The sequence below is a fragment of the Lontra canadensis genome, unplaced genomic scaffold, assembly GCF_010015895.1.
Source record: "Lontra canadensis isolate GAN:19392208 unplaced genomic scaffold, GSC_riverotter_1.0 scaffold43, whole genome shotgun sequence".
Taxonomy (NCBI): Eukaryota; Metazoa; Chordata; class Mammalia; order Carnivora; family Mustelidae; genus Lontra; species Lontra canadensis.
Genome location: NW_022631037.1, coordinates 3637513 through 3763194, shown reverse-complemented (window position 1 = coordinate 3763194; position 125682 = coordinate 3637513). Strand labels below are relative to the sequence as shown.

General features: G+C 53.2%; 5 protein-coding genes across 16 annotated transcripts; 2 read left to right on the top strand and 3 right to left on the bottom strand.

Annotated features, from left to right (window-relative positions):
- The first annotated feature begins 8237 nt into the window (after positions 1 to 8237).
- EPX (eosinophil peroxidase) lies at positions 8238 to 18066 on the top strand. The gene is made up of 13 exons (XM_032871971.1): positions 8238 to 8413; positions 8524 to 8617; positions 8816 to 8991; positions 9149 to 9266; positions 9387 to 9516; positions 10283 to 10489; positions 11620 to 11938; positions 12594 to 12754; positions 13139 to 13394; positions 13827 to 13997; positions 16201 to 16438; positions 16967 to 17179; positions 17451 to 18066. Exons 1-12 carry the CDS (start codon positions 8287 to 8289, stop codon positions 17166 to 17168), a joined length of 2199 nt encoding a protein of 732 aa, XP_032727862.1. The 5' UTR covers positions 8238 to 8286; the 3' UTR covers positions 17169 to 17179; positions 17451 to 18066.
- Positions 18067 to 18095: 29 nt separating this feature from the next.
- MKS1 (MKS transition zone complex subunit 1) lies at positions 18096 to 29728 on the bottom strand. Its single transcript, XM_032871972.1, has 18 exons — positions 29633 to 29728; positions 29123 to 29232; positions 27829 to 27899; positions 26983 to 27138; positions 25634 to 25731; positions 25328 to 25456; positions 24951 to 25055; positions 24181 to 24289; positions 23591 to 23647; positions 23056 to 23098; positions 22734 to 22799; positions 21098 to 21168; positions 20693 to 20762; positions 20496 to 20603; positions 19675 to 19808; positions 19082 to 19164; positions 18899 to 18996; positions 18096 to 18797 (listed from the first exon to the last, which is right to left on the bottom strand). Exons 1-18 carry the CDS (start codon positions 29710 to 29712, stop codon positions 18706 to 18708), a joined length of 1680 nt encoding a protein of 559 aa, XP_032727863.1. The 5' UTR covers positions 29713 to 29728; the 3' UTR covers positions 18096 to 18705.
- A 12813-nt stretch (positions 29729 to 42541) lies between these two features.
- Positions 42542 to 66350, top strand: LPO (lactoperoxidase). 2 transcript variants are annotated; one of them, XM_032871970.1, is made up of 13 exons: positions 42542 to 42679; positions 46430 to 46507; positions 47653 to 47740; positions 52118 to 52278; positions 54433 to 54550; positions 54935 to 55064; positions 55849 to 56055; positions 57297 to 57621; positions 60077 to 60237; positions 62374 to 62626; positions 63721 to 63894; positions 64801 to 65038; positions 65224 to 66350. In XM_032871970.1, the coding sequence occupies exons 2-13, from the start codon at positions 46432 to 46434 to the stop codon at positions 65429 to 65431; spliced, it is 2139 nt and encodes a 712-aa protein (XP_032727861.1). In that variant the 5' UTR covers positions 42542 to 42679; positions 46430 to 46431; the 3' UTR covers positions 65432 to 66350. The 2 variants fall into 2 exon arrangements, with proteins under 2 accessions (XP_032727861.1, XP_032727859.1); XM_032871968.1 differs by lacking the exon at positions 42542 to 42679 and adding an exon at positions 46260 to 46278.
- Positions 66351 to 67463: 1113 nt separating this feature from the next.
- MPO (myeloperoxidase) lies at positions 67464 to 77344 on the bottom strand. Its single transcript, XM_032871967.1, has 14 exons — positions 77236 to 77344; positions 77027 to 77104; positions 76810 to 76903; positions 76303 to 76478; positions 75967 to 76090; positions 75751 to 75880; positions 75435 to 75641; positions 74226 to 74544; positions 71906 to 72066; positions 70475 to 70730; positions 69948 to 70118; positions 69087 to 69324; positions 68193 to 68407; positions 67464 to 67557 (listed from the first exon to the last, which is right to left on the bottom strand). The coding sequence occupies exons 2-13, from the start codon at positions 77100 to 77102 to the stop codon at positions 68200 to 68202; spliced, it is 2160 nt and encodes a 719-aa protein (XP_032727858.1). The 5' UTR covers positions 77103 to 77104; positions 77236 to 77344; the 3' UTR covers positions 67464 to 67557; positions 68193 to 68199.
- Positions 77345 to 90018: 12674 nt separating this feature from the next.
- TSPOAP1 (TSPO associated protein 1) lies at positions 90019 to 115460 on the bottom strand. 11 transcript variants are annotated; one of them, XM_032871961.1, is made up of 32 exons: positions 114282 to 115460; positions 113387 to 113494; positions 112972 to 113100; positions 112214 to 112393; positions 111489 to 111674; positions 110213 to 110290; positions 110043 to 110126; positions 109738 to 109827; positions 109434 to 109556; positions 109079 to 109183; positions 107745 to 107795; positions 107305 to 107325; positions 106347 to 106551; positions 105554 to 105726; positions 104283 to 104398; positions 103890 to 103999; positions 100243 to 101073; positions 99938 to 100089; positions 99212 to 99583; positions 98908 to 99126; positions 98384 to 98563; positions 96944 to 97804; positions 96222 to 96321; positions 95976 to 96130; positions 95202 to 95370; positions 94773 to 94844; positions 94336 to 94368; positions 94037 to 94140; positions 93881 to 93952; positions 93529 to 93639; positions 92824 to 92883; positions 91034 to 91147 (listed from the first exon to the last, which is right to left on the bottom strand). In XM_032871961.1, exons 1-31 carry the CDS (start codon positions 114609 to 114611, stop codon positions 92854 to 92856), a joined length of 5550 nt encoding a protein of 1849 aa, XP_032727852.1. In that variant the 5' UTR covers positions 114612 to 115460; the 3' UTR covers positions 91034 to 91147; positions 92824 to 92853. The 11 variants fall into 11 exon arrangements, 10 of the variants coding, with proteins under 10 accessions (XP_032727847.1, XP_032727851.1, XP_032727848.1 ...); XR_004384306.1 differs by having other exon boundaries at positions 91071 to 91147; positions 92794 to 92883; XM_032871956.1 differs by lacking the exon at positions 92824 to 92883 and having other exon boundaries at positions 90019 to 91147.
- Positions 115461 to 125682: the final 10222 nt, after the last annotated feature.

Below are 125682 nucleotides of genomic sequence, written 5' to 3'. Positions count from 1 at the left end.
GGGGGGGGGGGGGGGGGGGGGGGGGGGGGGGGGGGGGGGGGGGGGGCGAGCAGGGTCCCTGCTAAGCAGAGAGCCCGATGCTCATGACCTGAGCCGAAGGCAGAGGCTTAACCCACTGAGCCACCCAAGCGCCCCAATTGTTCACATTTTTAAAACTCCTAAATTGTAAGTGTCCCAGGCAAGAGACTATTGTGTTCAACAGGATGTGTAAATTTCTACAGCATTCAGGCATTTATTCTTTCTAGATGTATTGAGATGCCAGGAGGGCAAAATGGATCTGTGTGGGCCCTCTCTTGTGGAGAGACTGTTGGAGGTTTTGATTCAGCGTGTGAGGGCAAGGGGGATGAGGGAGGGTGCAGCTCTCCCTCTCAGGCTCTGGGACCCAGTCTCTACACCTTCGTGCTCCTCCCTATCTCCCCTTGCCCCATAGTGGCTTCTATTCCCCTCCCCCACAGCTGGGACAGCCTCACCCAGCAGGGAGCCTGGAGTACAGTGGCCTCCAGGGTGGCTTGGCAGACTGCCCTTAAGTCCAATTTAGGGGCCACCAGGCCTGCCTTTGTGGGCTCGGGCCCAGGTCACCTTCCCAGTCTGTCACACCTGCTTGGTGTGGGTGCTTGGGGGAGAAGTGCTTGGGGGAGAAGGAAACAGCTTGATGAGTAAGTAAGGGTTGACATCCCCTCCCTGGCTCCAAGACCATGACAAGTTTGCACTCTACCTTGACCATAAAACTGAGGTCTCGGGGGGCAGCACCTGCCTCATAGGGTTGCGGTGAGGACTCAGGTGAGCAGAGTAAAGCACAGAGCCCAGGACAAGGACAGCTGAGTCCTTGACTGACTGAGTCACTGCCTGGCCACAGTTTCCCCACAAGCATCAGGGCCCTGTGGGTAATATGTCCCACTGAGCCCCTCTCACTCACTATGTTGCTGCTTTGTCTGCAAGCCCACAACCCTCCTTCCCCCATCCCCAGTCCCTGCCCCTGGGAGTTTCCAGTCCAATGGAAGAGGTGAGGTACAGCTCTCACAGAATGCCAAGGCAAGAAGGAGGAGAAGGGAAGGGCGCTTGCCCTCAGCGGAACCCCCCAGTTTGGACCTCTGCATCTCTCAAGTGCTCACCAGAGAGCATCTCTCAAGTGCTCACCATCTCTCAAGTGCTCCTGCCTTCTGAACATCCCCCCTCATTGCTGACTAGCAGATCAGAGAGGTCAAGCCCTTACCCGAGGTCACAGAGCCAGCATGGTACAGGGCTTCCAGGCCAGCTCTCCAAGGCCCCACAGTAGGTTTCTTCTAGCCTGCTCAGGAGAGTCTTCAGCTCTAGAGCACACACGTGCACACCCGTGCACACACTCCTGGCCCACCCTGGCCTCTGGCACAGTGCCCAGTCCCCGCATTTTGAGCCAAGCACCTACTTGGTAGAAGGTGAGCCAAGCACCTACTTCCTGCAGACCTCAGTGTTCTTAGACAGCCCGGGAACAGGAGCAGGCCCAGCAGGCCCCAAGCCCTGCCCCACTGCAGCTGTCTCCATGAGGGCCGTTGGAGCCGAGCAGATAAAGAGATCCAATCAGGCCAGCAGCTCCACCATGGCTGGGGGATGGTTCTTATGTAAGTGGTTGCAGAATCTTGAGGTTTCGAGATAGCCAGGGGAGGTTGGGCGGGAAGGTTCTAGGGTACTGCAGTGAAAAGAAGCCAGGGAGGGAAGGCTCCCTTGTGGTCTAGGGTCTGGGCCTCAACCTGGCAGGGCCAGGCCTACAACAGCATTCCTTAACCCAGAGCCGGCCCAGCCGAGGGAGATAATGTCGCCGACCAGGCACAACGGGTCCTAAATGAGGAAAAGGCACAAATGCTCTCCCTGACCCAAGAGCTGGGATGGGCAAGGTCACAGCAGATGCCACCATTCCACAAACCCTTGTTAAGGCTTTGCCAGGCCTCGGGTGAGCAACAGAACAGACACACACAGACTTACTGGGGGATGGAGCTTTATCGGATCCAACCACAGAAATCTGTGTACGGTTACAAGTACGTTAGCTTCTATGAAAGGAACTGTAAGCAGGAACAAGAAAACCTGGCCATTTGAGTTCTGGCTGGTGGGGCTGGGGCAGGCGAGACTCCCTGAGGTGGGGCCTGGAGGGAGGGTAGGAGTCACCAGGCACAAAAGGAGAAGGGCCGTCATGGTTGAAACCCGCAGTAGGTGGACACAGGCCTGTTGCAGGAGCTGAAAGCCAGTGGGTTTAGAGGACAAGGAATAGAGAAAGGAGATAGGGTTCGGGGGGAGGGGGGTGGAACCTGACTGTGTGAGCCCCTGGGGCTCCTTCCTTTGGAGACACTGTATGGAGAGCCAAGATGAGTCAGCAGAGGGGACAGAATGCTTGTGGGACCAGTGGTGCCATGTCCTCCAGGGCCTCATACTCGATGGCCACCAGCGAGCAAGGGAGAGCAGTTGAGGGGCTGACCCTCAGGTCACCCCTACCTTGCTCTGGCCCCCTTATTCTCAGTCTCCACCAGCCCCGTCTCCTCCTGTCATCCAGGCTGTCTTTTTGGTGGGGTTAGACAAATCCTTCTTTCCTGTATGGCTCAGGCTTGGACTCTCATTTTGCCCATTTCCCTTTCAGAGGAAGAGCTCTCCTGCTCAATCCCCAACCTCTGAGGTCCAGGCGGGCCACAGCCTGTAAAGAGCCTGGCCCATCCCCAGCCACAAGTTCTGGACTCCACATATGGAAGGAAGAATTCACCCGCTCCTGGCAAGGAGCCAAGCTTTCCAAACACCCAACCCTGGGGGGCATCCCACTCTGATGTCCTCAGCAAGGGGCCTCCGTGCTCAATTGACTGTCCCATCCTCATGTCCCTCAGGCAGTACCCACTCCAGCTGCCCCCAGCGCAGGCTCCTGGCCTCTCAGCCTTACACTGAGGGTAGTCATGGGGCTCACCTAGCGCCCACCTCAAGGCTCCACGTGATCACCATGGTGTTTCCCCAACCCTGCCACAGCCTGCCTACCTGGCCTATCAGGGTCAAGATCCTGGGAGTCCCAGACTGCCACCTGGGGAAAGGAGAAGAGATCCCAGCTGGGTGGGGGAAGGGACATGTCCTCCTTCCCAGGGTGGAAGGGGGTATGCCGACTCCCTGAGTTAAGTCGGGACACAGCACAGTTCACTCATGTTCCTCAAACATTTCTGAGCACTGTCCATGGGCCCAGCCAGTACAAGGTGCTAGGTACATGGCTGTAAACAAGATCAGGCCTGGGGTCCCCAAAGGCCTCAGGGGCCAGTCGGGGAGATAGACATAGTGACAGTGTGCCTTTGATACAGCCTGATATGTGCTGAGAAAAGCATCAGAGCTCTGCTGATGTAACCCAGACTGTGTTGGGGGGTGAAAAAGAAAGGGATGAAGGAAAGCTTCCTGGAGGAGGTGATTTCTCAGCTGGGTTGTGCAGTTGAGTAGAAGTTCATCAGGAATATTACAGGGACCTGGAGGTGAGGGAGAACATAGTGCTTCCAGAAAGCATTAGGGAATTCAAGGCTGGAGTGTGGTGAGCAGGTGGGGAGGAATGAGTGGAGGCTGGAGGGATCCTGCGTGGCCTAGAAACATGCAAGGATTCGGGGTTCCCTGGACTGTTGTGCAGACTCTCAGAGACCATGATGCTGCCCATTAGAATCTTGGAAGGGGCTAGGCTCACTCCCAGCATAGCTCCTAAGCAGCCCTATCCTTAGCCCCAGGTGCTCAGAGCCCCGTGCTCCCCCTCTGTCCTCTCCCAGGCACCCAAAGTTGGAGTGTGTGAGGAGGGACTTGAAAACCTCCTGACTTGTCTTTTATCAAGGGCAAGCGGAAGGGGCAAAGCACCAGTACCAAGGGCAGGGCAGAGGACGCGGTCACTTCTGTGCAGAAAAGAAGGGGCGCACTGTCTGTAGGAAATGCAAGCGTCCTCATACCCCAGACGAAAGGTGGGGCCACTCCTGATGATTGTGTAGGCAATGCCAGGCAGTGTCAGTAATAAACACTCCTTCCCAAAGATGTCTTCTGTCGGTCTCCGCTCTGCAATTACTGTTGCCTTAATAATTATACGTGTAAGCTTCAAATGAATGCGTCCTTCTTACTCATCCTTTAATAGCACCGTATTCTCCCCGGAAGTCATGTAGGAGAATTCTGGCTCGGCGTGGCTCCCTGGGCTGCATGCATGCATTCATCTGGAAGGTTCTGTCTTGGGGCTGACTTTGGCTGCCCTTGGCGCCTTCCATCCCCCCTTGCACTGCACAGTCTTGCTTTTAAATAGTGGGTTTGTGGGGGCGCCTGGGTGGCTCAGTGGGTTAAGCCTCTGCCTTCGGCTCAGGTCATGATCTCGGGTCCTGCATCAGGCTCCCTGCTCAGCGGGGAGCCTGCTTCCCCCTCTCTCTCTCTGCCTGTCTCTCTCTGCCTACTTGTGATCTCTGTGTGTCAAATAAATAAATAAAATCTTTAAAAAAAATAGTGGGTTTGGGGCGCCTGGGTGGCTTAGTGGGTTAAGCCTCTGCCTTTGGCTCAGGTCATGATCTCAGGGTCCTGGGATTGAGCCCTGCATCAGGGTCTCTGCTCGGCGAGGAGCCTGCTTCCCACCCCCCTCTGCCTGCCTCTCTGCCTACTTGTGATCTCTCTCTCTGTCAAATAAATTTAAATAAAATCTTTAAAAAAAAAGTGGGTTTGATACAACAGTGAGAACATAGTGATTGCAAAGAAAGAGAGGCAGAACTTGATTTCCTTCAATTCTGTCACTTTCTGTGACCATTTGGAGTTATAATTTGTGTTTAAAATTTGCAACAGTGAAATAGCGTAAACTGCTAGCTTACTGAGCTCTCTGTTCAGCGGGGAGCCTTCTTCCCCTTCTCTCTCTGCCTGCCTCTCTGCCTACTTGTGATCTCTCTCTCTGTGACAAATAAATAAATAAAATCTTTAAAAAATTTTTTTTCAAGTTGTTTATTTTAAAACTGAAAAACAAATCAAGAAAATAGAAACTGCAATAACATGTTAACTATTATATTAAAACCATCAATATGTGGGTAGTTTTCCCCCTTTATTTAAAACACAGTCACATAATTAAAAAGTATTAATCCAATACTCTTTACCTTTTTATATTTTAGTATTTTATTTTTATTTCTTTACTGGTATGATTCCATGTACAAAATTGAATATGAGAACATGCACACATTTCTTTTCTAACCATTATCATTACTTGTTTCATTTCATGAGTATTACTGGAAATAATTTTGTTATGTAAAGGAGAGGCTATCAAAAAACAGTCTGCTCCCAGTATCAGATACTCTAGATACCACTGGGCAACACTTAGCCCCAAAGAAAATCTAAAATCCCTCCCGGGAAGTCCCAGTGGGCACTGGCTTGTGGCCCCAGCCCATATCCCTCTTCTGGTTTCCGGGTGTGTTCCACCTTGACCACAGAAAACAGCACACATCAAAGCAAACCATTGTGTGACTTGGCAAGGACCCCACAGGGACCGGCCGGCCTCCCAGTGAAGGTCATAGCAGGAGAGGGGTGCAGGTCCCCAAACTGGGGAGCCTCTGGATGGCTTCTCCTTCCATCCCTGTCAGTCCACTGGGTTTCCCGTGGCCCCGGTGCGACAGCTGGAATGCCCACTCTGATGGAGGAGGAGGGTGGGCACAGAGAACCAAAGTCTGAACAAACCTAACTTAAACCAAGGCCTGCCTTGCTTCCTCCCTCCCTCCTTCCCTCCCTCCCTCACTCTCTTCCCTTCCTTTCAGGTGTCCCGGCCTGGATGGGCCACAAAGCCCTTATATTCATCGGCCCCTGCCTTCACCCTGAGGGTGGTCGCTCCCCTCCCAGCACAGCCTGGAGTGAGCTCGATAAAGGAAGCAACCCGCAGCTGGACAGCAAGGCCTACTCAGCATTACTGAGCACCTGCTGTGTGCCAGGCACTGCAGTGGCATTTTACATGGGTTCCCATAGGGTGGACACAGCAATGACCTCCATCTGACAGTGGAGAAGCCAGCTCAGGGGCTGAGCAGCTGACCCAAGTGGGTGCAGGTCAGTGAGCTCCCGAGTGCACAGGCTGTGGTCGTCAGAGGAAGCCTTCCTACCGAACCAGAGAGGCCTGGAAGCAGAGGGCAGGGGTGCGGGGGGCATTGTCCATGTAGGGTCAGGTGTCTGGAGCTTAGAGGCAGGGTCCTGCCAGAGGGCAGCAGAAAGCAGGCCGAAGGGGCAGGAGAACCCCAGGGTAGACCTATCTTAGGTCTCCTTGCCAGAAGTTCTGCCCATCAGCCCAGCCCTGGCCGTAACCCCTGGGAAACTGCCCTCCATGGGCTGCTTGTACAGGGCCCCTAGGAGGTCCCTTTCTTTCTTTTCTTTCTTTAAATATTTTATTTATTTATTAGACAGAGATCACAAGTCGGCAGAGAGGCAGGCAGAGAGAGAGGAGGAAGCCGGCTCCCTGCTGAGCAGAGAGCCCGATGTGGGGCTCCATCGCAGGACACTGGGATCACGACCTGAGCTGAAGACAGAGGCTTTAACCCACTGAGCCACCCAGGCGCCCCAAGGCGGTCCCTTTCTATCTGCTTGCCTCTCATCACCATCTCCAGCAGTCAATGGGTCAACTGCCCCAGAGACCAGCCAACGGGGCTGGGTCTAGAGACCAGGTTCTGTCCTGAGCTTCTCCTGGGAACCCACGGCAGCCCATGGCTATGGCAGACCCTGGAACTCATGACTGCTGGAGAGCTAAAGTCCTCTCTGGGGGGAGAGTGGAACTCACTCCTAGTCCTCTTTAGGGGGATCCTGGAGAGAGGGCAACTTGGGTGACCTCCAGCCCACCCTGGTTGCCAGTCTCCTATGGCCGCTGGCTTCAGTCTCCTGTGGACGCTGGCTCCCTGCGTGCAGGGAGGTGAGGCGCATTTGAGGAGCACTCTGTGACTTTGCGATTTACCCCAGGCCATGCAGGGGCTCAGCACCAGGAATGCCGTGTGCTTTTAGCCACTACACTGTGACTTTCCTTCTAGGCTGCCTTGTCACAGGAGAGGGGCACCTGCTGAAGAAAGGGAGATAAGATCAGTAGGGCCCAGGCCTTCAACAGGAGCTTGTGAAAGACATTGCTGAAGGGATGTCTCAAGGGCAACGGCCGCTGCGGCCGGGGGCGCTGGGGTGGGACAGGGGCCGTGGAGGGTGGGTGACATGAGGCCTCGGAGCAGGTGAGGAAGGGGCCGCTCTGGAGCAGGAGCAAGGACAGGCAGGCTGTGGGGCGTAGGGGGCGGGATGGGACGGGCTGGGGTGAGGATTCTGGAGCTCAGCAGCCTCGGGTGGACTGGGATGTGGTGGAGCCAAGACCCAGAGGGGAGACCGCCCAGGGAGCAAAGGCAAGGGTATGAGAAGGCACTGCCCTTGAGGGCCTTCTACTTCCCACGTGGAAATGGAGGCCCAGCCAGAGTCACACAGGTAGTGCTTGAGCCAGTCCAGACCCAGGCCCACTGCTCGGGTACAAGCCTGTCAGGGAGGCTCACTGAGGAAACCTGGGCAGCAGCGTGGAGCCCTGGACCGCCCTCTGCCTGCATGGAGTCCCGCTACCTTCGCTCTGCTGGCACTTTCCCTGTGACAGCTCACCGCGTCCCACGGGGGGCCCCTGATGCAGTACCTTAGTTTTCATGGCTCAGCCCTGCCTCCACCATTGCCTGGTCCTCTCCTGCATCTTAGAGAGACCTGGCAGGGAAGGGGAGTAAGGGGGAGGGCTAGAATCACTGATCAGACACCATTCGTGCATTCAATAAACATTTATTGAGCACTTACTGAACACCCGGTCTAGTGCTGAGGCCTCTAGGGAGATACAAGAGCAAGGCAGACCCATTTCTGCCCAGTTAGGGGGATTAGAGAAGCCTTTCCAACCATCAGGTCCAAGTATCATTTAAGGATGTGGGCTGGAGAGGGGAAGTGACTTGCCCAAGGCCATACGACTAGCTTGTAGCAGGTCCAGGCCCAGGCTCCTTCTGAGGCACGCTGCTCCTCAATCTTCCAGCAAATTCTCACTGAGCAACACCTGTGTTCCAGGCCCTGCCCTGGGCCTCGGGGAAATACATCTGTGAGCTCAGTAGTAAGGAGGGTGGGGGTGGGGTGCTTCAGTCTCATGCTTCCCCTGAAAATGAGAGGGAAGTTCCAGGGCCCCACCTCAGGAGGCTGGACTTCCCCTCTCTCACCCTCAGACAGGATATAAAAGTCCCTTCCTAGCTACTTTCAGAAAAGAGGAGGTGAGAGGTGTCGGCTTGCAGACCTCCAGGTGAGAGGCGCGCAGGGGGCCTGCCTGTGGGCAGGATGCGGGTGTCGATCCCTTGCCCCGCTGTCGCCAGGGGCCTCATTGCAGAGAAGAAGCTGTTCCTTGCCCTGGCAGGGGTCCTGGCCGCACTCACCTTGGCCCTGCCCTGTGAGAGCACTGGCTCAGGTAACAGCCCTTTGGACAGCCAAGGAGGAGGGCAACAGAGGGGGGAGGTGTCCCGGTCTGGGGGGAGCCCATGGTTCCCCTGGACACTGAGTCCCCTTTCCTCTGAACAGCCTCCCCTGTGACCGTGGAGACTTCGGTCCTTCGGGACTGCATAACAGAGGCCAAGCTGCTGGTGGATGCTGCCTACAATCAGACTCAGAGGAGGTGGGTCTGGGAGGGTCAGTGCAGTGGGTGAGCTCCAGCCATGGTGATGTCAACCATCACCCTGCCCCTGGGTACTTGGGACAGTGCCATGTCGGTAGACAGTCTCCCTTCTGTCCATCCTGTCGGTTCACACTGCCCGGGCTGGGGCTCTGCTGGGGGCTCTGCTTCCTTTCTCCAGCCCTTGCTCTTCCCCCGCAGCATCACAGAGCGCCTCCGCAGTGGCCTAGCCAGCCCCATGGACCTCCTGTCCTACTTCAAACAACCGTTAGCAACCACCAGGACAGTGGTCCGGGCTGCCGACTACATGCACGTGGCCTTGGAGCTGCTGGAGGGGAAGTTACAACTCCAGGGATCCAGTTCCCTCAACGTCACTGGTACTGTGCTCCCCACTGAGGCCCAGGGCCTGCCCTGGCCTGGGAAAGGAGGGTACACAGCCTGGACTATTGGGAGGGAAGAGGCTCCGGGGATGGGAGATATGGAACAGGCCAGCTCAGGAAGGAGCCAGGACCCTGCCCCCTTGTCCCACCCCAGATGTACTGACAGAACCCCAGCTTCGGCTGCTGTCTCAGGCCAGTGGCTGTGCTCTCCAGGACCAGGAGGAGAAGTGCAGCAACAAGTATAGAACCATCACTGGGAGATGCAACAACAGGTGGGTGCGGGGGCCGCAGCTGACCGAGAAGGCCTCCCTCCCCTCTGCCACCCCTCACCCCACGGTGAGTGCTCTCCAGGCCCAGAAATCCTGCCAACTAGAGCCAACTCTCTGCTGCAGGAGAAGACCCTTGCTGGGGTCCTCCAACCAGGCCCTGGCCCGCTGGCTGCCAGCTGAGTACGAGGACAGGCTGTCCCTCCCCTTCGGCTGGACACCCAACAGGAGGCGCAATGGTTTCCTCCTCCCTCTTGTGAGTAGGGGCTGAGGGTCTGGGTCCGGAGGGCACTCCGAGGCTTCGAAACATTAAGAGTATAGCCCCCAGCCGGCTGGAATCCTGGCTCTGCCACTGGCCAGCTCTGACTCTGAGCAACTCATACCTCTGAGTCTCAGTCTCCCCATCTGTAAAATGGCAGTAGAATCCACTTCGTGTCTCTGGTGTGTGAATTATAAGGTCCATAGTATGAACATCTACATAGGACGTGATCTAGTAATGCCAGCCAGTATAGTGCCGAAAGAATTAGTATCAAAGTATCTATCCAAGTAAAAGAGCAGCATGTCTTACTCTATGTCTATTGATTGAAATGATTTCATATTTATCAGTTTATCAATTTTCTATTCATATGTCAATATGACTCCTCCATCAACATCTGTGTATTATTTCTTCCATCTGTCTGTCCAATTCCTTCTGTATTTGTTATCCATCACCTACCAACTGGTCCATGCATCTCTCAGTCACTTCTGTCGTCTCATTGGTCTATAAACTGATCTATCCATTCGATCTGTTTACCTCTTTGGAAGAGCTGGTCAGGTCTCAGCCAGTCAACCCGGCCTCTGCCTTTCTCTACTCCTGGAATCCTCAGGAGCCACAACTGAGGCCATGAGCACCCCACAGTGGGTGGGACAAAGTGCAGCTGGGGAGGGAAGGGCAAGAGAGGAGGAGAGACCGTGTTCACGCCAGCAGGGGGATTCTGCAGAGCTGGCCTGGGATGCCTCACGCTGACCTCTCTTCCTACCAGGTCCGAGCTGTCTCCAACCAGATAGTGCGCTTTCCCAGCGAAAGGCTGACCTCCGACCCAGGCAGGGCTCTTATGTTCATGCAGTGGGGCCAATTCATTGACCACGACTTGGACTTCAGCCCTGAGTCCCCAGCCAGAGTGGCCTTCACTGCGGGCGTGGACTGCGAGAAGAGCTGTGCCCAGCTGCCCCCCTGCTTCCCCATCAAGGTACCTCCGCTGGGCTGTAGGCCAAGCGCTGGGGGGTGGGGGGTGCCTAAGGAAGCTCCCGGTTCAAGGAGCTGTCTGTGGTGCTGAAGTGTCGGACAAAGGTGAGGAGCCGGACCCTGTACATACCCCCGGGTTCTGTGTGTGTTTGGAGGGTGAGGATGGGGGTGGGGCAAACTGCCAGCAGGTTTAGTGCAGGTTTCACAGAGGAGGAAGCACTGGAGACTAGCCCTGACCCATGGGTCTGATCCGACAGGGGAAGCCTCCGGACTGCTGCTTTTGAGAGCCTTTAGGGACTCTTAGCTCTTGCCCTTCTCTCCTTCCTGAAGAGGTCCAAGGGCCCTGCAGCTCTCACCAGTTCCTGGGGTGCTGTTGTGAGCAGGGTGCTATCATTCAGGCTGAGAGGCAAGGATGGTGTGGAACACTGGGGAAGGAAAGCCGGACTCCAGGGAGCAGAGCCTCTCTGGGGATATGGGCCCAGGGAGGCGGGGGACACACGTGCATACACTCCCACATTCATTCACCCCTAACAGGTAGGGTGATATTCATGGGGCAACCTTACCCATTCCTCAAGCTCTGGTTCAAGAGCAGCTCCTTGGGGGAATCTTCCTATATCTTCCTAGCACACCTTTTGTTTTTGGCTTTTAGATCAAGCATAGCAAATAGCACCTCAATTTATAGTCACATTCCCTACTTGTGCAGCTGTTTTCACTGAACGCCAGCTTCCTGCAACCTGTGCTGGGTTGTGCTGACCTTTGTTGGTTTCCAAAGCACCCAGCATAGAAGGGTGCTTAGGAAATATCTGTAGAATTAAATAGAATGAGAGTAGCACAATCCCAAATGTCAGGAGAACTAGGTCATAATCCTTCCTCTCCTGCTAACAAGTTGTCACTTCCTTTCTCTGAGCCTCAGTTTCCCCATTTGTAAAATGAGGATCCTTTCATGACTCTCTGATACAAAGCGCTAAGGATGCTCAGATTGACCTGCTGAGCAGCGTGAGTCTGGGTGAGTCAAGGAGGGCTTCCTAGAGGAGGAGAGTTTCAAGAAAGGTTTTGAAGCAGGTGAGGAATAATCCAGAGGAGTGAGCTTGCTCTTGAGGGCCCCCCTTGCCACCGGCTCCTTTTCCACCTCAGATCCCACCCAATGACCCCCGCATCAGGAACCAGCGTGACTGCATCCCCTTCTTCCGCTCGGCACCTGCATGCCCCCAAAACAGGAACAAAGTCCGAAACCAGCTCAACTCGCTCACCTCCTTCTTGGATGCCAGCATGGTGTATGGCAGCGAGGTCTCTCTCGCCCTGCGGCTTCGCAACCAGACAAATTTCCTGGGGCTGCTGGCTGTCAACACCCGCTTCAGCGACAACGGCCGGGCCCTGCTGCCCTTCGACAACCTTCGCGATGACCCCTGCCTCCTCACCAACCGCGAAGCACGCATCCCCTGCTTCCTAGCAGGTCAGCCCCCGGTGGTCGCCTGAAGAAGAGGTTAAATAAGACCTGGTACAAAAGAGTTTTGTTCAAAACCAGCAAGTGACTGTAAAGCCCAGGAGTTTGCTTTCCTTCCGGGCCTCCAGGAGAAGCTCTGTCTATAGGAATGGGCTCTGCCCAACCCTCTTTCTCTTTCCCCTGGGCTCCTGGGGAAAGCAGTCTGCTCCCAAGTCCACAGCTGGGGAAAGGTCTAGCTCTTGGTGGAGAGTGTGTTGATGGCTGCAGTTCACCGGACAGGTGGGCTCGCAGTCCCAAAGTCAAGGTTCCTAGGGTCATCCGGGTCCCTCCACCAGCTGTAGGCCTGGTCACTGGTAGAACAGAATCATGCCCAAGCCCAGCAGCTGCTCTGTGCTTTCCCACTTGCATGAACCTGTTTCAGTAAATTTGGGACCTGAGACCCCACTGTCTCCCCCATCCTGACCTGTTGTGTGGGGTGGCGGGTGGCAGTCAGTGAGGAGCCCCATTGCCTAGCTGAGGAGATGGAAGTCCAGTGAGGACCGGGAACTTGGCCCAGGTCATAACATGCTACCACCTCCTTCTGGTCCCCAGAGCTCTGTCTGCCTTAGCAGAAAGACATTTCTCTGGGGAGGGTTGTGTTGACTCTGAACTTGGGGTTTTCAAGGTGACTCCCGATCATCGGAAACCCCCAAACTGGCGGCTATGCACACCCTCTTTATGCGGGAGCACAACCGGCTGGCTACGGAGCTAAAGCGTCTGAATCCTCAGTGGACGGGAGACAAGCTGTACCAGGAGGCCCGGAAGATCGTGGGCGCCATGGTACAGGTAGGGAGTCCTGGGCCCAGCACCCTCAGAAGACAATCTGGCATGAGACACCATTTGGTAGAGTGGCTCCCACCTCCCTTAATACATCCTTTGGGGCTGTGCCTCAAATCAGCTGGGTCTGGGTAATGGGGAGTGTACCTGAAGTCTGACCTGTGTGGCAAGCTCTGCCACTAACTTGCTGTGTGACACTGTCCTTGTCACCCCGCTCTCTGTGCTTTGGGACCTTCATCGGCCAATGGGAAATGCATATTTCCACATTTGACACGATGGCAATAAAGAATTGGTATGTCTGAGGGGCCCTTCAGAAAGCGAAAGTTTTGTCCAAAGGCAAAGGAATGGGGTGGACAGCTGCTAAGGTAATGTTCCTCCTGCCTTCTCTTGTAGATCATCACCTACCGAGACTTTCTGCCCCTGGTTCTAGGCAAGGCCCGGGCCAGCAGAACACTAGGACCCTACCGTGGGTATTGCTCCAAAGTGGACCCTCGTGTGGCCAATGTCTTCACCCTGGCCTTCCGCTTCGGCCACACCATGCTCCAGCCCTTCATGTTCCGCTTGGACAGCCAGTACCGGGCCTCAGCTCCCAACTCGCGCGTCCCGCTTAGCACGAGCTTCTTTGCCAGCTGGCGAGTCGTGCATGAAGGTGACCAGGTCTTAAAAGCAGATGGAAATGGGGGTGGGGCCAAGCTTAGAGCCAGGAGGCTGGGCTGCTGCTCAGGCCACTGCTAACCATCTCCCCAGGGCAGTACAAGGCAGGTACACCAAGACCCTCAGGCCTGGGCCTCCTACCCCCTCAGGGATCAGAGAATTTCCAAAGGGAAGGAGACTCATGTCAGATGGGCTTGTGGGCCGGGTAGGAGGTTGTCTTCTGCTCCTTCTTCAAGAAGTAGGGGTGAATTCTTTCCCTGCCAACCTCAGCTCCCTTTAAGTCTACCCAGGCCTTTGTTTCCTGATACAAACATTACGGAATGTAAGCCACTGACTTGTCCCCCTCTGAGCTAGCTTGGCCTCCTAATGACCCAGGGTCTCCCCAGAGGCCAATCCGGTCCTTGCTGCTCACATTTCCCGACACTAGGTGGCATCGACCCCATCATCCGAGGCCTCATGGCCACCCCTGCCAAGCTGAACCGTCAGGATTCCATATTGGTGGACGAGCTTCGGGACCGGCTGTTTCAGCAGGTGCGAAGGATAGGACTGGACTTGGCGGCTCTCAACATGCAGCGCAGCCGGGACCATGGCCTCCCAGGTGAGGGCTCTGCTCAGCCTGGAGCTGCCGCTGGGGGTGGGGGCATGTTTCAGAGGAGACCCTTGGGGCATCCTTTCTGGCTGCAACCATGTACCCCGTGCGCTGTGGTTCAGAAGCACATAAGGCCGAGCTCGGAAAAGGAAAGGAAAGCGTCCCTGTGACCACCCTTTGCCATCCTGCCACATCTTCGCCCCCTGCTGTAGGTCCTCTAGCTGTAGGTTCACAGCACGGCCACGACCTAAACACGATCTGCTTGTGGACAAAGCAGATTAGGACATCCTGGGTGGAGAAAACAGTAGGGTCAAAGGGCAGGGAAGAAGTGCCCCGTTCCCTGCTACCCTGGCGAGTTCCAAGGAGGAAGATTCTAGTTCTGGGGACATAGGAACTGGCTCCGGGCTCTAAGTGCAGAAAAGCAAAGAGCCCAAGAGGCCGGAACCCAGGTGGAGTAAACTTAAGACGGCCTTGGCTGTTTCCTGAGGACACAAAAATCTCAGGAAAGAAGAAAAGTGTATCCCAGGAAAGAAGAAAACTTAAGCACTTTACCAGGAATTTTCATGGCTATTAATAATTTTGTTCTGCCAATGACCCTGAGAAGCAATTATTACGGCCGTTTTAATGGATGAGGAAATAAGTTCAGAGACAGCTAGTCATTCTCTCGAAGCCACATATCTAGGAAGTAGTAAAATTTGAATCAGGTTCAGAATGTCTCCTTCCTTCCTTCTGTGCAAGCCATAATGTTAGGGGAAGGCTTTGTTCACCATCTTGTCCCCTCTCCCCCTCCCCTACTTTCCTGTCTACTACCTGAATCCCCATCTGCCTCCGCTCATCTGTGGCTCTGTGTAATGGGATGGGGGCAGTCTCCACTCCACCTACCAGAGCACCTGGTAGGCTCACAGCTGGTGCTCAAGAACCTATTCTTGCCTCCTTACATGGGGCTGGGGGTGGAGGGGTCCCCACCACTAAAGAGCCGTGGGCGCCCCCTGCTGGAGAACTGAGATTGCCAGTTACCCAGGTGCCACACCTTGCCCTCCAAGCTGTCCCAGAAATAACTGTCCAGACACTAGCTCCCACAGTCTCCTCCAATCCCATCCCAAGTTCAACACCAAATTTAGAATTGGAAGAGCTTGTATGAAATTCACTTACTGATGGGGTAACCTGAAGAAACTCACAGTTGCTCAAGCTGGGCAAATACCCATTGATACAATGGAGATTACAAAGTGCCTCACAGAGGTGCTGTGAGGACCCTAAAAGATGATCACGACCAGTGCTTAGTGAGGTAAAGCATTATATCGTCTTCCTTTGCTCACCCTGAGGATGGTGTTTGTGAGTTGTAGTTCAATGGACAATATTGGGCAGGTGTTTCTTCAAGGTTAGGGCAAATCTGTCTCCTATCTTCATGGTCCCCGCCCCATCCTCTGGCTTGGTCCTGGGTGGGATCCTAATAGCAGAGAAATCAGAAGACTGGTCTTGGTAGTGAAAAAAATGTTCAAATGGCTTTGTTGGGATATAATTAGCATATTGTAAAATTCCCCCATATGAAGTATACGATTCTATGACTTCAGTATATCTAGAGTTGTGCATCGATCGCTCTTTTTGCGGGGTGGGCATCTGTTAAGGTCTTCGGCCCACTGATCACCATTGCTAATGTCAGCACATTTTCCTCACTCACAAAAGAAACCTTACAATAACGGTCACTGCTGTCCCCACCCCAGCCCTTGACAATCACTGATCTTTCTATGTCTACACGGTTGCCTGCTCTGGACCTTTCATGTAGATGGAATCAAACGGCATGTGGTCCTTTTCTGAGTAAACTTTAACCAGGCTCTTCATTTCTTCGTTTGTTCGCCTATGTATTTGTTCATTCTTTCCTTCTCCAGATCTGAGTAAGAGTCTTTTATGTTCTGCGTCTGTCTCATTTGTACCTAAGTGATGCACTTGAGCCCAATAGCCCTGGGGTATTAGGTGTTGTATTAGGACACACTCCTCAGTTTGGTGCACACAGAGCATGGTTGTCTACTCACTTTGGAAACTAGAGGGCAGTGGTTTGATCTTTGGAAGGTTCAGTCTCTTCTGTCAGCAGGGATCTTGCTCTGCCTGACATTTCCTGACCCCAGAGCTCTCTCAGGAGAAACTGTGGAGAAGCAGAAGCTAAGGGGAAGTCAGCAGGGTGAGACTGACCTTCCTCCGCCCCCTTTCCCTACAGGGTACAATGCCTGGAGGCACTTCTGTGGGCTCTCCCAGCCCCGGAACCTGGCACAGCTCAGCCGGGTGCTGCAAAACCAGGATTTGGCGAGGAAGTTCCTGAATCTGTACGGGACACCTGACAACATTGACATCTGGATTGGGGCCATCGCCGAGCCTCTTTTGCCAGGGGCCCGAGTGGGGCCTCTTCTGGCTTGTCTTTTTGAAAACCAGTTCAGGAGAGCCCGAGATGGGGACAGGTAAGGGACCCTCCCCTGAAGAGACCAGCCCCAGAGACAGGGCAGAAAAGCACTAGCATGTCAAGACTCAGCAAGGGGGAAAGCGCCCTTTCTGGATTTGTTTCTTCTGAGCTCACAGGGTCCGAGGCCAAGAGGCTCCTCTGCGGAGAGCCTGGACAGAGTGAGAGACCATGGGCTGGGCAAGGCTGATGGTGCCTGAGCAGTTTGGCCAGGAGGTCCCAGAAAACATAGGCAGAAAGGACTAAATCTGGTTTCCTTCCAATAAAGCTTATCATTTACGACCCGAGTCCAGGTTCAAATCCAGCCCTGGCCGCTTAAATTACTACGCCCTTGATACTGAGCAATTTCCTTGACCACTGTACTTGTTTCTTCATTTATAAATTCATTTGTGAATTTCTTCATTTATAAATTTTTGCGGGAATTCTGGAGAGACGAGTGAAATAATGTGACGTTCGGGAAATACTGCAGGTGCTTGTTATGTTCATTCCTCCCTGACCTTCACCTACATCTCTTGACTTGTCTTGGTAGGTTCTGGTGGGAAAAACGGGGCGTTTTCACCACAGAACAGCGCAAGGCCTTGAGCAAGATTTCCTTGTCTCGAATCGTGTGCGACAATACCGGCATCACCACCGTTTCGAGGGACATCTTCAGGGCCAACACCTACCCGCGGGGCTTTGTGAGCTGCACCTCCATCCCGAAGCTGAACCTGTCAGCCTGGCGGGGCACATGAGGCCTCTACAGGTAAGGGGCGTCCCTCCTCCAACATCCTTCCCTGACCAGATGGCTGAGTCCTTTTAGACTTCCAAGCAGGGACAACCAAACCTGTCACCAGAGGCAGGGTGGTCTTCCCTGCTGGCTTCCGGTATGCTAGCTTCTGGACAGAGAGTTAATCCAAGGCCTAGGACTTTGGGGGGCAATCGGGAAGCCTTAGCTTAGTCGTCAGCACCCTAAGACAGCCCCGTGTCTGGACCTCCAGCAAATTCCTCACTTGCTCATGTCTGCTGTTCCACAGGAGCCCACCCCAAGCCTCCGGCCACAGGCACAAGGGAACCTGGGGAAGACCACGAGGAGGCCTCCTCCCCTGGAGCAACCGCACCTGCTGACGCTTTTGCTGGCTCTGGCTCATGGCTGGCTCTGTGGCTGGGAGCGACAGCCAGGGCGACAGCCAGGGCTCCCGGCAGCAGTGAACTCGCCCACCTTGGGAGCCTCGTAGGTCTTAGGTCTATTGGCTCTGGGTGCAAGAAGGTCTTGAGGCCCAGGCAAGAAGAGTCATCTGGTTGGTCTCTGACCTTTTTGCTATTTCCCAGCCTGTCCCCGTCCCCCGGCCATGACTGCAGCTCACAGCACACCCGGACCCAGCTGCCCCACCACCCTCTGCTAAGCCTGCAGGCCGGGTGGTGAGCTCCGCTTGTACCAATAAAAGACTGCTTAGGGCAAGAGCTGGTTTCTGCGTTAGGCTGGGGAGGGCACAGCCTCAGCCTCGTGCTTTGCTCCAAACATTTGAGAGGAACACTGCCTGGACCCCACTGGGACTAACCCCTAAGCCTCTCTTGTGGGCTGACTCCAGACACTCTTGAGTGGGGAAGGGCAGAAAAGGGAAGGTTCAGGAGAATACCCTGGCCACGCCAGCAACCTGAGCAGAAAAACAGCCAACATGTTAGTCAGTACAAAAAGTTTTTATGTACAAAAAACACAATAAAAGATACTACCCGGCTAGCAGAAAGGACTGGGCACTGCCTTCAGCCTTCATTTCCTTGTATCTCAAATCCAACAAGCCCCGAGTGGCAGGAGGAGGCTACCCTGGAAAGAGGAGGCCGAGTCTCCCGGGCCAGGCATTCAGGATCTTCTCCTCTTCCTTTCTTGAGCCTCCACTTGTAATGCAGGCTCTGAGGCAGGAGGCGCCTGCAGCTCTCTGCTCTCAAGACAGCGAGACAAGCCAGAAAAGAGGCCGTGTGAGGACAGGACTAATGGTGGGGTCACCCCACCCTGGGCTAACCCAGCAAGCCTGCCCTGGCGTGACAGCCGCTCGCAGGAACTGAAATATGCAGAGAGGCATCGCAGGTCTCCAGTGGTACCGCCGCCTGGCAGAGGGAGGCCCTGCCGAAGAGTAGGCAGAGGCACCGGCCTGGGACTCTCTGCTCTTCTGGGTCTCAGCAGGCTGGTGGGGTCGCTGGGGAGAAAGATGAAGAGGCAGGATGACACCAGCCTCAAACATCACCCATCTTATCCTCTTGCACAGGGGGGAAGGGGGACAGGGCCGCTGCGAGCTAGGAAACCATGGTCCCCGAGGGGCTCACGAGGTCCTGGGGAAGGCTTTCTCGGGCCTCCTGCATGCGGCGCCGGGCACGACGAAAGGCCTCTGTGAGGGGAGCAAGTGCAGTGGTCAGCCACCGTGGTGTGGGGAGAGGTGGGGCTCGTGCCGATGTGGGGTGGCCGGCTAAGGGGTGGAGGGAAACCTACCCAGCACATTGTGAACGGAACTCTGCTGGCTGAACCCTTCCAGACGGTCCAGCACGCTCCGCATCCTTTTCCGGAGGGAACTTGACTCCATGAAGGCCCTGCACAGAAGCCCAGCACATGGTCAGGGCTGCTGCCCAGCCCATGGGGTAAGGCTCCCCGAGGCGGAGGGCCGGGGTCACTCACCTGGACTGCTGTAGGCAGTGCAAGCGGAAGGTGACGCTGCCAGTGGTCTCGGTGCGGAAACCAAAGCGGCTCAGACGCTCCCCCTGAGGCATGCAGTTAAGACAGCGTCAGGTTTCTGGGGGTTCTAGACCCCAAGCACTGTGCAGACCCATTCTTACTCCCACTCTTGGAAAAGAGATCCACTGGGGGGAACTTCCTTCCAGCACCCAGACTCCATCACCTCAAGGCTAACGTGGGACTCCCAACTGTACATCAGGGGATGCCCCAACGTCAGCTGAGAATAAGCAGTCTGAGAAGAGGCCTGCCAATCCTCGCCGCCTTTGGTGACTGAAGCCTCAGTGATGGTCTGGAAGGAGAGGCCAGTCACTCTGACAGGACTTTAAATCTACTCATTTCCCGAGATCTCCCAGGATAGCAGTGTAGATGTCTGTACCTGGTTTAAGATGTGGCCATGACCTCCAGCTGAAGCCATGGGAAAGAAGGGACTAAGTAATAATGAAGCAACAAAGGGGCCTTAACCCTGATCCCACCTTCTGCAGAAGAGATAGGAACCTAAGCTCCCAACGTGAAGTCTACCCTGAGACAAAAGGTACCTTGAAGGTTCCTGGTATCCGCACGTAGGAGAGGTCCTCCAATTCCAGAGAGCCGCCGATGAAAAACCTCCTCAGCTCAGCCAGCGTGCCGAGCTCCATGGGCCTCCACGTGGGGACTGTCAGGGTGTGCGAGCCTGTGCCGGGAGAGTGGGGCCTCAGCCAGAGAGGGCATGCGGTCCCTCACTGGACTCCCAGCAGTGACATAAGCCTAGCCACCACTGGAACACCTTGTCTGGGGACGACCTGACCTCTGATGAGGGGATCCTGGTGGTCTGGGGTACCTGTTTGGAGGTCAGTCAGCTAGAAATTCACACGTCAGCTCTGCCAATTATTACCTGTGTTCCCAGCAGAAGTTTCTTCACTCCTCCGAGCCCCATGCCCCTCACTAGTAAAAGGGCAATGGTAATGCCTCCACCTTGCGGAGTGGCTGGTGGGAAGCACGTAGCACAATGCCGAGCGCCAGACAGGACACAGTGGCTCTTATTTCAGAATGAGTGCCGATCCATTCAATACACGGATGCCAAGAGCCCACCCTGCCTGAGCGCCTCCCTCTAGGCTGCAAGTCAAAACAGAGGCGCTCGGAGCAGATGCCACAGACACCCGGGCTGCTCGGCTTCCTAGTCAGCTGCAGGCTCGCTAAGCTGTCTCTCAGGGAGCAGGGAGAAGGCCTCAAAGGAGCAAGGAATCCAGCAAATTCAATGCTTCTAATTCCTAATTGTGCCTCCTCCTCCCTGGGAGGGGCCAAATGTTTGAGAAGTGTTAGTCTCAGTCCTCGGAGCTGGGGCATGTGGGCCACGTGGAGGGCGGGGATGAGACGTCACCTGGGGTGGCAGGCAGCATCACAGCGCCATAGCCTTCCACACGATACCTCTGCCAGAAGTCCAGCGAGAGGACCTCACAGTAGAGCACAGGCCACTCCGGGAGGGCATCTGGGAAAAGTGAGAGAAGCAGCCAGGTCACAGGAGGCCTTCCCCCCACCAGAGGACAGCCTGGGCCCAGGATCTACTGAGCTACTCACCAGCAGATTCGTCTTCATGGAGGAAGGAGGCCTCAAATGTGAACGGGTAGGAGAAGTAAGCCACCTTATCCTAAACAAGAGAAGTGTTATTTCATACTCAGGGTCATGGAGTAGGCAAGGCCTCACTGAGAATCTGTTCTCTCTGAGGCCAGTGACACCTTCACAAGGGAGAAAGAAAAACTATCCCCCCTCCCAACAGGGGAAATAAGAGGCTGAGAGGGGACGGGGCACCCACATATAAGCTGCTACCATCCTCAGAAAGACAGAGAGGGAAGCCCTGCACCAGGCGGCAGCCTGAGAGCCTGCAGAGAAGGGCCGGACGCAACTCTGACTGCTCCCCCGGCTGGTGGCCCGATAATCTCCAGAGTCCCGCTCCTGGCCAGAGAGCCCTCCTGTCCTCCGTACCATCCCCAGGGATTTGGTGGCACAGGTCTGTGTTATTCCTGAGAGCTGCTGGAATGTTGGGCTTGACCAATCTGAAAGCCAAAGACCATATATGGTAAACTGACCTGGGAGGGAGGTAGGGAGTTGAGAAAAGAGCAAAGTTCCTTCACCTCTTCATGCGTTCACACACACCATCGTTCACCTAACATTTGCTGAGTGTCTCCTATGTGCCACGACCAGTCACTGGGGATATAGTGGTCGGCAAACAGAAGTGATCCCTGTCTCTCAAGGAGCTACCATGCCAGCTTGCGGGGAACACAGACAACAAACCAACAAGAGGCTATCAGGTAGTGACAGAGGCCGTACTAAATACAGAGCAGGCTCTTAGATGGGGTGGTGAGGAAGGACCTCTCAGAGGAGACACTTAGGCTGAGACCTGAACTCAGTCGTGCAAAGATATGACAGAAAGGGTTTCAGACAAAGGAAATGACCTCCAAAAGGCCCTAAGGAGGAAATGAACTTGGCATGTTCAAAAACAGAAAGTATGACTGGAATATTGTAAGGGAGAGATCAGCAGGGGCCAGCTTGCTCCAGCTTTGGAGCTGGGATCTTAGTCTAAGTGGGAGGGAAAGCTGTTGGGGTTTAAAGTTCAAGAAAGATACAACTAATTTACATTTTCAAAGGTTCCATTTGGCTGTGGTGTCTGTGGCAAATGAACTATAAAGGAAGCAAAGGGGTAAGTTAGAAAGTTAATTCATGGGCCTGGGCAGGAGATGGAGGAGGTTTCGTGTAAGGTGCTTGATAGAGGAGCCAGGGACATCTTTGGAAGATAGAGCGAACAGAAACTGTTGAGGGAATGACTAGCTGTGGGGAGCTAGAGAAAGTGAGGAATCGAGGATGTCTCGATTGTTAGTTGGCAGCAGCAACTAAGTAATGACAACATCATGTCCCTTAGGGAAGACCATGAAGGCCGGTTTTACACAGGAGGGAGAATCAAGAGTTCTTTGGATCATGTTAGGCAGGAATGACAAGCAGGTATGAGCCTGAAGTTCGGGGGAAAGGCCAAGGCTAGAGAGAATACTAGGGGCCTGAGACATACGTAGTAGACAAGCCATGAGATGGATGGAACCACCTAGAAAGACTACAGAGAGGGAGTAATAGAAGGCCCAGGCCCAGCCCTGGACACTCTACAGCTCTGAGACCAACAGATGAGCCAAAAGCCAAGGGGACTCATGAGCCACCAATGAGAGCAAAGAGAGGAGCATGGAGCCAGAAGCCAAGAGGATAGTTCAAGTGAGGAAACGTGAGCTGTGCCACGTGCTTCTCAGAGGTCATGTAGCAGGAATGCAAAGATGTCACCACAGGATTTGACCACTTGAAAGTGATCTATGACCTTGAAAAGAACAGTTACAGTTTCTTTGAAAAAGTGGGGAAGCCTGGGGCGCCTGGGTGGCTCAGTGGGTTAAGCCTCTGCCTTTGGCTCAGGTCATGATCCCAGGGTCCTGGCTGCCTCTCTGCCTACTTGTGATCTCTGTCTGTCAAATAAATAAATAAAATCTTAAAAAAACAAAAACAAAAACAAAGTGGGGAAGCCTGACTTAATGCCTCTACAAAACTGTCAGAATGGGTATAAAAGAAACTTGGGAATATTACTTACTAGTAGATGGCAATTCCACAAAGAAGTGGACGTAGAGATTGTCATACTCATAGCCTTGCGCTGAAACTAAGAAAACAAGAAACGATTTTAGCTTATTCTCCTGTTGCCCTTGGCACCCAACCCTGTCCTAAAGGGCCTATGCACTTTGGGAAGCAAGGCCCTTGAGGGCCAGGAACTCCCTGCGCTTCCAGGAAAGGCTCACGACTGAGTTTCCCAAGTAGGGCAGACAAGCCAGCACCTCCACCAGGGTGGGGCGGATTACCTCGCAGCTGTCGGGGCCTTGCCCAAGCATCAGGGGATCCCTGTCTGGCAAGGCACTTACCCACCTCTCCGTTTACAAAGAGCCGGAGGGCACCTGGTACAGTCTAAAGAAGAGAGAAGTGGGACAGGATCAGGAGCCAGGGAGTCCAGGGGAGTCAGCACTCGTCCTCCAGCCCGTTCACCAATCCCTGGAAGACCTGACACTGGCAGCCGCCATATGCACTGCCGTGTGCTTCCTCCCCGCTCCCCACTCACTCAAGCAAGGCTGGGGGGTGGGCGGGAGGTGTAGTGGGAGAGGTTCTCAAGCAGACTCTGCGCTGAGCATGGAGCCCAACGCGGGGCTTATCTCATGACCCTTATCTCATGAGATCACAGCCTGAGCTGAAATCAAGTGTCGGAGGCTTAACCAACTGAGCCACCCATGCACCTCTGCTATATTTTAAAACACATAACAAGAACTGTGCTCTATATGCTAGTCTCTGATTTCCTTCTGGCATGAAGCATATGTCCTTTAAGAGACACGCTGTTACTCAGCCACAGTCCGAAAGCTCTGGCTAAAGCCGGCTCGTGGTGGGGCAGGAAGCCAAGCCACTCACCATCTCAAAGTCTGTGCCCACGAGGCTGCTGAGATACTCCTTGTGCCGGCCATAAAGCTGAGGAAACAAACCATAAGCAAACTCAAGATGCAAACCCAGCCAGACCGGGGTCAGTTCTGAATGGGAGGGACAAAAGACGCTATAACAGGAAATGCCACAGAGAGCCCAGGCTGAACCATCCACACCGCCAACTTTTTCAAGTAAAGCACAGAGGCTCCAGAGTCTGCTGGTCTGGGGCCCAGTCCTGTGCCTGGCACTTATAAGCCCTATAACCTTGGGCAGACTTCTTAGCTTTTCAATCTCAGTTTCCTCGTTTATAAAATGATAATAGTAAAAGCATTCACCTTAAAGTGAGGAAATAAAGTACGTGACAGGCCTCACAGAGCATGGTACATGCTCAAATAAATGGTCATTGTTATTAGTATGTTATGGTAGGATCAAAAGCTCAGGTCTGATATGTCAGCAATGCTTCCTATGTCAGGAGAGGGCCAGTAAGAAAGACCCTGCAACTGTGGGCATGAACCTCAGACATGCTCTCAGCTCCCAGGCACCCAGGCTCATCCCTGCACTTGGAAGGAGGTCACTCTTACATCCTTGAACACACGCTGTTCCCGCTCCTCCTCCTCTGGCTGCGCGAGGGAGGACGCATTGTCCACTGTATACTTCCACAGCTCCTGCTTCTCCCCCTCGGTCTCAATTCTGTAAAGTCAAAGCCACAGAAAGACCAGCTCTGATGAGATCTCTCCAGACCTAGCCCAGGAATGAGCCATCATTGGCCATACACCTTGCTCGAAGCAAATGAGGACGAAAGTGGCCAGAACGATGAGCAGGTGAGGGAAACAAAATGGAAAAGCAGAAAGAGCATTAGGGTGGACATGGAGCGTGGGTTGGGGGCCCATTTCTGCCTCAAAGTCACGCGGAAACCCTAAAGCATGACATTCCTGGCAACCAGTTCTCTCACCTGAAAAACAAACAGGGAGCCTTGGGTCATTTCTAATTTATAGCTCTTTTACTGTAAGACAGGGAGGTAGCAAGAGGCAGGCCAAAGGAAGAGACCTGGCTGAGCCCGTCCCACCCTGCTCTGGCTGGTCCCTGCAGGCAGCAGCACAGAGAATTATTTTCACTTAACTACGCCAATGAAGTTACTTAGCCCTTTCACACTCGTACAGCTGCCCACTTTCCGAGAACAGGGTCCCCAGGGTGCTAAAGGTCTCTTATAAAACAGAATACGAACCATTAGCTGGGAATTTAGAAACCAGGACAGATGAAGGACTTTCTCAGAATCTCCTCAATTTGGGGCAAGAAGTGAAGCCAAGAAAAGGAATGCCAGTCCCCACGCCCCCTCTCTTCCTCTCCTCACCTGTAGGGTCCTTTGAGGCCAGTGAAGTCAGGTTTTACTGTGATCACACCATTGCTGTCCACTTTCAGAGTACAGAGGACATGTTCATACTTCTTATAGCCAAGCCTAGAAACCAGGAAATCAACACCCCGGTTCAACACTGCTGGTCCCACTAACCAGAGAGAGGAAGAGGTAGTCAGCCCACGTCAGGGGAGAGGACAGAGGCTGGGCTGGAGTGAGAACTGCCATGGTCAAATGCCTTCTTCTGAGTGGGACTAAGAAGAAAAAGAAGAAACAGTCCCTCCCTTCTGCATTCCCCAGGGGGACTCTAACAGGGTACGTGATGGGTGATGAGAAGAGGAGGAGGACCTGAGCTGGGCAGTGAGGGCTTCACTCACTTCCCGTAGGGTCCCAGGTCTGCCATGATGTACATTGTCTGAAGAGGGGTGTTGATGACATGGTTGCTCCTGACAAACTCTTCTGAGGGTTCCCAGGTGACAATCCGTGACTTGAGGATGCCGCCCTCCCTGGAAGACACCACAGGAAGGCGGCACCCCCTGAAGAGCCCAAAGGAAGCACCTGGCGGAGCACACCCAGAGGAGGCCTCCTGCAGAACAGGAAGCTCGAGGTGGCAGACATACCCAGACACTGGCCTGGAAGGACTACAAAGCCCCCGCCCCAACCCCCTACTTATCTGTACTCACATCCCTCGCCTGTCCTGCCGTCGCCGCCTGACATTGGCCATCCGTTCGACCAAGAATGATGGTGCCTCCCGGGCTGCGGTGGTCATTTTCTGACAGTGCTAGGGAAGGAGAACAGCCCTGTGTGACCCATCTGGTCAGGGCCACGTGGGATGAAGTGCTGAAGGCAAGCCCTCCTTCTGACACCTCATCTGGAACCTGTATCTAAGGGGTACACCCACCTCCCAGTTATAAACATTAGGGGAGGGGAGCAGTGGCACAAAGAAGCCAAAGAAGATTCCTACCATGCCTTGGTTTGTTCCAAGATTTTAGCAGCATATCATCCGTCAGAAAGGAGTTTATTTATGCTAATATTAAAATGAGTCTGTCTGCAGGGGTGCCTGGGTGGCACAGTGGGTTGAATGTTCGATTCTTGGTTTTGCCTCAGGTCATGATCTTTGGGGTCCTGGGATCGAGCCCCTCATTGGGCTCCACGCTCAGCACCGGAACCTGCTGGAGATTCTCTTTCTCTCCCTCCGCCCCTCTCCCACCATGCACATGCTCTCTCTCTCAAATAAATAAATCAATCTTTAAAAAAAAATAAATGAGTCTGCAATCTCTGACTACATACCAACAAAAAGTTGGGTGAGTGTGCCTGGTAGATGCTGATGTTACCAGGTACTTGGAAGATGCCAAATGGGATACAAAGTATCCTGTGAAAAGTCCTCCCATGGGTAATTCAGCACTAACTAATTTCATTTACTTTTCTAAAACAGAAAACCCAACTTTTATATGCTACCTAACATAAGCATCAGTCTTTCAAAAACATTCATTTAATACCTGCTCCTTACAGAGCTACAAAGGTCATAGGCAAAAATCAGAAAATACAGGCTTTTCTCTCAAGGAATTTTAAAAATCTCCTGAGAAGAAAGAATATGTCATACGGGGACTGAGGCAAACGTAAGGGTTTGTGAGCACTGGGAACGGAGCAGTAAGCCACCCCCCACAGCTGTACTGAAGCCTTCTTGAAACCTATAGATTCAGAGTTGTGGCTGCATTATCTAGATGGTTCAAGTCTCCACCCACCTGCCTCATCTCATGATGCATGGAGGAAGTCCTCCCCGGGTCTCTAGCCTGCCTATCATGAGAGACACTGCCCGTTCCCCCAGGCCCTCCAGCAGGTGGAGAAGGAGCAGCAGCCACACCACCTGAAGACTGGGCCCGGACTCCAGCTTGGCTACCAGCAGCACAAGGCAGTTTCTGGAGAGGCTGCCTGTCTGAATAGGCTTCTGGTTTAACACACAGAACCCAATGAGGCCAGAAAGCTAGGGGAGGGAAAGAAGGAAGCTATGGAAGCCCAGGAAAAACAATACCTCCTCCACATTGGTGTATCTATCAGAGTCTGTGTAGGTAAAAATTCGTCGGTTCTTCCTGCCACCCGAATCCTCCAGTTTCAGGATCTCTTGTCGGTACTGATGATCCAAAGGGCTCTGACAAGCTGCTTCGTTTCGGTACAGATCTACTTCAAACTGAGGTCACAAGGACACAGAGATCTACTGAGAATATGTCAAACTTTGGTTTCTGTAACGGTTTCATCAAATCAGTTCTATAGAGCCAATGCAATTCGATATGTTCCCACAGCCAACTTCCACTTATCTGAACTAACTGAGGGCAGGGGATCCAAAGGATGTTAGAGCTAAATGGAACCAGAGTGAGGGTCTAGTCCAATTAGACCCTAGGTCTAGGTCTGGGTCCAGACCCTGTTACAGACAGCAGATTTCACCCAGAATTGACAAGTGTTTTACCCAGGATCACAGAACTGGGTAGTGTCATTCACTATGTTATATTGCCCTTTAAACACAATGGGGGCTTAGGGGGGTGGCACCTGTGTGGCTCAGTCGGTTAAGCAGGTCTGCCTTTGGCTCAGTTCATGATCTCCAGATCCTGGGATCGAGCCCCATGTCAGGCTCCATGCTCCATGGAGAGTCTGTTTCTCCCTCTCCCTCTGCCACTCCCCCCACTCATGCTCTCTCTCTCTCCCTCCCCCCACCCAAACAAAAGGATAAAATCTTAAAAAAAAAAAAGGGGGGGGAGTATAAACTGCTATAATTTTCTGGAAATCAGTTAGGTGATATGCATCAGGAAGGCTTCCCTGCTACCAGCCAGGTGAAGGCGGAGTAGGTGGATGTAAACTGAGTGGAGAGGTGGCATGGGCTCACCTGGCTGAAGAGCTTCTCCTGCCACCCAATCACGACCTCTTCCTCTTCCTCTTCCTCTGAGCGGTGTCCACCTCCAAAGACCACAGAGTGAGTCAAACGTTTGAGTCAAATCAGCCCCACCTTTCGCTCTGTGACTGGTTATAACCCAAGTCCCTGCTCTAGTATTTGCCACAAAACCAGCTGGAGTTTGGGGATTTATTAAGCGCTCACTCTAAACAAAGGTTGGAGAGGCTGGGGATGTATGTAGAAGCCAAGATTAGGACCTGCGCAGTCTTAATTATCACTGTAATTTGAATAAAAGGAAAGCATGGCTCCCAGGAATTATTTAATCTAATTCAGTGTCAGGAGTCAAATTCAGAATATAGTCTGGATAGCTCTTCCTCAATCCCAACTGTCCACATTTGCTAGAAAGGAGCCCTGGCGTCCTTGTCTTTACTGTTCCTGAAGCCATACGTCTAGAACCACAGGCACTGTAACCTTAAGAGGCAAACCACCAGAAGAGAAGAAGAAAAGCAAATAAATTATTATTTAAAGAAACAAACCGAATACACTCTTGGCTGAGTATGCCTTTTTGAGACATGTGCTTCAAAACACACCAGCCCACACTCATGCCTGGGAATATATCTGAACAGATACAACACATGCAGAGAGACTAGTGATTTAACACAAACACACTGTCCTCTCTTTCTCATTCTTCTGGCTTCTGAGATAAGGAAACTGCAGAAGCACAGTTGGTGTTAATATGTACCTTTTTCAAGCAGACCCCAATTTTAAAATTGTTTTAGGTAGTGGGCATAAATATACATATAAATATATATATATTTAAAGTATACATTTATACACTATATACATGTATGTAGTACACACAATGTATATATGTATGCATAGTACAGACATTTATGCATAGTATACACATACATTAGGAGTTTGGAGCGTATTTTCTCTTAGCAAAAAATGCCACAATCAGTATCTAGTTTGCCAGCAGATGTTTAACATATCAAAAGTATAGTCTTCTGTCATTTTACAACATCTGGCCATAGTTCAGTTCAGCTCTTGATGGCAAGAATCATGTCTTACTCAATTTTCTTAACACAACATAACGGAATAGTTAAAATTGCTTGAGATCAAATCCTTGCTTCAACATTTACCAACCACGTGACCCTGGGCAAGGAACACAACCTCTCTATGCCTTTTCTCAGACTACAGATCTGGGCCTACTCTGTCTTAAAAGGCAACTACCGCTCCAGGCCCTTCCCCAGGTCCCCAAGGGGTCGCATCACCACCCTACACCCACTGGCAGTTGGGTGAGGCCTAAAAGTGGCCAAGTCTATGAGGTCCTTCCCAGGCTGGGCAGCAGGCTGGTAACGGAGGAAGTTGCTGGATGTGATTCTTTGCAGGTGGACTCTGTCAGGAAAAGAAAAGCCCAGAACACTCATTACAAGACACACAACCTGAAGATGAACACAGAGCAAAGATGGGAGGAACAAAAGAAAGAAGAGGGTGGGGCTCCAAGATGTGTTGTGTGCGCGTGAGCACGGCCGGGGGTCTTAAGGGGGAAGAGTGCGGATAAGTGCATTGGGTACAGAGCTCTGAGGAATTTGAGAAGGGCAGAGGCTTGAAAGGGTTTGGGTAGGTCTGGAAGCCGTAAGTGGAGAGGGTTGAGGGTAGTGAGGGAGACGCCGGGAGACCAGGAGGCAGAGTCGGGATTGAAAGCGCAAGTGGGGACTCAGCAAACAAGAAGTGAGGTTCAGGCTCGAATTATCTGAGAGCATAAAAGCACAGGGCTCTGGGACGATGCGACTACCGGAGGCGCAAGTTGCGCACGGGGTCCCGGGAGCGATACACAGCCTCCCCGGTGTCAGTGCTCCAGACCGTCTCCGCCATGACAGCTGTGACTCGCCGCGACAGCGCCGGAAAGCGCACCGCCCCCAGTTCCCCTGGCAACAGGGACGCGGGGCTCGGAAGGCGGAAGAGATGCTGCGCGCGCAACCTAAGGTTCCCGGCGCTGCGCCGCAGGCTCGCGCCCAAAGCGGGTCGGACCCTGGTGGAGGCTGTGAGCGCGGTCCGTTTGGGGTACTGCGGGGTCACGGCTTACCACGTGTGCGACAAAGCTTGCTCACACCTAAGACTGCACTTGATGCACTTTACAAATGAGGAGACCAAGGCAGTGCCATCGGCCCCTTTCACGTAGATTCAGAAATGGTGATGGGGGACCAGACCCAGGTGACCTGAGACCCAGATTCGACTTTTCTCACCACGCCGCACTGCCTTCCACTGAATGCTCGGAAACTGTCCTGAAAATCGGTGGACGTGACTCACAGAATGCACCCATTCTTCCCAAAGGAGTCAGGGAAGGCGTTGGCACTTAGACAAGAAAATATATTCTTGGAAGAAAACCAAAAAAAAGTGTCAGAAGAGTTAGTAGTCCTTGTGTTGGTATTCACTGAGCCGGAGAAAGAAGAAACAAGGAAGCTAACAGTAAGGAAGGAAAATTTGTTATTATTGAACTGGGTTTTCCCCTGTATGTGTTATTTCCGGATTTTTAAGCCACCTTAAGATACTCTACCGGCCCCCTGAAAAGTCAGCAAAGTGCTATCCAGAAGTTATGCTTAATTGGACGATCAAAGCAGGGACACATCATAACCGGGAGTCTGGCTCCCTGGCACCTTGGGTTAGGTCAACAGTTAATCAGCCTTTGATACTTGCCACTCCCCCAAGAGAGTAAGCAGTTGTCCTCTGAACTCAGTAATCTCCTGCCAGTTTGATTATATGGCACTGGGAGTCCTGGACAGCATAGCTGCTGTTGTGTAACACCAAGGACTCACCATAATAATAGTGCCATTATTTAGTATCTAATGCAACCTGGGCACTCTGTTTGCAGTATCCCTAATCCTCATAGAAAACCCTTAAGTAGGCATTGCTACTTCCACGTAATGGATGAAGTCAGGGAAGGCCAGGGCTTAATGGGCTTACTAAGGTTGAACTCTTGTTAAGTGGTGAAGGAGCTGGGATCCAGGTCCTTCTTTCGAAGCCTAAACACCTTCTACTCTGCCTTGCAGCCTCTCACCTACCACTGAGCTCATTAGTCCATAAAGGCACACAATCTCCAACGTGGGAAACAATTATTTCAACAGATGGAACTATGGAGGCTTCAGAATACTTGCTCTTAAGAAATAGTCTCATTTCTCCTTTTAAAATTGTAAATAGACAACACTATGCCACACAAACAACAAATGACAAAGGCGGAGCATGCAGCAAGAGTTTAGTGTAGGGGCGCCTGGGGGGCTCAGTGGGTTAAGCCTCTGCCTTCAGCTCAGGTCATGATCTCAGGGTCCTGGCATCCAGCCCCGCATCTGGCTCCCTGCTCAGCGGGGAGCCTGCTTCTGCCTCTGCCTGCTGCTCCCCCTGCTTGTGTTTTCTCTCTCTCTCGCTCTCTCTGACAAATAAATAAGCTTAAAAAAAAAAAAAGCAGAAATTAATCTGGAAAACTCTGAATAGTTGGTATTTAGCATCTAAATAATCAATTTTTCAAGAAAGAAGTCATAATGGAAATTAGGAAATATCTTGAACTGAATGAAAAGGAAAATACAATGTATCAAAATGTTGGGTATGCTTAGAGAGAAATTTATAGTATAAAATGCTTCTATAAGAAAAGAACTCTCAAACCAATAATCTAAATTTCAGTTTTAATAATCTAGGAAGAAAATAAAACCAAAGTAAGAAGCAGGGAAAGAACAATAAACCTAAGAGCAGAAATCGATTAAATAGGAAACATAAAGATAATTTTTTTTTAAAGCCACATCTAGAATGGTGGAGGAAGAATCTCAAAAACTGATTTGTTCATAAAAGCAGTGAGAACGCTGGCAACGCTTATCATCAACTTTTTCAGAAATTTAGAAGTTAACCAAAGGCATGCGATAATCCAAGGAGCATTTATTCAAGCAAAACAGCCATATTTCAGTAGGAACCGAGAGATACGCGGCATTTTAATTGTCCTCTTTCCTCTCCCCAGCTCAAGCTTACTGTGAATAGCCATTTCCCCTTGGGGGAATGTCAAAAGCAATGACATTGCTTTTGTTTATCATTGCAGTTTCTTAATACTGCGGCTGCTTGAGATGTTGATAATAAGTGAAACAACCAAGAAACTAACCAAAGCCTCGAAAAGGAAAAACTGGGAACTGATATGCCCATTGGAGTTTTCCAAAGCTCCGATATTATCCTGGAAATCTAGAAGACCACATACATGTGCAGGGTGGTGTGTATATCCAGGAAAGACATGAGATGCTTGACTCTATCATATCTATATCCATATATGAGAAATAGAGAGCTTATAAAAGTATAATGTTTATATGAAAAGAATTTTTATATAAATATGTTCAAAGAACTAAAGGAAACTATGTCTGAAGAATGAAAGGCATGTAAGAGAGTGATGTCTCACCAAACAGAGAATATCAGTAAAGAAATATAACTTATTTTTGAAAAGAAGCAATAGAAATTCTGGAATTGGAGAGAACAATACATGAAATGAAAATTCACTAGAGAACCTCTGTAGCACATTAGCACTGGCAGAAGAATGAATCAGCAAACTTGAATACAGGCCAATTAGTTAATCCCATACCCAGACCTTGGTTTCTTACTACCATACCATTCTACATTACAAAGCCATCAGGGCTCATTGGAGAAATGATTGGTTCCTTGAAAGAAGCAGAATGGAACCATAGGCACCTCTGGGCTAGGGAGCACCCATTAGAGCAATCCTGAGGTAGGTCGTTGTATGAGCTGTTGACAGCGTGCTTAGCAGCTGGTCAGGGGGACCTGGGCAGGGCACTAACAGCATCTGTTACAAGTATGTTTGAGGGAGGCGATCCTAGGAAACACCAGCATGTGAGTGGGGCTAAACCCAGGCCAACTCATTGAGGGCATTCCTTTCCCTTGCTTCTTCCAGGCAGTGTATGAACAGGTGGAATAGGTGGTACAACATGGGTGTTTGCACACTGACATCACCAGACTTGGTAGGAGAATAAAATAGGTCTGTGCTACCCAGAAGCTCAGCTTCTGTAGACGTTCCTTCATATGCCCTAGTCAGATCTCAAGTGCCTTTGCCCAAGAAATATACCCTGTTTCTGATAATTAACTGCTTTTATCTTGGGCAGCCCCATTTTCCCTACAGTGTGTCCCAACAGGTTAGCCCAGGTCTTCAGTGACATGTCAAGACTTGGAGCAATAGGAGTGTTCTAAATAGTAGGACTCTGATGACATTGGCTTCTACGGCCCCTCCCCCCTCCAAGAAGTTTCAATTTTTAGAAATCTTTAAAATTCACCTTCCGTGCTCCTCTCTCCCTTGGTATCTTCATAGTTCTTTTAATTTCCTCTGGGGGCACCTGGGTGGCTCATTTGGTTAAGCATCTGCCTTTGGCTCAGGTCATGATCCCAGGGTCCTAGAATCAAGGCCCACATCGGGAGTCCCAGCTCAGTGGGAAGCCTGCTTCTCCCTGTCCCTCTGCTGTTCCCCCTGCTTGTGCTCTCTCACTCCCTCTGTCAAATAAATAGAAAATTTTAGGGGTGCCTGGGTGGCTCAGTGGGTTAAGCCTCTGCCTTCAGCTCAGGTCATGATCTCAGGGTTGTGGGATCAAGCCCCGCATCGGGCTCTCTGCTCAGAAGGGAGCCTGCTTCCTGCTCTCTCTCTGCCTCTCTGCCTTCTTGTGATCTCTGTCAAATAAATAAATAAAATCTTTTAAATAAATAAATAAAAATTTTTTAAAAGAAGAGGAAAAAAAAAAGCACTGAGCAAAGAAGCAGGTTGCTACCAAAAGCAATGAGCTCCCCAACCTGGAGGTTGTAAGCAGTGACTTGGTGGCCATCTGTCAAGGATGAGGACGAGCAGTGCCTCTTCAGCTTTGATGTAAATGATCTTATGAAAGACGCAGATTCTGAATGGGCAGTCCGGGATAAGGCTTGGGATTCTGTACTTTTTTTTTAAGATTTTATTTATTTATTTGCGACAGAGATCACAAGTAGGCAGAGAGGCAGACAGAGAGAGAGAAGGAAGCAGGCTCCGTGCTGAGCAGAGAGCCCGATGCGGGGCTGGATCCTAGGACCCTGGGATCATGACCAGACCTGAAGGCAGAGGCTCAACCCACTGAGCCACCCAGGTGCCCCCAGATCCTATATTTCTAAACAGCTCCTGGGAGATTACAACGCTGCTGTCCTTGAACCTCACTTTGAGTATATAGGATGCAGTGGGAAATCCTATGATAGGTAGAGAGTTCAACTAGATTAATAGTTTTCAAACTTGCCTGCATGTCAGACTCACCCAGAAGATTTATTAGAAATAAGGCTTCTTTAGCTCAATGGTAGAGATTTGAATTTCCTCGATCAGGAGCAAGGCCTAGACATGTGTATTTTTAACAAGCTTCCCACTAATTCAGACAGTGTTTGGAAACCACTGAACCAGAAGTTTCCTAAATGTATTTCAAACTCTAAGCTTCCTTTTCTCAACAATCTGACAAATATCAGTCAGGATGGGACAAAGGGAGGCCGACAGTGATACATGGTAGCCAGCACAAGGTCAAAACATTTCCCTGTTATAGGAATCTACATTTACACTCACTCCCTTTCCTAGGAACTTGGCTTTTTCCATCCTTTTGCAGAGTGACTTCCATTGTGCTCCTAAAATAGCTACGTTATTGATTTCCTGAGCTCCATCAACCTGTGGTGCTATAACATAAGTATGTTTAAAAAAAAAAAAAAAGGAACTTCCACCATGAGTTTCTTGGAGAATTTTTCCAAAGACAAAAATAGCAAGGAAATCTCGGCCCTGTGTGACACATTGAAAATATCCCATAAACATGAATAACCCAAATGGGGCTTGTTAAAGCCATGATCTCTTGCTCCAGAAGCAGCTGTGAGCCAAGAGTTGCAGAACCCTAATCTAAGGCTATAGATGTTTATTTTATAGATTTAATAAATTCCAAGAAGACAGAATCACAGACAGTGATTCCTGTTTTTCTTACCTGGTCATCATCACTATCCTTTCTTGTGACAGAGTCACATACAGAAGGGTTCGTGGAGATGGCAAAGACCTGGTCCTAGAGCTTGGGGCTGGAGAGAGAGGCTGGACATTCCCCACACAGCAGGGGATCAGAGAAGGGCCGGTGAATTGGTAGGATGCAAAATCCATGGGCTACAGGGGAGAGCCTGGAAAGAAGCAAGTATTGGGGAAGGCCTGTAAGGTTGGCCCTGACAAGTGCCTTGGCAAACGGGCACAGGCCCAGAGGAAGAAAACAGGCATATAGGGGCCTGTTTCTGGGTGATCTGCCCACAGTCCCATCAGTCAGGATCATGTGTCCATCCAGTGTCCCCACAACACACAAGGGTGTTCTCACTGTGGGCCCCCTCTGTCTGACGTTTCCTTCTACTCCTCTACTTCCCCACGTGAGCCCACTTCCCTAACCTCCCTCCAACGTCATCTTGCTCAGGGTAGCCTCCATTACTCTCCTCTGTGTTAGACCCCTGCCACCTGCTTTCAGAGCACATGTTCCCTTATTTTCTGCCATTCTCACAGCTGTAGTTACACAGTTAGAAGTGTAATTAAAAAAAAAAAATTACTCCCAACTCTAAGTTCCATGAAGGCAGAAATCACATTGATTTTGAGTCCCAAGGCATCCCCAGAACTTAAGAGCCCAGCACAGGGTAGGCACTTGTTCAATGAATGAACAATTATCTTTTTATAACTCTTTCTGCTTCACTAACCAATGAGCTTCCTAAGAGGAAGAACCCAGACTTAATTTATCTTTGTATGCTCAAGTAACCCAAACAATTGCTCAATGCATGCTTACTTGGATTGTACTGAACAGAGTTAAATGATCAGGAGTTGCAGTGCCTCAGGGAATGAGCTAGAGTTTGGGGTAGGGGGGTGGGGTGGGCAGGTTGAATTCCAGGGTTTGGACAGGAGAGGGCAACAGTGAGGCCATCAACTCAGAAGCCCAGGTATTTAGATGAAGGGGGGCCTCCTAAGTTCTGCAGTCAGAAGAGAAAAAAGAAAACACAGATTACTGTTAACACTGAAGGCTGGTTTTAAGACGTAATGCTAGGAAAGCCTGCGAGGCTACTTTCTGGTGGACAGACATCCCCACCTGTGTAGTAGCCAGACCCACAGGGACTTCTGAGAGCGGGAAGCAGCTAGCTCCAAACCAAGAGCCGACACCTCAGGAGACAGGGTGGGCCTCATGGTTCCCATTACCTCTCTCTCATCAGACAGCTAGCAGGTCATGCGGGTGCGGGGTGGGGTTCCCCACAGTCACCGAGACAGATGGGAAGTCCAACAGCAGATGCCAAACAATTTTTATTTCCCTCTCTCCCTCTGGTGACACACCACCCGGCAATGAGGACATGGGATTTAAGCAGGTTCCTTTCTTAGTTTCAGCTTTGGACCCTGCTTGGGACTATAGCTGGAGGTTCCAGAGACACTGAGGGAGCACGAAATGTGAAGTCTTAAGAACAAGCTCACGCTGCTGCGGCTGCTGGCCCCCGTGGCTCAGAATGCCTCCTGCTAACCATCTGGCACATGTGAGTCACGCCTCATATGTCTGCATGCCGGATCGCGGGTGGCCCCAGCAGCACCCCAGGAGACAGGCTGGTGTTGTCACTCCCTTTGCCAGCGGAGGAAGCCGAGGCTCAGAGACCGGTTGACCAAGTGACAGCTACTGAGCAGGGTTGTAGGACCCAGTGAGACCTTCCAAGCTCACTGACTGTGACCCCTGCCGCCCAGGCTAGCCAGACGCTTCTCCAGGGGAGCGGGAGTGGCCCAGAGAACACAGAGCACAGGTGAACGTGGCTCATACCGGGGTGTCTGTTTTAGCTGGATGTGAAGAAAATTTTAAATTTTTGTGTAAAAATAAACCCAGATAACTTCTGGAGCAGGACATGAAAGCATAATTCTTGAAAGTGAAAATGCAAGATATCAAACTTCTAGTTAATAATAATGTAACAGTGTCGGTTGATTAATTGTGACAAACGTACCACAGTGACATGTTCACCATACTGGAATCCGGATGTGGGTATGTGGAGCTTTGTGCCCTCTTTGAAGTAATACTGTAAATCCAGAGGTGTTCCGACGTAAAAGTTCTATTAAAAAATGTGAGGCATTAAAAGAATTGTAAGATCTCAGATTCTGCCAGGAGTACCTGCTCACAGTCCCATTTTGTTAGAGGTGCACAGCGGTGATGATTGAAAAGCATCGCCCATGCCCTATTGTTTGCAGAATAGAAGGACATTCTATAGCCTCCTAAAAAGTCTGAATTTCTTTTTTTTTTTAAATTTTATTTATTTATTTGACAGAGATCACAAGTAGGCAGAGAGGCGGGCAGAGAGAGAGGAGGAAGCAGGCTCTCCGCAGAGCAGAGAGCCCCGTGCGGGGCTCCATCCCAGGATGCTGGGATCATGATCTGAGCCAAAGGCAGAGGCCTTAACGCACTGAGCCACCCAGGCGCCCCAAGTCTGGATTTCTTAAGAAAAGAACAAAAAGGCAGAACTGTAAAGATTCTTCCCTCCCGGGGCCTCTGCCCCTTCTTTGCACGGCGAGAAGAGCGACAGGCAAAGAAGCACTGAGCCCACCCCAGGTTCCCACCAGAGTGGAAGGGATTCTATTTTAGAGTTGGTTTAGGCACCACCCTATTCTAGCCTCTCCAACACTTTTCCAGAGCATGTGATCCTTGCACACCCCCAGATCACCTGGGTGGAGCCCCAGCAAGAAGTAGTGAGAACTCATCCACTTACAGGAAGTGTGGAAAGTGCACCCCGTGGCACCCAGCAGGCACCACCCCTGAGGGGTGGGCTAGTCAGAAGGGAAGCAGGCTGCCTTCTCAGGGAGGTCCATTCAGGACTCCGGCCTCCATCCAGCACAGGGACCTCCGGAGGCAACTTTACAAGACTAGGGGCACATGGGTCCTGCTGCTCCTGCATGAGTCTTCAACCACCTGAGAAATAGGCATTGGAGTTTCACCTTCAGGTTGAGAAAGAGCTTCCAGCTGATGTTTTCTCCCAACTATAAAATGACCAAGACTCAGATGTTCCTCATGATCACTCGGCTCTATCTCTGTGCATCTTAGGATGGGCGGTGGGACTCTAACTGGGGGAAAATGAAGGAGAGGAGAGAAAAATCCAGAAATTATTTCCTCCAGCTACACCTGAAAGAGCCAGAGTATTTTAATCAGGCCAGGAAATGGTTTCCAGAAACAGCTTTAGAACTGATAGTCATGAACTTGAACTTGAATGACTAACTTAAGTCAAGGGTTACACCACTGTCATCGTCTTTATAATCAAAACAAATATCATTGATTACTCAGTATAATTTAGAGCTCTTAAGATATCTATAATCTAATTTTGACAACAGAAAAATGTATAAAGAGATAATAAATAGGAAAAGCAAAGGGGAGAGAAAGAACCAATGGGCAGTGCCCTCTGGAGCTTGGCAGATAGGGAAGGCTTCTTGGAGAAGATAGGGCTTGAGATAAACATTGGGCTTGGACAAGAAGGGAAAGAACAAGCTAGGCATGGAGGATGGCAGAAGGAAAGACACAGGAGCAGGAACGTGCACAGCATGTTAGAGAAAAGGAGTAGGTGAGTTTGGCTGGAATGGAGCGCTTGGGTTGGGGGGTGATGTGTGATGGGCTAGGAGAGGTAGGATGGGAGGCAGGATAGAAACTTGGCTTAAACTCAAGACTTTGTCCTTTGGGTAGTGGGAGTTCTGTGGTGAAAAGTCTATTGTACGGGAGGGCTGGGGTGGAGAGAAGTGGTGCCAGGGAGACCAGTGAGAAGGTGTGACACTGCAGCAAAGCTGAGGTAATCCAGAGCAGAACCAGAATGTGAGGAAGGCAAGGAAGTGAGAGATGCAAGAGATTTATGAAGGACAAATGGATAGGAGCTGGTGACTGGGATGTGAGACAGAAGGAAGAAAAAGAGAAAGAAAGGGAGGAGGAGGAGGAAGGGGAGGAGAAGGAAGAGGAGAAAAATAAAGGCATCCAGGAGGACTTAGTGGTTTCCAGCTTGGGTGACTGAGAGAATGATCACATCCCCAGCAGAATTTTACTTCCCTTTTGTCAGCAAGAATCTTCTCATTCTTTTATTTCGATTGTCCCCCCGAACTAAAGAAGACCCCATCCCAGCTGGTCCTGAAAGTGAATAACATGGGATTCTGGTCCCCTCTTTGTGCAAAGAGAACCCGAGGAGATGGGACTGGTACAGAATTGTTCCAGGGGGCAAAGCAGACGGGTACTAGGGCCTATGGATCTGATGACAGGATCCTCAGTGGCGGAGGCTCAGGGAAGCACCTTGGTTATTTAGTGGATCCATTTCTCTTTTCAGACAAGGAAACTGAGGCCTGCAGATGAAGAGTGACTTCCCCAAGGTCACACAGCCAGTGAGAAGTGAGCTAAGACTGGAAGCTGCTTGCTGCGTCTTACTCCAGCACTCCTTGCTTTTCTGCTTGTTGCTTAGTGTTCTTAGTGTTTCATGTGTGTGCGCGTGTGTACATGTGTGCGTGTGCGCCTGTATGTGCACGCATGTGTGTGTGTGCAACGCATGCTTGAGCCCCAGGGGGCGTTTATTGGAGTGATGTTTTGTCTGTGGATTTACCATAAAGCATACCTCACCAAACTCCTCACATAATAACAGTAATAATTCAAGGTTGCTTTCATTGAAAATCTAGAGTTTATGTGTGATTATACGATAATTAGTTTGTCTCCCTATCTCTACACTCAGCATGTCTGGATTTATTTGGGGTCATGTTGTCTTGGCAGAACTCAGATCTGTTGCTTCTCGCAGCCCTATCCCTACATTACCCAGCCAAGGCAGGGAACAGATCTGATGCCTTTTTCATTTTAAAACAAACTTACCAGTTCATCATTTGTAAGCTTAGAAGAGAGAGGGTTGAGAGTAAGAAAAGAAAAAAAATGGGACAGACATAAGGCCAGGTGCTCAGCGAATATCCAAAAGGACAGAGAATGAGAGGAAGGAAGGAGAGACAGAACTCTGGTGGGAAATGGGAGAAAGGCCTTGACCGAAAAAAAGGATTTTCATTTAATGAAGGGAAAGGAGGGACAGCATTCTTCCCACTCCATCAAGGTTCTTGGGGACCTTAAGCCAGAGCACTTGGGTTCCTCCTTCTCGAGGTAGAACAAATGGACGAGGCATAGACAGGGTAACAGCCTATGGAGGGGCGCCTGGGTGATTCAGTTGGTTAGGAGTCCAACTCTTGATTTTGACTCAGGTCATAATCTCGGGATTGTGAAATAGGGCCCCATGTGCCAGGCTCCATGCTCACCGGGGAGTTGGCTTGAGATTCTCTCTCTTCCTCTCCCTTTGCCCCTCTCTATGGCATACACTATCTCTCCCTCTCTCTAAAATGAATAAATAAATCTTTAAAAAAAAAAAAATTGGCATATGGAGCCATGCTGGGGACAAGAAGTCTATTTGTTTGGTGTTCTGGGAAACAAGAAAAGGAAATGCATTTTAGCCAGGAAAGAAAAAAATAACCCGTCCAGCTCTGACTGATAGCCAAGCCACTGGGAGATGGGTGCAAACAGACAGTTGAGGAAGGGACTAGCTAAGCTTCCAAGGAAGATGGCACCTGAAATGGTGGGGCTATGGCGGCATGATCCTTGGGGAGTTTGAGAGCCACGATCACCTTATAGAAAGAGAGGGGCCACTATATCACTAACCATGAGTGTCGCTTTGATCAGCCAAAGGTTTTGTATGCAGCATTCAGAATTCTAATTCTGGAAGGTGGTAAAGGAGACCCAACCATGTTTGAGGTCAGTTGGACTCTATCTTCATTGGTACTCCCAGCCGCTGCTGCTCTATTACTAAAATATCTTGGAATCTCTGTGCTTATAAATGAGAATGTGTTGGCCTTTTTTAGCTTTCTACTGGACTTTCTTTTTTTTTTTTTTTCAGGATTTTATTTATTTATTTGACAGAGAGAGACACAGCAAGAGAGAGAGCGCAAGTAGGGGAGTGGGAGTGGGAGAAGCAGGCTCCCTGCCCAGCAGGGAGCCCAACGTCGGGCTCGATCCCAGGACCCTGGGATTATGACCTGAGCTGAAGGCAGACGCTTAACGACTGAACACCCAGGCGCCCCTCTACTCGACATTCTGTCCTCCTGTCTCCATTTCTCAGGCCACTTTGCCATTCCCTAGTAGGGAGACATCTAGCTGTGCTGAACAGATTTAACTAGATTGAGATAAGTCCATGAAAACATGTCATCACATGACAGCAAAGTTCTGAAGACACAAATTAACCATGGGAAAGTTACACGTCCCTGTGACTGGCTCCAGGTATGCTTTGTACGGAGAACAAATGAAGGATCATAGAGGTCTGGAGTTGACACTGCCCCATCCTTGCCCATTACAAAAATGGTCAGGTCTAGAAAATATCTCATCTTGTTACAAGATGATCAAGAGCCAGAGACAGTCAGACCTGCCTTTTGCTGTTACCTTGACTCCAGCAGTTCACTATATGATCGCACCTAGGAAAGTGGTGTTATCCCATAGGTCTTATAGAACAAAGTTCCATCTCGAAATCAGTCAAAACCAATGAGGTCAAGATTCATATAAAGACACAGCTTTGTTAACCCATAAAGCATGAAACTCGGAAGCGAGAGCCTTGAGAAATAAGCCCCAAAGTTCAGGGAATGGTCAGACAGAGAAAAACAATGCTTGGCTGAGGAACAGAAATGTCTTTCAAAGAAAACAAGAAGAGCCTGACGTCCCTCACTCATGTTTCCTGGACAGCTGCCTTTTTCCGAGATGCCCAGCTCATTTGCCTGGGCAAATCACAAGAGAAGCAGGTTTTAACTACATCCCATCAGCTGGAGAAAAGGGATATCTTTTTGGAAGGTAAACCCAGGGGTTTCACATTTGGTTGTTGAATTTCTGACAGTCTCCCAGAGTATTTTCGACCCAAGATATAATTTTATAAAGAGCTTATGTTTTAAATCGTCTGTCTGTAAAATACATCTGGATGAAATTTCATTTTCTCTGAACCTTTCTTTTTCCTTCCTGTGTGGATCTAATGAACTTGAAGTTTCAAACTTGTAGAAGTAGGGATGGCATGTAATATTATACTTAGGCTTTAAATCAATACATTTCCAGATTCTGGTGTTTTTTAATGGGCCACCTTGATAATTATCTGAACCAGCTATCAATTTTGTAACTAGAGAATGTGACATACCAGAGGGTAAAACGACTGACCCGGAGCCATATAATGACAGAAGCAAGGACTTAATCTACCACGCTGAGAACAAGTCCAGAGTTCTCAACCCCTCTGGTGGCCAAAACAGGGGCAGTATTTTGAAATTTAGACCAGAAAAAAAAAAAAAAGTCAGCATTTTTAAATTGTTTTAAATCCAAAAGACAAATCTATCTGCTTCTACAAAGAATAGGGAAAAGTAAGGAAGGGATCAAAGGACAGTGAATAAGTGAATGGGAAAGAGAGCAATTCAGTTGTTCTTGAATTCTGTTCTCTTAAGAGCTGTTCGGATCCCACGGAGAGCTCAGAGTTTGGAGTTTTACCTTCCATGACTGCAGAAGGATGATGTATTTAACCTCAAAAACTGCTTTACTGGGCCAGTGATACTGCATCGACCAATCACCACAGTTTCCTTGTGCATCCGCCTGGAGCCGCAGGGTGTTTCCTGCTGAACCTGAGTGTCTCCTCCTAGTCACATCAGCCCCTCAAAACCTTTCCTTTTGGGCCTTTCCCAGTAGAAAGTTCTTGGTGGAAGCTATAAAACATCAGCTCCTCCAAGCAGAACAACTCCGTGGCTGCCACCATAGGCCAAGGCGTTTGGCAGGTAAGACTCATTAACTTTAATCTTTCCTGATTTCGACAAAGTTGATGATGAAATTTCCTAAAGCCTTCTCAGAAAGCTTGGTACTGCACTGGGACTTGTCCTCCTTGGGTGTTATCTGGCACCAGATTTGGCTGCCGCCATGGCGGTTCATCCCTATTTGGTATAAGGGAGAATGTGACTAAATTCATGGTAGAGCAAGGCAGCTTTTCTGCGTCCAAAAACTGTCACAGAATCGTAAACTTTTAGGTCTGGAAGATACCAGAGACCTCTCATCCATCCTCTTTAGAAACTGAAGCCTAAGAGATAACACAGAGAGTTGGGGATGAAGAGTAACAGAATGGTGCTCTGTATGGTGTTCTTGAGACTAATGTGATATCCTGTGACATTCTAGAGGGAAAATTTTGCAGTGTTTAAGGGTTCCCTAAGTCGGGGCTCTCAGATCTTTATCTTGCTTCCAGCATCGCAGGCCTGCTATTTCTAGCATATCTGAACACCTAGTTATCCCTGAATGTCTAGTCCCAGGTGTCTTCAATGCCCTTGTATACACCTGAATCTCAATCAGACATATGAGTTGCAGTCATATTAAATGGGGTTCACTTTGGGAGAATGGAGTGGTTGGATTTTACTGTGTTTTATGTCATTGGACGTCTCAAACCCTGTGGCTGAGGTGTGGGATTGTTTCTTCTAAAGAGATGAAGAACTTTCTCCTCACTGTTTCCCTCTTGATCCTGGAGCTGCTCAAGGAGTGATGGTGTGTTTGTTGGTTTTCCTATTGGCTCAACCCATCACCCTCAACAGAGCTCTTGTCACTCATGGAAAAGAATTCTGCTAATTCCTTCCCTTCTCATGCTTTCCTACAGCCCCTCTCAGTGACTTCTCAGCAAATCCGAAAGCCTGTCTCTGGAAGGCTTTGGTACTCAGTGTGTGGTCTGCAGACCGGCAACATCAGCATCACCTGGGATCCTGTTGGAAGTACAGGCTCTCAGGCCCCTTCTGTGACCTTCTGAGTTAGAATTTGCATTTAACAAGGTCCCCAGGTGATTAGTAGGCACATTAAGGTGTAGGCTAAGGGACCATCACCACCCTCACCCTCTGCACCCTCCAGGTGCTGAACTCCTTCTCTGTCCTAGGAGTTTCATTCATTCAGCATATGTACCAACACCTATTATGTACCAACAGTATGCTTGGGTGTGGAAAAAAATAAAAGTAAATAAGACATAGCCCTTGAGGAGCTCATGGTCTGATGGGGAAACAGACATGAAAACAGAGATACATGATATGAGTAGAGTACAGGAGGACAGGAAGGTGAATGACCTAACTTTGCCTGGAGAAGTCTGCTCACTTCACAGAGAAAGTCGCATTTGGCCTGACTGCTGAAGAATGAATAGTTCATCGGCCAGCCTGCCATTAGAGAGGCAGAGGCTATGACTGTGTCTCCAGATAATGCTTCATGTCACAGGGAAGGCTCCAGGCTTCCAAAGGACTAGGAAATAAGCATGCTTCTTTACTGAGCATGATGATAAGAATGTGGACAAATATCCAAACATCACAGAAGCCTCTGGTTGACCTCTTACACTCTGAAGCTCCAAGTCCTCCTGCCTCTGCCCTGCTTGGCTCTGGCTGTAGACAGTGTCCCTCCAGGTGTTCAAAGATCCTTCAGGATCTTCTAGCACAGCTTTTTTCCCATGAAGTGGCATGAACTTGTGTTTGCTTGGGTCTGCTTTCTGCCTTACGTCCTTCCTTCACACGCACCAGAGAAGTTGGCCAAGACATGGAAAATAATTTGACTTTGGCCTCGAGGTCCCTTCCTTGCTTCCCAGTGAGGGGAGCATAAAGGGGGTCCCAAGGAAAGGAAAGGAGAAAAGAGCCCTGAGGTTGTTTTTCCCTGTTCAGATTTCTCAACTGTCATGTCTTCAGCTATGATATTTTTCTTCCTCAGTATATCTCAGATGATGCCCTTTTTCATAGACGGACCTTCTCCTTTTTGTTTTTAATTTATTACGAGTCACTGAAAGAGTAGTGTAATGAATACTTGTGTGGCCATCAGCCGTTTTAAAAAATCAATGATATGGCTGTTGCCAGGGGCAAGGGGAAGAGGGAAAAGCAGTTGGTTTCTAGTACGTATAGAGTTTCAGTTTTGCAAGATGACATAGTTCCAGAGATTGTTGTACAACAGCGTGAATATACTAGTCACCACGGTACTGGATGGTTGAAAATGGTTAAGATACTAAATTTTATACTATGTGTTTTTACCAGAATTAAAAAATATATATAGTACTTTTTTTTTTTACTCCCAAACCATCATCTTTGTGTGCCTTAAAGGACAGATTTCTGCTGACTCAGTGGTCCCCTTAAGTCACGAAGAGAAGGACTGTGATTCTACTTGGGGTCATAGAAGTGTAAGACAGGATCCCAAGCCATTTGGGAACTCCTTTTGGAAAAAAATAAACGTGCCAAGGAGAATCTTGGCCAGAAAGGTGTTTACTCATACCTTTTTTTCCCTAGAGTTAGCTTACAAAAAATATACTCAACAAGATAAAAGTTGGTAGGGGAATCATAGAAGGACAGAGGGAAATATTGGGGGAGTGTTAGACCAAAATTACCTTGTCTAAATACACTGTTCTCTTCTGGGCTGGTCTAATTCAAGGGGGGTGTATCAGTGGGTGTCCAGGAGACCAGCGGGGTGGCCCCTCAGGCAAGTTTCCCTTAGGGAAGCCACAGTTTCCCTTAGGGAGCTTCAAGCAACTATGGAGGGGGCAGCCAATCTGAGATGCTCTCCCTGGTATGTTTCTGGAGTCCAACCAGGGAATGCACGCAGAGGGGAGAACCCATGCCCACCTGTGAAACCGAAGAGGCCTGCCAGTATGGTCTAAACACGGCATCATTCCATTTGCATGCCATGGGCTCTTCCCCGGGCTGGAGCTAGAATCTCCTCGAAAGATATTTTGGTTCTATTCCACCAAACCTCATGAACACTCTGCGTAAGCCCCAGAGTCCCTCATCAGCAAACAAGGCTGCGTGAATTTTAGTCTGATGACTCAGGTTCAGGGTTAAAGCTTATAATGGAGGGGTTAATCTAAGAGCTGGAGTCTCTCCAGGCAGCCTGGGACAAGCTATGAGCTTGGGTAAGCCCTGAGCTTTGTCACGACTTCCATTCCTGTGCTCCCAATTTAATAATTGGCTCTTTAAGGAAAGGGGCAGCCCCTGCTGATTTCAGAAGGGAGGAGCTGAGTGCCTGCTTCTCAGCTCACACTTCCCTGATGCAATACATCCTCGAGGGAGGGAGGGAGGGAGGGGAACTCCAAATCCCTGCTCCAGGTTTGGTAACAGCATGTCTCACACCTGTGACGGACAGGCGCAGGATCTCAGGTCACAGGCTGTTAGGGCAGAATCAGACATCCTGGGTCACTTGGTCTCCCTCCCTCACTTGGCAGGCCAGGGGCCCAGAGATGTTAGGTAGCCTGCCCGATGTCACAGAGCTAGTCATAGCAAATGCAGAAGTACAACTCAGGATGTCCTGACCCCGAAGCCCGAGTTCTTTCCCTTCCAGTACTGCCTCTTCCCACGTGTGCCAGTACCTGGCATGGATCTCACAGATGGTAGATGCTGAGTTAGTCTCCCCTTCTCTGCTCCAGTGTGAGGGCATCTGCTGGTCCCTGGGCCTTCTCTGCTTTACCATCCCCTTTCTGTGACTCAATCCCTCCTGTGAGAGCACAGCAAGCTCACATATGATCCTGGGTCTCGTTTCAGCAATGCGGGTCCTTCTCCATCTCCCAGCCCTTCTAGCCTCCCTGACCTTGCTCCAGACTGCAGCGCTGGCTGCAAATGGTAAGTGTCTCCCTGTATGGGTTTCTTGGGGCTGCTGAAACGAAGGACCACAAACTGGGTGGCATAAGACAACAGAAATTTAGGGGCACCTGGGTGGCTCAGTTGGTTAAGTGGCTGACTCTTGATTTTGGCTCAGGTCACGATCTCGGGGTACTGGGATTGAGCCCTCCATCAGGATCCATGCTCAATGGGGAGTCTGCTTCAGGATTTTCTCTCCCTCTCTCTTTGCCCGTGCCCCCACCTCTGGAATAAATAAATCAATCTTTAAAAAAAAAAAAAAGACAACAGAAATTTATTTTCCTACAGTCCAGGAGGTTAGAAATCCAAAAATCAAGGTGCCAGCAGAGTCCCGTTCCTCTGAAGGATCTAGAGGAGAATCCTTCCTTCCTTCTTCTTAGCTTCTGGTGGCTCCAACAAGTCTTGGTATTCCTTGGCCTAGAGCTGCAGCAGTCCAGTCTTTGTCCCTGTCTTCCCACACCTATGTGAATCCTGTGTGCCCTCTCCTCTTGTCGTAATACCACCAGTCATTGGATTTAGAGCCTACCCTAATCCTGTGCCCTTATGACTTCAACCAAATTCATTACATCTGCAAAGACCTTATTTCCAAATAGGGTCATATTCTGAGGTTCTGGCTGAACGTGTATTTTTGGGGGACACCATTTAACTCACCAGACTTCCCTGTTCAGAGAATACATCCTGCCTCCCATGCACTAGATGGCAATACAAGTGAAAACAAGAAGAAATCCTTCCTCTACCCTGTGCCATCCCCTTCTGTACCTCAGGGTCCTGATCAGCCAAGCCCTTTGATGGACTCGCTTAAGCATCTATCTTACCAAGAACCAGAAAAATCCCCACAGCCCAGTAGCCCGAGCCAACCTGAATGGTCACCCACCTTAGTCCCATCTCTGGGTATTCTAGTGGACTCCTGAAGAGCGACTTTGACATCTTAGCGAGGCCCAGAGAATATCCGTCCCATTCTGTGCTTTTTCTCTTTAAGGATTCTTGTGAATGTTTCCTAATCTCGGTCTTCTGCCTGCTCAGATTTGAGGGGTGGGGGTAATGGCTGAGAAAGAGGGAGACAGAAGCAGAGGGTATCTCAAAGGAATGGTGTCAGATACTTGGCTCTTTGCCCCTCCCTCTCCAAGCACGGACCACCACGACTGCTGCCATCTCTGATGCCGTGAGTCAGGTCAAGGTCCAAGTCAACAAAGCCTTTCTGGAATCCCGGACCAGGTATGTGAGATGCACACACAGCCTACCTCCCTCCCCTTCCTGGCTTCCGACTAATGACAAGCACCTCAGGGCCAGCCCTGACAAGCCTGAGCAAAGCCTTTTACAAGCTGTGCTACCCTCACCCCACCTCCTTGGCCTGTAGTGTGTGCCAAGTGGGAGTAATAGCCCACTAGAGTCTTAAAAATCCTCAGCCCATAAACCACCTTGAAGAGGATGTCTAATCTCACCCTGTAAGGACTTTCTTCCGTGTGGCCCAGTGTTTCCTTGGGTCATGCATTCCAGAGTCTCAGCAAGCTTGTAGGTAGCATTTCTCCGTTCGTTCAACTAACATTGACTAACTTAAGTCTGGTTCCCTGGGAGCAGAATCTGACACGTGAGTTCCTACGCAGGCGGTCTTACTAAGGCATGCTCTCAGGATAGCTGTGAATGGAGTGAGGGGGCGAGCTGGGGAGGTCAAAGGAGGAAGTTAAGCAAAGACTGGCTCAGTAATCACACCAGACAGGTTCAGGTGTGAGCCGTCAGCAGCTGCACCGGGGGTGGCTAGGGTCACATCACCCCAACCCTATAAGAAGACCCGAGGGTGCCTGAGGACCCCACAGGGTACCAGCAGAGTGAGCCACCCTCCAACCACACGTGGGGCTGGGATCTCCGAAACAAGCTGTGCGGGCTGGGTCCCTGCCCTCACCAAGCCCAGCCAGCTAAAGGCGGACCAACAGTAACCATTGTGTTGAGCAGAAGGCAACCTCATTCCTTCCTCTTGCTGTCCCTTTGCGCTGGACTTGGGGCTTCCTTCCTTCTTGGCCTTTGAATGAACTCTTAAGCAGTCCCATAAATGTTCTGACTTTTATTTGACCCAGAGAGAGAGAGAGATCACAAGTAGGCAGAGAGGCAGGCAGAGAGAGGGGGCAGCAGGCTCCCTGCTGAACAGAGAGCCCGATGCAGGGCTTGATCCCAGGACCCCGACATCATGACCTGAGCTGAAGGCAGAGGCTTAACCCACTGAGCCACCCAGGCACCCCCTGTTCTGCTGACTTTTAGATGACAATACGTGCTGTCGTCACTTCTAGTCCCAAGAACAGTGTCCCTTCAGGAGTTCCTACATCAGCATAAGGAGAACAAATCCAGAGCATCTCACCTCCCTCAGCTTGGGGCTGCATTAGGCTTAGAGTGAGAAAGGGAGCACAGTCTGTGGATCCCTCTCTTTCCTGGGCTCCTCCCTCTCCCCCAGCACAAGTTTCTGACTCCTTAGGGTTACGCTGGGGAAGGGGGGAGAGACACCAGAGGTCAAGGTCTAAGTCACCTCACAGCGTAGTGCCTTGAGGAAGTCAGAGGCTCTTCCCCACCTGGGGCACTTGTCAGCTCTCTGGGAGATTCTGCTGCCAGCTCCCTGACCCAGAGAAGTCTCTGGCCAGTAGCCTACAGCTCCAACCCTCAAGCCAGAAGCATCTGGCTCAGCTCTCACCTCCCTGCCCCCTCATGAGCCAGGTCCCTTTTAAGCAGGCTCTAGAAGACAAAAGGCTTTGCCCCGTGGCCAGAGGCTGTGTGGCCCAGGGCTTCCCTGTCTGGCTCACGCTCTCTCTCTCTCAGGTGCATAGTGACAGCCACCACCCCGTGGGGCTCTTTGGGCAGGTGCCAACCACTGGCCATGACTCTAGGACACACAGTCAGGCCCTCCTCCTGAGGTCCTTGCCACCAGAATTAAAGCACAGGGGGAAGCCCCAGGTTGGCAGCAGGGAAGTGCCTGGGACTCCAAAGGAACATTCTCTCCCTGCTTAGCTTCAACCCTTCTATGGCCCCAAGGTGGGGCTAGAGTAAAACCCACAACATCAGAGTTCCTCACTTCCTTTGCAAGTTGTGCACAGGACGACTGGCCCGGCTTTGGGACTCATCCCCGCTGGTTAGTTCTTGGACTCAGAGGCCTCATGGAGACATAAAGGATCATACAGAAACCTCTCCTGACACGAACACAAACAATCCGAGTCATGATTTGTGAAAAGGACCAGGGAAATACACAGAGCAAAGGTTGCTGCTGGAGGTCAGGGAACAGGGAAGCCTGACAAGGATGAGAAGCAGTTAGCCATGTAGAGATCCGGGCGGGGGAGAGCATCCCAGGTCTGGGAGGGACAAAGGCAAAGGTGCTAAGGCAGGAAAGAGGTTTCTGGGGCTAAGAGGGCCAGTGCTGGTGGAGGTGGTAATCTACCGGTGAGAGAGAGAGGTGGGTCCTGAGGGCCAGGGAGTCAGAAAGCAGATTAGTGGTTGCTGGGGGAGGGGGCAGTGAGGAAGGGGGAGCAGGGGAGGAACGGGAAGTGACTGCTTAATGGGTACAGCGTCTCTTTTGGGGGTGATGAAGATGTTCTGCAACATTAGGAGCGCGTGTGTAGTGAGCAAATGGATTCATCCATGTCCCAGGATAAGCCGATGAAGGACTTTGCCGTGCAGAGTGACATGGTCTATTTTTCCTTTAAAAAGTTCCCTGCTGCAGCTGTGTGGGGAATGGACAGGAGACAAGGAGAAGGATGGGAGCAGGGGCAGCAGTACGGTCAAGAGGCGGCTACAGCCGTCTGGATGGGAGGGGATGGTGGCTAGGGTGAGGGTGCAGGCCTGGAGATGGATAGAATTCTCCCCACACCCTGACTGCTCCCTCGGAGCCCAAGCCAGAGCCAAGTAGGGGGTAAGTGCCCTGGGATTCAGCCTTCAGGCAGGAGAGCCACACACAGCGCAGGGCAGAGGAAGCGCGAAGGAGCACGGAGAACCTTGCGTGGGACCTTCCAGGCAGAACCCTACAAGGCTCAGCAGCCCACCTTGTTTCTGGGGTGGGAGGATCCCTTTGGGTCCTGGCTCATGAGGATGGTAGCACTGATGCTAACATATATGAGGGTTTATTCTATGCCAGCTTTACGCTCCCTCCTCCCCACAACCCTATGCAGTGCTAACTCAACCGATGTCAAGTAGCTTGTTGTTGAGGGCAAAATGATCAAATAGCACGGTTCAACCTAAGGTTACTGTCATTATCCTCATTTAGGGATAAGGAAGCTGGGTACAGAGAGGTTGAGTAACTTGCCCAGAGGCACACAGCTAGAAAGTGACAGGCATCAAAACAGAGTCAAAACACCCAAACATTCAAATCTTGTTTCCTAAGCTCAAACTCTAGGCCAGGGCTGTTCGCTAGAACTTTCTGCGATGATGCAATGTTCTATATCTGGGACATCCAGTACAGGAGCCACTAACCACACATGGCTACTGAGCACTTAAAATGTGGCTAGTGCCAGGGAGGAGCTGAATTCAACTTGATTTTGATGAAGTTCCATTTAAATAGCCACACATGGCTGGCAGTTACCATGTCGGACAGGCCAGCACTCTGGGCTACTGGGCCATGCTGTCTCTGCGACAGCAGCCACAAGACAGCCTCATTTCTTTTCCTGGGTCCTATTGTATTGAGGTTGGGGGAAGCTGGTCAGGGGTAGGCCTGCTGATGAGAGCCCAGTTATCACAGCTGTCCTTGTGCCTGTCCCGCTAGCCCAGGAAGTCCGTCAGCGGAGACACCATGCTCCTCACTCTTGAAATAGCTAAGAACCTGATGAGTGACAGCCCAGGTATTGGAGCTAGTGAGCCATCCCCCAAAAGCAGAGCTGTCTTTTGAAGAATGTGAGCCACTTCCAAGATTTCAGTCTCAGAGCCACAGACATCCTCTCATAGAACCCTTCCTCTCCCACCTGAGGAGACTGAGGCACAGGGAAGGAGTGGTGGATTCTCACGGAGGGACTTTTCTGACCCCACCTTGCGCTCAGTCATCTCTGTGTTGTCATGAATTTCTTAGGAGCAGGGATTTGGGCTTCTCATTTTACACATGGGAAATTAAGAATAAAAGACTGAACATCTTGCCCCCAAAATGGTCCACAAAAGGCAGGGTGCTACAGCCCACATCTAAACAAACTCCACTCGGACTCTAGGGCCACATGGAACTGGGGATGTTTCCACGGGAAGAACTACAGGCCCACAGGTTTGCTTGTTCTAGAATTCTCGGTCTGCCCAGCTACATGGCAGGAGTTCCTCAGTCTGAACCCGTACATCGTGGGTTTGGGTGTTTTTAAGTTTCCCTCAATTGATTCTGACCCGGCCAGCACAGCTACAGCCCTCTGATTCTCATTCAGGAGGCGCTCAGCTCCAGCTCTCTGCCCTTTCTCAGAACCAGACACACTGTAGCTTCCTCCTCCCAGAAGAGATTTTCCAGAGGCATCCAAAGGAAAATGAGAAAAGAACTCAGGGAGTGCTTGTCTCCTGCATGCTGCCCACACCCCCACACGTCCCCTCACGCCCCTTCTACAGGGTCTGACTCGAGGGGTCCGGTCATGACTCTCTCATTGCTCTCTGCTGTAGGCTGAAGATGGCCATGAGCTCCGAGGCACCCACCACTCGACAGCTCTCCGAGTACTTCAAGCATGCCAAAGGCTGGGCACGCACAGCCATCCGCATTGGGCAGGTGTGGGAGGAGTCCTTAAAGAGACTGAGGCAGAAAGCGGCCTTGACCAATGCCACAGGTACAGAAAACCCACTAACCCTCTAATGGCAGCAAGGGGCCATCCCTCTGTAGGAGAGAACAGAAGCCACCAAAACCTGCATTCTCTCTTAGGAGCACCTCCAAGGAGGGGCCCTCCCAGCTCTCCCTTCTCAGAGTCATGGACCTGCAGAGCAAGGAGGGACAGAGAAGACAGCTATGTCAGTGTGGGGTGTGTTTTGCAGAGAAAGGAGCCCAGGCCCAGCACGGTCACATTGCCAACTCCAAATGAGGGGACATTCATGCTCTTTGTATAATGCCATCTGTAAGCCTCTGTCCAGAGGAAGTTCTAAAGTCAATAAACATGGGCTCCCTGTCCCAAACCACAGTGCCACCACTACGGCCTATAAAGGAGACATTTAAGCCACCTGATCAGGGGGATTTACTGGGATTATGTCACAGGAGATGAGATTTCCCTCTTCTTTGGGGTAAGGTGTAGCTGAAACAATGAGGTAATGGATTGATCGTGACCTCCTCCAACCCCTCGCCCCGCCTCCCCCACCCCACCCCACCCCACCAAATGTCACAGTTCCTGGAGGGTCATGGAGGAAGGGGTTTGGTCCCAACCGGAGGAAGAGGCTGTAGGTTCTCCCTGAGAAAACATCAAGTGCGGGGAGATAACTGGCCTAGGACTTGGGCAAATTCCAAAGTTCCAAAAGAAGGAAACTGGGACAACGTGGGGAGAAGTAACAATCGCTTTGAAACTCTGAGACTCCAAAGGAGGGTCAGGTTGAACCCCAGCCCCTGCCACCCTTCACAGATGGTCCCCTGATGAAGCCCCCACAGAACCAGGTTCCCTTGCCTCCCTTCCACCCAGGCACCCGGGTGCCTCTCAGGCTGCATTAGGTTATCAGTTCCCTCCGATCTGCGCCTTGGATGCCTGAAGCCCCCCCGCCATGTTACTCCTTCCAAGACCACCGAGCTTCTCACTTGAAAATTCCCTGTCCCTTCCCAACATCTTCCTCATCTCGATTCCTGCTTGCTTGGTACTTCAGATGTCCGTGAAGCTCTAGAAGAAAAGCAGGCTTTTTTTGTTTTTGTTTTTAGGTATTATAGTCATTTATTTATTTGTTTATTTATTAACACATAATGTATTATTAGCCCCAGGGGTACAGGTCTGTGGATCGCCAGGTTTACACACTTCACAGCACTCACCATAGCACATACCCTCCCCAATGTCCATAACCCCACCCCCCTCTCCCTACCTCCCTCCCCCCAGCAACCCTCAGTTTGTTTTGTGAGATTGAGTCTCTTATGGTTTGTCTCCCTCCTGATCCCATCTTGTTTCATTTATTCCTTTCCTACCCCCCAAACCCCCCACGTTGCCTCTCAACTTCCTCAAATCAGGGAGATCGTATGATAATTGTCTTTCTCTGATTGACTTATTTTGCTCAGCATGATACCTTCTAGTTCCATCCACTGTCTTCGCAAATGGCAAGTTTTCATTTCCTTTGATGGCTTCATAGTATTCCATTGTGTATATATACCACATCTTCTTTATCCATTCATCTGTGGATGGACATCTTGGTTCTTTCCATAGTTTGGCTATTGTGGACATTGCTGCTATAAACATTCCAGTGCACATGCCCTTTCGGATCACTGCATTTGTATCTTTAGGGTAAATATCCAGTAGTGCGATTGCTGGGTCATAGGGTAGCTCTATTTTCAACTTTTTGAGGAACCTCCATGCTGTTTTCCAGAGTGGCTGCACCAGCTTGCATTCGTACCAACAGTGTAGGAGCGTTCCCCTTTAGAAGAAAAGCAGTCTTACCAAACTAATTCAGACTACCTCTCAGGGGCATTTTCATTCTAAAAGAAAGGTCTGTTGATTCAAATGACCCGATAAAAACAAAGAATCATTAACAATTCTGGGAACTTTCACAATTACTATCTGTTTGGCCTCGGGAAAGTCTCTTCAGCACTGTGATCTCAGTTTCTTATCTGCAAAATGGGAATTAAAATTCTACTTTAGCGAGTTGTCAGGATTGAACCAGAAACCACCCGAGAATTACTTCCCTAGAACATAGACCTGTATTCCAAGAAATGTAAGTTGACCTCTGGTTTCAGTGTCCTGACTTCCCCCAGTGCCCCAGAATGGACAAAGAACTCAGCAGCTTTGGCGCCCCTTCTGTTTCAGACCCCAGTCTGGACTTGACTGCACTGTCTTGGGAGGTGGGCTGTGACGCCCCTGTTCCGGTGGTGCAGTGTGACGAGGACAGTCCTTACCGAACCATTACAGGAGACTGTAATAACAGGTGAGCGGGCATGGGCCGGGGTGGGGGGCGGCCCCCCCAATGGCCATGCCCAGAGCACCCGCTCCACCCCGCCCGCCTGCCCTGCCCAACCCAGCCGGGGCCTTGGCGGCTGGGGCGTTCCGGGCAGAACCCCCTCTACCTTACCCTCCTGGGCTTGCGGCCCACCGGAAACAGTTCTGTTGGAACCCTCCCGACCTTCCCGTCTTCTAAAAGGAGACAGCTGCATCCCACCGGCAGCGCAGCCCCGCGCCCTCAGGGTGGACTAGCTTCCCAAACCCCACATGTCAGACGCGTCTCCTCCGCGCCCCCTTTCCCGCGGGGGGAGGCTCCCGCCGCTCCCCCACAGGTCCCCACGGGCTGAGCGCGGGTCTTGGTCGCTTTCAGGAGGAACCCCAAGCTGGGCGCCGCCAACAGGGCGCTGGGGCGCTGGCTGCCGGCCGAGTACGAGGACGGGCTCTCCCAGCCCTTCGGGTGGACGCCGGGCAGGACGCGGAACGGCTTCCCCGTCCCGCTGGTGAGGGAGGGCCCGGGGTGGGCGCGAGCCCCGAGCGGGAGGGGGCGGGAGGGCAGTCAGAGGGGAGGGGATGCGCCCCCAAACACACGCGGGATGCCGGCAGAAAGAGGTGGGAGGGTAGAGGGTGCGTGCGAGGCGGAGCCGCGGCCGCGGAGATGGATGTTTGGACGGGCTCCCCGGCGGTGTTCCCCAAAGTGCCACGAGAGGGCAGCAGAGCTCGGGGCCCAGCCATGCGGTGGTCGCGGCCCGGCGGCCCCACAGGCCAGATGCCCTGGGGTGTCCCAGGCAGATGGCCTCCCTGCCCCATCCTGCCTGCGCTTACCCCGCCTCCGCCCCTGGGGTGCATCAGCTGTTGTTTGCCTGGAAGTCCTATCTGTTGGCCTCATCTGAGTTGGCAGCCCCTCCCCAGAGCCCCTCTCCTATTGCCAGACACCTGGCACCTCAGTGACACTGACGGCAGGAGCCTTTGTTTTCCCCTTCCCTCGTGGAAAGGGCATTGGCCTTGCAAGCCATCAAGTCACACAGACCCGTGCACAGTCCTGTCCCCACCCCTTCGTAGCTGCAGGACTGCTGGGGATTGGCCTGGCCTTTCCAGGACTGGGTGCGGTCCCCTATAAGACAAGTGTTATGCCACCCACTTTGCAAACTTGCCATGAGGATGGAAGGTACACAGTACACAGGTACACACTGTTGCACCCGAGGTACACAGTAAACCGCAGCTGAGTTGGACCCCTCAAAGCTCTTCCTCCTCCAATCCTTCCTGCCCTTCTCTCTCCATCCGCAGGCCCGAGATGTATCCAACCAGATTGTAGACTACCTGAATGAGGAGGGTGTTCTGGACCAAAACAGATCCTTGCTCTTCATGCAGTGGGGTCAAATCGTGGATCATGACCTGGACTTTGCCCCCGACACCGAGCTGGGGAGCAGCGAGTACTCCAAAGCCCAGTGTGACAAGTACTGTATCCAGGGAGACAACTGCTTCCCCATCATGGTAGGCCCCTACGGCTGTCAATGACAAGCCTCTCACCTCCCTGACCACAGGGCAGACGTTCCCAGCTGGTCAGCCAGGGGCTCAGGATAGATCCCAAATGCTGATCTGACGGCTTCCCAAACCTCACACGTCCGTTCATTCACCCTTCCATTTATTCCATGAATAGACATTATATTACCGACTTCATGCCAGGCAGTGCACTAAGCGCTGGGGAATCAAACACTGCTCCTTTCCTCAAAGACTGAGACCTGTGTGGAAATGGGCAAGTAACTGCTAGTGGCAGAATTGGGGGAGCTCTGGGGAGGGTCATCTCCGTGCCTGGCCTGGAAGCAGTGGCATCACTTAGGGACTTACTAGGGATATTAAAGCTCAAGCTTCCTCCCAGACGGGGAGAAACAAAGTCTACATTATACCAGGATCCCCGGGAGACGCTTTTGATACACAGTTCATTTGGTAGAACATTGCTGTAAGTCACCGTGGGGTCTGGGAGGGCTGCTCCCAGAAAGAGCTGCGATTGGATGGGTGAATCCGAGCCAGGGCCGGGATTCGTGGGGCTTTCCAGCAGGAAGAGAGAGGAACTTGCCATGATGCCCCATTTTTTTCTTATTTGTGATTTTACAGTTGAAGAGTGATTTATTCACTCAAACAAATCAAGGCTATGTGCTGTGATATAAAGAACATGAGCTGCGGACTGAGGTCAATCTAGATCCGAATCCCATATATCCCTTCCGGTTTCTAAGTTCCTAGGCAAATTACTTAACATTTCTGAGCCTCAATTTTCTCACCTGTAAAATGGGACTGAATTATCTACCTTACCTTTTTTGAGGACCGAAGTGAGAAAAGGTATGCATTATGCATAGCACATGTTAGATCCAAAATAAATAAATGGTAGCTGTTGTTGGTAATAATTAGTAACAGAGCCTTTCCTGGGCCATGTCTTGCTTCCCTGTCCAGGGATCTCAGGACTCCCTCCCCACCAAAAATGTGGAAGCTTTGCTATGAAAGATTGAATGATCCCCCTCAGCCTATTTTACATGGTGGGAATGTAAAGAACTTCAGGGCATTGTGGCCCAGGAGGTACAAGGTCAATAGGAGGTTTCTGGAGCCAGTGTCCGGTCCCAGGGTCCCAGGAGGGCTCTGTCAGCATCTTTGCCAGCCGCATCCAGACCTGCCCTGGGGGGAGATTGTCAGTTCCCAGCTGTGCCAGCTCTGCCCAGTCACCTATCCCAATCTCTCCACAGTTCCCTCCCAATGACCCCAAGCTGAAGACTCAAGGCAAATGCATGCCTTTCTTCCGAGCTGGGTTCGTCTGCCCCAGTCCACCTTACCAGTCCCTGGCTCGAGATCAGATCAATGCTCTGACCTCCTTCCTGGACGCCAGCTTGGTATACGGCCCCGAACCCAGCCTGGCCAGCCGCCTTCGCAACCTCAGCAGCCCACTGGGCCTCATGGCTGTGAACCAGGAGTTCTATGACCATGGGCTGGCTTACCTGCCGTTCGACGTCAAGAAGCCAAGCCCCTGCGAGTTCATCAATACCACCGCCCGAGTGCCCTGCTTCCTGGCAGGTGAGTCTAGGCTGGGAACAGAGGGACCCAAGGACTGGGAGCAGAGAGAGACCAAAAAAAGCTTCAGGAGGCTGCTAGGTGCTTCCAAAGAGGCTTTGCCACTGTCTCTTCTCCTGTGCCTTCTGGAAAAAAATGCACACCAAGTCCCCACCGCCTCTGGCTCTGGTTCAGGCGTGGCAGAAGGGCCCAGATGAAAACAAATCTAAGAACATGTGTTCACTATGAAAAAAAAAAAAATCAGTTCAGAGAAGCACAAATAAGAAAATCCACAAAACCCCACCACCCACCAGTAATAATTGTTAACATTTTTAGTGCCCATCTTTCCAGAGTTTTTAAAAAAAATCATAGGTAGGGGCACCTGGGTGGCTCAGTGGGTTAAGCCTCTGCCTTTGGCTCAGCTCATGATCTCAGGGTCCTGGGATCGAGTCCCGCATCGGGCTCTCTGCTCGGCAGGGAGCCTGCTTCCTCCTCTCTCTCTCTCTGCCTGCCTCTCTGCCTACTTGTGATCTCTGTCTGTCAAATAAATAAATAAAATCTTTAAAAAAAAATCATAGGTAGAGTTCTATACTGTTTTTATATAGTTGGGGTTATACAATCAGTTATGTTCTATAACCTGATATCTTCATGTAATATATCACATCATTAATCATTCTTCTACAACTTGATTTTTACTGGCTGCCTGATATTCCGTGACATATAATTTATTTTATCAATCCTACTTGGAAGCATTTAAATAATTCTAGATTTTCTGTGATTTATTGCTGTTTTTTAGGTCATGAACATCCTTGTTGATGAATCTTTGTACTCATTTTTAAAATTTTTTTATTTTGGGGGCGCCTGGGTGGCTCAGTGGGTTAAGCCTCTGCCTTCAGCTCAGGTCATGATCTCAGGGTCCTGGGATCGAGCCCCGCATCAGGCTCTCTGCTCAGCAGGGAGCCTGCTTCCTCCTCTCTTTCTGCCTGCCTCTCTGCCTGCTTGTGATCTCTCTCTGTCAAATAAATAAATAAAATCTTTAAAAAAAATTAAAAAAAAATTTTTATTTTTACTTTTTTGAAGATTTTATTTATTTATTAGAGAGAGACAGAGCACAAGTGGAGGAAAGGGACAAAGGGAGAAGCAGACTCCCTGCTGAGCAGGAAGCCCCATGTGGGTCTCGATCCCAGGGTTCTGGGATCATGATCTGAGCTGAAGGCAGACATTTAACTGACTGAGCCACCCAGGTGCCCCTCGTTTTTAATAATTTTACTAAGATAACTTGCTAGAGGAGGAGTTTCTAGATTAAGAGGAATGCCTGTTTTTTAAAAAATATTTTATTTATTTGACAGAGAGACACAGTGAGAGAGGGAACACAAGCAGGGGGAGTGGGAGAGGGAGAAGCAGGCTTCCTGCTGAGCAGGGAGCGTGATGCGGGGCTCAATCCCAGGACCCTGGGATCATGACCTGAGCCGAAGGCAGACACTTAACGACTGAGCCACCCAGGCGCCCCAGGAATGCCTATTTTTAAGGCTTTTTATAAACTCAACACAAAGTCCCCACTCTATACAACCTGCGCACAACCAAAGCCCCCCAATTCTGTTCATTCTGGGGGCTTATGCCCTCCTGATATGCCCTTAGACCCTCTGCCTTGGGCTTGTGGAGACCTTTCTTCTTCCAAAAATCCACTCTGCAGGACAAACCCCCTGCCCACCCAGACAGACATGGCAGAAAGCCAGTCCATAGGCCCAGATCTCTTGGGTAGACCTCTTGGATTCCATGTTCACACATATCTCACATCAATGCAGATACAAAACCAAACCCTTTGCTGTTTTCCATAAAAATACCTGCACAGACCAGGCATTTGTGAGTTTAGTAGACTTTTCCTGAAGATTAGAGGACACAAAATGTCCCCTTGTGAAACACCTGCTCTTCTGCCAGTTAACTAAGTCCCCGCCCCCATTCCTCCCTTCTTTCCTTTCTCCCAAAGGCCCCCACCTCTAGATTCTTCTCCCGCTATTGCATGGAGAAATTCGACCCTACCCATGCTCCTGGCCTCAAACTGGCATTCCTAAAACTTCCGAAGTTGCTCCACCAAAAAGCCTCTGTTAATTTGTACTGCCCAATTTTAGAGGGCAGTTGGGATTGTAATCAGCAAAATTTTCCTTTTTAATGTCATCTGTAGTTTTTAGCACACTCTTGTGCAGTCAGCGTTATTATCCCCATTCTCCAAGAGACTGAGCCTTGGAAGTGCTCAGTAACTTGTCCAAAGTGACTAGCTAAGAATTGTGAATGCGAAGCTGAGATTCAAACCTGTGACTCCCCGCCCTGATCCCCTTTCCACTTGACTTCCCTTAGGTTAACTAGAAGGAGGGGCTTAGGAGAAGGGCCCTGGGGGCACTATCATCTATTTCTTTGCGCAGATTACTGGGTTCTGGGGCTGCTCTGGGGAACCTAACCTGCCTGCCTTCTGGGCTTTCAGGAGATTCCCGAGCCTCTGAGCAGATCTTGCTGGCCACTTCCCACACCCTCTTTCTCCGAGAGCACAACAGGCTGGCAATTGAGCTAAAGAGACTCAACCCTCACTGGGATGGAGAGAAGGTCTACCAGGAAGCCCGGAAGATACTGGGAGCCTTCGTGCAGGTACAGAAGCCCAAGAGCCCTGCCTCCCACGCCCACCTGGCTTCCACCCCTGGCTCTGCCACCTTCTCTGTTTCCCCCACCTCCGCTTCCCCTTCTCCCCCTCTGTTTCTTCTTTCCCACTGTCTCATGCTTCTCACCCTCCCTTTCATTTCTTTAGCATCTTTGCCCCAGAATAAATCTCTGGATTCAGAGTGTCTGAGAGTCATTTGTATGTTGGTCACTCTGGTGTCACCCCTGGGACCAAAGTCTCTGTCACGCCTGGGACTGTTGAACAGCAGCTAGGCGGGCTGTTTCAGCTGGATGCCCTTCTTCTAAATTCTCCACATCCAAGCCACAGGTCACAGGCATCGTCCAGTGCTATAGGCTATTGGCTGACTGACTAGCTAGAATTAACTGGGCACATATTTAAACATTTTTTAAAAATAAGTACAGATTCTTAGGAAGTTGTAAACAAGCAGCACATGCACGCAGCCTCCCCCAGTGCTAATGTTTTGCATGACCGTGGTACAACATCAAAAGCAGGACATTGGGGCACCTGGGTGGCTCAGTGGGTTAAGCCTCTGCCTTCGGCTCAGGTCATGATTCCGGGGTCCTGGGATTGAGCCCCGCATCGGGCTCTCTGCTCAGCAAGAAGCCTGCTCCCCCGTCTTTCTCTGCCTGCTTCTCTGCCTACTTGGGATCTCTCTGTCAAATAAATAAATAAAAAGAAAAAAAAACCCCAGGACATTAACATTGACAAAAACCAAAGGTCTTATTCAGATTTCACCAGTTAGAAATGCAGTTGTGTGTGTACGTGTGTGTGTGTGTCTGCAACTTTATCACATGGGTAGTCTCAGGGAATCACCCCCACAATAAAGAAACTTCACTGCCATCACCACAAGACTCCCGCCTGCTACCCTCTGAGACCTGCACCCACCCACCCCCCTTCCAGGTCCCTATCCGCAGGTGATCACCAGTCTGCCCTCTGTACAGTTACGTTGTCTCGAGAACAGTCTGTATCCTTTTGAGATCAGCTCTTTCCATTCAGCTTAATGCCTCTGAGGTCCACTGGGATTGTTGCAGGTGTAAAGTCCCTTCCTTTCTGCTGCTGAGCAGTGTTCCATGGTTGACTTAACCATCTACCCACTGAAGGACATTAGAATGGTTTCCAGTTTGGGGCTATTATGAATGATGCCACTGTGAACCGACCAGGACAGCGGCATCCAAAACTCTAAATTTCTGAGAGCGAGAATCTGACTAACCAGTTTGGTCTGGCGCCACAGCTGGGCCAGTCCTCTATGGGCAGAGGCAAGTTTCTGTCCCTCACTACCTCGCAGAGTCTGAGAAGCAGCTGCCTGCTCCAAGGATGAAATCCTTACAACTTCTGCTGATGAACAAATTAGAAGCAACCTAAAATTAAAACAATAAGAAAAGGATCCATGAATGCAAGAGAATTTTATGCAGGTTGAATTACATAATGGTGAGCTAGGTAGAAACATGAGAAGCTTGAAATGAAAAAGCAGAAAGTAAAAGTATGTATTCTCTAGGAGCACAAGTGTGTAAAAATATGCATCGTATAGACAAAGATTAGAAAAAAGAAAAAATAGAATTATTGCATTATGTGGTGTCAGGATTTTCTCTTTTTTCTCTGTTTGTGTTAGCTCATTGCTTTGAGTAAAACCAGCCCCCAAATTGCTTCTCCACAGCACACCATTTGTCTCAGAATTGGAGATGAGGTGAATTCATTGTGAACCTTTCCTGTGGTTCATCGTTCCTTTCGTTCTGGCCCCACAGGGAAAAGTTGGATGATGTGGCATCGTTATGTTCAAGTGACACATGAGGACTGTCCCTTTAGCTTCAAGGCCGTAGACCTGGAGCAGAGGTGACAAAGAGAGTACATGTCTAGTGCTAACTCAAAGGACTGATCAGTGGGGCCCATGTTTCAAGACAGACGATGAGCGACCAGCAGAAAGAATGTCATGATCAGTTAGCAGCTGTCTACCATGGTCACAGGAAGGGAAATGGGCACTTTTGCTTTCCATTTGCCCTCCTAGATTTTTGGCCACTTGTCCCTCTTGATGCAGCATCCTCCAACCTCACTCTGCAGAGGTCTCCGCATCCTCCCACCCTTGGCTCATGATGTTTCTCCCCCTGCAGATTATCACCTTTAGGGACTACCTACCCATTGTGCTCGGTGAGGAGATGCAGAAGTGGATCCCCCCATACCAAGGCTATAACAAATCTGCCGACCCCCGAATTTCCAACGTCTTCACCTTTGCCTTCCGCTTTGGCCACTTGGAGGTCCCCTCGACTGTGTCCCGTCTGGATGAGAACTATCAGCCGTGGGGTCCAGAGGCAGAGCTCCCCCTGCACACCCTCTTCTTCAACACCTGGAGGATAGTCAAAGACGGTATGTCTGGGGCGCATGGGTGGCTCAGTGGGTTAAATAAAGCCTCTGCCTTCGGCTCGGGTCCTAATCTCAGGGTCCTGGGATTGAGCCCTGCATCGGGCTCTCTGCTCAGCAGGGAGCCTGCTTCCCCCTCTCTCTCTGCCTGCCTCTCTGCCTTCTTGTGATATCTCTCTCTCTCTCGTTCTCTCTCTGTTAAATAAATAAATAAAGTCTTTAAAAAAAAAAAAAAAAAGACGGTATGTCCTTTTAGGGAGGCACTGTGACCCGGCGGTCTCGCGCTGCGTCCTGCTTCTAGGGAAGCCTGGCTTAGAAGTCAGATTCCAGGAACTTCCTTCCTGTGTGACCTTGGGCAAGTGAATTCACCTCAATGAGCCTCAGTTTCCTCACATGTAAAACGGGGACCACAATGGTACCCACAGCAGTAGGATATACAAAAAATCAAGTGGCATAGATGTGGAGAGCACTACAATGGTTTCTGAGACACAGGAGGTGGTCGATAAATGAGTTATAATTCTTTCTCTCCTCCTCTGGCCTCCAAGGTGTCTGACCTTTCCCTGCCACAGGCTTCCCTACAGAAAGAATTCATGGGTTTGGTAAATAAATTGCTCTTTTCTGCTGTCCTCTAGGACTCTCCACCTCCATCAAGTGCCAAAGATTGGGCCAGTTCCTCTTTATGCTGGGCCGGGCTGCACTGAACCTAGCTTTGCTTAAGTCCTGACAAGTCAGGGCCTTTCTTTGTAGCCTCCTGCTACCTCTCCCCATGTTTCAGAGTTCCCCGGGGGGAACACATGGAAGGAAAACGAACAGACTCTGAGCCAAAGCTCAGAAAACTCCTGAAGCTTATATTCCTGCCATCATCCCAGGAACGTCCGTTCCCCACCCCCTCCTCACCCCCAGCAGGCAGTCTAGATGCCCTCGGCCCAGCACACCCTGAAGGCTGCACCTCGCTCTTCTCTCCTGGCTGCCAGCCTGAGATGTTCAGTTGGCCTCCCTTTTTACCTGATAGGAAACGTCTGGTGGAGGGAGGGGCTCCCAGTGGAAGACGGCCTCACCCTACCCCCGCCCCCAGGATGGCCTCTGGGTCTCCCTTACAGGTGGAATTGACCCTCTGGTCAGGGGCCTGCTGGCCAAGAAGTCCAAGCTCCTGGATCAGAACAAAATGATGACAAGAGAGCTGCGCAACAAGCTTTTCCAGCCCACCCACAAGATCCACGGCTTTGACCTGGCCGCCATCAACATACAGCGGGGCCGAGACCATGGGATGCCTGGTGAGTGGGCCTGGGGTCCCGCCTGGCCCAGGGAACTTCTCGTTACTTTCTGAGGGTCTTAGGGACTCTCTTCTATAACCCAGGGGATCTGGCCAATTCTAAAACTTTAGCAGAGTTGCCAGTTTTTATTTTTTTATTTTATTTATTTTTTTTAAGATTTTATTTATACATTTGACAGATCACAAGTAGGCAGAGAGGCAGGCAGAGAGAGAGAGGGAAGCAGGCTTCCTGCTGAGCAGAGAGCCTAATGGGGGGCTCAATCCCAGGACCCTGAGACCATGACCTGAGACGAAGGCGAGGCTTAACCCACTGAGTCACCCAGGCACCCCCCCAGATGCCAGTTTTTAAAAAATTTATTTTGTTCATCTGTGAAATGGAGCCTTCCATTCTCCCTAATGCAGAGATAAGAGAACATACCTAGAGCTCCTCAGAGCTCCTCAGATGAACAAGAGGCCAACAACTGACTTGTCAAGCTGGTTTAAAAATCCCAGAAAAACATTAAGAAAGGGGAATAGAGACAAACCAATGACTTTTGGACCTTTCTTTTGTGCCCACAAAAGGCAATTTAATGTAGTAATTAAGAGCCAGACAGCCCGGGTTTCAAATCCCAGCTGTGCCATTTCTAGGGATATGTTGGGCAAGTTACTTAGCATCTCTGTTCTTCAGCTGACATATTTGTACAGGGCTTAGCATAGTGCCTGGGCCCACAGCAAGCCCCGTGTAACCTGCTAGCCTTCTCAAGCCTCAAGGACCACAAGTGTAAAACAATGGAGCCCTGCCCACCCCGCCCCAGAGGCTATGAGGCCAGGCTTTCTGGGGCCGATGGAGCTGGAACAGGTATGTCCCCAAGGAGAGTTGTGGGGAAGAAGCCCCTGGGATGAGACAGCCTTGGCCCCTCTGCCCTAGGGTACAACTCCTGGAGAGGTTTCTGTGACCTCCCACAGCCCAAGACCCTGAAGGAGCTGAATGCTGTGCTGAAGAACAGGAGGCTGGCTAAGAAGTTACTGGATCTCTACGGAACCCCTGACAACATTGACATCTGGGTTGGGGGCGTTGCTGAGCCCCTGGTAGAGAGGGGCCGAGTGGGGTCTCTCCTGGCCTGCCTCCTGGGGAAGCAGTTCCAGCAAATCCGTGACGGAGACAGGCAAGTGAGATCTTGTGAGGAGGGCAGGGGAGAGCTGACCCTTTTCTGTGGGGGTCCCAAAGTCCTGTGTGGTCCCAAAGTCCACGTGTTCCCAGCCACCTCCTTCTTTCCCCTTCACTACAGTGGGGCGGCGGGAGGGGCCGCCAGCGGGGCTGTGTGGACAGACCCTGCTTCTGTCTCTGCAGATTCTGGTGGGAGAACCCTGGGGTCTTCACTGAGAAGCAACGGGACTCTCTCCAGAAAATGTCCTTCTCACGCCTGGTCTGTGACAACACCCACATCACCAAGGTCCCACACGACCCATTCCAGGCCAACAGCTACCCCCAGGGCTTTGTGGATTGCTCAGCCATTGACAAGCTGGACCTGTCACCCTGGGCCTCAGTGGAGAATTAGGAGCCCAGGCTTCCCGGCCTCCTGCACTGCGCAGTAGCGCTCCCTTTGGTCCTTGATTCCATTTCAAGCAAGTTTGGTGACCCAGTCCCTTAGAGCTCCACACCCCATCCCGGCCCTTCTTTTCAGCCGGGTTTCTCTCTACTCGCCAGATGCACACTGCGCTCTAGCCCAAGACCAGCACCTCAGCCTTCCCAGCTCTTCCACCTGAATCCTGCTGCTCCCACGTCATCCCCTCTGTCCATGAGATGTCACCCAACCTCTCCCTGCAACATGTCTCATCTGAGGCCACGGCCGTTGGGCTCTTATCTTTCTACCTCTCCTTTCAAACTAGATTGTAAGCTCCTTGAGCCAGAGACCAGTCTGCTTCCGTGTGTCCCCCGTGGCACCCAGCATGACGCTCAGCACACAGCACAGGCTCAATAAACATCTGATGGCTGACTGAAGGTAGTGGCAGTGACGCTATTCCCTTCCGGAAGGCAGACCTTGGAACCACGGCCAAATAAGTAACTGGAGGTTTACAGCGCAGACATGTCTTACCACTAAGATGCTGTGTGCATGGGTCTGGGGGGCGAGAAGTTATGGTGTGGTGAGATTTCAGTTCTCAGAGAAAAAAAGGAAGCAAGGGGCTCCTGGGGAAAGAAACAACGGCCACAGATAGAGCCAAGGGAGAGGGTTTGGGGTGCTGTCCAGGGATCAAACAGGGAGGACTTCCAAGCCTGGATTCCCCTACAGCTAAAGTTGATTTCCCTTCCAGAAACCCTTCTGGAAACTACCCTCTTCTTTGAGGGCAGTCTTTGGAGCCTATAAGACCTTTGAAGGGGCATCTCCAGAATATTCCTTGCACTGCTACCCAATACATACTCATGTCTTCTTTTAAAATGACCCTCCTTGGGGTGACTGGGTGGCTCAGTGGCTTGAGCCTCTGCCTTTGGCTCAGGTCATGATCTCAGGGTCCTGGGATCAAGCCACGTGTTGGGCTCTCTGCTCAGCAGGGAGCCTGCTTCCTCCTCTCTCTGCCTGCCGCTGCCTACTTGTGATCTCTCTCTGTCAAATAAATAAATAAAATCTTTTTAAAAAAATTGTTTTTAATAAATAAATAAAATGACCCTCCAGGTAAGGTCAACCTAGCTGGCACCTCTGGGTCCCCTGAGTGGTGGAGTGGGGGTGGGAGGCTCTTAGCCATCCTCTGGGAAGAGTCCAGAAGCCCGAAGACCTGGGCTGTTGTCCTGGCTCTCACACCTATGTCTTTGAGCTTCAGATAAGCCCTGTCACCTCTCTGGCATCAGTGAAATGTGGAGTATTTGTCCTGTTACGGGAAGTCTTAATGTGGCCTGCGGCTCCTATGGGTACATGAGCCTCAGTATCCTGCACACCTTCAGGCTTCCAGTTGGAAGGGGGCCGGGGGGAGCCCACCAGTCTCAGATAGAGGGGGTCAAGCTCCAGGCAAGATTATCTGGGAAATACCTCCTTCCCTTCCCTCAGCTCTGGCCCTGTCCTCCTGGGCCCAGCCAGCCATCTGCTGTCCCTGCTCTCTGAAACTGGCTGCATGAAGCCAGGACTGAGGAGTCTGCTGTCTCGAGGGCCTCTGAGCCACCATGCCAGGTTGCAGGGATGCTTGAGCCAGAGGCACCCCGTCACCTGGGAAGGGCCTACCTTCCTATCACACCTCTGTCCTTTCTCTCCTGCAGGACAGTGTTGTGTCCCCTCCATCTCCCAGCCCCTGACACAGGCCTGACACAGAGTGAGGACACAGCAGACGTTGGCTAGAGCAGTGAAGGTGCGTGAGGCCTTGGTGACCACAGTGTCTGTTCTCTGGGATGGTGTGGGTGGAAGGTGAGTCAGGTTGGTCTGCTCAGCTTGTCTGGGCCCGGAGGCTTCTAAGAACTGCCTGCTGTGTGTGCATCAGAGGATGACTCCCAGATACCCTCTCCCCCACCCCCATTTCGGAGGCACGGACCACCCTGGTTCAAAATCAGAAGCCAGAGTAAGCCTCATGCCGAGGGCCCAGCCCCATAGCAGACAAGGACAGAGCGAAGATCCCCATCAGTGGCACTTTATTGTCACATCAGATACAAAAACATGGCACAGAAGGGCCAATGAGCCCCACTTCCTCTCCAGGGGGGATCCTGGGAACAAGCAAGAGAACAGTGTAAGGAAGCAAAAGGGGAGCCACCGGCTGAGCCCTGCACCCCTGAGCCCACAGCTCAACCAGCACACCCAGCCTAACTGCTTGTGGTCATTTCCCCAGGGGTCACTGAGTCACCTCCGCTAGCCTGGACACTGTCGGGTATACGCTCCCTGGGGCCAGACATGGTGTAAACAGAGCCTCTAAGGAACCACGACAGCTTTGATTTGCAAAGAAGAAAACTCAAGGTTTTCTCAAGAAAAGTGAAGTTGAGTCATTTGTTCAAGGTCACACAGTGGGAGAGCTGCAGAGTCGGGATTTGAACCCAGCGGGCTGGCTCCGAGCCAGCCTCCACACGCTACTCTCCTCCGTATTCTTAACACTCCCATGAACAGCAAACACATGCTCATATAAATGACTCGTATACACAGCACACAAAACACTACCCACGGTCTCAGAAAACTCACACACAGGAAATACAACTTATACGTACTGCGCACACGCGCGCGCGCGCACACACACACACGCACACTCATCTTCTGGGGCGGAACAGGGAAGAGCTCACCTCAGGAAGGGGCCCCCATGGGACCAGCCCGGGGACTGCCCAGGCGACCCCTCACCAGCACACCCCCTTACCCAGCTTCTAGTCACTGTCCTTCCAGGAAGTTAGGTCCAGTTTGGGGAGTGTGCTACAGCTGACAAAGTCCCGAGGGAACATGTTGGACATGAAGATGTTGTTCTTGGACACGGTGGTGATGCCCGTGTTGTCACAGATGATACGGGGCAGGGAGATCCTGGTCAGTGCCTGCTGCTGCTGCCTGCTGAACACGCCCGTGTTCTCCCACCAAAACCTGCATGGGGACACCCATGGACACTGTGCCCAGGCTGCATTGGCCAGGAGCACCTCTCCTGGCTTGAGCAGCTCCCTGGATGTAAGAGCACCACCGCAGACACTGGAGGGCTCCGGGAACCCCAGCATTTCAGGGGCTTTCGCACGAGTGGGGCCCTCCTCACAGTGCGGTGGAGGGGAGCACCCTTGATGCCCCACTCGCGCTGCATGGAGAGCTGGGCCCGTGCTCCCTCACAACTCCCTGCGCTCTGGCCCGGGGCCATGTCCAGGGTGGTGCAGAGAACCTTGCTGTCCGTTTACAATGGGTCCACCCAGAGAGGGACACTTTTCTCTAGTTTTCCCAAGGGTGTAATATGGGCTAGGTAAGAACTGAGCATGGCAGGTGACGTGACACTAGCAGAGCCCTAGGGACTGTTCAACAGCGAGCACCCCAAAACCGGAGGAGTAAGTAAGAGCTGTGTTTTCTGTCTTCCCTCCTTCACAACGGGGGGTCCAGGCCCCTCCTGGCTGCATAGTAGGTTCAGAGTATATGAGGGATGACCTCGAGGCCCCGGAACACCCTGGAAAATCATGGATCCCTTCCCGCCCTTCCCTTCACAGGTAGAAGTGCCCCCACCCCCAGAAGTTTGAGAACAGGTCTGCAACCACATGGCCAGCCTGAGCGGCTCACCGGCCCTCACCGGTCACCGTCGCGGAGCTTCCTGAACTGGGTCCCAATGAGGCAGGCAAGGAGTGGGCCCACGCGGCCGAAGGGCTCCAGGGGCTCGGCCACGCCACCCATCCAGATGTCAATGTTGTTGGGCGAACCATACTGCTGCATCAGCCTCTCCGCCAGCTGCAGATTCTTCAGCACCGTGGCCAGCTCGCCCACCGTGTTGGGCTGGGGGAGCCCGCAGAAGCGCCTCCAGGCATTGTACCCTGCAGGGCGGGGGAGGGGGGAGTGGCAGGTGGGGGAGGGTCCCACAAAACCCACCTCCCCAACACCCCATGACCATGACCATGATTGCGGCCACGACCCTCTACTGAGGGACATGAGAGAGGACACAGAGCACCTTCTCCCAGGCTCTAAGCCCCCAGGGAACCCCGAACTGAGGGGCCAAGACCCTCTCTCTTTCCTTTGCCCCACCCCACTGTGAGGCAGATCCTAAACTGCCGTAAGTCCTACAGCCTCCAAGTATAGGTATATCTCATTGTCCCCCTCTGAAGATCTCAGACCTATGACGGGGGAGGTGTGTCTAGAAGGTTCAGCCAAACCAGCTGTCCCATAATTTAGGCACAGGCTTTGGGGTTAGGCTAAGCTGGGTTGAAATTCAAGCTCGATCACTGACTTGGCTGGAGAAGAACCTGGGCAAGCCTCAGTTTTCTCATCTGTAAAATGAAAGTGATAATAATCTCTTCCCCCTCAAAGTTCCTGTAAACCAAAGCAACATGATATGTGATGGAGCCAGGTTTCCAGCCCACCTGGGCAGCTGGGGGCACTGCAGAGGGCAGGACCCTAGAGTGGGACGTGGGGGACCTGGGGGGCTCCTGCAGCCCCTCACCTGGGAGGCCATGGTCCCGGCTGCGCTGCATGTTCAGGGCGGGCAGGTCCAGACCGATCCTCATGATCTGCTCAAACAACCGCTCCCGGATCTCGTCCACCACGATTTGGTTCTGGCGATTCAGCTTGGCAGGGGTGGCCATGAGGCCCCGCAGGATGGGGTCGATGCCACCTGGGACAAGAGGAATAAGCTTGGGGAAGGATCTGGCTTAGCAGCCAGAGTTCAGATTGGAGTTAGGAAAAAGTCCCAGGTGCCGTCAGGGCATGGCAGAAGAGGGCTGGGCACACGCAGCCCCTGGCACCAAAGTGGCCTCAGTGGGCAGGTCTTGGCTGGGGAATCGAGGTCCCAGGGGATAATGCCATTCAGATTTGCAAGCTGGGGTGCACCCATCCCCTGGGCTCCTGGGTTACTAAGAATCATAATACACAGGAAGGACCCAGCTCCCTACGAGCCATCTGCTTCCCCTGGGTTTAGTATTATATACAGAAGCAGTCAGGTGAACTGAGCCTGGCCGAGGTCCCTCTCACCTTCCAGCACTACCCTCCAGGTAGCAAAGAAGACCTTGCTGAGTGGAACACGGGGGTTGGGCCCCATGGGCCGGTACTGGTTATCCAGGCGGAACATGAAAGGCTGGATGAGGGTGTGGCCATAGCGGAAGGCATTGGTGAAGACGTTGGCAATGCGGGGGTCCACCGAGTCATTGTAGCCGCGGTAGGATGGCAAGTACTTCCTCATGGCCTGAGGTCCCAGCACCAGGGGCAGGTAGTCCCGGTAAGTGATGATCTGAGGAAGAGTCCCCACTCACCCTCTGTGCAGACTGTCAGCTGCTCCCGGTTTGGGTCGGGGGGGGGTGTCCCTCCACTGTCCAGGGTCAGGGAGTTGTCTCTCACAGCACTGGGTCTGGGTCTAAAAGGGTGGCACCGAGGGAGCAGACCCAGAGCTCCACCACTCCGTGTGACCCAGGACCAGTCCTGAACCTCTGTGAGCCCCAGTTACTCAAATATAAATTAAGGATAATTACCCTGCCCTCTGCCTTAAAGGATTAACTAACAAAGAGCTTTGTTAATCAACAGCTCCTTTGCCCTCAAGTTACTCCAGTCTTTTTTTCTCCTAAGTTTATAAACTCCTGAGGGCCAGGCTTGTGTCTCATTTCTCTTGAAATTACTCGGGGCCCAGCAAGCACTTGGCTCACCGTAGGGTTCAACAGGCCTTTGTGGAGAAGGGGAAGCAAAAAGGAAAAGGGCCACCCTAGATGATTTCCCCCAGGGCAAACAGGAGTCATAGATTCTAGAGTCTGGAATCTTCTGCGAGGCTTAAGTGAATCTCACTTACATTCTTAGTGCAAAGCAAAAACTTACCCTCCACACCTGCAACTCTCTCCCCACTCTGAGTCTAAGAGTATAAAAAAGGTGCGCATGCGTGTGCCTGCATGCTGTGTGTGTGTGTGTGTGTGTGTGTGTGTGTGTGTGTGTGTCTCTGGGAGAGAATGGGAATGCTGAAGCATCAGAAGCTGGGAGAGAGAACCAGAAGCACTTCCCAGGGTTAACCAAGGGTGAGAAGACTGGGTGAGCTATGATAGAGCTGAGTGGGTAAAGGAGCCAGGAGTCACAAGGAGAGGAGGAAAGGAAAGCATTTACTGACCAGCTACTGTGCACCAGGCACTGCAGACCCACCCGTTTAACCCTCCCGAAACCATTCCCGATGGACAGGACAGCAGAAAGGGGAGTCAGCCTAGGAAGGAGTGGATGGAAGCCAAGTGACCTTTGTCAGGTGCTTAGTATCTGCTAAGTGTTTTCACACTTATCATTCAATCTTTACAGCATCATGGTTGCACACGCTGAGGCTCACGGGAGGCGGGGGTTAACTTGCCCCAGGTCACACAGCTAGGATATGGTGGAGGCATGTTTGGATCCCAAGCCTGCCTGACCCCTGGCACTGCCAGTACTCAGGCCTGCTACCTGGATCATGGCTCCCACAATCTTGCGGGCTTCCTGGTAGAGCCTCTCTCCATCCCAGCAGGGGTTTAGGCGTTTGAGCTCTGTGGCCAGCCGGTTGTGCTCCCGCAGAAAGAGCGTGTGCATGGAGGTGAGCTCGGGCATCTCGCTTGAGCGCATATCGCCTTGGGGAAGCAAAAGCTGCTGTCATTCCTAAGATCCCATCAGGAAGGACTTGCTCTCCCGAAACTCCCTCCCCCAGACAAGGTCTGAGAACCAGACTTCCTCTCCGTCCATCTTCCCACACCATGCTCAGTTTTCACCTCCTCTAGGAGGTCCTCCCTTGATGCCCAAATCCACCATGATAACTTTCTCCTCTGTGTAGGGGCCTTGCTGGGCGGAGATGCTCATTCAGTAGGCAACAGAGCTGACACATGACTGGCCACATTCTGGTAGCCGAGACTGGGGGCTCCTGGAGGACGAGGACCAAGGCTTGTGCCTTTTTGTATCTGACCTTCCATCCAGCTCGCGAAGAGACATGTGGAATTTAACACTGTGCCGGCTACAAAGTAGGTGATCCGTGAACTGCCTGGTTGACTTATTCCCCTGATGCACGGAGGGCCAAGATGTAGCGTGCTCGTTGACCCTCCCTATTTCCATGCCTGTGCATGACAGCTAATGATCACAGCACTCTCTCCTGCTCAAACTGCATGCAACCTCAACACAGGACTCTAGAAAGCCACTACCATCTGATCAGAGTTGCCATCCCCATCCTTACTACATGCTAATTTGAAGCCTGCTCAGGCTCCCAGGAGTGCGGGGGGAAGAGGGCCTAGAGCCTAGGGTGCTTACAGTCCACTGAGACTGTTCAAAAAAACAAAAACCAAGTAAGAACTCTAATCCCTCTAGCCCTCCCCACCTCTTCTCTGGAAGGCCAGAGAATTGGGGCCAGACCCTTTGAGCAGGACGCTGGGTCCAGTCTTTATCAGCTCCAGATGCTGGTGGGAAAGAAATTCTTTGAGAGCAGGTTTTACTATCCCATGAGCGGCCAGGGGTCATGACGATCCAGGCCCAGGACACGCAGCTTGATTCCAGGATGGGGGCGGCCATAGCTGGAGGAGGAGCCCTTCTTTTACATCACTAGCCCAGAAAAGTATGGGCTTCCGTATGGACCAGAGCTGACCTTGACTCTCCTCCCCAGTGTCGTGGCAGAGGAGAGGCCACTGGAAGCCAACAGGAGGAGAGGCTGGGAGGCCAGATGTGAACAGAAGGGCCTCAGGACCGCTATTGGATTTCTGTTAAAGAATACTGGATGGGTGCCTGGCCGCTCAGTTGGTGGAACATGCGACTCTTGATTTGGGGGTTATAAGTTTGAGCCCCGGATTGGGTGTAGAGATTACTTAAAAATAACATCTTGGGGCTCCTGGGTAGCTCCGTCAGTTGAATATCCAACTCTCGATTTCGGCTCAGGTCATGATCTCTGGGTCCTGAGATCAAGCCCAATATCATGTTCCAGAGTGCTCCTCCCTCTCCCTCTGCCCCTCCCCAACCCAAATAAATAAATAAATAAATCTTTTTAAAAAATTAAATAAAATCTTAAAAAAAAAACACATTGGAAAATTTCTGGGCGTGGGCACCATTACTGCTCCAACCACTTCCCTAGAGCTGCCACATGTTTAAATTTAAATTTAAATCTCACCCTCTCGTATTACAGGGACTGGAGACAGCAGGAGGTGACAGTCTGCAGCTGCACCATCCCACAGACCTTTCTGAATTGATGAAAACATTCTACATCTGTGCCACCCGACGTGGGAACCACTAACCTAGGAGGCTGCTGAAATGTGGCTAGAGCGGCAGAGGAACTGAATTTTATTTAAGTTAATTTTGAATTAATTTAAATTTAAATGAAAATTGCCACGTTTGGCGCGTGGCTACCACAGGCAGATGATGCCGCCGTAGAGAGAGAGGACGCCGCGTTCCTCTCCATCCCCACAGTTCACTGTTTCTGGGGACCCAACTCTCTGCCAGAGTCCAGAGGGAAAAGGAGAGATAGAGAAAGGGACAGACCGAAGGACAGAGGCTCCTCCTCACCCATCCCTGAGTTTCCTTCTTAGGTTTGGCTTTTTGGTTTTTTGTTAGTTTCAGTTTGGGTTTTTTGGTTTGTTTGCCTTCCTGGCTCCACCCAACTTGTCACCAAGGCCACTGGATTAATGTGAAGTTGGTGAGGGAGTGGACGGAGTCCGTCTAAGTGCAAACCCATAGGCTGCTCACAAACAGGAGCCCTGCGGCGCCAGCGCTGCGCCCCGCCTCCACCCCCCACCCCAGGTTCCCACTCCAGGCTGACCTGCCAGGAAGCAGGGGATGTTCACCGAGCGGTTGGTGAGGAGGCAGGGGTCATCATGCAGGGTGTCGAAGGGTAGCAGGGCCCGGCCGTTGTCGCTGAAGCGGGTGTTGACAGCCATCAGCCCCAGCTCATTGGACGTGTTCCGAAGCTTGGCGGCCAGAGGCTCCTCGCTGCCGTACACCATGCTGGCGTCCACGAAAGAGGTGAGCGCGTTGATCTGATTGCGGATGGTGATGTTGCTGTCTGTGCAGGCCGGCGAGGAGCGGAAGAAGGGGATGCAGTCACGCTGGTTTTTGATGCGGGGGTCATCTGGTGGGATCTGTGACACACAGACAGGGCCGGTTGGCTCTCCGCCTGTCCAACCCCTACTCCCAAGGCCTCGATCCCACCTCCAAAGCAGACTGGAACCCAGGACCAGAGGGGGAGACCCAGACACTGAAAGGAGGGCTTTTCAGGACTTCTGCCCCCCTCGGCCTTCAGTGAGGGGGCCTCTCGAGGCCCACAGAGGCTCACTGCCTGGGGCTGCACCTGCGGTGTTCCTCCCAGCTACCAGCTTTGGGGATGTGACCAGAACTCTGGAATGGGGAATGTGCGGGCCCCTGGAGGAGGGCCAGCAGGTCCTCACCTAAACGTCCTTTCTCTCCCTCCTTTACTCCAGGGTCTCTGCCCCTCACTCCCCTGTTCTCTGGATGTGGTCTTGAACTCTCAGTTAGCTTCCTCTTTCTGTCTTTCTTTCTTTTTTTTTTTTTTTTTAGCCTCCTCTTTCTTTTCATTTCCTGCTCCCCCCACCCCACCTTCCTGTCCCTTTCCTGTCTTTCACTCTGGCCCGTGCCTTTGTCTCCTCTCACTCTCTTCTTCTCAGCCGTTCTCCTTCCTTTCTCTACTCCTCTCCCTACTGTGCCTCAACCATCCAGTCTCCTCCAGCCCTCCTGCAACCGACAGCCCAGGCTCTGTGCAATGTGCGCCAAGAGCGGGGGTGAGGAGGTGGCCCTCAATGAGGAGGAAAGGGACTGAGAACCTGGCACCGGCACCCCAAAATTGGAGGGAGACGGGAAGGTCCTCTGCACGGAGGCAGAGGCAAGTTGGTGGCAGGGCCAGCCCTAGTTGCTGGGGCGGGAAATCTAGGCACAGAGGGAGGAGGCCGTTTCCAGGAAGGATTCCCCCTCTCTCCACTGGGCAGGCAGCGGAGGGGCGGGAAGAAGGGAGCACCTTGAGTGGGAAGCAGGGCGGCTGCTGCAGGCAGCTGGTCTCGCAGTCGACACCAGCGACGAAAGAGACCCGGGCGCCCGGGTCCGGGCTCAGGTCGAGGTCGTGGTCGATCAGCTGGCCCCACTGCATGAACAGGAGCGAGCGTTCCTGGTCTGGGGTCAGCTGCTCGGTGGGGAAGCGCACGATGGCGTTGGAGACTGCGCGCGCCTGCGGGACACGGAGCGTCAGGGGACACCGGGGACACCTGGGACCCCGCGCGTCTCGAGGCCAGGCCTCGCCCCCCACCTCCCACCCGCCACCGCCGGCCGGCACTCACCAGGGGCACCGGGAAGCCGCCACGCTTGACACCGGGCGTCCAGCCGTAGGGCAGCGAGGAGCCGTCCTCGTACTCGGCCGGCAGCCAGCGCGCAAAGGCGCGGTTGGAGGCCCCCAGCGTGGGGCTGCGTCTGCAGAGGGAGGACCGAGCGCTGACGTGAGGTGGCCCCGGGGGGGAGTGGCCTGCCTGCCAGGGGCCACCCGCAGCCGACTGCACCTGTTGTTGCAGTGACCGGTGATGGTACGGTACTTGTCGTTCTCCGGGCACGTCACCCTCACGTCCTGGTAGGCGCAGCCGCTAGACTTGGACAGCAGATTCAGCTGGGCCGGTGTCAGCATGTCTGGGGCCGGGGAAAGAGGGGCGTGGTTGGCGAGTCCCCCCATCTCCTATTCTAAGCTGGGCAGTCTTGGTTGGGGGCCCAGTCTGAGGACACAGAAAGCAGATCCCGGAGCACCTGAGACTCCCCAGAAGAAGAATGGGGGGTGGGGGTCACTGGGAGATGGCCGAGGTCACTAGCAGAGCAGGAGACCAAGGTTGCAGGGGCAGCAGTACCAGTGATGTTGAAGGGCCCCCGCCTCAGAGGCCGCAGCTTCCCCTCCAGCAGGCTTAGGGCCACGTGCAGGTAGTCAGCAGCCCGCACAGCTGTCCTGGTGGCTGCCACTGGCTGCTTGAAGTAGGCCAGCAGTTCCATGGGGCTGGCCAAGCCACTGTGAAGACGCCTCTTGATGCTGCTTAGAGAAGGGAGGAGTGAGGCCAGAGACAGTGGGGCGGGGGATACTCCGCAGAGCCCTAGCCCCAGGCCAGCATGCAGGACAGTGCAGACAGAGCCACAGACAGGAAGAAAGTTTCTCTTTATAAACAGAGTGTGGATCTGGGTGTCCAGACAGAGGCAAAGCCATGTGGAGGGATGGTTTTGAAGGTATTCTCAAACCCAAAGACACTAAGACCGACAGGCAAACAGGGGGCTCTATTCCCACCCACGAAGTCCCCGTGTCAAGTTGCTTCTCTGAAAGACCCGGGGCAGCCGTGCCCAGAGCTGGGAAGTGCCCGGCACCCCACCTCTCCCGCCGCTCCTTGTAGGCCGTGTCCACTAGTCGCTTGGCTTCCTCCATGCAGGTCAGTACCACTGAGGTCTCTACCTCCTCCGGGACAGCTGCCCAGAACAGGGGTCACAAAGTCAGGAATGGGCCCCAGAGCCAGGGTGGCCTGTGTCAAGTCCTGGAGACTCAGAACCACCCTGAACACACCACCTTTTCTCTTCTTTCTGCACCATTACCTGGACTGGCACCCTCAGAGCACCGGGGCACAGCCAGAATGGCCAGGAGCCCAGCAAGGACTGGCAGCAGCTTCATCTCTGCAACAAGACCCCAAGCCCAGTAAGTCCAGAGGGCCCAGTGCATTTGGGAGAAGAAAGCCCCACCAGCCCTCTCCCCCTGACCCCTCATTCCCACCTTCATACTCCAGTACAACCTCAGTGGGTCCTACCTACCTCCTCAGGGAAGGGGTCCACAGTGCCCCTCTTTTTCTAGCTTCAGTCTCTCAACCCCCAGGACCTCACCTCCGAAGTTCACCTGGTACTGGCCAGGAGGCTAACCTGAATCAAGGCCTTTATGTCTTCTGCACTGAGGGAGGGGGCGGGGCAGAAGAAACCCCGCCCCAGGAGACTAAATGCTCTCTCTTCCCCCCACTGGGGTTGGGGTGCCCAAATGGTGGCCCCTCATATGGGAGAGAGGGACAAGGAAGGAGAGACCAGAGCTGTGCCCAGCCTTTGAACTTAGCATCCCACCCCAGAGCTTCTTAGCTCCCATCATGTGCCTAGACCAGTGCTATCCCTACGGGGGATAATTAATGCCCCTCCAAAATTCTGGTTAAACTATCTGGGGGTCCTTTGAAAGGTACAAAAGTCAGGAACCAACAGCCTAAGAAACTATAGGACATGGAATGACCCCAGAGGAGGAGGGAAGGTGTAGGGGACACCTGGAGTAATGATCAATCAGCCTTGGGGGGCTGCCACCCACCCCCAACAATATGCTGGCCCCTGGCAGCAACCCCATTCTTGACAAAGGCTGAAGGGACAGGAAACCTGGCAGGAGACCGTTGGGTTACATAGGAAAGCCTGGGGACTACAGGCTGGGGACCACGGTAACTTCCTCACTCCCTCTTCTCCTCCCCTTTCTTCTGGGCTCCGGCATCTGGTCTTCAGCACTCCTGCCATCTGTTCCTGGATTTCAGGAACCAGGAAAGAGCAGAGCTGGATGTGGTTAGTGGTCAGTTGGGTGACAAAGCCCAGGGCCTCTCTGGGATAAGATCAGTGCAGTTAAGAGGACAGGGGTTAACTCTTAGGATGGGTCTGAAAGGGGCGCCTGGGTGGCTCAGTGGGTTAAAACCTCTGCCTTCGGCTCGGGTTATTATCTCAGGGTCCTGGGATCGAGCCCCACATCGGGCTCTCTGCTCAGCGGGGAGCCTGCTTCCCCTTCTCTCTCTGCCTGCCTCTCTGCCTACTTGTGATCTCTCTGTCAAATAAATAAATAAAGTCTTAAAAAAAAAAAAAAAGGATGGATCTGAATGGGCCTGAAATAGAAGAGGGGGAGGTGTCTCCCCTTAAGAACACTGGCAAGGCAGGACAGGTATCCTCTGACTAATGGCTGTGCTTGTTCACCTCCCTGGGCCCTTGTCGGGCTTGTATGATGTGTGGTCTAGCCCCATCTCCCACTCCAGCCACTTTCCTGCCCTCCCTCTTGTCTTTTATGCCCACACCACATCTTGGCTGAGGAACAAGGGACAGAACACACCAAGAACACCTTCCGGGTGTGCCCGCAGACCCCGTCACCAGTGGAGCCCATGAGAAAGGAGGCCATTCTTCCAGGCTTGCTCTCTCAGTGCCTTGCTCTGTGTGAACTTGGACAAGTGGCTCCTTGTGAATCAGATCTAGAATTTTATACTTTTGAAATACTTTTTTTTATTTGACACTTTAAAAAAAAAGATTTATTTATTTATTTATTGGACAGAGATCACAAGTAGGCAGAGAGACAGGCAGAGAGAGAGGAAGGGAAGCAGGCTCCTCTCTAAGCAGAGAGCCCAATGCAGGGCTCGATCCCAGGACCCTGAGATCATGACCTGAGCCGAAGGCCGAAGCTTTAATCCATTGAGCCACCAAGGTGCCCCTGAAATACATTTTTAGGGGTACCTGGGTGGCTCAATTGGTTAAGTGTCTGCCTTCAGCTCAGGTCATGATCTTGGGGTCCTGGGATCCAGCCCGGCATCTGGCTCCCTGCTCAGCAAGGGGTCTGCCTCTCCCTCTGACCCCGCCCCCTGTTTGTGCTCTCTCTCTCTCTCTCTCAAATAAATAAATAAATAAAAATTTTTAAAGATTTTATTTACTTATTTGACAGAGAGAGAGACCACAAGTAGGCAGAGAGGCAGGCAGAGAGAGAGAGAGGAAGAATCAGGCTCCCCGCTGAGCAGAGAGCCCAATGCGGGGCTCGATCCCAGGACCCTGGGATCATGACCTGAGCTGAAGGCAGAGGCTTTAACCCACTGAGCCCCCCAGGTGCCCCTAAATAAATAAAATTTTTTAAAAAAGAAAATACTTTTTTAATCCCACAGGTAATATATTTTTATTCATGAAAAGTCAGAGAACACAAGAAAAAATAAAAATAAACCAAAATTACTTCTAATCAAGTGAGGTTAAAAGCAAAATTTTTATCTTTCCAGGCTTGTCATTTTTCATACAAATAAGAAGCAGGAAGAAAATTTCTCAAAACACCACTATGCATAAATAACCCCATTTAATCATTTGACACCCTATATGTAGATATAATATGTATTTTAAATGGTGATAAAAATAGACTTTAAATATTGCTTTACGACCTAGTTTTAGTACTTAAAGTACTTTAGTACTTTAGCCTGGATTCTCTCTATGTCGATAAATAGACTTAGTTCATTCATATATCTGCATAATATTTTGCATTAAGTACTAGGATTACTCACTAATCCCTTCTTGTTAGATCCTTGGGTTGCTTCCTATTTTCAGTGTTATAAGCAGTACTAAGTCCAACATCTGTTGGGTAAAATCTCCTGTCACATCTTCAATTATTTCCTTAGGCCTCGAAGTAAAATTGTTGCATATTTAGGTATCAATATTTTTAAGGCTTTAAAAAATTGTCAACTATCCCACTTTAATGTTTCTCTTTTATTATTTAAGTTAAACATATGTGAAGTATTTATAAAATATTTGGAGAACTATATCTTTTGTAATCCATACAGCATCTACTGTTTTCCTAACACCTTAATTTTACTTTATGTTTTAATTTCAGTATAATTAATTCAGTGTTTTAGTAGTTTCAGAGGTATAATAGAGTGATTCAGCAATTCTATAAATTACTCAGTGCCCGTCACCATATGTGGACTTTTAATCCTCTTCACTTATCTAAGCCATCCTTCCATCCCCTCTGGTAACTATCGATTTATTCTCTGTATTTAAGAGTTTGGGGTTTTGTTCATCTCTTTTTTTCTTTGTTATTTGTTTTGTTTCTTCAAGTCCACATATGAGTGGAATCATTTGTTTTCCTCTGATTTAATCACTTGGGATTTTACCCTCTGGGCTCATCAGTGTCGTGGCAAATGGCAAGATCTTATTTTGGGGGGCTGCCTAATGTTCCATTGTGTATGTATCTTAATTCATCCATTGCATATCTTCTTTGTCCATTCATTTATTGATGGACACTAAGATTGCTTCCATAGTTTGGCTATTATAAGTAATGCTGCCGTAAAACATAGGGGTACATTAAAAAAATCGTCAAATGGCCTCATGAAGATTGCATTTCACCCTCCCTTTAGCCATGCATGGAACACCTGTTCCCCGTTGCCCTCGTCAACTCTGACAATTAGTGTCCTTTTACTCTTTTAGGGGGAAAGAGACATTTAACACAAGCCCCTTGCAGCACAGATGAGAAAGACAGAGACAGGAAAGGAAGTGCCTGTGCCAAAGGTGACCGTGTGGCACAGTTCAGGATAATCTGGCTGTTAGGTCTCCTGACTTACACACCAGCGATCTTGAAAAAAAAAAAAAAATTCTTTATTTAAATTCAATGTAGTGAACAGATAGTGTATAACTAGTTTCAGGGGTAGAATTTAGTGGTTACTCAGCTGCATCTTAACTGTATCATATCACGTGCTCTCCTTAATGCCCATCACCCAGTGACCTCATTCCCCCCCCCCCCCCCCCCCCCACCCCCCCTCTTTCCTAGAGTTTACCATCTCTTATGGTTTGCCTGCCTCCCACACCAGCACTCTTCACCCAGTGGCCTCCGCGTACTTATTTGTGACCTTTCTTTCCGGCACTTATCCAACAAGTATTTACCAGGCCCTTGCCTATGCCGCCTGCCCTGTGCTGACCACTGGGCCTACCCTGCCGAGCAAAGGCCTTTTCCTCGAGGAGCGCACAGGAGAAAACAGATGACACAGTAACAGAACGTCAGAGCCTCATGCAGGGTTCTTTGGGAGCACTGAAGAGCAGCACTTGGACCAATCGGTACCAAGGAAGGGTTTCTTGAGGAGCTGGTGCTTGAGACTATTTTTAGGAATGTTTAGAAGTGAAGTAGGGAGTGCCTGGGTGGCTCAGTTGGTTAAGTGTCTGCCTCAGTCGGTTAAGCATCTGCTTTCGGCTCGGGTTATGACCTCAGAGTCCTGGGACTGAGTCCCGTTTTGAGCTCCGTGCTTAGCGGGAAGCCTGCTTCTCCCTCTATCTCTGCCTGCCGCTCCTCCTGCTTGTTTCTCTCTCATTTTTCTCTCTCTCTCTGTCAAATAGATGAATAAAATCTTTTTTTTTTTAAGATTTTATTTATTTGATAGAGATCCCAAGTAGGCAAAGAGGCAGGCAGAGAGAGAGAGGAGGAAGCAGGCTCCCCGCTGAGCAGAGAGCCCCATGCAGGGCTCGATCCCAGGACCCCGGGATCATGACCTGAGCTGAAGGCAGAGGCTTTAACCCACTGAGCCACCCGGGTGCCCCTAGATAAATAAAATCTTTAAAGAAGAAAGAGGTTGACCAAGTAGACACAGGGAGGAAGAGCATTGTGGGCCCAGAGAACAACATAGCAAAGGCCTTGACACCAGTGGTCTTCACTTAGACAGTTCCCAACTGGGTGCAAGGATGAGGCCGGATGAGGTTGGTAAGGCAGGAACCTAACAGTCTCGATGGCCTGTTGAGAAGTTCTTGTCCTGAAGGCTCCAGGGAGCCGTAAAGGCCATGAAGGGCACAGAGGCACATTTTAAAAAGCTGACTCAGCAGAGTGGAGGGTGCCCTGGGCTCCAGGCCCAGAGGCCAAACGCTGGGCAGGAGGCACCTCCGGGATTCAGGGGCGGGGGTGAGAGGCCAGCCCTGTTTTCTCACAGCGGGCAATGATGCAATGAATGTTTGGAAAGCTAAAGCCTCTTCAAAGAATGATGTTAAAATGTCCTTCACTCTACCCATGTGAGGATGGGAGGATTCTCAGGAATTCTCAACCATCCCCAAACCACCTGCCTTTGGCTCAGGCCTGGGGCTGTGGGCTTGTGTTTGCGGGTGGAGGCTTGGGAGGCTTCGTGACTTTATGAGGTTTCCAACCAATCAGTGATGACACAGCCGGGTCTGCTGAAGGCTGCCGGTGGGGGATCCCTCGTGTGGGCCTTGTTTGTGTGGCCCAGGGGTCTGTGAGGCTCAGAGGGCTTCTCAGCATTCGAAGTAACCAGAAGAACATGTCTGCCCAAGGAGATATTCCAGACCAGTCTTGCCCTATTAGTTACCCCTGGGGGTGGCCTCTGGAGGGCACTGCTGCCACTCCTACATCCCCAGACTATAGTCCTTTGAGGGAGCACCCCCTTCTCCCCACTTACCTTCCCCAAACATCCCCACCCCTAGGGTGAAGTCCAACGGCCTGTGGGATAACGGGCTCTCTGCCACTGCTTGCAAAACAGCGCGTTCTTTCTTCATGCTGTTTAGGAAAGAGTTCAGTTGGGATTGCCTCCGGATTTCCTGTGCGTCTGTGGCTGGAGGGAAGGAGGCTTTGGGAGCTTGGGGTGGCAGCAGCGGGGCCAAGCACTCCTCAGGGGCAGCAAAGGCACCTGGCCCAGAGGCCTTCTTTCCTTGCTCTTTACATTTTAAAGAATTGGTTTTGAATGACACAGGTAATGCTTGGATATATTTTGAATACAATTAAAATATCGCCAGTCCTGCAGATGGTCCGTGGATTAGGTTATGGAGCCCATGCCTGACTGCAGTCTCTTTCCTCTGTTCCTCGCACAGGCACACCACTGTCATGCTTGCGTTGGCCCTTCCAGACCTTTTACTTTTTTTTTTTTTTTTAAGATTTTATTTATTTATTTGGCACACAGAGAGAGATTACAAGCAGGCAGAGGGGCAGGCAGAGATAGAGGGGGAAGCAGGCTCCCTGTTGAGCAGAGAGCCCGATGCGGGGCTCGATCCCAGGACCCTGAGATCATGACCTGAGCTGAAGGCAGAAGCCTTAACCCACTAAGCTACCCAGATGCCCCAGACCTTTTACTTTCTATTCATTCCTATGTATGGATCTGTGGGGGAACATTCTTCTGCCTTTATTTTTCCATAAATGATATCACATCGCATATTTTGGGGCAATGTGCTTTTCCAGCTCAGTGACATCTTGCAGACCTATCATGTGCCATCTAGAAAACAGCCGACTTTTTTTTAACTTTTACACATATTCTTTAGTTGAGCTCTACCTCCATTACATGACCATTCCTCTCTTGATGGAAGCTGACATTTTCCCATTTTTTCACTATTAAAAACAATGCAGCAAGAGGCCTCTGTACACACTGCACACACACACACACACACACACACACATACACACCCCTTATTCTGAGAAGTGAGCCACAGGTGTTGTGCATTCAGAATTTCTAATGAATAGCTATTATCAAACTGTCCTCCAAACTTAACAAAATTCTCAAGGGCAAAATTGGACTCATACTACTGGTTCAATTTTTATTTCTTTAATTAATAGCCAGCATCTTTTTATTTGTATTAGCTCTTTTGAAAATTTCCTGTGTTTAGTGGTGTCTGTTTTTCTATCCGATTGTCATTCTTTTTATTGATTTGTAAAAGTTACCATATATTCTGAATAATACTAATCTGTCAGCTATTATGCACCTTGTTAATATTTTTCCAGTCTGTCATTTCTTATTTATGGTTTTTATAGGGTTTTAATTTTTTTTTTTCTGTAGAGGGAGAGAGGGAGGTGAGAGGGGCTGAGGAAGAGAGAGAGTGTTAAACAGGCTCCATGCCCAATAAAGAGCCCGACAATTGGGGCTTGATCTCACAACCCTGAGATCATGACCTGAGCCAAAATCAAGAGTTGGATGCTTAACAGGCTGAGCCACCTAGGTGCCCCCACTATAGGTTCTTAATTTTGCAGTGGTCAAATTTATCGGTCTTTTCCTTTATGGATTTTCCTTTTCAGGCTTGTTTAAAATGATCTTTCCTTTTTAAAGATCATAAACATATTCTCCTGTATATTCTTCTAATAGCTTAATATTTTGACTTTTCACATTGAGATCACTAAAGCACCTGGAGTTTTTGTGTGTAAATAGTGTAAGTGTACAGTGTAATAGTGAACTACTTCCATTCATTTCCAAATGGATAACCAACTGTCCCAGTGCCTTTAGTTGAATAATCTGTTGTTTCTCCACTAAAATGATATACTACCTTTACTCAATTACCATAAATGTGTGTTTTTTCTAGAGTATTCTATTCTGATCTACTAGTCTATCAATTCCTGTGTCAATGCCTTATCATTGCAATTACCATAACTTTTTTTTTTAAGATTTTATTTATTTATTTGGCAGACAGAGATCACAAGTAGACAGAGAGGCAGGCAGAGAGAGAGGGAGAGGCAGGCTCCCTGCCGAGCAGAGAGCCTGATGTGGGGCTTGATCCCAGGACCCTGAGATCATGACCTGAGCCAAAGGCAGAGGCTTTAACCCAATGAGCCACCCAGGCGGCCTACCATAACTTTTTAATATGTTTTGATTTCCATTAAGATAAATTATCCTTCCCCATTCTTCTTTTTCAAAAGAATCTTCAACATTCAACGTACTTACTCTTTCTTATGAATTTTTGAGTGTCTAGTTCCATGAGAAATCCTATTGAGATTTTTATTGATATTGTATTTAATTTATACATAAATCGGGTGACAATTGTCATCTTTTAAGATATTGTCATCCTGGGGCACCTAGGTGGCTCAGTCAGTTAAGTGTTAGACTCTTGGCTCCAGCTCAAGTCATGATCTCGGGGTTGTGAGATCGAGCCTCAAGTAGGGCTCTGAGCTCAGCAAAGAGTCAGCTTGAGATTCTCTCTCTCTTCCTCTGCCCCTCCCCCACCTGTGCTCACTCTTGCTTGTGCACACACACTGTCTCTCTCTTAAAATAAATAAATAAATAAATCCCAAATCTTTAAAAAAAATATCTTGTCTTCCTATTCATTACATTCATTCATTCAACATTATTTCCTGAGCACCTATGTCCCAGCACTGTCCTGGGTACTGGGGGATACAGCAATTACCAAATTACTCTCAGAGAATTTATGTTCTTGAGTAACACAGTATATCATTTTATTTAAGTCTACTTCTATATTCTTCATTGAAATGTTGTTGTTTTACCTTCTTGTCTGGCTTGTTCTTAAGTACCTCCTTTTGGAAATAGGTATGTAAATTTTGTCATTAAGTTTCTCCACAGAACTTGTAATATCTTGTAAATATTCTCTTTCCTTAAGATAACAATTTCAGGGGGCTCCTGGGTGGCTCAGTGGGTTAAAGCCTCTGCCTTTGGCTCAGGTCAAGATCTCAGGTCCTGGGATTGAGCCCCACATCGGGCTCTCTGCTCGGCGGGGAGCCTGCTTCTCGCTTTCTCTCTGCCTGCCTCTGCCTACTTGTGATCTCTGTCTGTCAAATAGATAAATAAAATCTTAAAAAAAAAAAAAGATAACAATTTCAGTATGCTCCTTTTAGTTCTCTTTACAAGTCAGATTCATGGATCTGAAAAACATTGGATATTTTTAACCCACCATTCTAGAAAGGTTCCACTCTCTAGTGAAAAAGATTTTTTTTTTTAAATTTAAGTGAATATTCAAGTTTTTGTTCGTTTCAAATAATAGTTCTGAAATTTGTTTTGGGTAATATTGTAAAGGTAAAGAAAAGTCAAATTATACAATAATACAAATGTCTGATGGTTATTTAATTAACCCCCTTTATATCTGTGGTTATTGGTGGTGGGAATGGGATAAGTGTCCAGGAGACAAAGTTCTACAAAAAACACTAAAATTATGAAGCACTAAACTCGAAGTAAAAGAATTCAACAGCATCTTTATCAATCAGATTAGTTAAAATGTAAAAAGTCTGATAAAGCCAGAACCAGTTAGCATGGGAAAAAAATAAGGGCAGATTGGCCCCATGTCATGGAATGGCAATTTGGCAATATCAGTCAAAATCCAAAATGTACATTTGCTCTGACTCAGCAAATCTACATCCAAGAAGAAATGTATCCTTCAGATGCATTCTTAGGAAAGCATAAAGATACCTGCCCAAGAATGTTCATTTCAGTTTCATTAGCAACAACCAAAAGACTAGAAACAAGCCTAATATCCATCAAAAAAAAAAATTTGCGGTACTAGCACATAACGGTGTTTTCTGCAGCCTTTAAAACTAATGAGGGAGGTCTATATATGTAGCCATAGAGAAAGATATGTTGCCAAAAGAAAAGAGCTGGTTCTAAAACATATACTATATGATACAATTTATGCAGACACACATACACGTCACAGGCATGTACATACACATTTAAAGACACATTGAAATCCTGGAAGCAGGCACAGAAGCCTGTTAACAGTGGTTACCTTTGGGGAATGGAACTGAAGGGGGGGCTGGCAGTTTCTTTAAAGCCAATGGTCCTCGGGGTGCCTGGGTGGCTCAGTGGGTTAAAGCCTCTGCCATCAGCTCAGGTCATGATCCCAGAGTCCTGGGATCGAGCCCCATATCAGGCTCTCTGCTCAGCAGGGAGCCTGCTTCCTCCTCCCTCTCTCTCTCTCTCTCTCTCTGTCTGCCTGCCTCTCTGCCTAATTGTGATCTCTGTCAAATAAATAAATAAAATCTTTAAAAAAAAAATAAAAAACCAGTGGTCCTCTGATGGTTTCACAAAGAAAAAAATGACTCAATTACAAAAGAGCTAATCATCTCTCATTCTACCTTAACTTCCCAAAGTAGCAAATTTTGATTTGTTGTACATAATCAGTGGTTTTGAATTACTTTTGCTTTGGTTTCTTAGTATGAAGTCAAACACTACCAAATATTGACACGATAGCATTGACACAGGAGGCATTCGGGGGTAAGCGTTTCCCCCGTGGGAGGCTTCATGACGGGTAATTTGGCTCAATATAGAATTCAAGTTCCAATTCCTTTCTCTTCAGCACTTGGAAGATATTGCTGCATTATCTTATGCACCTAGGACTGCAGTTAATTTCTCTGTTACAAGTAGACCCAGTTCTTGAAATACATATATATATCAACCCCTATTTCAGTCAAAGCAGAATTCACATGAACTGCAGGATCCATCAGTCCCACCTGACTGTGGAGATGTCGCAGAAATGAGGTACAAAAGTGAAATTGCTGGAGAGCAAAAAATGCCAAGAGCTGATGAGGGGAGCACATGCTGAGAGGGGAGAGGGGCGGGGCCAGGAGTCTCCAGCAGAAGATGGGGCGGCGGGGGGGGGGAGGGGGGGAGGGCTTTCTAGTCTGCCTCCTCCACCCTCCTAGCCCTCATCAGCTCCGTGCCCATCCTGTAGTGATGGTAAGTCAGGAGAACAGCCCCTCAAGACCAGTAAAAGCTTGTGAAAGGGGACATTACATGGTGATGCTGGACCATAGTGATGCTGGACCCTGGCCAGGTTGGGGAGTGGAAACGACAGCTCCTTTCCTCTGCCCTGAGGACTAGACTATTAATGACCTAAGGGGAAGTTCTTGCTTTGGCAGAAGAATATGGAGATTCCCTAAGGAGTAAGGTCCTTGGGTGAGGACAGGGAGGAAACAGAGTGGATGAGCCCAAATTAGAATCCCAGAGTCTCTCTGCTCTAGGCTGTAGGTCTCCCATCTTACCCCCAACCCTAACGCCTTTATCTGTGCCTTGTACCCACTCCTCAAACTCAACAAGAGGGGCACATGCTAGTGGGTAGGCTCCATCCTCTTCCCAGGTCAGGACCAAGTGGAATTTATCCCAGGAAATTAATGTTGGCTTAACGCTGAGCCAACCTTACTTGGTTGGCCCAAGTAAGAGTTGAGCCAACTCTTAGTTATGGCAAATTTTATCATAACTAAGAAATTTGCCATAACTAAGAAAGAAAAACCATATGATCTCCCATAAGATGCACAAAGATTGTTTGACAAAATCCAATATCTATTACTGATTATTTTAAAACAAAACAAAAAACAAAAACCCCAACTCTCTGCAAACTAGCAGAGAATTTCCTCAAGCTTGATAAAGGGTTTCTACCAAAAAGAAAAAATAATAATAATAATAATAATAATAGGTCACTAACATCATTATTCATGGTGAAAGACTGAATGTTTTTCCCTAAGACCAGGAGCAAGGCAAGTGTGTCCACTCCTGCAAATTCTATTTAGCACTGTCCTGGAGGGACTGTCCAATGCAGTGGGGCAAGAGGGAAAAAAAAAAAAAAGGAAAGAAATTAAAGGCATTGGGGCACCTGGGTGGCTCAGTGGGTTAAAGCCTCTGTCTTCAGCTCGGGTCATGATCCCAGGGTCCTGGAATTGAGCCCTGCATCAGGATCTCTGCTCAGCAGGGAGCCTGCTTCCCTTCCTCTTTCTCTCTGTCTGCCTCTCTGCCTAGTTGTGTTCTCGGTCAAAAAAATAAAATCTTAAAAAAAAATAAAGGCATTGAAATTTGAAAGAACAAAGTAAAACTGTCTTTATATATGGTATGATCACATATGTAGAAAAATTCTAAAGGACCTACAAAAATGCTACTATATGAGTTCGGTGAGGTTGCTGCAGACAAGGCCAAAATATAAAAATGAGTTGTGTTCCAATATACTAACGACAAAGAATCCAAAATTAAAATTGTAAATAACAATGCCATTTATAATAGCATCAAAAATATGAAATAATTAGGGATAAATCAGAAGATTTATGAAATAAATGTGAAATATGAAATAATTAGGGATAAATTGGAAGATGTGCAAGACCTATGAACAAAACATTCCTAAGAAAACTCGAAGACCTAAAGAATGGAGAGATGCACTTTGTTCATAGGTCAGAAGACTCAACGTTGTTCACATGGTCCCAATTGTTTGTTGTGTCTCAGTGGTGTCCCGGCTTTCAGAGTTGAGAGTCCCTCCCAGGCAGGGTAGGTGAGGCTGCTGGTGAGGGGGAGGGCTTTGGGGGAGAGGGATGGGGCCCAAGGTGCCACACTTGGGGAGCTCCTTACCTGGGCAGTGATGCTTCTTGCTGTCAACGCCCAGAGCACCACGTGGTCTCTGACCCACACCACCCCTCCCACCCTTCTAGCTAAGGGCAGACACCCTCACCTTTGCCCTTGCGCCCCTGGGGAGGAAGAACGTGCAACAGCCCATCAAACCTACTTGCTCCCCACCTGGAATGTGGACTCCTCAAGCTGTCAGCAGCACCAGCGTGGGATGGGGGGTTCTAGGCTGGGTCTGCATCTCCTCTAGGCATGGAGCGATGTGCAGGTCTCCCACACACACCCTGCTTTGCAGATCTCCCACACATATCCTGTCCTCTCTGGACTCCTGCTGTTCTGGTCTATTAAAAGCGCCCCCCTCCGACTTTCAGGCGGAACTTTACGGTTGGCTTGCTTATCTGGTTGGTTTTTCTTCCATCTATCGTGGCTATGCCTTTGGCACAGGAAAGTCAGCATGATGGGGTTTGATCAGTGGACTGCCCTGGGACCTGAGCCTTGTCTTGGGTTTCACCATCCCCTGGCTGGATCTCTGCCTCCTGCCAGGACCCTGCCCCAACTCCAAACACCTGGCCCTGCCACCAGGGACTCGGGAGGCTGCCAAACCTGTCTTCTTCAGAAAAGAAACCCAAGCACGTCTTGGTCATCTTGGTGTTGGTTGGTTTTGCCCCAGTCATCCTCAGAAGTAACTTCCGGGTTCTAAGGTCAAGTCCAAAGCTCAGCATGACCCACCTCTCCAGGTGTCCTTTGCCCCAGGTAGAGCCCAGCATGGGTTTTGTGAAAATAGACTTTATTATAATAAAATGTCTTTTTAAACAAATGCCCCCACCATTCCACACCCCTGGAGACGGAGGCAGGGGGTGGGGGTTCAGTCGAATGATCTCCCACCACAGTGAAGGAAACATGCAGAGACACTCACCCGGCCGCAGGGTTAGAGGGGTTGGTGAGGGTCAGGGTGGAGAGCTGTCTACCCCACTCTGAACAGGGGATGTATGAAAACACCTGCATAAATCTGTCCTCTTCCCTAGCCCCCAGACTCTGACAGGGACCAGAGGAAAATGATGCAAAAGAGAAATTGAATCCGATGAGCAAAATAAGGCAAACCCAACTCCTGCTTTCCGCCCTGCTGGCCCCCAGGTCTTTGAGGGGTGGGGCACACAGGGGTCAGGAGGTCAGGTGGCAGGGAGGAGGGGTGGAGCGCTATGGAGCGGGGAAGGCCCGCTTTGGCATGGCCTTTCTCCTTCCCGGGCCTGTGCGGTAGAAGCGACGTGGACGAGGCTGGACCGCGGCACTGAGTATGTACATATATACAGGGTTCTGCCCCGCCGGCCCCTGGGAGGAGGGGCTCCAGGGAATCCAGTGCAAACTTGCCTTCAGGGGGAGGAAGACTGAACGGGATAGCCAGAGCCATCAAGAGGAGGGAGGACCAAAGAAGGGACTAGCAGAATGTGGTGGGAAACTAGGCTGAGGTGGGCGGACTGGGAGTCACAGGTCCTGGTTGTGACTGGGGTGCTCAGCCACCCTGACCAAGTTTCTTCCTCATTCCGCGGCTCAGTTTCCCCTCCTGCATCCTTGAGAACCAGCTCTGACCTTCACCGAGTGTCTGATTGCCGTCCAAGTGCCACAGTGTCAACTCAGAAGAATGGGCTTCCAGGGCCTTCCCTGCCCAGTGATCTGGGGGCCCCAGGTGCTGCTTCTGCCTGCAGGCTGGGCCACAGCATCACTCCGTCTTCCCAGAGCCCAGTTTCCTCAGGAGCTGCTTTCCCTTGGAGAGGAGACCCCACACCTTCTCGCTTGTGCCCTGTGCACCCCCCAGTTGAACCATGGGGAAGCTGCCAGGGCCAGGGGCCCAGGGCCAGCCTCTGGGCACCGGGGGCCCTTGAGTTGAATGGGCCCAGTCCTGGAAAACGAGAGAAAAGGGGCAAAGTCAGGGACTGACTCCCTGACCCAACTGAGTGCTTATAGCCCTCTGCATCACAGACTCTGGTCAAGAACCACAGTCCCCACCACCCCACCCCTGCCCGGCAACAGAGCTCAGAGATGCGAATGTGTGCGATGCTGCTGAGGGAGCGCTGAACCGGGAGTCAGAAGGGACAAGGTCCAGATCTGCTTCCAGAGCCTGGGCAAGGCCTTCCCCTTCTCTGGGTCATCTCTATAGGGTACTGGGCTGACAGAGCTCCAGAGTCCTTGGACCTGCCCCTTGGGATGGGTGTCCCCAGTTCCCCCACGTCAGCCCCTCGCAGCAAAGGGAGCAAGGACCAGGACCACTTAGGCACAGCCACCCGCCCCGTGGAAGACAGTTCTTGTGCCGCCTCACAGACATCAGAGGTGGACCCCTGACCCCGTCAGGAAGTGGAGGCAGTGCCCACTCCCTAAGGAGGAGATGAGGACTGTTCTTTAAATGGTCTCTGAGAGGGCTGCAGGGGGCCTGGGCCAGAGGGCATCATTCAGGGCCCCTCACGAGCTCCGGAGGCTGCCATGCCGCCTCTGTTAGCATTTCTCCCTTATGAAGCTCCTCTGGACTCCACTGGCAACCACGACAGGCTCCCCTTGGTCCAGGCCCACCCGGACCGTGCCATTAGGGGCCTAAAGGACGGGGTGAGTAAATAGGACGGCCACCAGGATGCCTCCCTATTTCTGCTCCCCATTCTGACATCCCTACTGTGACCTCCTGCATCTTGGCCAGCCCATGTGTTCCCCACCCCTGCCCCCGACTCCCCTTCCTCAAACCGCACCCCCTACTTGCCAGAGCCAGCCACTGGAGCCCAGGCCAGAGGCAGGGGAGCTGGTTGCCCAGCCTGGGGCCACTCGACCCAGGGCTCTGATGATGTGGCAGGGCCTGCCCACAAAGAGGTCTCTTGGCACCTAGAAGTCTAACCGTCTACTGCTAACCAGCCAGGGCTGGTAGCCAACCAGGGAGCCCCGGGTTCTTCCCACTCCTTCCCAGGGCTCCTTCCGTAACATCCCAGGAGGGAGGGGTTGCTGGGGAAACCACTGAACTGGGTCTCTGAACCCCAGAGATGGGGGTTATCTATGGATTTTGTTTAAGCACCCCCCACCCCACCTTTTATTCCCTCCAACAGAGAAAATTGAGAATTAGAAGTAAAATCATGCATCTGATCCCCCAACAGGACATGAAGCAGAGGACAAGGGCAGAGAGACTATTATTACCGGTGACATTGCTGTATCATGCTTCAGTCACCAATAATAATCACAATATTATAACACCATAGTCATATGGTGTCATAATATACTGAGGAGTCACGATATGGCTCTGACACAATCTTCTATAGCTGCAGGAGCTATAGAACACGAGCGGTCCACTAACACGGGGCAGGGAATGCTAAAATGACATGTATTCCTGTTAACAGCTGGCACTGCTGGGAGTAAAGGCAGGGGGAGGGGACGATGATCCTACACCCAGATCTGGCTCGAGGCAAGATCTCCCTCGCGCATCCCCTGGGAGAGAGAAGAGCCAGGTTGGCTCCAGAAAGCAAGACAAAGGAGCGCTATCTGATGATGGTGATGTAAGGGACAGGGACTCACAGGAACAGAGGGGGCCAGCCCCCCACTTACACGTTGCTCTCTCTATATATCTATCTCCATCTAGCACTGGACTCGTCTCCTCCTCGTTCTCTGAAGAACAGGGAACAAAGAAGGAGATGGGTTACGGACTGACTCACATGCTCCCTGCCCAGGCACCAGGTCACCCAGCTCTCACGAACTGGAACTCTGCACAGCCTCTGCCTTTGGAAATCCTGGAGATGGGAGTGCAAGGTTTCCGGCTGGGGCCTGGCCTCCTCCCCCACTCCCTGCCTTGTGAGACTGGAACGTAACTGTATTCCACCCACTGCAAGGAGAAGGAGGCTCTAGGAACAAGGACCCGGGATGCTGGGCCCTGCTGGGCAATTGTCTTTAAAAGGCACCTGGGAGGGAGACAGACCTGACAGGGCGGGAAGTTCCCTGAAACCCAGGCTATGACTAGCTAGAGGTGTGGGGGCTGGGGGTCCTTTTCCACAAGGTCCCCTCACCTACATCAGCAAGGGGGTGTGGGCAGCTGGGTCAGATGGGCCAGGGGTCAGGGTCACAGCCATCATTCCTCTGCAGAGAGGGGCACATACTGGGATGGAGCTGGCCCTGGCTGGGCTCTCCATGGCGGTTTCAGCCTGGGCACAGTGCTCATCTGCTCCCCTCCCACAACACGGTCCTGGTCCCCCCGCCCCACCACTCTGGCAGGGTACAGCCCCAACTGCTGAGCTGGGAGCCCAGCTCCTCACTGACCTGGCTCTCAGCCTGGGGTGTCCCAGACTCCCTGTCGGAGCTGCTTGCCTCAGGCCCAGGGCCCTCCAGGAAGTTGGATGGAACCAGGCCCCTCTGTCCATTGAGTTCCCCCTGGGGAGGAGATGCTGGTGAGACTGGAGCCCAGGAAAGAGGCCTCAGCCTCACCCCCTTGGCCCCGGAGCCCCTGGGGAAACAACATGAGATCGATATCATTGTCACGGGCAGTGACTCAGCCCATTTTTCCGGGCTTCCTTCAGGAACCCTACCTCATCCCCTACCCTAGCTCTGGGAAGCCCTCCCTGAAAGGGCGGGTGAGGGGCATATGGCACACCCCCCATCCCAATGTTCTCACATAGTAGAAACCATCATCGTCCATGTCCCCGAACACAGTAATGATGTCCCCAGCCCGGAAGGGTAGCTCTGCCTGTGGAGAGCCCAAGAGGAGGTGTGAGCCCTGGGCAGGCGCTGCCACCACCCCCTTGGCTGGGCTCCCTCTGTGGGTCCTCACCTCCACGTCCATGTTGGGGGAGCTCTCCCGGGGGTTGTAGTCAAATGCAGCCACCATGGTTCGGGGAGATTTCAGGCTGGCAGAGGAGACGTGCTGGATGTGGCCTGCAGAGGGAAAGGGGGAGAGGCCTAGGGACTCTCTCTGGACTGCCCCCTACACCATACTGTCCCCCCATACTGGAGGCCTGCTGACCCCCTATTCACCACCTCTCCACTAGCTGCAGCCCCTGGCGGGAGCCCAGAAGCACCACCCAGCCCCACATCTTTCCCAGTGTCCCCAACACAGGACCAGCCCCTCACCTGCACAGGGTTGGGCAGCGCTGTCCGCCTCAGCTGTGGGGAGAACATGCGAATGAGTCCTGCCCCTTGCTGCCCTCCTCATCCCAGACTGGGGATGGACCGGGGCAGGCAGTGTGCCCAGTGTCACACAAAATGTTCCGAGAGCGGAGCCAAGCTCTTTGGGTTTGGTAGTGAACTAAGACCCAGGAAAGGTAAGTGACTTGCTCCAGGCCAAGTAGAATTTGTAGTCAGGTGCGATCTGGAGCAGAGGTCCCAGCAGACCGCTCCCTGCTCCCATTAAAAGGGAGACCCCCAGTGGAGGGAATGGATGTGGATGAAGGTCTGCCCTAATTCCTTTTACCTGCTCAAAACCCCGCCTGTCTCCCCAGAGAGCCCAGCAGTGCCCCTCACCCCCACTTATCCCCACAGGCCCTGAGGGAGAAGGGGGTCTCACCCACCTTTCTTGGAGCGGCGAGGCTTGGGGGGAGGCCCAGCTGTGCGGGCCGTAGCGTAGACAAAGGGACCATTCCCTGATCCAGAAAGGCAAGTATATGTAAGAAAGGAACTGAGGCAGGGGAGGGGGAATAGGATAGCGACTCTGGAGTCTCCTCTTTGATCTGTGCCTGGGTTCTTGTGCTCAAGTCTCTGAAGGGCATTCCTCTCCCATTCCCAAGCTCCAGCATGTGAACTACGTGGCCCAGCCCCTCTGCAGCAGACCCCTGCTCCATGTGGCAAGCGCACTGCTGGGGCCACACTGGCCTTGGTCTCTACTGGATTCTGCACGGATGAGGCTCCCGGCCACCCTGGACATACAAATTGCTCAGGAGGGGCTGGGTTGGAGGTGGGGGGTGTAGGAGAGGTAGGTACGGGACGGCTGCAGGTCATACCTGAGCCTTCAGAGAGAACATCTGGGGACAAATAACCACGCTGGAACAGCTGCTGTCTCTCCACGGGGCTGTCCACAGCCACCTCGGCCACCATGTTGCAGGGGACGTAGCCCACGCGGCCGTCACCCTCACCGCGGTAGAAGCCGTCGGCATCCTTGTCCCCAAACACCTGAAGGAGAGACCCGTTGTCTCAGGAGGCCAGGGCAGCTTGCTCCCTGGGGCCCAGGCCCTGAGCCCTGCAGCACCCCACTCAGGATTGCAGAAGAACGCTCTCCCTTGTGCGGGCTGTGAACCAGGAAACGGGGAAAGAACTAAGAATAAGGATCAGAGGGATGAGAGAAGATGGCCCTTTTCACAGGCTCGTCACTCACTGTCTGCACATCTGTTCCCCCAGCCCACCCCTGACGAGGTCTCTGTAACCTCAGAGCAACAGCAAAAAGCTTTCCACAAATATCTGGAGACCAAGCAGAAACTGTACGCTAACAGTTAGCGGTTATGAGCCTGTGCTGTGTGTCGGGCAGCCAATGTCCTCTGTGTGTACTGAACCTGAACCTGACCCTCGACCGCCTCTGTGAGGCAGACGTCACCATTATCCCCATTTTACCAATGAGGAAACCAAGTCCCAGAGCAGCTGGTTCATCTACCCAAGGTTGCACAGCTACAAGGAGCAGAGTCATCAGTTGGCTCTGGAAGCTGTGTTCTCACCCACACAGGCTAGGACACCTCCAGGACAGGAGAGGAGAGAGGACCGGGTGCCCACAGTAAGTCAGTCACCTTCAGGATCTGGCCCTCCCTGAAGGGGAGCTCCTCTTCCCCAGCATCGGGGTTGGGTGACATTGACACAGGGTCATAGTCAAACAGAGCCACGAAGACCCTGACAGGCAGGTCCCGGTAAACCAGCGCTTCCTCTGGGGGGCTCCTCAAAGGGGCTGTGGAGACAGAAATGACCATAAGCTCTGGCCAAAGGTTCAGGTTAGGAGAGGTCCTCTCAGCCCAGCCCAGCTCCCATCAGGTGCTCACCCAACTCAGTGGTGCGTGCCCTGGGGGCCTGGGGGCCTCTCCGTGGGGGGCCCCTCCGCCCAGAGCCATCCTGCCCTCTGGGCTCCCCAGTCTCTGTTGCCTGCAAAGAGAGGGCAACAGACAGCAGAAGTGAGCCGCTGGCGCACTGACGGGCAGTGCAGCAGGGGCAGGCCCCCGCGGTCGCTCCCCAGCTCCGCCCCGTAGCACAAGCAGCACAGCAGAGCAGGGGCACAACGTTCCTCTCCTGGAGCCTTGGCCAGGCTTGCGGAGACTTTGGACACCCCGGTAGTGGGAGGAGGGGCAGGAGGGGAGACCCTGGCTCCAGCCAGCCCAGCAGATGAGTGCAGTTAGAGGGCACTAAGGTCAGCTCTGAGAGCTGGTGGAGGAGCGTGAGAGAGGCAAGCCCCTTCTCAGGGTCAGTGTCCCAAAGACCTAAGTAACTAAGCAGAGAAAAGGGCCGCCCTGCCCACAGGCGGTGGGGGGCTGGCTGGTGGCAATTGGTGACTAGTGGTCCCAGAATATTGTGCGTCCCAGTTCCGGTCAGCAGAAGCAGCAAAGCAGTGGAATGTGGGTGGGAGGAGGAAGGGGAGGGAGCCCAGAGGCCCAGCCCCACCTCTGCGGATGGAGGCGGCAGCGTGGAATGGGAGCGGCTGGTGGGCAGCAAGCAGAGCCACCAGGCGGCAGCAGGCAGGGGGCTGCCAGGGTAGGGAGTGGGCACGGACCCGGGAGGGCGGCTCCTTAGCTCTGCCAGTCGCACTGCGGCCTCTCCGCTCTGGCTCCCCCTTCTCCCAGACTGAAAGGCGTGGGTAGGGGTTGGGGCCCGAATTAGCCTTCAGAGGCCCCCTGGACCTTCCTGTGGGGGCTGTGCCCCAGGCCTCCCCATCTCCGAGAGAGCAGGAGCTGGCAATGCTGACGCCCCCGCTGCCTGCCTCCTGATCGTCCTCAGAATCATATTCGATGCTGATTTCCAAGCACTTGGGGGAGAGGCAGCTGGCCAGGCTAGATTCTGGGGCCCGGCCACGGGAGCACCTCCGGGAAGAGGGCAGCCGGCCTCTCCCACCAGCATCTGGCACACCCTTGGTCCCCTCGCCCACAGGGGGGCTGCCCCTCTCCCGTGTGGGGCCCGGTCGTCCAGAGGCCTGGGGCCCATTGCTGAGAAGTCGGCTGCAGTGTTCACGGAGATCTGGGGACCGCCTGCGGTTTGGGGGCTTCTCGGGGGAGCCACTTCCTCGCCTCCGGCTGGTTCCACCCACTAGTCCAGGCACGTCTTCCAGGCGGTCCCCAGCCCTGCAGGGCTCTGGTGACAAGGGACACGGGCCGGGTCCTCGAGGCTGACTGCTGTCACAGCTCAGCCCCAGTGCTGCTGGCTCAGGTGGGCCCGGGTTTCGGGAAGAACAGCTTGTCCCTGGCCTTTCCTCGTCTTCCTCATCCTCCTCCTCGTCTTCCTCGTCCTCCTCTTCCTCCTCCTCGGGGATGCTAAAAAGCTTCTTGCTGCAGAACTGCTGGAGGGGCAGCTCCAGGATCTGCTCCAAGATCTCCTCGTCACTGTCGGTCTCACAGAAGGGCTCAGGCTGGGACTGGGGCTGGGGTGGGGGAAGGGCAGCAGGGAAGAGAGGTTCGTGGGAAGAGGAGAGAGCTGTGACCTTTGTCCTCCAATGAGGGCAGGGGTTGCAGGGAACCCCATAGCCCTCCCTCAGCTTCCATCAAGGGGAAAGACCAGAGAGGGGGCTGGCCCGAAGCCCCACAGCACAGCCAGAGCATAGCCAGAGGAGGAACTGGGGAACATGCCCAAGGAACAGGCTGCCTGGATGCTGGGGCCTGGAGGGACAGAGCGACAGGGAGCAGGCTGCTCCTGTAACAGCAGAGAGGCCTCCCCAGCCCTCCCTGGAAGCTCCCAGCAGGGATCTCAGATGGCTGGGACTCTGCATGTGGTGGGCTGGAGCCTGAGACGGGGCAGAAAAGAACTCCTCATCCTCTTTCTTCCCAGGAAGGCAGAGGCCAGTCCTGAGCAACTTCCTATCAACTGCGTGGGACAGGGCCCAGGCCTCACACCTAGAACGTTGCTGGCACTCAGTGGTGGCTGGAGCAGCTGCTGGCACGGGGGGGTGAAAGGCCCCGGAACCCGAGGTCTACGGCCCACCAGCCCCTCCTCCCCCCATTACCTTGGCCCCATTCTCCCTGATGCTGTGGCCAACAACCTGCTTCTGGAAAGAACAAGTAGTAGAACCCAGCTCCTCTTCCTCCTCCTCCTCCTCTTCTTGAATGTCTGAGAGATCTGAGTTGCGACCATGGTCCACAAGGGAGTTCACCAGACGGCCCCCGAGCTCTGCTGTGTCCTCCCTCTGCGAGAGATGAGACAAAGAAGGGGAGAGGGAAGGGTGTGAGGAGGCACAGGGGGCTCTGGAAGGGTTGGCCCCAGCCAGAATGACAGGGGTCCCTTGGCAGAGGGAGAGAGGGTCATGTCCCAAATGGGAGGTGTGCACAGGGTGGGGCAGGGAGGTGTGGGGAGAAGAAGGATAGTAGCCAAAAGGAAGAGACATCTGGGAAAACGAAGTGAAAAAGCAGCAAACTTGGAGCGTAGACCAGAGCAGAAAATAAATAGAGAGGACCCCCCAGATTTGGGCTGGCAGAGGCAGGGAGGCAGGCTCCAATTCTGAGATGGCCCAGAGTGTCCCCAACCCCATACCTCAGCCCTGGGCTTCAGCCCAGATCCTGTGTCTCCTCCAAGGCAGGCCTCAGCACAGGTCACCTGCTGGGCCAATGCTCCCTGGTCGGAGCAGGGTGCCCGGAGAGCGTCTTCCTTGGCCAGTGACAAAGCTGCAGGGTCAGGAGCTCTCACGTCCCCAGTTGGCTCGCTGGCCCTCCCATCCTCTGAGGCACCCAACACAGCTGCCGCAGCCTCCTCCTGGAATGGCAGGCACTGAGAAAGGCCCCAAGCCCTAGGCCTTTCTCCCAATCTCCCCTTGCTCCCACCTCCCGCAGCATGGTACCTGAGAGCAAGATACTATGGGCTCCTCCTCGTGGGATCCTTTTGGTGTCTCTCTGGCAGGGGGTTCCCCAGGTGGCTCGCGAGTTCCACACGAGTCAGGGCGCCGGAGGGGTGAGCTGGGGTCTCCAGGCCCGGGGGAGGCTGGAGCAAGGGGTAATCTGGCCTCGGAGCCTGGCCGTGGTGAGGGGCAGGAGACGGTGGCTGGCAGGCAGGCTGCCACCAGGGCCGGGGGGACAGGAGCTGGAATGGAGTCGGTGGACTCGCCATGAGGCGACATGGTGCGCACGGTCACCTCCCTGCACACCTGCAGCAGCTGCAGCTGGGACAGCTCCACCAACACGCTGCCCGCCGTGGGTGAGGCCACCTCCATGATCTGCAGGGTAGAGGGGATGTAGCTGGGGAATGGAGGCCACAAGGGCCACATGTCAGGACACGAGGGTCGCAGTGGCCGTTGGCGTCCTGCCAGGCATTGCCCAGCGGCCTTGGTGTGTCTCCTCTCATTTAACACCACCGCTGGCCGCATGGCCCCGTTGGTGGCATGATTTTGAATTGTAGTCACCTGCTACCAAAGCCCGTGCCCTCAACCAATCTGCTGGCTCTGTGGCATCCACCTGCCGGGGGCAGGGCACCTGTGTGCCAGGCTGGGGAGACTCAGCTTCTGAGTGCGGCAAGGAGAGCCCCCCATCCTGTTCCCAGGGCACAGGGAGGCAGAGTCCCCAGGCCGTACCTTCTGTCCATCGGCATAGATGGCATAGCCTGTGACCCGGACGCCGTTGGAGGTGCCGGCAGCGTCGATGGTTACCGGGAGCCAGCTGATGACCACGATGCCAGGGGAGGGTCCCGGCTCAATCTGCACATCCAGGGGGGCATCGGGTGGGCCTGGCAGGAGGAGGGCACAAGACCCAGGGATGTGGGCACTCGCCTCGAGATAGCAGCCTAGTTGGCACAGCCCCGCCCCCCCGTTACGCCCACAGCCTGCCTCCTGGGTGCTCCAGACAGTCCAAGTCCAAGTCTGAGCCCCAGGCTGCCTACCTGCCGGGAGCGTGGTAAACTGCAGGGTGGCGGCCCACTGCTCTGGCCTCTCCCAGCCTGGTCCCCGGGACTCTCGAGGTGGGAGCTGAGCCTCTACTCGGGCCTGATAGAGGGTCCCAGGCCGCAGATGGCAGAAGGTGGCCCAGTAGGTGCTGGGGCGCGCAGGGGGGCACTCTTCCCCATTGAGGTAGACGGCATGGGCCAAGTTGCTGTTGCCGGGTACCCAGGTGATCTCGGCAGACGTGGCCGTCAATCGGTGGACCCGCAGCTGGCTAGGTCCCACCCCGGCTTGGGTACCCACCACCAAGCAACAGCGCAGAGGGTCAGAGCTGCCCTGGCTGGTCAGGGCCTGCACAGAAACATGGAGGGGCCTGGCCCGCAGGTCCAGGTTCTCAAGCACAGCCTTGGGGGGCACCCCTGGCCCCAGGGCCTGACGCAGCTCCCCATTCACGCAGATATGGTAGCCCCGTAGCTCCACACGCTCAGGAGGTGGCTCCCAGGCCAGCACCACACTGTGGGCAAGCTGCCTGAGTACCACCAGGCTGCGGGGGTAAGGCACAGCAGGGGGCCCACCCAGGCCCTCAGGCTGGGGGCTCAGACTGAGCTCGTCCCCTGCAGCCTCATCCTCAGGTCTGGGCTGGCTGCGGCCCCCACTGCTCTGGCCCCCGCTACTGCCGCCACCCCCTCCTCCGCTCAGGAAACTGAGTTCGGGGCCTGAGCTGTGGGACAGATCGGCCAGCTCCGGAGGGAGGGAGGTCAGGAGGTCATCGTCGGACACACGCTCTACAAAATTGGAAGGGACCAGGCCCCTTCGGCCATCCATGAGCTCCCCTGGCAGAGGGAGGGCAGGGAAGGGGAAGACAGAGAGGAGGTAGAGAAAAACCAGTCCAGTAAATGCATTTTAGCTTTGGTTAGTGCATGATCTTAAGCATTTGACTCAAATCAACATTTATCTGTGAGCACTTTTTAAAAGACAAGAATAGTCAACAGTATGGAGTTCTTGCTAATATTCCCAGGAGCGATAACAGCCCCGTGAGAGAGGACAGCGCTTCTTAAATTTTAATGCACATCGGAATTGCCTAGAGATTTGTTAAAATGCAGATTCTGACTTAGTTAGGTCTGGGTGGGGCTATAAGTCTGCATTTCTAACAAGAGCCTAGGCGGTGCTAAGCTGTAAGAGACTATCCCTTTTCTGGGACACACCGTGGCTAGGCAAAAGGTCACCATGTCTGCAACTTGCTTTTACCTCATTTCTCTTTTTTAACCTACAGATGGAGAAAGCAAATATGACAAAATGTTAACAACTGTTGAATCTAGGTGGTGAGGATATAGGTGTTCACCATATCATTCTTTCAACTTTCAGTGTGTTCAAAAACATTCCTACTACAAAGGCCGAAGGAGTGGGGACGGGGCGCCCTTCAACTTCCCTTCGTGGAAAACTGACCTCCTTGAAGCACCACCTGGTCAGGGCAAGGGAAGGAATTCTAGGGACAAAAGACCTAAGTGCTAGAGAAGATTCCCCTGCGGGTTCTAGAAGAGATGAGGACCCACCTCGGGCTGGGGGCCTAGGAGCATGACTGGCGGCCAGTTCAGGAAGTGACCCAAGATAGGTTCTGTTACCTTCTGCACGTTCCCCTGAACACGTGACAACAGAGGGATGCCCAGGAAGGAGGAAACTGGGCACACAGCGTGTCATGTCACAGCTAATTCGGGAGAAGGGAGAGGGCTCCCAGGGAACAGACAGGCTGGGGGCTGCTGGGCCTTATTTGGAGGAAGGGGAAGTAGGGGCCTGAGCTTAAGGAAAAGGGTGTGGAAGAGGAAAATGGGTCTGAGCATCAGGAGAGCCAGTGAGTTTCCCCAGCCTCCTCACTCTCTGCTCATGCTAGGAGTGAGAACATAAGGAAACTTGAAGAAACAACAGTGCCTTCCAACGACTTTGATACTGTAAGTGCTTGGAGTGGGTCGACTGGTGACCTCCCCCAGACATGGCCACATCCTAATCCCTAGAGCCTGTGGCTGTGACCTTATTTGGGAAAAGCATCTTTGTAAATGTAATTACGTTCAGCAGCTTGAGGAGAGATTGTTATAGATTACATGGATGGGTCCTAAATCAAGTAACAAATGTCCTTCTAGGAGACGCACAAAGCAAGACACTGAGTGAAGAGGAGGAGGCAATGGAACTGCAGAGGCAGAGACGGGGTGACGTAGTCACAAGTCAGGGAACCACCAGAAGCTGGGAATGGGGAACGGAGTCTCCCCAAGGGCCTCCAGAGGGAACGGGGCCCTGCCAACACCTTAATTCAAATGTCTGGCCTCCAGGAGTGTGAGAGAAAGCATTTCTGTTGTTTTACGCCAGCCAGTGTGTAACCTGGTCTGGCAGCCTGAGGACATCAGTATAAGCACTGACACTAAGAAACGGGATGAGAAAAGTAGGAGGCTTTGCACCAAGCAGATCCACTGCCCAGAAAGGCTGGTGCTGGAGCCCCAGCCAGAGCCAGGTCCCAGTTCCCAAGGCTTGAACCTCGGGCAGCGGTCCAGGCGGCACCAGGCATAGACAAAGCCATCACTTAGCTAAGTCTCTCTTGGGGGTGGAGGCAGGGGTAGGGGGTGGGGAGAGGGCATCCTGGGCCCAGCTGTCTCCAGGCCTTTAAGTCTATCCCAGATGGAATAGTTCCAATTCTAATAATTTGTGGTTAGTTACTATTTTGTGTTTTGGCTGCCCCTCTCCAAGAGAAGGTATGGGCTCTGAGTTTTTTCTTTTTTTTTTTCTTTTTTACATTTAAGAAGTGTTTTTTTCTGGGAAATATTTAATCCCACTTCTGTTATGCACATCTCTGGGGAGTTCAGCTCCTCACCATTATTCACGGCAGCTACTCAGGGACCAGCCTCTGGGCCCGGGGAAGGCATGCTGAGCAGGCTCGAAGCCCTGGCCTTCCAAACCCCAAGCTTTCAGCCTTGAGGATTCAGATCTGGCCTCTTTCCTAAATCCCCATCTGTGGTTATGGCCCTCCCCCTGCCCTGCCTACACCACAACCCAGGTTCGGCAGGCATAGCGTCGTTCTTCCTGCCAGGCAGTCAGGGCTACCTGGGGAGTGTCCCGAGACCGTTTCTTCAGCAGGCCCTGCCCTGGTGTCCAGTCAGTCACGGGGCAGCTGCTCCATTGCCTGAGCTCCCAAAGAGCCCTGGAGAGCTGCCGTGAAGCCCATGCCCCGCCTGGGCCCGGACACCTGTTGACTAGTTCCTAACTCTGTTTCCTGGACTCTGGACCCTCATTCCTCCTCCTGACACGGGCTGCTGAGTCCAGCGTCAGATCTACGCCACTCGCCCGACTCTGACATCACTAGAGTTAGGCACCACCCAGCCCTGTCCGGTAGCATAAAAGCAAATTGAGCCTGAATTCCCTGTGACGCCATCCATCATGCGGACGGCGGCAGGCCCCATCCTGCCCTGCTTGGGGCAAATCTGCAGCCAGACCAGCTGCCCCCTTGCCTAGGTCCCTTCCCCAAGGGTTGCCTTTTAGCAAAGTCGGAAAAGTTCTGGTGGGCTGAGCAGGCTGGGGAGAGGGTCTGGGGCATGGGGTGAGGGGTCTCTGGGAAGAACAGCTTGAAAGCAGGGGGACGGACACAACAGCGCTGCTACCATCCTACCTTCAAAAAAGCCATCCTCGTCCATGTTGCCGTAGACGTAGATGTACTCGCCAGCAGTAAGAGGAAGCTCTGCCTCTGGGTTCTCATTGGGGCCCTCGAACGGGTTGTAGCTGTTGAAGGAGGTGCGGAGAAGGAAGAGAACCTACAATCCGTCTTCGTGTCCCGTCTCCTCTCTCCCATTGTATGAGGTCTTTATGGTCCCTTGGTGGTCCACCATGAGCCAAGGAGAGCGCTCGCTGTGCCCACCCAGTCCAACTAGGCTGGGAGGACACGTCCAACAAGGACCCCCGTACCACTGCCACTACCTCCAGAGGCCTCTGTCTTCTTCACCTGGTCCTTTCCTCCCATGCACCTGAAACCCTAGGGAAATGGGGAGCAGGGGGAGGCACCCACCTGTAGCGTGCTAGGAAGACCTGGATCCTGGCTCCTCCCCGGCTGCCCTCGGGTGCTGCTGGGAGCAGGGAGACACTGTCTGCCTCCAGCTCCTCCACCTCACTGGCCGTGTCCACCTGTGAGCAAATAGAAGGGGCCAGTCCTCTTCAGGACCCAGGGCCAATGGCAATGCAGGCAGGTTTCCAAGATGAGCCAGAGGACCCAATGCTTCAAGAAGGGATAGAGAGCACATGCCAGACAAGGCCAGAAGCAATAAACCCTGATGTTTTCTGAATCAGCACCTGGGCCCACAGGTCCTGGCAGAGCCCCACTGCCCTGGCAAAGGGGAGTGAGAATAACCTGGATCCCTCCTGAGTTTTGGCCTCTATTGCATGGGCCCAGTAAGGTTGCTTTCCCCATCTGAGCAGAAGCCAGCCAGCCACACCCGTGTGGGGTGGGCGATCAATGGCAGTTTGACTCTTTAAGGGAAAAACACAGCAAAGCACTCCAACTGGGGAGAGCTGGAGGCAAGGAGAGAGAGGCTGAAAAGTCCTTGCAAGGAGGGTCCTGAGCCGGGAGCAGGGAGGCCCCTCCAACAACACCGCCAAAGACTGCACTGTCCTCCTTGCCCACAAGGGGGCAGTAGAGGCTGGGCTGGTTTATACCGGGTTCCACAACCACAGACAGCAGGGCCGCTCCTGTCCCCCAGCGCCACCATTTCTGAGGTTTGGGAGGTAGAGAGAGGGACAAGGTGATCCAGCACTTGATAATAAATGTGTGCCCTGCAGTAGTGCTCTTCCGTTTATTTTCTCATGTAATCCTCACGACAATACTACAAGGCAGGTTTTATTAGATCCCAAATCCTGACAAGGAAACCAAAGCCGAGAAAAGGTCAGAGACTCGCCTAAAACAGAGCTGGGATGGGAATCCCAGAACCTGTGCTCTTTCCCACACAACCATCTGCTTGTGCCTCAGACACTTGCATGAACAGTCTCATTATACGGATCCTGGCGCCGAAGTGTCTCCCCCCTCCATCCAGCTCACACTCTGGGGCCTCTCTGAGCCCCGGAGGGGTGGAGCTGGGCAGCCCCTAAGTAGGGCCTGCAGGGACCCTGGAGGGCAGGGCAGCCTCCACCTGAGCTTCCTGCCCTTCAAGGAAGCCACAGGCCCTTCTCTCCCAGGGCCTGGCTCTACTTCCTAACTGGCGACCCGTGGCCAGTAGCCACCCCACTCCTGGGGACACCAGAGGAGGATAGGACCCCCCACCCCCCCGGCCCCTCCGCAGCACTGACCTCAGGCGTGGGGCATGACTTGGGGCTGTTGTGGATGGATTCGGAGCGAGAGGAGTTGGAGAGGGACTCTGCCTTCTTGGTCGTCCTTCGGGAGACCCCGGTAACAGTGGTGGGGACAGGCTCAGAAGACTTTGGGGTGCAGCGCCCAGGGGAGCCCGGAGGGAGATCAAGGTCTAAAGAGAAGATGGCACGTGGTCTGTGGCCTGAGGAGGGACTAGGGAGCAAGGGTGGGGCCGCTCGGAGAGGAGGGTCAGGGCCACCATAGCCATGGTTCTAAGAGGGAAATATTTGGGGGAAACCTACTACGTGGAGATGGTGGTGCTTTACATATATTATTTCACATGATCCTCAGCGCAGCTTGATGAGGCGCTCTGAATTTTTCCGTCTTACGGCTTAGGAAACCAGAACCCACAGAGGTCTAGCAGCATGCTCAGAATCACGTGGGCTGACAAGTGAGAGGGGCCTGGGGCCCCTGGGTCGGACTGACTCCTGGCCCAGCTCTTTGCAAGCCCATACTGCCAGCTGCTGATTCCTAGGGTCCAGCTCCAAGCCTTGACTGCAGAGTCTTGCTGGAGGAGAGGAGCAGTGGCCAAAATGCCTGGCCAGACTCCAGAAGAGCCTCTCCTAGGAGCTCATTTCTCCCCCATCAAAGCTTTGTTCTAGCCAGGCCTGGCTCTAATTTGCTGTGTGACTCTGGGTGAGTTGTTAGCCTTCTCTGACTCTGAACACTCTGCTCCATACAAAAGCTCCAGGCCTGGGGATTCCAGACTTATATCCCTGGGGTCCACCTTACCTTTGGGGCCAGACCCGCGGCAGGGCTGGGGAGTGGAACAGCAGCAGGGGGGTGGGAGGTGGTCCCCAAGGGTACTGTAGCCCAGGGCAGAAGTGAGTAGATCCAAGGGGCCGGGGTGCAGGCGGAAAGCTTGGAGCTCCTGTGCCAGGAGGCTGAAGCGCTCTGTTTGGGTGCGGCACTGCTCCTCCAGCTCTCGAACCCGGACCTGGGCCAAGACCTCCCATAAGCTACCAGGCCCAGCCAAGCGGCCGGTCCTATCCTGTGCCCTGTCCACACAGAAGGAGCCCACACCAGGCCTCAGCTCATATCCACCCAGCCCTAGGCCTGGGCACCAGCCCTCAGCCTCGTGGCCCCACTGCCTTAATAGTGAGGGTGAAATGCCAGACCTGTTGGGGGGCCCGCCTCCCACTCCAGGCAGTGGGACTTCCTGCTTCCAGCTGCTTCTAGGCCAAAAGGAATAGCACCCACTCCCCACGCCACTGCCAGTCCCTCCTCAGCTCTGCGGCTTGTCACCTTCCCACAGTCAGTGACCCAAATCCCTACCCTCAACCCCCCACCCCCACACACAGGAGCTAGGGACATCTTTGTGGCAGGAAGGAGCCATTTCTCAAAGAATTTTTCTCAGGTTTCAGGAGCATCCCAACATTTGGGGCCTCTCCCCTGGCCAAGGTCAAGAGGAACATGGGTTAGACTGGTGATGAACTTCCTCGGGGTCTGAGAGGCTAGGTTTTAGAGGAGGGACAGCCTCGTGTCTGCCAGGCACTGTGGCAGGTCTGGGTTGAGGAGGTGGCCCCCCGCCCGTCTACGCGTTCTTGGGTCCCTGCTACCAGTCACACCCTCCTCTGTTGGACCTGAAAGCTGGGGCCACTTGGACCTGAGGAAGGAGACGTAGCTCAGCCAGCCTGGAGAGGTGTAGGGGAAGGGACAGCCCAGGGAGGATGGGGGGGGGGAGGTGTACCTGCATGGAATCCAGGGTCGACTGTGGCAGGAAAGGAAAGCACAGAGGATAGGTTAGAATGGCTCACCCTGCGAGTCGCTGCGCAGAGAGGGAGGGAGGGAGGGAGAGAGGGCCCAAGTGGACACTACCTGGTCGGCTCCCTCGACTGACTGGGCAGTTCCTAAACGGAAGGATATTTCAGGGTGAAGGCAGCCTCTGGGGGTGGGTGGCAGTGGGGGAGACTGCTGCCCCCAGACCCAAGAGCCCCTGCCCAGCTGTGCCCTTGCCCAAAGTAGGCCAATGGTGGAGGGGGTTCCCAGGGCTCTGGAGCGTTTAAGGGCCCTTCCTGCAACCCCACCCCCCACACACACACACCTCCCAGAGTCCACTCCAGCTCTCCCTGAACTTCCCTGCCTTCCCCCCACGCTGGTGCTGCCGCTGGCCGCCTGCAGGGACCCTACCTCCAGCAGCTGCACGGCCCCTTCATGTTCCCTCTTGGCTTCTGCCTGGGCCTGCATGGAGGAGGAGGCAAAATGTGGGAGGGGAAGGATGAGGAACAGGGGACAGGATAAAGGGAGAGGGATAGAGGAGGGGCAGCAAGGGCAAAGGGAGGGAAGAAAGAGCAGAAAGGTTGGGGGAGGAAAAGAGGAAAGGGGAGCTGGGAAGGGGAAGGCTGAGGGTTCTTCCCCCCCAACACCAAACTCCCACCCCGGAACCATACCTTAGGTCAGAAGGTAATGGTGTCAAGGAGAGGGAGGCCTGATACTGCTTCTCTCTTTCTGGGACATCCACCCTCTGGGTTTCTCTCCTACCTCTTGGGACGCTCCTTCTCAGTCTCCTTCACCTGCTCCCTGTCGTTTGCCCTTTTGGAATGTTAGGGTGCTGCAGGGCACAGGGCTGGGCCCCCCTTACACTCTTCACTCTCTCCCAAGGGGTCCCATCTAGTCACAGGACTGGACACGTCAATGACTCTACAATCTTCATGACCAGCTTCCCCAAGATTCCAGACCCGTAGGTCCATCTGTCTACAGACACGTCCACTTATATGTTTTTAACACACAACCCAAACTTAGCCTAAAGCGAAGTCAGAACTCAGTACTCCCTAACTCTCACATCTGTGGCCCCTTCATCCTTTGCCTCCTCAGGCCTGTTCCTCAGGGGCTACTCAGCAAATGGCTGAAAAGAGCAGGGGCACTAAGAGAATCCTATGGAGTCTTGTCAGTTCTAGGTCCAAAATATATTTCAAGTCCTCCCCCTTTCCACCTGCCCTGCCTGCGCCTTAGCCCAGGTGGACATCCTTTCCCACCTGCTGCAGCCCTGACACCCGACCGACCACCTGCCTCCTCGCCCACTCCCCCAACCCCTACACTCCATAGAGCTGCTCAAGTGATCTGGCTTTTGCCTATTCCCATGGTTCTATTCTAGCCACACTGCTCTGGCCTCACACTCCTTCCTGCCACAGGACATTTGCACTTTGATTCTCCCACCTGGAACACTCTTTGGCGGGCTCCTTCTCAACCTTAAGGTATTAGAGGCCTTCCCTGCCGCCCTCTCTAAAGTGACCCCTGGCCCCATGCCGGTCATATCCCTGCTGGGCCCGTCAGTGACGAGGGTCATCTCACTCGAGCATCTGCTTATTTGTTGACTGGTCTGGGACCTGTTCTTTCCCCACCACTGTCGCCCAGTGTCTGGCACAGAACATGGCACTCAGTGAGTGCTCAGTAAATGCTCACTGGATGAGTGGACGACTGAGGGCTCCAGCGGCCTCCCAGCCCTCCCTGCCCCCTGCTCCCACCTGCTGCAGCCTCCGGACCTCCTCTTGCTTCTCCTGCAGGCTGAGTCGGGCCTGCTCATGCTCCACCTCCAGCTGCTGCCTCCGCTGGGCCACCTCCCGCATGTGCTGAAAGACAAGAGGTCAAGGCCAGGGCCCTCCTCCACTGTTCCTGTAGCTCTACGATGAGAGAGCCTCAGACCCTACGGGTTCCAGTACCCTCTGTTAAAAAGGAAACCGAGGCCAGAGAAGGGCAGGGGCTGGCGGCACCAGGACTGGACCTCAGACCCCAGTGCTCCACACAGGGCACATTCGACCGTCCCATTTACTCCTTGTGCCAGGGACGGAGACCCTCCCCTGATCTCCGCTGCCTCCTCACCTTCAGCACCTGCTCCAGGCTCTCCAGCTTGCTCTGCAGGCCCTGGCTCTTGCGAAGGGCCGAGTCCCTCTCCTGTGTCACCCCCAGGAGCTGGCCCCTCAGCTCTGCATTCTCCCACTCCACCTGGAGAAGGGGCAGGGGCAGGGAGCCAGGTGTGTCGGCCTTGTCCCGGCAGCTCCCTCGCCCGGGGAACAGTGCCCTTCACACTCGAGCCCAGTGTGGCGGGGAGAGGAGATAGCTCCTTGCCCGGAGACCAGGGTTCCAGCAGAAGCCCAAGCCCCATGGCCATGGGCAGAGTGGCTACCTGCTCCTTCTCTGTGGCTCTCCCACTGAGCCGAGAGTTCTCCTCCACGAGGCGGGCATTCTCGTTCTGGGCTTCTCTCAGCTGCAGTTCCTGAGAGACCGGGGGAGCTCTGGGGAGGGGGCTCGGTGCCCACACACCTCCTCACCCCACACAGAGGACCTGGCCCTCCCAGACAAGGCCTTCCTCCCCCACCTGGACCCTGTGCCAGGCAGGGCAGAAGAGCCCCGAAGGACAGGAGGAGTGAAGGCAGAGCTGAGAGGGAGCCCACCACCTGGCTGGCCTCGGGGAGGCCCCTGGGAGCTTACCAGCTCCTCACATCTCCTCTGCTTTTTCCGGGCTTCCTGTTCCAGACTCTCGCATTTCTTTCGCTTCTTGCTGAGCTCTGACTCCTGTGGGGTCAGAACCAAGGGCTCCTCATGTGGGAAGGCAGACCTGCCCACAACTGGTTGCCTCGAGCCCTTGACCTGGGACTTACCAGCTGCTGCACCCTCTGCTGTCTCTCAGGCTCCCCTAGGACAGCGGGTGGGTTCTCCACATCCTCCTGGGGCGTGGCCTGGAAATGCCCAGGGATGGGGGCTGGCACCTGAGAACAGGGCCCCAGGGCAGCCCGTCCCCCTGCCCGGCCTATGTGTGGCAGGCTCCCACCCCATCTCACAGCAAAGCCATCCCTGCTCCAGAAGGGAGGGCGACTGCTGCCTGCACACAGCTCCGGCTCAAGGGGGAGGGCAGAGGCGGCACCCCTGTGTCCTCTAGACATACTGCTTCAAGATCCTGAGACCCGTGTGTGCCCTGGGAGATGGGTCCCTTATCCAGGCCAAAGCTTTCCCTTTTTAGCTTCCAACAGCAGCCCTGCTCTGCACTCAATAACCGTCCCGTGTGTCCTTCAGTGGCTGGTAGAGAGCTAGGAGAACGCCCGGCGCCCCCAGGGATGTGGTGCTCCCTGAGCTAGGAATCCTGCACCATCGGCGCCCCGGCTCTGCCTAGAGCACTGCAGGCCGGGCCAGACCCTCTTCCTAGCTTCCCCCAAGCCCGCGGCGCCGCACCTGAGTTTCTCTGTGACTCCAGGGGAGGGCAGCTCCTGGCGGGAGGGGCCTCTCGCTCCCTGGGCCAGGCAGAGGGGCAACACCTGTGCAAGAAGCGCTCCACGCCCGGAGGCCTTGGTCGCTGTGGAGCCCCTTCTCCCACCCCTCTTGCCAGAACGAGGGGAACCTGGGTGCCGCCCAAGTAGAGAGGATGGAGAGGAGCCAGACCTCTAAGTTCTGGGGGTCCGGAGTGGGGTCCCAAGCCCTCGCGACAGCAGCTGCCGAAGCCCAGCACCCAGGGAGGGTCGCCCGTACCTGGAGCCGAGGCGGATGCACCGCCGCCCCCGGGGGGTCGAGGCCGGGCCTGGCGGACCAGGCCGGTGCTGAAGGGGGCGTCCCCGCGCTAGGGCGGCGGCGGGAGGCGGCGGCGCGGGCTGGGCCCCGGGCGGCTGCCAGGGCAACCGGGGATTTGCGGCCGGGCCATACCACTGGCGGCGCGGCAGGGGCGACGGGGCGCAGGCCTGCGGAGGGCGGACCCCGAATGGCCGGGGTCGGCGCGGCGCAGGTACCGGCGACCCTCCCCTCCGGGGTCCGGAAAGCTCCCCCGGGCCTTCGGAGAGCGCACGCCACTGGCGGGTCCTCGGGGCTCTGCGCGCCGGTGCCGGGGGAGATGCCGGAGCCCCCCCCATCTACAGACGCCCCCATACTTGCCCCCGCGCGGGAGCTCACCTCTCCCGGGGCCCCCGGGGCGGGAGCCCCTGCTCTGGCTGGGGCCGCGGGGCCGGGGGGCCGGAGCGTCCGGGTCGGCTCCTGCTGGTTGCGCAGGGCGATCTGCCTCTGCAGCCGCAGCACCTCCCGCTGGGACTCGCGCAGCAGGCGGTCGAAGTCCCGCACGTGGAGCCACTGGGGGCCCTCCTGGGGTTGGTGGGGACAGGGAGGGGAGTCAGGCCTAGCCCTGACCGCCCGGGGCTAGAACCCGCCCTCCACCTTGCTGGAGGGGCTCCGACGCGCGGAAACGTGCAGACCCTCCCCTGCGTACATGCCTGGTCATAGGTGCATGCGTATCCGGCCACATGCTTCCGCGAACCCGTGTGCAGTCACGGTAACTCATTTACTGGGCACTCACGGTGTGCCCGGCACTGTGCTAAACGCTTTGTGAACATCGCTTCACGCAAGTGTGAGGTATGTGTGGATTCATACAGCGAGACCCGCAGGCATACAGCCCGAAGCCTGGAGCACAGAGATTCCCAGGTCTGGGACTCGAGGCTCCACCCCCTTCGGTTCAGGCTTCTTCTCCCCGCTCCCACCTGGGCCGTTGCCAGGGGAACCTACTCCCCAGCAGCTTCCACCTTCCTGCTTCATTTGCATCTCATCAACATCTCGTCCACATCCCACAAGCTGGGCAGGCGGCCCCCGTGTAAGGCTGATCGGGAAGGGGTGACCGGGCCTCGCACCTTGCCAACCAGGGTGAGCCTGGCCTGCAGCTCCCTGCACTCCCGCTGCAAGGCAGCGATCTGCTTGTCCTTAGCCAGCAGGGCGCTGGCTGTCTCACTGAGGTCCCGGGCTCGCTGATGGGCCAGGGCCTTCTGGCACAGCTCCAAGCTGGCCCCAGGTCGGGGCATGGGGGCACTCACCTGGCCAGAGGAGGGGTAAGGCCAATGGTCATCTGAGGATTGGGACACATCTCCCCTCCTCAGCTCCTCTCAACGGAGGGTTAGGATGAAAACCTGGAAGTGTGGCCTCCTGCTTCCCCCCGTGTTTGGGGCTTTAGGGAAAGGCTAGCCTCACTTGACTCCATCCCAGCAAATCCTCAGACAGGACTGAGAGGGTTAACTCCACATTCTAGTTGAGGCCCAAAGGATGCTGCTAATTCAGGGCTGCCACTGTCATGGGTCTTCATCCCTGCCCCCACCAGCTCTGCACCCAGAGATGAGCTCAGCGGGAGGCTGCAGCCAGCACCAGCACGTGGTAATCCAGAAACCTGCTCCCTGCCTCTTCAGGAACTCCCCGCCCAGCCCTTCCCTTCCTCCCGTAACTCCAGAAACACTCGGCCTCCCAGCCAGCATTTGCTCTTCCTACCCCTTGGCCCCCCGGATTCCTGCTTCCTGGGTGTTAGGAGTCCACACCTCCTAAGGCCCACTCCCTCAGACCTGGTCGGGCTTTCCTCTCTCCCTGGTCACCCGACCTCCATCCATCAGCCTCCCAGCCTCACCACCTTCAGGTTAGTCTCCTGCAGCTTCCGGGCCCTCTCCTCCAGGCGCTTGGCAATGACCGCCAGCTCGGCATTCTTCCGCTTCAGCCTCCGCACCTTCTCCTCTGTCTCAGGGAAGCTGCTCTTCCTCTGACAAGGGGTCAGCCAGAATTGGGGCATGTTGGGAGCACCCCCACAGACCCAATCCTAACTGTCCAGGACTTGGGTTAGACCCCTGGGCTCACAGTGGGGTACTTGGCAACTCTAGATTGGGGTTCACCCTCTCTGGATCTTGGGATCATATCCCCTCCAGGTAGCCCTCACTTGGAGGGAGAGTTTATGGGATGGGGAGGCTGCTGAGGCAGAGGGCTGGGGTGTCTGAGTCTGCCTTCCCCCAGCTCCAACCAGGACTCAGGACTTGATTTCCAAGCCTCACCAGCATCTGATTTTCCTCCTTAAGGATGGCACAGCGCTGCTGCAGCTCCCCCAAGGCCCTCAGCAGCTCCAGATCAGGCCTGTCCCCGCAGCCAGTGTTCAACTTGCCCTGGCACAGGGAAGGACAGGGCACGGCACCTCAGGAACACACCCTCCCTAGCCAAAGCCCTCCATATGGAAGCATCCTGCCTGCCAGCAGTCTAGGGAGACATGGAGATGAAAGATTCTCCCCCTATGTCCCAGGCCTTTCAGAGATGAGCTTAGGAGGCCCAGAGGGGGCCCACACTGGCCTCCTCCATCCCTGGTCCCCTCTCTGCTAGTCCCGAGTTCTTTCCATCTTTGCCCATCTCTTCCTGGGAAATGCCATCTCGAGTTCCCAGCCCCACCCCTCCAGGCTCTTTATGGACCCTGTGTCCCCTTCCTTCCCCCAAAGCCCTGGTCCTTCCATCTTCTATAGGAGGTTGCTCACATCTACCTCAAGCCTTGTCCTACCTGACTCAGACCAGCACTGAGCCCCATCCCCTGAATCTGCTTCCTCTGAACTCTGAGTCCACCACGCACCTCCACAACCCCCCCCCCCCCCCGATCCTCCAGCCCCCAAGGACAGAGACTCTCAGAGGATACATAGACCATCAGAGAGAGAAACCCCAGAAGGAAGGGGTAGGGGCAAGACCAGATGCAGCAAACAGGCAGAAAGTCAGAAGGACAGACACGGCAAAAAATGGAGCCCCTGAGATTCCTGCCCAGTGAAGGCATGCCACACAGTCACAGAGGGACCCCCAGACAGACAGGCCAGGAGAGGAGATGCGGGCCGTGGGGTGGCATATAGTGCCCAGGCTGGAGGGCGTCATGAGAGGCCCCACCACGTAGACCCCAGCCCTGCCCAGCCCCCGTACCTTAGGGAGAGCCTCCACCTCCTCGTCCTCCCGCCTTGGGCAGCTGGGTCTGGAGCTCACTGCTTGGTGCCTCAGGCCGGGCAGCCCAGTTTTGGTTCCTTCGGGGTCAGTGCCCCCCATCGCCCTGGGGCTCTGGGCTCCCTCAGGCTGGGAGCTCTCCTCAGGCTTCAGCTCTCCACCCTGCAGAGCTGCTGGAGTGTCGGCAATGCTTAGGGTCGTGCCTCCGGGGTCGCTCCCCTGGCCCAGAGTCCAGCTCTGCCAGGCGGGCAGGGCCCATGGCTCCATGGCTCTGGGGTCCCCCAGCCGTGGGAGGGGTGTCAGTTGCTCCATGATCCTGCCGAGGGGCCCCAGGACCCAGGCCGGGGGACATCACCCAGCCAAGCAGAGGCGCCGGCGAGGGTCATGCCAGGCCAGATCCCCTCTTCTCTGAGCTCCTGGCTTCACCGAGGCTCCATCCGAGGTTGGCCGTTCTTCCTCACCCACAAAGGAGGCTGCAGGAGTCGGAGCTGTCAGAGGCGAAGCTAGGGGTAGGCGAGCTATGTTTGCTCGCGGCTGTGTGTGCGCGGGTGTGTGGAGGAGCGAGGGTGTCCCCGTGGGGGCAGGGAGGGTGTGCAGAGGCCACCAGCAGCAGCGCCTGGGGGAAGGTTGGCGTGTGTCTCCAGCTTGGTGTGTCCGGGGCAGCACTGCCCTGGATGGGTTTGGAGGATGGATGCCCCCGCCCGTGTGTGTCGGGGTAGTGGTTCTGTGTGTCACTGTCTGTGCCTGTTTCAGAGTTACCAGTTGTTTCTCCGTGTGTGTGTGGGTGTCTGTGTTGCAGGGCTGTGGCAGCGTGTGACGCTGTCACTGGTTGTATCTGAGCAGCTCAGTGCTGTGCAGCTGTGTGCATCGGTGTCATTGTGTGTCCGTCAGCGTCTGCGTATCTGGCCATCCATCACGACCCTCAGCCTGGCTGGGGTGTGCAGGAGCTGCAGGGGTGATCCTCAGCCGTCCGCTGTGGTCCTTTATCTCCTGCCCCTCTCTGCTGCTGCTCTCCCACTCGCTGGGCAGTCGGCTGGTCCTAAGGAGGCCTGGGTCGGTGGGCCGCTTGCCTCATAGTCTCTGTCCCTGCTGGCCTCAGCTCCGGGGACTGCAGGGGTCCGCTATAGCCCAGGAGCCCCGAGATGGTGGGCACAGAGGAGGGCCGAGCCTCAGGATGGGGGGGGGGGGTTGAGCAGGGGAGAGACAGCCCTCCCCTCCCCCTCCCTGTTTTCTCCCGCCCACCAATAGGAAGTCGGCTGCTAGTTTCCATGGTGATGGCGCTGGACTGGTGGGCTGGACCAGCAGGCAGGGTCGGGACAGAGGGAAGAGCTTCTTCCTCACGGGATCCCAGCCCAGTACTCCCCCCACCCCCTACATGTAGCCTCCCACCCTTCGTCCCCACATGCCCCCGCACCGTCCTTGTACAGAGGGGAGGGGCAGCAGACGGTCCTCCCCACATCGACCCCAGCCCAAGACCAATAGAGACAGAGACCAGGTGGTAAAACAGATAGATAGAGCCAGCCATGGAAAAGGGTAGGTATAGAAAAGATGGGATTTGAGATGAAACAAAGAGAGAGAGAGACCGAGAAATTAGAAGAATGAGAAGGAAGACAGAGACAGAGGGAGAAAATGGAATTGCTTCGGCTCCCTCCTGGCAGACTTCATTCTGGGGGCAATCTGGCCATCTTGGGCCAGCCAGGGAGACCTCAGACCTGTCGGGATGGCTTTGCCTGAAAGTGTGAGGAAGTTCGTCTTCTATCTAGCCTCGGTCTTTGTGCCATGGGAAGATGGCATGTGGGGACAGAAGCCTAGATGAATTCTCCAGAGACAGGGGTGTTGGGAATGGCCTTGGGGAAGGAGGCCCTGTCCCCTCCAAATGTGGGACTAAGTCCTCCTGCACACAAGCCGGCCTCCACCCAGGTAGGGGGCCCTCGTGTGGTGCCCTGGGGAACAGCAGCTGCAGCAAGGGGCCCCAGAGTCCCCCGACTGTGGGATCCACCCAGGCAGGAGCTGATGAGACTGCCTGGGTGGAGGAGGTGGTATCCTCACTTCCTTACAGTAGTGTGTACATCAGTGTGTGCCCACGGTGTGGATCCTGCTGTTGTATGCATTTACAGACTAGGCATGTATTTCTCTCCGTACACACGGGAGGGGGCTGCTGTACACAGAAACACGTATGTGTATGTGTGTGTTATTATGTCTCTGTGTGAGTTACAGCACGTATGTCACAGGCATGTATACGTGTGCCGTTCTCAGACATTTCACAATATATAATGACACACTTTCGTGCAGTCACGTCAATATGTGTAATGACAATGACATGATTTTATTTACATCCTTGTATTTAGATACCCCACCGAGTAGCTTCTGGGTATGGATTCTCATGTAGGAGTGTGTCGGCCTATATGTGTGTGGCACCGATGCGTTCATTACATGACTATCACTATCCGTGTGTTTGTATGCTCTTCCATGTGTAGCACACATCGTGTGTGTTTATGGCGTTGCATGTGTGTATACTGTTGTACATGTGTGTGTTCTGAGTGTGCATATGCCCCTGTGTCATTGACTGACATGCCAAGAACGTCACATGCATATGTTACTGCCCGTGTGTGTTGCTAGCATGTGGGGGGGGGGCCTTGTGCAGAAATGCACACACATGATGGTGTGTGTATATGTTGGCTATTAGAATCTGCCCTCGTTTATGCATAAGAGGCTTTGTGTGTGCCACAGTGGGTTTATACCAATTTTTAGACAACCAAGGACCCACAGGACTTCCTTAGGTTGGGATTGGAGGTAGGCCGCTTTCAGTTTAGGGGTGTGGAAAGTGAACGGAGGTCAGGGCAGGGCCAGAGCAGGGAATAAGGTAGGGGGGGCTCCTCCTGGCCCTGTCGCTCCCTGTCCTGTCCTCGTTCCTGGCTTTGTAGGGAGGTCTCACAACCTCACCCCATGCCATACCCTTCCCATCCCCTCCTTCTTTCCCAGGCTGGCCAGGCCAGGCCCAGAGCTCTCTTCTGGTCTCACAGACAGGGCCAAACCCATTTCTCTCAAGCAAGTGAGTGATTCTCCCTCCCGACCCCTCTGTGTGCCCACCCCAACCGTGTGCCGCTAATGCCATTCAGCGCCCCCACCCCAACAACAGAGTCTCAGACAAAACGGAAGCAGAGTCCATTCTTTATTGGTGTTGGGACCCCTGGCCCCACCACCCTCCATGGCCCACCATCTACCCTCCTTTTCCGCCCCGGCCTCATCCCAGCGTCTGTGGGCCTGCCGCTGGGCCCCCTTGCCAGGGCCTGTCCGTAGCTGCGGTAAATCCAGATGTGCCGGCCGCCTGGACCTCTATGTGGCAGACAAGGTCACGTAGGCTTTTCCCAGTTGGCCAGAACTGGAGGGACAATGCCGTGGGGGACAATGGAGGCCTTTCGGGGGTCTGGGCTGGGTGGGGAGGGGGTTACCTAAAGGACTCACCTGTCACACATGATCCTGAGTGTGGAGGAAGACGGTGGCGGGCGGCGGCGGCGTGGTCTCCGAAGCCCACAGTACACTCATCCATAAAGTAGGAAACACTACACCCTCCAGTGCTGTTAGTAGTGCTTTCTACTTTATGGGTGACTGCACTGTCTGTCTGTCCGTCTGCGAGTACTCTTCAGGCCGCCCGCTCCTCCTCCTGACTCCTGCTTCGAGAGCCCCCAGCCCTCCCTGTGGCTCCCTAAGACGCCCCTACCCTGCCCCATGGCCCCCAAAAGGGCCTGCTCTGGCCTTGTGGGCGGTGACTCAGCATGGCGCCAGTCCTCGCCTCCCCTACCTCCCTCCCCCCACTTCCTCTTTGGTTCCCTCTTCCCTTCCCCCTGCAGCTCCACCCCATCCCCCCACTTTTGGAAACATTCAGGTAGAAACCATAGCTACCCTGGTTCAGACCCCATTTCTGACCCCCTGCCCCCAGCTGTGACCCTTTCCAACCACACTACCTGCCCTCCAGAGTCCAACTGAGGCAGCCACAACTTCCTCCCACCAGGGTCTCTGTCCTTAGTGTCCTCACCAGCCCAAGGCTCTGTCTCCCTCACCACCCAGCAGCTGCCCAAGCAGAAGCCCAAGGCTATCACAACACAGACAGTAGCCATGTTGGGTGGAGGGAGACATTTAGTGCCTCTCGATGACACAGAGTCCCACTTTTCAGCCTCCACCCACCCCCTGCTATCCCCACCCTACTCTCTGGCCCTTGCCCCTTGGAACCCAGTACCCCTCTTTTCTTCATCAGGGGCCAGGAGCCATTTTACCTTCCTTGTCTAGAAGGAAGTCAAGGCCCAGCATTTTGAGTAGCTGTCTTGCCACGGAAGCTGAAAGCCGATAGATCAGAGGGCTATTGCACCTCTTTGCCTAGAGCTTTGCCAGAAAGCCTTGACACCCAAGCTCTCAAAGTCCCTCCCCAGAGTGTCTCCACTCAGGGCCTGGAAGGCAAACCCCTCATCCCCCCTTGAAGCTGAGAATTGAGGAGCCCTTGTTGGGGTTGAAGCGAAGGTTCAAATTCTTACCTGATGCCGCAGGGCCCAGAGGAGCAAGCTCTGTGCTCCAGGCTCCCAAGTGGGGTTCCCTTCAGGGCGGGCAGGGCTTATAAACCCGAGGCCACGTGGGCCAGATCTCAGGGCGCCCAACGGTCTTGGAGCCCGCCCCCACACCACGGCGGAGATTAGCGCGCCCCTCCCCTCCCTGGGGAGGACAGACTGACAGGAAACCCGCGCCAAGGCTGGGTATTGGCGGGAGGGGGGCTGAAGAGACCATCTCACACACCCTGGGCAGGTGGCTTCCGGGACCCCGGGGGCCTGCCCTTCCCCCATGGCACCAAGTCCAGGGGATAGTTCAAGAGCCTGGGACTGACTCAGGGTACTGGGGGTGACCCTAGGAGATAAGGTCTCCCTGTCAGGGCCTTCGGTGAGTGTCCAGAACACAGGGTTCAGAATGCAGCACAAGAAAAGGACCTTTTTTCTGAGCCCCACCCCCTGACCCTAGCCCAGAAAACTCCCTGCCCTTTGGGACAGCAGTGACATTCAAACCAAGCCATGGCTCCTCTATGCGTGGTGCCTAGCGAGGCCACAAAGGTACCGAGGCATGAAGGAAGGTCCGGGCCAGCACATCACAACACCCTTCCAATAGTCAGAGGCCGCGGTGCCTCACAAGGCCGTCCCTCCCCCAGGCCTAGCCCGTGGAAGGCCGGGCCTGTGCCCTCGGGAGAGTACAGAGGTCCCACTTGGGCCTGTAGGCCTGTTAGCTCTAGACTGGATGTTTCTGCTTCCCTTGGGGACAGGAGGGCAGGGGAGAGCAGTGGTGAGGACCAGCGTCTAGGGCAGGGCGTAGGTGCCATTGGACTTGGAGGAGTGGAGGGAAAGAGACTCCAAGGGGAGGTTCTGACAGCAGCCGGATGTGGGCACGGGGCCCGCCCACCTGCATGCCACCCCCGCTTTCCCCATGGGGAAGGCAGGAAGCTGCCCATCCCTGGGCCCCTAGCTGGGGGAGGGGAAGAGGGTGTGGGGCTGAGTGGGGGCTGGGATAGTCTAGGGCTAGGCCACACATTTTCCCGTAAAGTTCTCCATGTCTCTCAGTGGGCTTATTTCTGGGATCAAGAATAGTTTGGGGCAGGTGGGAGGGTGGTATGCATGGACAAGAATCACCCAGTGACTCCTTCCCAGAAGGCCGTGGGCCTCTTCTCTGTGTCCCCCATTCAGGGTGAGGCCCACACGAACTTCAGGGAACACTCAGATTCAAGGGCCAGAAGAGAATTGTCATGGAGTAAGGGTCAGTGGGGAGGGAGATTGCCATGCATTCTCTCCTTCAGGAAAAGGGATCCTCAACCTGAGAATTATTATCCGGCCCAGGCCCCTAAATGGGATGGAGAAAAGGAGAACTGGGCCCTTCCTCCACTGGGGTCTGAAGAGACAGCGGTGAGGAGGGCGAGCTGGCCAGAAACGGGTTGGTGCTCCTTTAACAGACCACCACTGCTCCAGCCCCTGGGTGGAGGGGAAGTGGCTGCCCTCCACGATAAGAGGATAAGAATATCAAAGTTGTGCAGTAACCTGAGTTCCTGGACCCCCACCCTTCGGGGCCCCTCCTCCTAGAGCATCTTGCCCTCCCACCACCGCCCTCAGCCCAAGAGTGCTCTCCTAGCTATCACTGCAGAGGGATTTTGTCCCAGCAAACAAGAGCCAAGGACTGGGAGCCAGGGGCCCGGCTTCAGGGCCCAGCTTGGCTACAAACTCCCTCCACATGTGACCTGAAGCAAGTCAGACCCAGGTTCCTTTCCAGCGACCCACATGTCCCTCAACAGCCTCCAACCCAGCCCCTTTCCGGTCCCTGAGGCCTGCTCCCTGTGACAACAGAGACTGCTTTTCTTTCGTATAGGTCCTCAATGCCCAAGGCCAAAGACCACTCCTGATTTTTGTGTTTGTGGGTTTTGTTTGTTTGCTTTAGGAGAGAGACTAAGGCCCAGTGTCTCTACCCCAGAGCCTCTGGAATCAAGAGGTTTCTGTGAGGGGCTGGGGCTTTTGCTGGTTCCCACCCGTGGGCTGGGGTTGAAGAGGATGGAACAGAGGTGGGGGCTCAGTGTCCCTGGACCCTGAACTTCTCCCCCGGCCTGGCAATGGATCCCAGCTCTGATAGGCCTCAAACCAGGAGAAACAGGACTGGGCCAAAAACAAATCAAGGATGAGGAAAGGGCTTGGTCTAATATAAGGACATAGAGATCACCCAGGTGAATGGAACAGAGGCACTGGGCTGGAAGCCTAGCTCCAGGCTGGCACAGCCCATGCGTGTGTCCCATATAACTGACCAACAGGTGCATGAGGGCAAAGCAGTGGGTGCCTATGCAGACACACATGGAGGGCCCAAAGGGCCCCCAAAGATTCCCTGTCTCCTTTCCTGAGAGACACAGCAGACAGGGCCCAGAGCCACACAGACAAGCTATGGGTCATAGCCCAGCTCGGGCCTCCAGACATACCTCGAGGAAGACCCACCGCACATCCCGGACTCCCCTGCCTCCTTCCTGGAAACACCCAGGAAGGTTTACTTGGGAATCTGAGACCAACCCTTGGAGGGTGACCAGAGGGAGTGCGGGGTGGCTTCGGAACACGGGCAGGTCTGTGCGCGAGGGGTGAGTCCCACGCCTGCCCGCAAAGCCTCTTGTTGTCTCAGTTCCCCAGGACGAGAAGTGATGGCCAGTGACTGAGAGAGGGTGCCTCTCTCCATGGAGGAGAGAGGAGTTCAAGTTGACTCCGCAAACTCCGTCCCTTGGCAACAGGTCAGGGCTCCACCAGACACTCACTGGGCAACCTCACTCATTTGGACTCCGCTAAGAAGTGTCCCCCCATGGTCCTTTCTAGTTCTGACATTCTTAGTCCCAGGATCATAGACCTGCTCAGAGGTATCAAAAGGGGAGGAGGAGGAGGAATCAGGAAAAGGAGTAGAGGCATGGCAGCTGGCATCAGAACAAAAGTGGGAGCAGCCCTTCACCAGGTGGCAGGGCTGAGGCCACTGGGGTCTGGGATCCTAGAGGGCTCCAGGCTCTCAATCCCTCATGTCTACCCCAATCTCGCTGACCCGGGGACAGCCATTTTTGTGTGCCAGTCTGAGATTGGGGGTCAGTAAAGGTGGGCCTGAGGAGAAAAGGACCCAAGACCTGTCTTCAGGGACTCCCACTTTGATAGACAAGACACAGATAGGTACACAGGGTTTGAGAGTTTCGTGTGTGGGGGTGAGAGCAATTGTACCAAAGCAGGCATAGAGCTTCAGGTCCAAATGGGACTCTTGGCTCCTACTTGAGCAAACACCGAATCTGAGAGGTCAAGTAGAGTGCACATATATACCTCCACACGTACCTACATCTTTCAAAATGTCAGCGATGAAGGCAAATCAGGTCCTGGGTGGGGTGGAGGGGCCCTCAGGGCTGGACTGACAGATGCTACAGTAGCGATCTCAGAGTCATGGGGGCCCATCAGATAAGGCTTCCTGGAGAAAGCGAGTATGGATGAAAGAGGGTTTGGAAAGGGAGGGGATGGGGTAGAAGCTGGCTGGGCAAGGTGGAGAAACAGGGAGAAAATGGCCCTTCGAAGGCCTAACCCTTGCAAAGGAGAACAGGCCCAGAAGGTGGGAGAAAGGGCAAGGGCGCTGTCTGCACACAGAGGCAGAAGCCCTCCTTGCAGCTGCACGGGTCTGGGGCCTCCACTTGGCAGTCAGGCAGAGATGGCAGCCCAGATAACCTGCCTTGTGAGGAGACAACAGGACCGAAGCCACAGGTCCTAACCACTCACAAACAGGAAGTCAGAAGGCAGAGCAGGCCCGCCCTCAGGGGAGCAAGGGCTGGGGGCATGCCTGGCTACAAAGGAGGGAAACTGAGCTCCCAGCATGACAGCATGGGGCCAAAGACAATTGAGGTCCAGAGTCCCAAATGCTAGGACTTTTCACCACCCTGCCTGGAAGGGCCACTAAAGAAGTGGGCCCTGAGGGAAAAAAAGGGCCTTGGGAATCTACAACAGCGCATGTCCCTTGAGAGGTCAACTCGGCACCGAAGCAGGTCCCCTGACTCCTCTCGGAGCCTTGGGGAGCACCAGGCATGCCAATAGGCCTCCAGACAAGGGGAGTGGGCGTGTTCTCCCCTGCGCCCTCTCTGTACTGCCCTCCTACCAGCCGAATGTCATGCTCTCCTAGTCTGCTGCAGTCAGAGGCAGCCACAGGGCACCCTGGGAGGCCAGCTCTGCCCTAGGACAGGGTTCTGGCTCAGCTCTCTGGACCATGATGCTGAAGGCCTTTTAGGCAGCAAGCTCAGGGGGTTATAACCTGGCCTGAGTCAGAAAACTGAGCTGCAAGCCCAGAGAAAGGCAGAAGGCCGCCTGGGGTCATAATGCAAGTTAAGGCCAAGTTCAGGGTTTTGTCCATAGCCCCTGGGAAGAGGCAGGATGGGCTGGGTAGGAAAAGAGGTGTGGGTGTGAAGAAGAAAGTCACCCAGACAACTGCTATGGGAGCGGCCACAAAACCAGACGGCTGCTGGGATCTCCCAGGGACACAAGTGGGAAAAGCTCCCTCCTGGCTCTCTCCAGCTGAGGTGCTTGGTTTAACCCAGTTTTAACTGCTGTGAATGAACTCTGTTTATTATATGTGTGTGTTCCAAGAGCTGGGGTCTGGCTCCTGCCTGGAATCTATGTTGACCTCTCATCAGCTTAACTCCCTACCCCAACATCAGGACCACCAAACAGAAGGCAAAACCGGGAGGCAGGAGACAAGGGGCCCAGTCCCCACACTGTGGCTGTTTACAGTATGACTTTGGACCATTCACAGAATCTGACCACCCCCCCCCCCAACCCACAGCCTTTGTTTCTTCACCTATAAAACAGAGGAAGAGGTTGACCAAGGACCTGGGAAGTTCCCAAGAGCAAGGGGCCCTAGGAACCTTGGAGGAGGAAGCAGCAAGGTCTGGGTTCCAAGACCTGCCCAGCCCCTGGGTAGCTGACGGATTTCCCCAGCTGGCTCAAGGGGAGAGCTGCCCTTCTTAGAGAAGGCAGGTGGCTGGGAAAAGCTCTAGAGCAGAATCCTCCCCTTATTTTGGCTGGGAACAAGGGACAAAGGGCTGGGGGCATTCCTTGGCCTGTCTCTCCCTCCCTGCCAGCATTCTGTGCCCCGCAGAGTCCCTCACACGCCAGGGAGAGCTGGGAAGGCAGAAGGTGAGGTCTGCCCCACGAACCGCTCTCGGCTCCGTTGCTTCATTCCACCTCCCCGTGTTGCACACACCGAGCTGGGGGGAAGGGCAGCAGCTGAGGCGTCTAAAGAACTTTATAGAACACATTCAGCCTGAATCTCATTTGATCAGCATGCTGAGCCCGTGATGTAAAATGATGGTATCCCCGTCTCAGAGATGAAGAACCGGAAACTCCTCAAGGTTAAGTTTCACCTTCCTGAAAACCAGCCAACAGTCCGCCTCCCGGTTCTGCCCCGCTAAGGAACTCAATTCAAAGTGCCCCCGGAAAGAACCAGACCTCAGAGAGGTCACCCAACCGTGAGGGGAGTCGTAGCCTACATCTGCTCACAGACCCAGCCAGGAAAGGGGATTGGAAAAGGCGGTGGGGAGGAACTCGGGCGGCCCCTGCTCCCCAGGCCTGTGGGGGAGGCAGAGGGGGCTCTCCGTAGATAACCAAGTGGTCTCCGGAATCTCTCCCGGCAGCGAGTGCCACCCCCGCCCCAGCCCCTTCCCTGGGAGCCTATTAGGCAGTCAGATGAGGGAGAGCTGGCCGCGACGTCTGAAGGCCCCCAGCAGCCACAGCAGCGGCTCACAGCCCTGGAGCCGTTAAAAAATGACTCAACCAGAAAGTGCGTTTGAAGCGACGCCTGCCAGGGCCCCAGAGCCAAACCTCAAAAAGACGAAGTGAGAGAGAAGAGCCCACAGGGGCCGGGCTGGGGGTGGAGGCCCGGCCTAGAGCCGGCCTGGCCAAATAAGGGCAAATGCTCCCAGGCTGACCAATGGGGCGCGGGCAGCCACGTCATGGGGCTGTGGCTGGGTGGGCAGGCTGAGAGGCCTAGGGCAAAATGTGAGCTGGGGACTGGGGCAGGGGGCCCAGGCCCCCCATGAAGGGCCCAAGGTTGAGTGAGCGCCATGAGGTGTTGAGGCCCTCTTCCCCAAAGACCTTGGTACCGAGGCCAGTAGACCCGCATCCCAGAAAGCTCCACCTACAGGCTGGGGCCCAAGGGGGCAAAAAGAGGACAAGGAGGACCCCCTCATCCCTGCCCCAGTTATGGGCCCTAGATCCCCGTCCGCCACAGCAGAAATCAACGGCGGCCATAAGGACAGCTGGGCTACCCCAGTGTAGTTCGGTCTGGCTGCGGACCTTGGGCCAGTGATAGAACTGAAACTCAGTTTTCTCGTCTGTGAAAGGGGAATACTACCTCCCAGATGGCACTGAGGATCGGATTCAATAACAAAAGTGGCCAGTTTGGAACCTGGTAATTGCCATACTGACAGAGTAAAACATTAGGAGCCCTGGGACAGCTTCACACTCATGTTCTTGCCTTCCAACTGCTGTGAAAGATCCCTTTGCAAGGACACCCCTGGTGTTTACAGCAGTGGAGGAGAGACATGGAGGTCAGAGGGGTCGTCCTAATCTGAGCCTAAGTCCTTCCTGCTGCGGAAGCAGAATAGACACCCTTTCCTCAGACTCAGTCGCCAGAGACGTGATGTGCCCACCTTGAGCGCCACCATCTCACCCTCCCGCCAGGCCCCTCTGAGCTCCATACCCCGCCCTCACCTCCCAGTTCCCCTGGGGTGCAGGGCTGAAGAAGTGAGTCTGTTCGGCTGCCCAGAGAAAGTGCCAGTGTCCCAGCTGCCAGCGCAGGGTGGGGGCAGCCGCTGGCT

What these genes read in the sequence shown, in the direction of transcription:
- EPX (XM_032871971.1), top strand. Translation starts at nt 8,287, where the DNA reads ATGCGGGTGTCGATCCCTTGCCCCGCTGTCGCCAGGGGCCTCATTGCA. An exon ending in CCGGGACCATGGCCTCCCAG is followed by an intron (nt 13,998 to 16,200) that starts GTGAGGGCTCTG and finishes CTTTCCCTACAG; the next exon opens with GGTACAATGCCTGGAGGCAC. An exon ending in AGAGCCCGAGATGGGGACAG is followed by an intron (nt 16,439 to 16,966) that starts GTAAGGGACCCT and finishes TTGTCTTGGTAG; the next exon opens with GTTCTGGTGGGAAAAACGGG.
- MKS1 (XM_032871972.1), bottom strand. Translation starts at nt 29,712, where the DNA reads ATGGCGGAGACGGTCTGGAGCACTGACACCGGGGAGGCTGTGTATCGC. An exon ending in GACCTGGGACCCTACGGGAA is followed by an intron (nt 25,056 to 25,327) that starts GTGAGTGAAGCC and finishes CCTGGTTTCTAG; the next exon opens with GCTTGGCTATAAGAAGTATG. An exon ending in GGATACCAGGAACCTTCAAG is followed by an intron (nt 19,165 to 19,674) that starts GTACCTTTTGTC and finishes TGCATGCCTCAG; the next exon opens with GGGGAGCGTCTGAGCCGCTT.
- LPO (XM_032871968.1), top strand. An exon ending in TGCAGCGCTGGCTGCAAATG is followed by an intron (nt 46,508 to 47,652) that starts GTAAGTGTCTCC and finishes TCCCTCTCCAAG; the next exon opens with CACGGACCACCACGACTGCT. An exon ending in CAAATCCGTGACGGAGACAG is followed by an intron (nt 65,039 to 65,223) that starts GCAAGTGAGATC and finishes CTGTCTCTGCAG; the next exon opens with ATTCTGGTGGGAGAACCCTG.
- MPO (XM_032871967.1), bottom strand. Translation starts at nt 77,102, where the DNA reads ATGAAGCTGCTGCCAGTCCTTGCTGGGCTCCTGGCCATTCTGGCTGTG. An exon ending in TTGTGGGAGCCATGATCCAG is followed by an intron (nt 70,731 to 71,905) that starts GTAGCAGGCCTG and finishes ACTCTTCCTCAG; the next exon opens with ATCATCACTTACCGGGACTA. An exon ending in CCGGGACCATGGCCTCCCAG is followed by an intron (nt 69,325 to 69,947) that starts GTGAGGGGCTGC and finishes CCCGCCCTGCAG; the next exon opens with GGTACAATGCCTGGAGGCGC.
- TSPOAP1 (XM_032871956.1), bottom strand. Translation starts at nt 114,611, where the DNA reads ATGGAGCAACTGACACCCCTCCCACGGCTGGGGGACCCCAGAGCCATG. An exon ending in CCGCGGGTCTGGCCCCAAAG is followed by an intron (nt 105,727 to 106,346) that starts GTAAGGTGGACC and finishes TCTTCTCTTTAG; the next exon opens with ACCTTGATCTCCCTCCGGGC. An exon ending in GCCTCGCCGCTCCAAGAAAG is followed by an intron (nt 94,369 to 94,772) that starts GTGGGTGAGACC and finishes TTCTCCCCACAG; the next exon opens with CTGAGGCGGACAGCGCTGCC.